General features: G+C 42.2%; 2 protein-coding genes and 1 long non-coding RNA gene across 4 annotated transcripts; 2 read left to right on the top strand and 1 right to left on the bottom strand.

Annotated features, from left to right (window-relative positions):
• Positions 1-30966: 30966 nt before the first annotated feature.
• Positions 30967-51417, top strand: BEND3 (BEN domain containing 3). Of its 2 annotated transcripts, XM_075202867.1 has the most exons (5): positions 30967-31259; positions 31938-32016; positions 41273-41327; positions 42744-42943; positions 48657-51417. In XM_075202867.1, exons 3-5 carry the CDS (start codon positions 41285-41287, stop codon positions 50901-50903), a joined length of 2490 nt encoding a protein of 829 aa, XP_075058968.1. In that variant the 5' UTR covers positions 30967-31259; positions 31938-32016; positions 41273-41284; the 3' UTR covers positions 50904-51417. The 2 variants fall into 2 exon arrangements, with proteins under 2 accessions (XP_075058968.1, XP_075058969.1); XM_075202868.1 differs by lacking the exon at positions 31938-32016.
• A 16128-nt stretch (positions 51418-67545) lies between these two features.
• Positions 67546-75078, bottom strand: MTRES1 (mitochondrial transcription rescue factor 1). The gene is made up of 4 exons (XM_075202865.1): positions 74941-75078; positions 71177-71645; positions 69242-69314; positions 67546-67959 (listed from the first exon to the last, which is right to left on the bottom strand). The coding sequence occupies exons 2-4, from the start codon at positions 71635-71637 to the stop codon at positions 67744-67746; spliced, it is 750 nt and encodes a 249-aa protein (XP_075058966.1). The 5' UTR covers positions 71638-71645; positions 74941-75078; the 3' UTR covers positions 67546-67743.
• A 9354-nt stretch (positions 75079-84432) lies between these two features.
• LOC142144250 (uncharacterized) lies at positions 84433-90401 on the top strand. Its single transcript, XR_012689678.1, has 2 exons — positions 84433-84779; positions 88261-90401. It is a non-coding gene; the product is annotated as an uncharacterized LOC142144250 (long non-coding RNA).
• The last annotated feature ends 53778 nt before the right edge of the window (positions 90402-144179 follow it).

Below are 144179 nucleotides of genomic sequence, written 5' to 3'. Positions count from 1 at the left end.
AAGGGAGGAGGGGAGAAAAGCAGGATGGCACAAAGTGATGAAAGGGGGGAGCAGGATGGTACAGAGTGATAAAAGGGGGGAGCATGATGGCATATAGTGATGAAAGGGGGGGCAGGATGGCACAGTGTGATGAAGGGAGGGGGAGCAGAATGGCAGAGAGTGATGAAGGGAGAGGGGGGGTCAGGATGGCACAGAGTGATGAAGGGGGGAAGCAGGATGGCACAGAGTGATAAAGGGAAGAGCAAAAGTAGCATGGTACAGTGTGATGAAGGGAGGTCAGGAGTCAGGAGAAGGGGGGAGCAAAAGCAGCATGGAGGGTGCAGTGTGATCATAAGGGGGCACAGCATGGTAAAGAAGGGGCAAAATAATGTGTGTGTAATGGCACAGGGGACTTGTGGCAATGTAGTATGTGTGTGTGATGGCACAGGGGACTTGTGGTAATGTAGTATGTGTGTGTGATGGCTCAGGGGGCTTGTGGTAATGTACAGAGTGATGAAAGGGGGGAGCAGGATGGTACAGAGTGATGAAAGGGGGGAGCAGGATGGCACATAGTGATGAAGGGGGGGCAGGGTGGCACAGTGTGATGAAGGGAGGGGGGAGCAGGATGGTACAGAGTGATGAAAGGGGGGAGCAGGATGGCACATAGTGATGAAGGGGGGGCAGGGTGGCACAGTGTGATGAAGGGAGGGGGGAGCAGAATGGCAAAGAGTGATGAAGGGAGAGGGGGGAGCAGGATGGCGCAGAGTGATGAAGGGGGAAGCAGGATGGCACAGAGTGATGAAGGGGAGAGCAAAAGCAGCATGGCACAGTGTAATGAAGGGAGGCCAGAAGAAGGGGGAGCAAAAGCAGCATGGCACAGTGTAAAGAAGAGGGGGCAGATGAAGAGGGGAGCAAAAGCAGCGTGGAGGGTGCAGTTTGATCTTAAGGGGGCACAGCATGGTGATGAAGGGGCAAAATAATGTGTGTGTGATGGCACAGGGGGCTTGTGACAATGTAATGTGTGTGATGGCAAAGAGGGTTTGTGGCAATGTAGTATGTGTATGTGATGACACATGGGCTCATGGCAATGTAGTATGTGTGTGCGATGGCACAGGGGACTTGTGGCAATGTAGTATGTGTGTGTGATGGCACAGGGGACTTGTGGCAATGTAGTATGTGTGTGTGATGGCACAGGGGACTTGTGGCAATGTAGTATGTGTGTGATGGCATAGGGGGCTTGTGGCAATGTAGTGTGTGTGATGGCACAGGGGACTTGTGTCAATGTAGTATGTGTGTGTGATGGCACAAGGGGCTTATGGCAATGTAATGTGTGTGATGGCACAGGGGGCTTGTGGCAATGTAGTATGTGTGTGCAATGGCACAGGGGACTTGTGGCAATGCAGTATGTGTGTGTGATGGCACAGGGGACTTGTGTCAATGTAGTATGTGTGTGTGATGGCACAGGGGGCTTGTGGAAATGTGTGATGGCACAGGGGACTTGTTGCAATGTAGTATTTGTGTGTGATGGCACAGGGGACTTGTGTCAATGTAGTGTGTGTGTGTGTATGTGTGTGTGTGTGATGACACACGGGACTTGTGTCTATGTAGTATGTGTGTGTGATGGCACAGGTGGCTTATGGCAATGTTATGTGTGTGATGGCACAGGGGGCTTGTGGCAATGTAGTATGTGTGTGTGATGGCACAGGGGGCTTGTGTCAATATAGTGCGTGTGATGACACAGGGGGCTTGCGGAAATGTAGTGTGTGTGATGACACAGGGGGCTTGTGGCAATGTAGTGTGTGTGTGATGGCACAGGGGGATTGTGGCAATGAAGGGAGGAGGGGAGAAAAGCAGGATGGCACAGAGTGATAAAGGGGGGAGCAGGATGGCACAGAGTTATGAAGGGAGGGGGAGGAAAGCAGGATCGCACAGAGTGATGAAAGGGGGGAGCAGGATAGTACAGAGTGATGAAAGGGGGGAAGCAGGATGGCACTTAGTGATGAAGGGAGAGGAGAGCATAATGGCAGACAGTGATGAAGGGAGAGGGGGGAGCAGGATGGCACAGAGTGATGAAGGGGGAAGCAGGATGGCACAGAGTGATGAAGGGGAGAGCAAAAGCAACATGGCACAGTGTAATGAAGGGAGGCCAGAAGAAGGGGGGAGCAAAAGCAGCATGGCACAGTGTAAAGAAGAGGGGGCAGGTGAAGAGGGGAGCAAAAGCAGCATGGAGGGTGCAGTGGGATCTTAAGGGGGCACAGCATGGTGATGAAGGGGCACAATAATGTGTGTGTGATGGCACAGGGGGCTTGTGACAATGTAGTATGTGGGTGTGATGGCACAAGGGGCTTATGGCAATGTAATGTGTGTGATGGCACAGGGGGCTTGTGGAAATGTAGTATGTGTGTGTGATGGCACAGGGGACTTGTGTCAATGTAGTATGTGTGTGTGATGGCACAGGTGGCTTATGGCAATGTAATGTGTGTGATGGCACTGGGGGCTTGTGGAAATGTAGTATGTGTGTGTGATGGCACAGGGGACTTGTGTCAATGTAGTATGTGTGTGTGATGGCACAGGTGGCTTATGGCAATGTAATGTGTGTGATGGCACAGGGAGCTTGTGGCAATGTAGTATGTGTGTGTGATGGCACAGGGGGCTTGTGGCAATGTAATGCGTGTGATGACACAGGGGGCTTGTGGAAATGTAGTGTGTGTGTGTGTGTGTGTGATAGCACAGGGAGCTTGTTAAGCTTTATTACTGTTTTTATTTATGCGTTATTACTGTTTTGTGCCGGCTGGTGAACATTGGCAAGTTCTTTTTAAGAGATGTAGGATGATGACTGGAAAAATGTAAACAAGTATTTCAGTTGGTGGGTTTCCAAACTATACTCAAGCCCACTACCTGTGGAAAAAATAGTCGCATCAGGAAAACTAATCTCAGAAATGCTACCCTTCATGATGAATCTAATCAGAGAGTTAACTGTATTAAGAAAATCTATCTACCATACAGAGCTGTAAAGATGGCGGTGCGACCGCCTGGGGACGCAAGGCCTATTGGGGGCACAACACCTGCCTGCCCATTACATATTCCATCCCCACCAATGAAGTGGCAACCTAGACCTACGGTGGTAGCACCGCAGGACTATTTTGCCCATTGAAGACAGCCAGTTCAAGGAGGAAGGTGCCGGCTTCCTGCACCTGCAGCATCTTGACGTACAAATAATGACGTCAGGACGCTGTCGGAACACAGGCGACGAAGAGCCGACACAGAAGGAAGAAGGACACAGGAAAAAGATGACAGAAAGAAGAAGAGAAATTCAGGTACGTAAAATACTGCAGGGGCTGGTAAGAAGAGGGGGCTGGAGAGAATGGGTGAGAAGTCTGGAGAGGACAGGAACGAGGGCTGGAGAAGAAGGTGTCTAGAGTGAATGGGGGTGGGTCTGGAGAGAAGGGGTGAGAGGTCTGGTGGGCAGGGTGTCTGGAGTGAATGGGGGGGTCTGGAGAGGAATGAAGGGTCTGGTGAGGAGGGTGTCTGGAGTGAATGGGGGGGGGGTCTGGAGAGAAGAAGTCAGAGGTCTGTTGAGGATGTTGTGTGGAGTGAATGGGGGGGTCTGGAGAGGAGGAGTGGGGGGTCTGGTGAGTGAATCCGGAGGTGGAGGGAGGGGTCTGGAGAGGAGGAGTCAGGGTTCTAGAGTGAATGGAAGGTGTCTTGAGAGAAGGAGTGAGGGGTCTGTTCAGGGGGGTTTCTGGAGTGAATGGGGGGGTTTGGAGAGGAGTAGTGTCTGGAGAGTAGGGGTGAGAGGTCTGGTGGGCAGGGTGTCTGGAGTGAATGGGAGGGGTCTGGAGAGGAGTGAGGGGTCTGGTGTGGAGGGTGTCTGAAGTGAATGGAAGGGGTCTGGAGAGAAGGAGTGAGGGGTCTGTTGAGGAGAGTGTCTGGAGTGAATGGGGGTCTGGAGAGGATGAGTAAGGGGTCTGGAGAGGCGGGTGTCTGGAGTGAATGGAAGGGGTCTGGAGAGAAGGAGTGAGGGGTCTGTTGAGGAGAGTGTCTGGAGTGAATGGGGGTCTGGAGAGGAGGAGTGAGGGATCTGGTGAGGAGTGTGTCTGGAGTGAATGGAAGGGGTCTGGAGAGAAGGAGTGAGGGGTCTGTTAAGTAGGGTGTCTGGTATGAATGGGGGTCTGGAGAGGAGGAGTGAGGGATCTGGTGAGGAGGGTGTATGAAGTGAATAGGGGGATTGGAGAGAAGGAGTGAGGGGGTCTGTTGAGGAGGGTGTCTGAAGTGATTGGGGAGGTCTGGAGAGGAGTGAGGGGTCTGGTGTGAAGGGTTTCTGAGTGAATGGGGGGGTCTGGAGAGGAGTCAGGGGTCTGTTGAGGAGGGTGCCTGGAGTGAATGGGGGTCTGGAGAGGAGGAGTGAGGGATCTGGTGAGGAGGGTGTATAGAGTGAATAGGGGGTCTGGAGAGAAGGAGTGAGGGGTCTGTTGAGGAGGGTGTCTGGATTGAATGGGGGGGGTCTGGAGAGGAGGAGTATCTGGAGAGAAGGGGTGAGAGGTCTGGTGGGCAGGGTGTCTGGAGTGAATGGGGGGTCTTGAGAGGAGTGATGGGTCTGGTGTGGAGGGTGTCGAGTGAATGGGAGGGACTGGAGAGGATGAGTCAGGGGTCTGGAGAGGCGGGTGTCTGGAGTGAATGGAAGGGGTCTGGAGAGAAGGAGTGAGGGGTCTGTCGAGGAGGGTGCCTGGAGTGAATGGGGGTCTGGAGAGGAGGAGTGAGGGATCTGGTGAGGAGGGTGTCTGGAGTGAATGGGGGGGTCTGGAGAGAAGGAGTGGGGGTCTGGTGAAGAGGGTGTCTGGAGTGAATGCGGGGTCTGGAGAGGAGGAGTGAGGGGTCTGTTGAGGATGGTGTCTGGTGTGAATGGGGGGGTCTGAAGAGGAGGAGTCAGGGGTCTGGTGATGAGGGTGTCTGGAGTGAATGGAAGGGGTCTGGAGAGAATGAGTGAGGGGTCTGTTGAGGAGGGTGTCTGGAGTGAATGGGGGTGTGGAGAGGAGGAGTGAGGGATCTGGTGAGGAGAGTGTCTGGAGTGAATGGGGGGGGTCTGGAGAGAAGCAGTGAGGGGTCTGTTGAGGAGGGTGTCTGGAGTGAATGGGGGGGTCTGGAGAGGAATGAAGGGTCTGGTGAGGAGGGTGTCTGGAGTGAATGGGGGGGGGGTCTGGAGAGAAGAAGTCAGAGGTCTGTTGAGGATGTTGTGTGGAGTGAATGGGGGGGGTCTGGAGAGGAGGAGTGGGGGGTCTGGTGAGTGAATCCGGAGGTGGAGGGAGGGGTCTGGAGAGAATAGAGGGAAATGCAGGGGTTTGGAGTACATAAATATATGATGCGTACTATGAAAACATAAGTAATGTACAAAAGTCAGTAAATTATTAATTATATAATAAATATATTAATGATATAATAATAATTACTATTAAATATGAAATTATATAAGCCATATTTTGATGGAGGCTTTTAATTTAATGTTGGATATGGTGAGGAATAATCTAGTTCATTAAATGGGGATGCTATTAATTTAATGGTGGAGGTTGGTGAGGTTTGAAGTATGTCTTTTAATTAGATGGGAACTAATTTAATGTATGGGCTGATGCATGAGGTATGTCTGTTTATTAAATGGGAATGTTATTAGTTTAATGTTGGCACGGGGGAAATTTATTTATTAAAACGTGGGTGCTGTTAATTTGATGCCGGCGTTATATGGAGGGAAATAGACATTGACTGTAAATGCTATTAATTAAATTCTGGAGCTGATTGGGTGGAAGGAGGCAAAGCTACTGATTAAATATCTGTCTGGTTGTGGGGAGGGAGACCTAGATTCTTCACTCAGTGCTCAACTTTCCAGGAGGTGAGTAATAACAATCTCTTTTCCAAACAGGACCCCAATATTCCAGGATCTGTCTAAGCCTCAACAGAGCATAAGACACCAGCAGGCAGAAGACACCGGTGATGCTTAACCGCTGAGAGGCAGCATCTACTCCCATATATATATAATGTGGGGAAGGGGGGCGGGCACCAGGGCACTAAAATGTCTAGTTACGGCTCTGCTACCATACAATCTAGCTTCACCAATGTTTCTCTTATAGTACACTATATGGCAACTAAACCTTGGCAATATGGTAATATATTTATGCTCATGTATGTCCATAAAAGTGTTAGCATATGCAGGGGCAATATTACTACCGATTGCTGTATCTGCACATTGTAAATAATAATCCTCCTGATATAAAAAATAATTACACATAAGAGCAAGTTCAAGTAATTTAATGGATTATCCCTATGCCATAGGAATCCTGATGGGGAATAAATGTATAATGTTATGAAACATCCAGTGACTAGCAGGTAGTTCAGCAGTCAAATTATAAATGCCTTTAATAAAGTCATCAGTATCCTTGAGTTAAAACTGTCAAGATGTCAAGCAATTGGTTGACATAAAGACTTACATGCTGATATCATTAGACGTCCTAGAGGGTGTCTTTATATTATGAATTTTAGGCAGAATATTGGAAAAATTGTGTATGGTGTGGTCAAATAATCATATGTGTGTGGTGTAATCCACCCCTGTTGAACGGGAGTCAAATCTAGATAAACTCCCTAGTAGGGTCACTCCTTAATTGTAAATATGTATCGGTATCAGATAATTGCCATTAGATCTCATTGTCATATTCTGAAAAATTCTAGACAAGTGCTCTACCCTTGTCAGCTTGTCTTATAACAATAAGTGGATGGAGAGTGGCCTTGTAATGTCCCTGATGTTGTTTTTTAATGGACTCAGTAATGGATTGCCCTAATAAGCTAGAAAGTTTTTATACTTGCATTATGAAACTGCTGATCAAATATACTTGGTCTCTTAATGGGAGCCTGTGATAGTACAGTATTGTTTTTACCTGAAAAAGATTTTCTGAAATGGAGCTTACATGTAGTCTTATATCTGGAGAAAGTGGAGTGTCAGAACTGTTAATCACTAAGTCAGAGGAGTCTTTGGTGGTTTTCCATGTTTATTGTAGTTGTCTCTCCTCATGTGGAGCCTACTGTGTGAGAAGGCACCTACCCTATTTGGGATCTGGTAGTGATCTTCGAAAGAGGGGGTGTCACTATTTAGAGTTATCATCGTCAGAAGAAGAGAGTGAACAACAACTATCAAGCTGAATATTAAATGTCAATTGTCTGGGTCTACAAAATCTCTGAGATTGAAGTCAGTCAACAATATACATTATGTTCCCTATACTCTTTAATAACACTTTTGTCACACACCGAATCCTCCGGTTACTTCTGTATTCAGCAATTGGATGAATGATTTACACTCCCCATCATTCCACAAACTAAGGCACCTCGTCACAAATTACCTCTGATGAAACCGTCATTTGTGGCGGAGAAACGCGTCAGTTGACCTCACTTCCAGAACTCCGACCACACAACGAGAGGATCACGGGCGGTACAACTCTCTACTACACCCACTCTCTGGAACAACAGGCTGTTAGAGCGGACGTCTACATATAGAAGACGCTTGCAAGCTAAGTCTTTGGTTATTTATTTGGAAGATCTAGACGCCCTCGGGACTAATATATTCATAGTTGGATGCGGTTTAGAGGATCAATCACTTGATATTGAATTGAGTTATATCACTACAGATACCATTGGGTCCCAAACATATATCAACAAAAAGGTGTATAAGTTCCAAACTGGAATTCGCGGACTAACTATATTGGTCTTAATATAAGCTGCTTCCTTGTGATCATATGGGACATATTGAATGAATTATCATCATCATCACCATTTATTTATATAGCGCCACTAATTCCGCAGCGCTGTACAGAGAACTCATTCACATCAGTCCCTGCCCCATTGGGGCTTACAGTCTAAATTTCCTAACATACACACACAGACAGAGAGAGAGAGAGAGAGACTAGGGTCAATTTTGAAAGCAGCCAATTAACCTACAGTATGTTTTTGGAATGTGGGAGGAAACCGGAGCACCCGGAGGAAACCCACGCAAACACAGGGAGAACATACAAACTCCACACAGATAAGGCCATAGTCGGGAATTGAACTCATGACCCTAGCTCTGTGAGGCAGAAGTGCTAACCACTAGGCCACCGTGCTGCCCATAGAATCTTATGATGTTATGCGCATAACCAAAATATGTGAATTTATATATATATCAACATCCTTAAATAGGCTACCAGTGTACGATCTGGATGTTCATCAGCCTAAGTAATATTTGTCATAACTGATCATCTTGAGCTGTAGGTCAATTGATTGTGAATGAATATATTCCTTTATGTTTTATTGTCTATATACCATTATAGGTTTATTTTAATATGAGGAAATTTTAATACATTATATAATTACTATTTTTCCAGCGCTTCCCTATTTGTTTTACTTTATAAGTGAGGGTAAGCAACTTGAATTGAATTCTGGAAAGAATGGGAAACCAATGGAGGGTTTTACAGAGCAGCATAGCGGAAGAAGATTAGTTGCAAGGTCTCATTCAGCACAGACTTCAGGGGGGACAGATATTTGTCAGGCAAGTTAGAGAAGAGAAGATTGCAAAATGCAAGGCAGGAGATGATAATAGCATGAATGATGGTCTTGGTGGCATCCAGGGAAAGAAAAGGACAAGTCTTGGCAATGTTGCAAAGGTGGAGGCAATGGGAATGGGCAAGAGAGTGGATATGGGGAGTGAAATTGAGGGAGGAGTTAATGATAATCCCAAGGCAGTGTGTGTGGGGAACAGGGGAGAGAACAACACCATCAATCTAAAGGGAGATCAGAGGAGGGGAAGTGACGCTAGGTGGTGGAAATATAAGCTCAGTTTTGGATATGATAATATGTTGACCTTGAGGTAGCATCCAGCCATCCAGGTGAAGATAGCAGAGAGGCAGTCGGACACACAGGAGAGTAGGAAGGGAGAGGGGTCAGGAGCAGAAAGGTAGATTAGAGTGTCATCAGCAAAGACTTCATATAATTAAGCAGCCACGCTAATTAAGTACTATCAGGTAGAGGGGTCAATCCTTAAACAGCCAAACGGAAGCAGCTATCTAGTGCAGCTGATCATCATCACCATTGCGGCTTTTTGCACCAGCCTTTCAGCACCAACAAAAGATACGTCTCCCGAAAGGTGTACATGCAACTGCATCCAGGTCTACTTCAGTACAAAATATGCAGATTTTGAAGGCTTTTGGAAATAGGTTAATATTGATAGTACAGGTATTACTATAAATATTTATTTTATTTAAGTGTGCAACCCCCATTTATACAACAACCCAAAATAAAGCTTTATGCATGCACAAATAAAACAGAGGTAGGTCCAGCTGTACATGAGCCTCATTGTGTGAAAAAATTGTAAGCCATATGTGCAGCAATGCATGTTGACATAAATTTATACACAGTTATATAGTTATGTTTCCCTCCGCATCCATCATATATGACTATACTAGCAATGCCCCCCTATTGGTTATGCCATTAGTGCTCCCACCTATTAAGAAAACCTGCATTGCCACATTGATACCAGCACTGAGCCCATTTATTATTACAGCACTATGATATCTTCCCTTTTTTTGTTTGCATGCAATATTGTGACGACCGGACTCAGTATCAGTCAACAGCAAGAGATGAGTTGAATTAACATATGAATTTTGGATTGAACATCTAAGTACTTGTTCGAACGGTTGATCACTTCACAATGGTTTTTGCAAGAGACTTCTGCTCTAGACTGTTTATAACCCAAGTGCCGTCTCATTTCTTTTATTTCCTTTGTTTTATTGCTATTAGACACATAGGAGTTTGTGTGTGAAGTATTTGAGGGCAGCAGTGGGTTTTATTGCGCAGGTGTATCCAGTTTATTTAATATTACAGCACTGTACCTAGCATGCTCCATTGATTGTAACAGCACATTGTCTCACACAGCATTGCCCCATGGAGTACATTGTTTTTACTGATGCCAGTAGTGTGCCCATTGATAATGCCAGCACTATGCCATCACCATAACCTCATTGATATCAGCACTGTGCCCTCCAGTATTATCCCTTGGTGCCATCCACTGTTTCCTTTCCTGACCCATAATCTGCACTGTAACCCACCCCAGCTAGCCTTGGGCCAAGCTCTCAGCTGTTTATGACAAACGCTATTAAATCCTAACATGAATTGCTTGCGGTCCAAGATATCTTGTTTAGCAATCTGTAAAATTAGTCAGTAGCTTGTGAGTGATACTAGTCCTGTGGTCATTTTTGGTGGATGGTAACACCGGAGGATCCCAGAGCCATAGTATGGTATCTCAGGGATGTCAGATCAAATTGTAGCTCAGATGCTGGTGTAAATGGGGGTTGCACACTTTAATAAATTGAAGTTATAATAAAAGCTTCTAGCTAGTGTAAGAGACAGTAAACCTGTACTATCAATTTTCACTATTTCCCTAAGCCTACAAAAAGAGATTTTTTAAAAAATAATATTAAAGTTGCGTTTTGATCACTTTCAGCAAATATACTTTCCCATGAGGACAATGCAACCAAACATTTTCTTCTATTTTTAAAAAATAGCTATACATATTACAGTAAGAATGTGATCCTGGTTTCTTTGGTTTACTGAACTTTTCTTCCTTTGCATTAATTTTCAATAATATCCCCATATTTTGCTGCTGCTGTTGTGCAATAAATATGTATGCTTTACAAATGAAGCCTAGATGTGCTTGAAATTATGTGTTGAAAATAAATTAAACATAAAATTGTTTACTTGTCTTTTTGGCATTTACAATTTTTCTGTTTGGCATTTGTAATAATTTGTTTCCTTAAGGTTTTTTTTCTCATTTCTGCAATAAATGTTTTTTGAAACAGAAGTTTTGGTACTAAAGTGACCCCTTGTGGCAATAAACTGAATAATACACAATAAGGTGGCTATTATTTGACAGAAACAAAAAAACCTTCAGAAATATTTTATATAGTATACTTGTATGTATGGAACAAAGCTGAGTGTGTTGTCATTACTGACACAGCAAACCAGTTTGGGTGCTGATACATTGATACATTTCCATTTGACTAAAATTTTGATTTGCTTTCATATGTCTGCAAGTTTAAAGGACTCTAAAGTACACTTAATGAGCAGAAGCATAATTGTTTAGCTGGCTAAATACCTTTGCTTGTTGCTTGGATTCTAGTATTCTGAATCACATGAAAAAATACCTCAATCCTACTTTAGTTCTGAGAAAAATCACTTTGAGAAGTCATTTACCACCTACCAGAAAAATCTCTACTGAATCCTAATTGTAAAGCGCTATGGAATCTGCTGGCGCTATATAAATAAATGTTGATGATGTTGATGATGATATGTGCAGTGAGTTTGGAATTCACTTCATTGTGACTATTATGGACTATAATGTAATAGTGGTCTCACCATGCTGCTAGGAGTACAAATATTGTGCAGTAGATCAACGATTGGATACTAGAACTTGATCAGTTAAACTATTAACATGCCGTTTGTCCTCTCTTTTCTGGTAAATGTTTTCGCACACTGTCACTAATAGAAATGTCCTGCTTTATTTAAATTTTAGCATTTATACTGTAAACAGGTTCTCTTATGATATATGATATTTGTTTATATGATTAGGCTATGTATATACAATATGCAACGTATGAGTCAGTGTTTATCATTAAATGGCCTATACACCATGCTCAATAAATCAATATTATTAAAAAAAAATCTTTAAGGTCAATGTCATTTTTAAATTTGTGAAATAACATTATTGAAAAAGCAAACCAATAAGTAACAGCTAAACAGTTAATGACTACAGATAGATTTAGGCAAATTAGCAAGTTGGGCAGAAAAATGTAAGGCAAGGTAACGGTGGATACAGGTAAATTACTGCACTAACGCATTTCAACAATTAAGAATATTAATTACATTGGATTTAATTAGGTAAATCAGAGATGGCAAATATTTAGGAATACTATATGGACCCTCTAGGAGTCTGTAAAACCTAGGCCCCTGCACCATAATTGCCGATCAATGCCTCTCTACATCATGTCCGCAGTATCTTGCAGACCTCTGGACCATAGTGAACCCCACAATGCCTATTGTTCCCATTTGCTCTGTTTGTCTCTCATTAACCCCTCCCTTTAGAATGTACACTCTCACGGGTAGGGTCCTCTACTCTATGTCTCATGTCTGCCCGCTCTTTGTCCTCTTCTCTGTCCGTTTTGTCTTATGTGGAATAGTTTCTGCATGCCATGCAATGTGTTTTGTTACTTGCATCCATGTATTTAGTATTCTGCTTATCTGTACATATTAATTTTATCTGTATGTACGCATGTATTTTGTAATTTTGTTTTATATTCTAACCTCATATGTATAGCGCTGCGGGAGCCTTGTGGCACCTTATTAATAAAATATAATAATTAATAATACTAGTAGACAGGAAGTAAAGTAGTACTGCTCAGTGCCAGGCAGCAGCCATAAAAGGTAATACAATCTTGGCATATATGAAAAAGGGAATGAATGGCAGACATAGAACTTTGTCACTTAATTATTGAGTAGTGATTGATTAGGTCACATCTAGAATATGGTGTTTATATTTAGGCCTGTTAAGAACAGAACAGAACTGGAAGGCCAAAGATGGCTACTATATTAAGGTGTTAAATTATAAATAAATGCTAGATACACTGTGGCTGTTTACTTAGGAAAAGAGGTGCCCTATATGTAATCTAATTTATATGTATAATGATCTGTAAAGATTTGAACATATTTTTATACCCAGGTCATATGTCAATGTCAAATTTACTAAACGATTTTAAAAATGAATTGGGTATTATTGTTTTTAACAAGAAATGGCATCTATTTTCCTATTAATCCATGTAATCAATCCAAGCTTAGCCACCAAGCTACTAGTCAAAATTGGTTATAAAAGATACAGAAATGCACTCTTGAGACTTTACTGCATTCTTTGATTTCAGTTCTTGGCCCTCTGCTTTTCTTTCTTTTGACCTCTTCACAAGGTGAACTAATATGCTCCTCTAGCCTCCATTGCCATCTCTATGCAGACAAACAAATCTACCCCTCCTCCCCTGACCTCTGTGCTTCGGAGTTATCTTGTGTCTCCAACTCCCCTTCTACCATGTCCAACTGCATAGACTAGAAATGGTATCCTCTTCCTTGACAAGCAATCAGCTCAATTCCTTCCCACTACCCTCTGACACCCTCTCTTCATTTGACCCCACAAATGAAGAAGAAATTTCTGCTCTCTTCTTATCTTCCTACTCTACCTTCTGTCCTCTTGATCCTATTCCCTCGCAAATTGGTAGATCCCTGTCTCCTGTGCTCATTTCACCTCTAACTAAGATCTGTAATCTCTCACTCTCTACTGGCATCTTTCCATCACTATACAAGCACGCAGTCTTTACTCCTATTGTAAAAATACAAGATTCCGACCCAAACTCTCTCTCAAATTACCGTCCCATCTCTCTGCTCCCATGCCCCTCCAGGCTTCTAGAAAGACTTGCCTACACTCGCCTCACACGCTTCCTTTCCGCAAACAACCTGTTGGATCCTCTTCAGTCTGGCTTTCGTTCTCAACACTCCACAGAGACTGCATTGACTAAGGTTGTCAATGATCTGATCACTGCTAAAACTAAACGCCATTACTCTTTCCTAATTCTCCTGGATCTCTCGGCTGCATTTGACACCGTTGACCACTCTCTTCTCATACAAACGCTGCAATCCTTAGGTCCTTAAGACACTGTTCTATCCTGGTTCTTATCCTACCTTTCTAATTGCTCTTTCACTGTTAATTTCTCTGGGGCCACCTCTGCTCCGCTTCCTTTATCAGTTGGAGTACCGCAAGACTCAGTGCTAGGTCCTCTGCTGTTCTCTATCTATACCGCTTTTCTTGGAAATCTAATAAGTTCTTTTGGATTTCAGTATCCTCTCTATGCGGATGATACCCAAATTTATCTATCCTCTCCTGATCTCTCTACATCTGTGTTGTCCCGTGTAACTGACTGTCTTTCTGCCATTTCATCTTGGATGTCCTCTCGCCAACTCAAACTTAATCTTTCTAAAACAGAGTTAATAATATTTCCACCCACCAACAAGAGCATACCTGACATTTCTATTTCTGTTGACAACATGACCCTAAATTCCACCCCACAAGCTCGCTGCCTAGGTGTAATCTTCGACTCACACCTATCCTATGTTCCCCACATTGACTCTATATCTAAATCATGTTATATACATCTAAAAAACATTTCCAGAATTCGCACATATCTCACACAAAACACTGCAAAAATCTTAATTCATACACTTTTCATCTCCCGCATTGACTATTTCAATTCCCTCCTTACTGGTCTTCCCCAAAACAGACTCAAACCCCTACAATCTATTTTGCACACAGCAGCAAAATTGATTTTCCTTGCAAATCGTTATTCCTCTGCTGAATCACTCTGTATGTCTCTACACTGGTTGCCTGTTTTCTACAGAATCCAATATAAATACTTTTACTAACCTACAAGACATCAACAAAGCTGCACCAACATACATCTCCTGTCTTGTCTCAAAATATCTCCTAACTCGGCAACTCCGTTCTGCACAAGATCTGCGTCTCTCATCCACCCTCATTACATCCTCCCATTCCCGGTTACAGGACTTTATTCGGGCTGCACCGACTTTATGGAATTCTCTCCCTCGCACAATAAGACTCCCCTCTGGTCTACAAACTTTCAAGCTTTCTCTGAAAACCTACCTCTTCAGACAAGCTTATAATATTCATCAACCACCCTCTTAACCTCACTACATTACCCTATTACCCGTTACACAATTTCACACAAGACAACTACCCCCTGATCAACATTGTTGTGTGACAGGATCATTTAGCTTATGAGTCACTTTTACCTTTGCAGTCTGGCTGGGCCGAAATGCAAAATGTAGACTTAACCTCATGTATCAAACTCCCATTGTCCCATAGATTGTAGGGCCTTCTCACCTCTTTGTCTGCTTTACCAAGTTTGTTTATTAGTTTACTGTGTTTGTCCCCAATTAAAGCACTATGAAATATGTTGGCTCTATATAAATAAATGATGATGATGTCCGACAACTGCCTAAGGCTCATCATATCCCCACCCCTAGTGTCAATACCCCTTCTCTAGTCTCCCTCACTGTTGACATCACACTCTCCCGTTCCCAAAGCCTGTTGACTTGTTGTCATCCGTGACTCAACCCTAAGCTTCACTCCCTAAATCCAGTCTCTTGCGCTATCTTGTCGCCTTCGAAACATTGCCAGCATATGCCCCTTTTTCACTCAGGATTTAAATACAAAAAGGGTTGAGTCCACACTAGATAAAGACTATCCTCTATTACTTTATAAAGCATTCAGTTGCTACATAAATTTAATTAGAGGGGGTGCTCTTCCAACTTGATATAAAACTGTTTATACTACACTGGCTCCCCATTTCCTCCAGAATTCAAATGCAGCTTCTCATCCTCACCAACACCTTCCCTTCATACATATCTGACCTAGTCACAAGATACACTTCCTCTCACCCTCTTCAATTTGACTTTACCCTTTGCCTCTTCTTCTCTCTGGTAATCACCTCCCACTCCCGCCTCCAAGATTTCTTCTGTGCTGGTCCTCACTTATGGAAGTCCATATCTTGCTTTACCAGAGTCTTTACAACCTTTATGTGCTCTCTCAAAACTCACTTCTTCACTATAGCCTATCCTACCTACACCTGACACTACTGCCACTGCATGCTCTACCAGCTCCAGTCTCATGCACAATCTTAGTGCCATTAACTCTTATTGTCTTAACATTGCCCTCACCCTCTAGACTGTTAGCTCACAAGCAGAGCCCACTCTAACCTTTGTCTGACGTCTGCACCTCTTCCGTTAACCCCTTTAATGTTGGGTGAGAATTAATGATTTAATCGTGGTGGTAACTATGAATGTATTGGTGAGATGATGGTTGTCTATTAATGTGATGGTGGGGGTTATTTATTTTTATAGTGGGGTCATGGTGGTGACTATATATTTAAGATGGAGTAATGGAACTATTAATTTAATGCTGGGGTGGTTGCGGGGCTAGTAATTCAGGAGAGCGAAGCAAAAGAAAAGGAGTAACTTTGCACCTTAGCAAAACCATGTTGCATTGGGGGGGGGGGAGGGGGGTACATTTAAAATGTGGGAACAGATTTATAGTTGGGGTAGGGCATGTCCTAGACAAACTTCAAATTTTAGTGTAAAAATAAAGCTATCATGTATTTGTGTGCTTTATGAAAACGCTGCCAGAATTTTACTTATGTGCAAAATAATAGACTAATTTACAACCCTTGAATTGTAACACAATTTAAAATTTAGTAAAATGTACTCCTTTTTTTGCCTTACTCTCCTTAATGGCTAAATGTGGAGCTGAGTATGAGGAGAAAGAGGACTATTTATTCAATGTGAATGCTAATTATTTAATGTCAGAGGTGTGTGGGAGGAAATAGGTGTATTTATTAAATGTGAATACTATTAATTTAATGTAGGAGCAGGTTCGGGGAATATGTATATTTATTAAATATGAATATCATTATTTTAATGTTGTGGTACGTTGGGGTGAAATTGGCCTATTTCTTAAATTGCATGCTATTAAATTAATGTCAAGCCTGCTTGCAAGTTGGGAGTCCTAATTGATTGAATATGTGTACTGCATGCTATTGATTTAGCATCTTGACTAAATTGTTCACTAATTGCAAGGCTTTCCATACTTCATGTACCTACTATTTTTCCAGACTAGGCTACAACATTCCAGGATCCACACAAGCAGAAACAGGTAGTGAAAGCAGCAAGAACAGGGCATTCTGCCAACTGTATGATTCTGATGGGACAGTCCTGATTTTGGGTTACTTTCCCTCTCTGTCAGGAGTGCGTCCTAGCTCTGGCTGACAGCCATGCCAATTGCATGATGGTCATGCCAACTCTTGCTTGGAAATCCCCATCTAGAAATCCTACATTTGCCCCTGTACTATAAGCCTCTATTGACGTGAATATGAGGGGAATATTGGTATGCAGAGCAAAATGGTCACATTTGCAGAGGAGCAGAAGTCTGCACAGACAAAGAGGAGGAGTTTGGAAAAGTGGTGCATCATTGAGCTCTGTTTTGCAGAAATAATATTTTTGCAGCGCAAAATTATTATAATGAGTTAACAGGGTGGACAAGAGATTGGGTCTCGTCCGATGCTTTTAATGAAGAAAAACTACTTCCCATTCACAGTGAAATAAAAATTAATGGTTTATAAAGTAGGCAGTAGTAAAACCTGATCAAAAAACATTTGCTCAATATATAGACAATACTGGGCGCTAAAAAATCCTATTTACAATAAATCAGCCACAAAGATAATCAATGAATTAGATGAAACACATATCATAAATATAGCCACATATCTATAAACATTGGAGAAGGTGATTGCCACTCTTACCTGGAATTGTTGTGTATCAATCCCCAAATAACTTAATAAAGAACAAATTAATATAAAAAGCACAGACACCCACAAATACAAATACCACCATAAACACATTCAAATATTGTTATAAGAAACATTTGATTAAACACAAAAAATCAAAATGAAGCATATATCATAAACATAATAAAACAAGTCCACTCGATATCCAGAGTAAAGACTTCACTTAACCATCTGTTAATTACCTAATTCCTCATCCCTGCCGTACACTTATAGGAGAATTTTTTATATATGTATCCAAACTGATACATATATAAAAAAAAATTGCCAGCTAAGGAAGGCGTTCGTCCCAGGCACCAATGGTGAGTGCGGGGACGGCGCCTGACACAAAGCCGCTTTCAAGGGGAGCAAATTAGAGGAGAGACCCGAACCAGTCTGTGTCAGCATTTTTTTTACACTGCTGACCGGAGCTGATCTTCTAATCTCTCGTACCACTGTGGTTCAAATTTCAGCTTCTCAGCGGTTCTCTTACACTCACCAGGCTTATTTTACATGGTTGTTCGTAGATAAGTTTGACCCGGGTCTCTCCAATATTATGCAGCCATTATAGTTATCCAATGAGCCAGACAGTCTTATCAGTTCTTAAGCTTGCAATCACAAATCCAGTCTTACGTGTCTCTCCACATAGAAGTGTTGTTTCATCAGAGATATCCATATTGGATTCCGGACTGTCTTTTAAACCAGCTACGCCCAATTAGATAATCATAACAAACTTAACTCTTCATATCTTTATTGTAAGTCACATTATAAAACCTAGCTATCATTCTCTCAGCAGTCGTGGCGGCCATGGGCCCCGCCGCGACTCTCTGTGCCCTGCCGGTGGCATCCCGGCCGTCTCTATGATGACCGGAGTGTCACTTCCGGTTCCTTCATCTCGGTTGCCTAGGCAACTGGGACGCATCAAGCTCCCTGCCGCTACGCCCGGCCAGCTGTCAAACAGCCGGGAGCAAGCGCGCGCAGGGCTGTTTAAGTTCAGCCAAATATGGCTGATTAGGTTAATGCAGCTGGGCACTGTTTTTCATTGGCAGCAGTGCCAGTAATTTATTATGCTAAACCTGGGAGCACTTGCAGGGCTCTGCCCTGATTGGTCCTTAGCAATATTTAGGGCAGTGAGGACTGAGCCTCACTGCCACTTATAGCATTCTGTTTTAGTATTGCTGCCTGCTTCTGTACTGTGTTGGTGTTTAACCTTAGATTGTTCTCCCGTCACCTCTGCCCGTTCCTGGTTTCTGAATATTTGCCTGTGACCCTGACCATCTGCCTGTACCCAGACTCTGAATCTTTGCTTGTGACCCTGACCTTCTGCCGGTAGCCAGACTCAGAACCTTTGCCTGTGGCCCTTATCGAGCTAGCACCTGTTATCTCCACCTGTGCTCTGCCCACTCCGCAGATCTGTGGCCGGTCCTTACTCCGTGAATTACCTCCTGTACCTGTGCGCTGCCATGTGAACATAAACTTGTACTACACTGAGTCCTGGGGGCATCCAAGTATCTGTGAGCATATCCAGTCTCTACGGGAAAGGCGGCTGCTATAGGTGAAGACCTCTACTGCTATAGTTCTACAAGTTTATGCCGTACTGGTTGTTATAACAGATTCCTTTGCTTTTTCTGGTGGTATTTGTGGATAAAAATACATAAATATTCAACATTCAAACAATCCAATTATTAATCATTGGCTAGATTCAAAAGTAGTAATAGTATTTTTTTTTTTAATTAAAAATTATAAATAATATACATATCTATTATACTTTATTTATTAAATCTATATTATAGTTCTTCCCTCTTGGGATATGACCTTTATTCTCCCAAGCAATTCACTAACCACTTCAGCCTTCAATTTTCATATTGACAGGTGGTTCAGTTTCAAGGACTGATAGACTCAACTCATTTATTAATCTTCTAATCCAAATTGTCACAGTGTATGGGTGAAAACTTTGGATCCCCCGGGTCTGTCTAGTTTGAAACTACTCAACCGAAAGGCGCGGAGTCTAACGAGGGAGGTTGTCTTTGCCAGAAACCCCCGCAAGGAGGTATGGTTTTTGCGGCCTCTGCCCAGCAGGTCACGGCCCTCTGTGTGAGCACTAGACAAGGAACGCTAGGAGACTAGAGAGTTGTTGACAGGCTGCTGAAGAACACACTGAACAGCAATCAGAGAGCCACTGGGATAGTGGTAGCACTCAGGAGGCAATTGTCTGCGGAGAGGTTATTACTGGACAACAGGCTGAGCACAAGGTGGCGACACTGAACAGCGAAGCGAAGAGTCACTGGAACAGCAAGTTGCTCAATAGAGAAGATAGTCTGTGGATGTGCTGAGGAGCATTAGGAGACACGACTTGCACCTACACAGAAATTAACACAAAGAACAGGTACCTGACTGCCATGTCAGGTGCCTTAAATATGCTGCATGCGCAGACCCAAATACAAGATGGCGGTCACTACCCGGGAATTGCGGAGCCTGTGCAGAGGGACCCGAACGGGCTCAGCATGTGACAGTATACCCCCTTTTAAAGGTGGCCACTGGACATCTAGGAGCGACCTAACAAGGAAATTTAGCATGGAATTTACGTAGAAAAGCAGGAGCATGTATATCCGAAGCATTGACCCAAGAATGTTCCTCAAGGCTAAAACCCTTCCAGCACACCAGATATTTGATCTTGCCCTGGAACTCTTGGAATCTGCATAATTTCAAATTCCTCCTGTTTTTGAACCTTGGGTGCAAGAGACGTAGTAGAAAACCTGTTAATGAGTAGAGGTTTGAGCAGGGACTTGTGGGTTTAGTAGAGCAGGGACATGTGAAATGTACTGGAGATGCTGAGACAGGAAGTTGTAGTTTAAAGCAAACAGGATTGATGACCCACACAATTTTGTAAGAATCGATGAATCTGGGAGAAAATTTAATTGAAGGAACTTTAAGACGAATATACCAGGTGGAAATCCACACCTTGTCTCCTACTCCAAGTGCAGGAACTGTCCGGCGCCTCTTCTCTGCAAAACGCTTGTATCGCACTGAAGAGCATCTGACACAGGAACCTGGATGGGAGGTCTGAAAACTTGGGAAGCAGAGGGTGCAACCTATAAACCACAAAAAAGGAGCTGCAGAAGTAGATTCATTGAAATAAATTGTTGTGGGCAAATTCAGCCCTAGCTAGTAGGTCGGCCCAGTTGTCCTGATTGGCAGAGGAGAAAATTTTTGAGGAAGGTCTCGAGATCCTGGTTGACTCTGTCAGATTGTGGATGATACGCTGAGAAGAAATTCAATTGAATGTTGAGGCCCTTAAACAGGGCACTCCAAAACTTGGAGATAAACTGAACCCAACGGTCAACCAAGGAAGCGGTTAACCTCCTTATCACACATCTCACCTGCTATTCTGTCTGGGATTACTGATACTGTGGTTTCCCTTGACCACCGCTACCGTTTGTTGTGCTCAGCGTTTCATTCTGAGGACATTGGCCGGCGCTTTCAAATTTCACCTGGATTCACATTGGCTGACCATAGGTCATTCACTATTTAAAGTACTTCCTTCTATCTTCCGTTGTCAGATCTTCAGGTCTCACCACCTGTGAGGTGTCAGTTCTCTCTGACTCCCATCATCTTCTATTGGTATTGTTTGTACTCAAGTTACCTATTCCACAATCACGACCTGTGGAAAACCTGCAGCACATTGCACATCATCATCGATCCTGCTTCCAGGCCATACTGTCCATCAGGATCTCAGCGCTCCAGTTATATGCAGCTGTCATTTCTCGGTTGTACTTGTGTTACCCGTTTCACGATCAAGATCTGTGCCTAATCTGCAGAGCATTGTGTGTCATCAACGATCCTGTTTCTAGACTATACTGTCCACCAGGATCTCAGTGCCCCTATACGCTGCAGCTCATTGCCTCTTCCTATAGTTTGGGTCATCCACCTCTCAACCCTGATTGCGGCCTGCTCCTCAGAACACTGCACACTAGCATCGATCCTGTGCTCTATTACCTACAAGGATCTCCGTGTTTCAGTGCTCTGTTGACATTCCATCTCATTCCCCAGATCTATCTATGTACTTACCTTCCAGTGCTCCAGCTCAGCCTCGTCTCAACTGTGTCTGGGTTGTCGTACCCTGTTCTGTGCCTCCTAGAGGATCACGACCTGTGGTTAGAGAGCAGCCAAGCCCATATCCCCTTGCAAGAATCCCCTGGTGAATACCTCTCTTCCCGTTAGACTCCGCACCTCTTGGAGGTTAGTCATCACCTGAGCAGGGTTCGAGGTCTAACATCTGATATTGTGACACTCCTTAATAAAGTGTTGTGCTAAAACCAGAGAGGAAGGAAGATCAACAAGAGGAACAAAATGGGCCATCTTTGAAAAACGGTCTACAATTACACAATTGGTGTCAAATCCCATGCTGGGAGGGAAGGTCAGTAACAAAGTCCACACCGATATGCGACCAGGGTCTTGATAGTACAGGGAGAGGCAACAGAGGACCAGTAGGAATCTGATGGAAAGGTTTGTGTTTGGTGCAGATGTTACAAGCAGCTACAAAATGTTTCACATCGGTTCCGAGACATGACTTTGAAGGTTCTGAGGAAACTCATATGCCCGTTGAATCGAGAGGCATGAAACTAACGGAGAAGCTTCTTCTGAAGGCGGGCTGGAACAAAAGTTTTGCATGGAGGTGGAAGATACTGAGGAGGAAAGAAGACACTAAGGGGGGTATTCAATTGTTAGCGAGATCCCCGGAAAAACGAGCGCTCGAAAAATATGACCGTTAATATGGTAATATGCGCGTAAATACCGTAAATACGGTAGTTTACTCGCTGAATTTCATCTCGCAGCTCCCAGCGAGTAATTACCGTATTAACACTAATATTTTTCGAGCGTTCGTTTTCCGGGGATCTCGCTAACAATTGAATACCCCCCTTTGGGTCCAAGATGGGATGCTCAAAGGATGAGTCAGCATCTTGGACAGAGTAAAAAGCCCGAGACAGAGTATTCACTTTCTTGTTCATGTGACCCAGCTGGTAGGTCACATGCAGATTAAAACGGGAAAAGAAAAGTGACCAACGGGCAGGACTGGGGTTCAGGCACTGAGCCGTCTGGAGATACAGGAGATTCTTGTGATCTGTAAAGATAGTAACCACATGTTGAGCACCTTCAAGTAGATAGCTCTTTCCAAGCGACGATAGCTGCACGGCCAGTAACTCTTTATCGCCAATGGTGTAATTCCGTTCTGCGGGCAAGAACTTGCGAGAGCAGAAGGCACAGCGTACAAGCTTGTTAGTCAGAGACTTCTGGGAAAGCACAGCTCCTACTCTCACCGCAGAGGCATCCACTTCAAGGAAAAAAGGTTGAATTATTTCCAGTTGCCTGACGATGGCAGTGGGTGAAAAGGCCTTCTAAAGAAAGGAAAAGGCTGCCAGAGCTTCCAAAGACCAGTTTTTAGTATCAGCTACCTTCCGGGTGAGTGCTGTAATAGGAATAGTTTTAGATGAATCGTCTGTAATAGTTTGAGAAACCTAGAAAGCGCTGGATAGACTTGAGGCCAGAGGGAAGCGGCCAGTCCAGGATAGCTCGAACCTTTTCAGGGTCCATCCGTAACCCAAAACCCAAGATTATATACCCCAAGAAAGGCACTGAGGGAGCTTCAAAAGAACACTATTCCAGCTTGCAGTAAAGCCGATTTCTGCGGAGCCTGGATAAAACGTCAGAGACATGCAGATGATGTGACTCAATAATTCGAGAGAATATGAGGATGTCATTGAGATAAATTACTACACTGTAATAGAGAAGATCCCTGAAAATATCATTAACAAAAGTTTGAAAGACGGCTGGGAAATTGCTGAGTCCAAATGCCATAACAAGGTACTCATAATGACCGTCGCGGGTATTAAATGCGGTCTTCCACTTGTCACCTGCCGCATTCTGATGAGGCTCGAAGTTCCAGCTTGAAGATTTTAGCCCCTTTGATGTGGTCAAAAGGTTCTGTAATGAGCGGAATGCTGTAGTGATTTTTAATAGTAATCGCGTTCAGACAGCGATAATCAATGCAGGGTCGCAGGTACCCGTCCTTCTTCCTTACAAACCTGGTCCTGATGGTGAGACTGAAGGTCTGAACGCCTCTTTAGAGATTTTCTTTAATGTAGTCAGCCATAACTTGTGTTTCAGGTAGAGAAAGACACACGTCCTCTTGGTGGACTCTACCCCGGCAGGAGGGACAGTCCCAGGGACTGTGAGGTGGTAGAAGTTTAGATGACCTTTATTGAACACATCTGAGAATGCAGAGTACTGAGGGGAAGAACCAAAGGAATCAGGTCTGAGGTGGTGGAAATAGATCGTAGGGGTTAAACCAAGGTCAGGCAACAGGAGTGGCAGGTAGTGCCCCAAGCTATAATTTCTGAGGTATTCTAATCCACCTGTGGAGAATGTAGCCTCAGCCAGGGTAGACCCAGGATAAGAGGAGCAGTAGTTTGGGGAAGAGCCAAAAAAGAGATTTGCTCAGAGTGGAGCACTCCAATTTGGAGCATGAGAGGCTAGGTCTGGAGGCGGATTACTCCATTAGGAAGACGAGTACCGTCAATGACAGAGATGACGACCGCATTCTTCAAAGGTACACTAGGCAGGGACTACTGGGAGACCAAATATTGGGAAAATTCCCAGCAACGCCGGAATCCAGAGCGTAGGATTGGAACATAGTGGTGGTAAGCTATAAAAAAAAAACAGAATACATACCTGACCTCCCCGAAGCAGGCTAGGGCTTGGTGTTTAACAATTTTTTTGGGCATGAGTTAAGAAAAATGCCCAGACTCTGCACAATAAATGCAGATATTATTCCTTGCCTCCTTTCATGTTCCTCAGGAGACAACTGTCGGTGAGGATGTTCCTTCTCAGCAGATCTTTCCTGAAACCGTAAGTCTACCCGATTACTCCGATAAATAAAGGTATGCAGGGTGGATGGTAACTCCTGTAAAGCCAGTATGTCCTTTACACGATTGGATAAACCCTGCCAAAAAGCGACAACTAGGGCATCATTATTCCATTGCAGCTCTAAAGAGAGGCTGCGGAATTTGATTACATATTGAGCCACCAAACATGTTCCTTTTCGGAGTCTCAGAATACTAGCTGAGGCAGAAGTGAGACGTTTGGGCTCATTTAAAATCTTGCGAAACGCTGATATAAAAGTGGTGCAATCACTAAGTACAGGATCATCTCTCTCTCAAAAAGGGGAAGCCCAAGCGAGAGCTTGTCTGGTCAACAGGGAAATTTTATAGTCAACCTTGGTTCTGACGGTGGGCAAATTGTGTGGCAGGAGTTCAAATTCAATTGAACACTGATACAGGAAACCACAACAGATCCTAGGATCCCCATCGATCTTAGAAGGGAATGGTAATCTAAGAGTAGAGGAGGCTGTAGAGAACGCCTGCCGAGAAGGGGATTCGGCGGCAGATGAGGATTGTGCAGCCTGAAGGGTGTTAAGAAGTGTGACCAGGGCTTGAAGGCACTGTAACAACTTGCGCTGGGTGGCATCTTGTTGTTCCACTCTTCCTACCAAATGTTGTAGCATACCCTTTGCTGATGGTTCTCCAGTGGGATCCGACATTCTGGCCTGGTCTTGTTGTCATGGTGTACGGGTGAAAACTTTGGATCCTCCGGGTCTGTCTAGTTTGACACTATTCAACCCGAATGGCGCAGAGTCTTACGAGGCAAGTTGTCTTTACCAAAGACCCCCGCAAGGAAGTATGTTCTTTGCGTCCTCTGCCCCGCAGGTCACGGTCCTCTGTGTGAGCACTAGACGAGGCCCATTAGGAGACTAGAGTTGGTGACAGGCTGCTGAAGGACACCCTGAACAGCAATCGGAGAGCCACTGGGATAGTGGTAGCACTCAGGAGGTGATAGTCTGTGGAGAGGTTATCACTGGACAAAATGCTGAGTGAGCATGAGGAGGTGATACTGAACAGCAAAGTGAAGAGTCACTGGAAGAGCGAGTTGCTCAATAGAGTAGTTTGCAGATGTGCTGAGGAGTACTAGGAGCCACGTCTTGCACCTACACAGAAGTGAACACAAAGAACAGGCACCTAACTGCTATGTCAGGTGCTTTAAATATGTTGGAGAGGTAAAGGGACCAATCATGGCAGGCAGAGAGGTTATAAAACAGAGATCCCGAATCCAAGATGGCAGGCGCTACCCGGGAATCGCGGCGCTCAGCTGGGGAAGACTGTGTGGAGCAGGTAAGTATGCCGGGACCCAATCGCGGTCCCAGCGTGACATTAATGTTTTACCTTCATATTACAATCTAACAGTAATAAAACATGTGTATTTTATCCAGCATCTAAACATTATCTATATTTTCTAAAATTAATAAAAAACAAATACATATATGAGAAGCTTGTAAAGACTTATAACTTTATCTGCAGGCACAGACCAGGGGGTAAATGTATTAATATGCGGGTTCTTCAACACCCGCGAGTTCAGCATCTTCGGCGATTAAATTTAAAGCGGCGCTGCCTTGTAAAGGGAAACTTCCCTTTACAATGCAGAGCCGCTTTAAATTTAATCGCCGAAGATGCTGAACTCGCGGGTGTTGAAGAACCTGCATGTTAATACATTTACCCCCAGATCTCTGATTAGCTGTGGTCATTTTGATTTTTTGTTTTTAATAAAACATTTCTTATAACAATATTTAAATGTGTTTATGATGGTATTTGTACTTGTGTGAAGATGTTTTTCTAATCTTTTTAAATTAGTTTGTTCAGATTATAACCTGCCCCCACATCCTAAACCAGACCCAGCTTTAGACACCCTAGGTTTGTTTCCACTATAAGAGGGAAACCACAATCATGAGCTTCCTGCTCTAATGAAAAGCAGCCATAGGCTGGTCAGCGCAGGAATGGTTCGGCTATGGGGACATTCAAAAATAGAGAGCACACCACTACCACCTTCATGCAGAAAAGCACCTGGTGATCTTATTGTGGGGCTGCCCCAGTGGTGCTAGTATAAAGTACAGTTGACATTAAGACCCCTGCCTATAATAACTAAAGTAAAAAATAAACACAGACAATTTTCAAATATACTTTGAGTAATCGACTCCTCAAAACCTTTGTTTGCCACTTTATTAAATAAAATATGTTGTTTATTGATCAGTCATAGTCCAGGAAGTGAATCCATGCTTGTAGTCTTCTTAATGTAATGGATACTAGCCCAGGATCGCTGAGACACACTCATGTAAAAGCCAAGTTTTTCTGCGGTGTGCATCAGTGCACTTTGTAAATTAGCTCTTATTACTCATAAGTTCTCTCATAACCATACTAGTGCTTAAAAACTAGCACTGTCCAACATTGTTTCCTGGAGTAAAGACTAGGTACAGAGTAGAACACAGACACAGTCCCAGGAACCACTTTTTTCAAAATTCCAATAAATAGATTTTCCACACCAGCAGGTTTAGGCTTCAACTGAACTTAGCTAGCTTTATTTTCCATTTGCGACATTAAATAAACACATCATAAAAACACATGCCTCACAAGAACTAATTCACTTAAGGTAACTTAAGCAGAGAGCCTGACCAAGCATGCAGGCCCCACAAAATTACTGTTTCAAATGCAACTTATAACTAACTTTTAAGTTCCTCTTGACACACTACCTTTTTTCAGGCTCATCTCTGTCCTAACCCTAGATTGAGAACACTGCTTACAAGCAGAGTGAACTCAATGTTAAGCTGTGATGTGTCCGGCTGGAGGCAGATTAGAAAAATGTTGAAGGCCCAGAGTTGGAACCACCAGGAAGGTGTTCTGTTCCTGAATAGATCTAACCTTGTCAAGTGACCACAGTGATTGTTCATGATGGAAATACAGCAATTTAAGGCCTGTGGATTTTAGTGTTATGACTAGAGACGGGCGGGCTCGGTTTCCTTAAAACTTTGGGGTTCTGAGTACCGAGCTGAGTCGGCCTATTTGGATTCCAAAACGAGGCAAAATGTCATTGTGACGTCGTCGGATCTCGGTAGTTTTTGAATCAATACCCGCCTCCACTGCGATCTAGCGCCATTTGAGAGAGGGACAGAGAAGGGTTAGGTCACGGTATAGAGCAGGCAAAGTGATAGAGTAGAAATAGGAGGGTGGTGATTTTTCTGAATTTGCACTACAAAGTGTTTGGGGTCTCATATACACCCTTATAAAAGTTCTGAATTTCTGAGTGCTGAAATCCTAATATAGCAGTCATTGCACTGTATTTTTCTGAATTTACACTACAAACTGTAGGGTCTCATATACACCCTTATAAAAGAGCGGAATTTCTGAGTGCTTAAATCCTAATATACCAGTCATTGCACTGTATTTTTGTGAATTTGCACTAATAAGTGTAGGGTGTAATATACACCCAAAGACGAGTGCTCCATTGCTAAGAGTCACTGATGAATAGGAAGACAAGCAGGCTTGTCTTCTGAATTTGCAGGCAAATTCAACAGTGTTATATTGAATAAACAGACACATAGGGGGAGAAGAAGAGGGAGACAAAAAATTAATCATCTTCCTCTTCCTCAGGGCTGTCAATGGTGTTATAGTCTCTTAGTAGTAGGGGTGTGCACCGGCCACTTTTAGTGTTTTGTGTTCTGATTAGCTTGAGGTTTTGGGTTCTGATTTGTTTTGCCAAAACACCCCACTCAAGGTTTTTGTTCTGATTTAGGGTTTTGGGTTCTGATTTTTTTTTAAAAAAAGCATAAAAAGTGCTAAAAACCAGTTTTTTGTTCCACTCCTACGCTATTATTAACCTCAATAACAATGGTGACAGCATCCAATGCAGCGACAGTAGACATGTCTGCAATGGTTGGCAGGTCCTTCAGTCTGGACCAGATGTTCTCAGCATCCCCGCCAGCGGGTCGTTTATGAAATCTCAGCTGTTCCCTCGCAGCCACAGGTGTGGAAAAAAATGAAGGAAGAGCTGTTGGCATATCACGGTCCTCTTCAGAGGACAATCTCCTGACCAGCAGGTCTTTACACCGCTGTAGACTTGTGTCCGCCGGAAAAAGAGACACAACATACGCTTTAAACCGAGGATCGAGCACGGTGGCCAGAATGTATTCCTCCGACTTTAAAAGAGTGACCACCCTCGGATCCTGGCAAAGCGTACGAAGGGCTTCATCCACAAGAGCTACATGCTTTGTGAAATCGCAATGCTTTAACAGCTCCTCCCTCACTTTCTCCAGCTGCTTCTGCAACAGCCTGATCAGGGGAATCACCTGACTCAAGCTGGCAGTGTCGAAACTGACTTCTCGTGTGGCAAGTTCAAATGGCTGCAGAACCTTGCACAACACGGAAATCAGTCTCCACTGCTCTTGACTCAGGCGCATTCTCACTCCTTTGCCTATGTCGTAGGTGGCTGTGTAGGCTTGAATGGCCTTTTGCTGCTCCTCCATCCTCTGCAGCATATATAGGGTGGAGTTCCAGCGCATCACAACCTCTTGTTTGAGGTGATTATTAATAATGAATAATATTTCTGGACTGCAGGAACAGTGAACGTAGTTTAATATTGCAGTAATAATATTTCTGGACTGCAGGAACAGTGAACGTAGTTTAATATTGCAGTACTAATATTCCTGGACTGCAGGAACAGTGAACGTAGTTTAATATTGCAGTACTAATATTCCTGGACTGCAGGAACAGTGAACGTAGTTAAATATTGCAGTACTAATATTTCTGGACTGCAGGAACAGTGAACGTAGTTTAATATTGCAGTAGAAATTCCTTTTTACTGCAGGAACAGTGAACGTAGTTAGATATTGCAGTAGAATTTTTTTTTGACTTTTTTTTATAATTATTTTATAATTTTTTTTTTATAATTATTTTATAACAATGGACTTAGCACGACAGAGAACAGGACACAGCACCACTGGACTCAGCAGGACAGAGCACTGGGCAAAGCACCACTGGACTCAGCAGGACAGAGCACTGGACAAAGCACCACTGGACTCAGCAGGACAGAGCACTGGACAAGGCACCACTGGATTCGGCAGGACAGAGCACTGGACAAAGCACCACTGGACTCAGCAGGACAGAGCACTGGACAAGGCACCACTGGAATCGGCAGGACAGAGTGACAGGACACAGCACCACTAAAAAACCCAACCTCCCGCTTCCCTGATCAATGCCCGACTGAAGATGGCGGCGGCAAGCGGGGAATTTATACAATCCGAGTCTCGCGAGATCCGACGGCAGGATTTGGAGTCAGAGCCTCGCTTTCAATGTTTCTCCCCCCGCCGGAAATACCCTAACAGTGCTCGGATCCGCACTGTTCGGGTGGGCTCGGATTGCGATAATCCGAGCCCGCTCATGTCTGCTTAGTAGGCTGTGGATCAGGCTGCGACAGTCCTCAATGGTCATCTTCTCCCTTTTCAAGATGAGGCGATTCCTGGCAAGCCAAATAGCGTCCTTAAAGCAGTTCATTAGGCCCCAGGCCTCCTTGCCCCAATGATGTGGGTCCCAGGAAATAATCCATAAAATACTGCATGGTATGAAAGGCAAGTTCTGGGCACCCTGCCTTTATGTTCATGTTCCAAGGCATCCAACAGTGCCTGTGCAGTGGGGCTGTGCTGTTTCCCTTCTGGTGATGCAAAAGGGGCAGTGGACATATCGGCACAGATTCCGGGAGTGCATGAATGTCCTGAGCGGCGGACATCCCTGGATAGCCATCCATGCAATGTCTTTGTGTCTATTAGTAAGCGAGTTAACTATCTATAGGGACTAGGTTTGTTGTTTTCTTTAAAGCAGTTTTAATTTGCTTTAACAATGCTGAATTGAAACTTATGTATGCCCCAAACTCTGTATTACCATGTCGAAGCCTATATTCAGTACCCAAAACTGTCTCCTTCTCATGGCATACTGAGAGCTGCAAATGTGCATGACTGGCAGTCATACTGGACACCCCTCAAGAGAGGTTTTGAAAAGGAGATGATTTGTAGGACAGTAAAGAAAAATCAGATGCATGCTTAAAAAGGTACTTAACATGCTGTTCTAAGAAGAAAAAACATACAAATACCATACTGACCATTTGTGGGATCAGGATTTATTTAGAATACCAGCTAAAGCCACACTGCTGGATAGCTTTGGTTGCAACATCAGAACACCAGATATTCTGTCCTCATAATAAGAAAGCTAAAGTAATGAAAACATGCCTTTAAACAGACATGCAATAAAAATATTAATGAAAAATATGCTACATAAATAATGAAATACTATGTACAGTCCTGCACCACAAAACAAGGAAATTAGATTTAATACCAGACTTACTTTCAGACATCATAGTGTGCAGCTGATTGTGGTATAAATGCACATTGGTTAAGAATGGATAGTGGTGGGGAACCTGGATGTGTGGGAGAAAAGTTTGCATGAAGTCAAGCGAGAGTTGCGTGTTACTATAGAGCTGCATTTCACCCTCCAGTGGACAACACATGAGTGACTGTGTCCTTGATCAGTGTTCCTCCCCCCTCTCGTGTCCTGGCAGCGTGTAAGTCTCAGTGGAGAGAGGGCAGGGGGCTGTTCCCACTGCAGCCTCTGTCTCCCTGTGTCCTTCTGCGGAAATGACACACACGGAGTCCCGTCACGTCACGCGAGAGCGCACGGACACGAAGCACACAAAGACACACCGGGGGGAGGTGGTGGGAATAAGACACGACAAGATCTGAGGCGAACCCCCCAAATATCGGGTTGCTAGAAGCGCGTCTCGCGTGTCCACTCAGGAACATTACAAGCACTGGAGTGTGGAGCACACACCAGATTCAGAGCAGTGTCTCGATGCAAGGTAAGTGGGAGCACGCAGTACAGATTAAAGCACTAGGATGACACGAGCTTGTATAGCAACCTCTGTGCAGACAGAGGTATAGATGTTTAACCCAGTGCTCCCAGCTTCGGCTTGGCAGAAGAATGAGTCATGCTTAACCAGAGTTGAATATTAATAATAACATCGCCTTTCCCCCACTCACAAAAAGGAACGTGGTAGTGGAGTACAATGTCGCGTGGAGCGGACTCTTCGTACCCCTGACGCGAACAGTTCCAAACTGCCACTGTGACATCACAGCTCCGCGAACCGCGGCTACAGAACACGAGGGGAGTGGTCATCAGACTGCTTCTCCCACCTGCTGCACTATCCTCCACACTCAGTCCATGGCTTGCAGCTTGCTTTGTAAACTTCAGAGACTATTAATGAAGTATTCTGGCATTACAAAGCTGGAGGTTTATTTTAATTTAAAGTAGTAGTCTGTTAGTTTAAAATTATAGTTTTTTGAAATTTTTGGAGGATTGGAAAAAGTAAATGATTTGACTGTCTTGTTTTCTGTTGAGGTATGTTGTATTTTAATAGATACAAATACATAGAGGTTGAAATATCTCCACCTTAAAAAATAAAAAAGTTGTCTGTGGAATTATCACGCAGTTCACTCTTTAAACTTTTATTTCCCCTCATCCCACTATTCTGATGAAGCATCTATTCCTGAACTGGATTATCTACCTCACTACACTATCCTGAACTGCATCTGCTGCTCTCTGCCCTGCTTCCTCAGGTGACTGTTTGTTTTTTTTTGTCCAAAACTACCGCTGCTATCTCCATCAAATGGAAGTTGTTTTAATCCTTCCCTTATCCTCAGGATGCTGCTGGGGGAGTGATTGCACGTGACAGAAGGCAAGAACTGAGAAGTACTTCATTTATGTGGTCTAGATGGGGGTTGTAAATGCCAACTGATGGTTTTAAAAGCTACTCATATGCTTGCCACTAGATAGAACAAAATAAATGTATCCAAAGAGATTGACTATAAAAAGGCACAGTATGCTTTAAATGCATCTTTATGTATTTAATGTAAAAGATATATAAAAAATGATACAAGCCTTATTTGTATTAATAATTATACTATTCAGAGTACATTTATTTTATAATTTAATCTTTTTTTTTTATACCTTCTAATGTGACCTTAAATTGTGCGTGTATTGCAGTCTGTTCTGTCTGTCTACTTAGGCAGAATGTACTTAGACCCAAATTCCAATGGAAACGTATCTTGAGATCCACTTGGAGTTGACTATAGTCGGAACTATGTTCAAGTTCCATGCTCTTTAAAAACATTAAATTTGAATCGACCCATAATGTCTACTTTGCCCTCTCACTCCTTCACACTGTTTGGCACAATGAGACAGACTAGGTTGAGAGAAAGATTAACCCAACCACACATGCAGTTGTTACAGTTTAAAAGGCAATGGTCTCAACATTTGTAGATCTTTACTAGGTAGTGAGTAAATACAGTAACGCGTGTATGTTGTTAGTACAGGTATAATGGATGTGTTAAACTATAATGCAAAATGTGTGTGTTTTGCACTATTTAATAGTGTGCTGTCCTCTAAACAATGTTACAAAATAAAATGTCAAGTTCATGTTTTTGTTTCTGTTACTGAATTGAAATAACTCTGAATCTCCAGAGGATCTCTATAAGATTCTTACACAGCAGACAGATCTTTACTGATAATATATCTTGCTTATTCAGTAACTTTGCTCAAGTAGGTCATATTTTGAGGTCTTCACCAATGTGTAAACATAATTACCTAGGCAATTAGCCTACTTTGCCAATGTCAGTCTGGACCTATTAAGATATAAAATGTAACTTAATATTTATTAACATTTATTTATATCACCCCAACATAATCCACAGTGACTAAAACACCTTTTAAAACCACGGGTTCGTGTTTGCTTGGTATGTTTGTTCCTTTACTTTATCTGGGTTTACTACATGAAATCTCTGGACTTGTCTAATTATCAGGGCAGGAAAAGTAACACAGATATACCTTGGTGCAGTCTCCTAGGGTTAGTGTCACCCAAGCCGTGAAATGCCAGCTAAAATAAATGTAACATTTTCCTGCCTGTTATAATCTATGTTATTTCCTAATTCCTGTCACACACTGCTTTTTTTTTTTTAGCTACAGAACTTTATCCTATTTATAGCTTGTGTGACAGTAGTGTGAGAGAAATGCAGGGAGAGAAGTAGAATGGATACATTGTGTTCCCCAGTTTCCTTTTAGTAACCAGGAATTGTAGAGTGACCTTTGACCCTGCAATAGCTAAAGGAAGGGCCTGGTTTGATGGTGTGGCAAGTGATGGGCCTGAGTTTTGAATACTAGGGAGCATGATGGAAAGCCAGCCAATGTGTGTGAAATGACGTTAAGGCTGTGTCTTGCACAGGGATTGCGTTACATTTTTTGGGAATAGTAGGTGATTAAAAATCTGTGGAATGCTTGTGACATTCAGTGTGATTGCGGCGTGGATGATAGACCTTCACTCACTTAGAGATGGATTCTGTGCTTTAGTTTAGGATTAGTTTTGCACCACTGCCACCTACAAATAAAACTGGTACATGCCATGTGGACCAAATCTGCTGGACAGTGACAGATCTTGTGTGACTGATGCTGTGAGCTCTGTCTACTACTGATGATGACAAATCCATTGTGTTCTATCCTTCATTTAGCTGAATTGTCATGGTATATAAGCTAATGTTTTATGATGTTATTTTGATCAAGCCCCCCAAGAAAAGTTTTGCTAAAAAGAAAGGCTGCTGATTTGGAAATGCTTTAGGAGAATAATGTCGGCATAATTACACTGCTTGATGCCTCAGTGCAGCAGGTATGCAGATAAACCGATCATGGCAACCTTCATCATAGGAAGTCATGGAAACGTATATTTTACTTCCACTCTTAACAAGGTAAATCATGCTACCAAAGCAGGAAAGTCTCATAAAATACAGTGACTGGGGCACTCGAGGAGAGGGTTGAGAAACTGATTCTAGGTGTAGACAATATTATCTGAGAAAGGTGATGGACAATGCTAATTGCATACGTCCATCTCCAGTTTTCAACCATCCATCTTTGTGTGTGTATGTGTGTATATATGTATATATATATATATATATATATATATATATATATATATATATATATATATATATATATATATATATATATATATATTTATTATAATATAGCCAGGGAAATGATTATCCCTAATGATCAAAATGTAGTCTGATCGGATTTGGTAGTTGAAAACAGAAAACTTGATCACCATTAGCATTTGTAAAAAATCTGTTTAATTCTGCATCTAAATTTGGTTCATTACTAGACAGTTGAATCCATGAAGTTGGACCTGAACAATGCATTGGGGGTAATGCAAAAGGGTATATTGCTTTTGATCAGGTGCACCTCAAGTTACAATCTTAAGGACCAAAATAGCACCTGTTAATTGCCTTTTGCACAATGATGATTTATGGACTCAGGCATTGCAAATTTGGTCTATAAACCTCTACAAATTGACCCCTTCTCTCTGTATTGTTGGCTACTTACATAGACATACGATTCGCCAAGAAACTGAAGGATGAAACCTATGACCACCAAAATATGTAGTACAAATTTCCTCCAAAAACAAGACATCATGTTGGAAAATATAATTTTTACTTGATTTACAGTAATAGTTAGAAAAGCCTATTTTGTTCTTATAGTCATTGTTCTGTGCTTCATAGTTGTTGTATAAGTCATTTTAATTTAATAATCAGTAGCATTGTCCTTAGTTCCCTGAAAAGGATAATCTTTAATTTTTTTTAGGCTCACCAATTGATCCATGTCCTTCTGAAAGCTAATTACAAGTTTTATGTTCTCAATACAAAATGATTGCATTGCTTTCTAAAGTTGAAATTTGTCTTTTGTAGCATTACTAAAATTCATAAACCACAGCTTGTCTAAAATAATGTAATTTACATATGTAATTTGATAGCTTTTATTTTTTCCTTAAAGGTAAACTAACTTCCTTGAGAAGATTGGTACTAACACTTATTTTATGTCAAGTAAGCACGGTGGCTTAGTGGTTAGCACTTCTGCCTCACAGTGTTGGGTTCACGAGTTCAATTCATGACCATGGCCTTATCTGTGTGGAGCTTGTATGTTCTCCCCGTGTTTGCGTGGGTTTCCTCCGGGTGCTCCGGTTTCCTCCCACACTCCAAAAACATAATGGTAGGTTAATTGGCTGCTATCAAAATTGACCCATCTCTCTCGCGCTCTCTCGCTCTAATGGGGCAGGGACTGATGTGAATGAGTTCTCTGTATAGCTCTGCAGAATTAGTGGCGCTATATAAATAGATGATGATTTAATACATGCATAGTTTTAAAAACAGTGCTGTTAATGTAGCTATGTCTAGATTAGTGCAATGAGGCCACCTAGGAGAAAACCATGTTTGATCTGGAAGAGTTGGAACTGTAGATCAATATATCCGCTGCTGCTGTACCTTCTCTGTTCTCTCTTAGCATAAAAGTGGTAAGTTGCTAAAGTTGTGGTCCCAGCAGAGGAGGATTTTTGTATGAGACACCATGAAGTTGTAGGTTCTGGACTCTGTGATGTCCCCTAAAAAGATCCCATTCAAAGGCAGAAGCTTGCTGTAAGGGGTTCTTTTTTTTAAGAGTTTTTCATGTAGGAATTTGGCATGAAGAAGTAAAGTAACTATTGTTTAAAGAGAGATTGGAGGCACATGTTACAATGAGTCAAGCTGGAGGGGTAGATGTTAATGTACATGTTGGTACTAGTGACTTGTATAGTTAAGAGAAGGAGCTTGGAAAGTCAACTTCCTCAGTGTTCTTGACATATTTGTCTGTTCATAAATTGAAGTAAGATGGGATGCTTCACATTAGACATTTTACATTTAATCTGGGTACACAATACAGGAAATTACAGCAGATGCGATTTCTGTAACGATCTTACCCACAACTGAAAGACCCGATGAGCATGCAGAGTTATGTGTACAAACCTACACAATTTACCTTTATATCTGTGATCTTCATCTAACCATCTGCTGAAAATATTGGCTCTGCACATTCTATAGAGACTTGTCTACACTGCCGGTCATGCATGCATACACATTCCCACATTTGCCCGACATCCTTCCATCGTTGATAGTGATTTTTAAGTAAAATCAAATCAAACAATACAATGTGCTTTGGTACGATTAAACATGATCATGGGAGCGTACACACTGATGTGATATCGGACCATAGTCACAATAAAAACTTGTAGTGTGTATCCTGCTTTAGTTAAACATTTATTTTTTTTCAGCCATGATAACAGAGTTTGGAAGTATAAGGCATTGTTCAAGAGAGACTGTTTTCATTGCGGTGCTAGGGGAACAAATGTGTAATGAAGAGATCATACATTTCATTAGTGGATATTTAAATTGGATAAGTGGGAGACTGAAATGCGCCCTGCCCACCTAAGTGTATTTGCAACAGCTTCAGTTTAAGCAGTACGGTTTTATATGTTATGTGCACAAATATTTACAATGTAGGATATAAAACCTTCAAGCGTTTCCTGAAAAGAGCAAGGGCAAGCTTATCCAATTCCCAAACTGCCTTAAGCTCTGTAGGCTATGCTACCCGATTACCAATCCTCTACACAGTTCACACAAATTACATTTCTTCTCTTTCTACACTCAACCTACTGACTACCAGACCAACATCTATGTGTGACTGGAACACATATTAGCCCCACCCCCCAGCAATAGGACTGGACAGTAAAAATCTGTGGTACTTAACCTTATGTATCAAGCCTATAGATTGTAAAGTTACAAGCAGGGATCTCTACAAAGTGGGAAAACAGGGAGGTGGAGTTGCTTTATAGGGTAATAAATAATTAGATAAATAGCATTTTTGATACAGGGCAACACAGATAGAAGTGAAGTATTTGTGTAACTATAGAAACAGGTCAAAGACAGATTTTTCAAATAGGAATAATGTGTAGACCATCAGGACATGATTAGGAATTGGATAGGTTAGTAAGAGGTAACCAGATATGTCCATGAAAGATGAGATGATCATTAAGGGAGATGCCTGATGTGGACTGAATATGCCAATTGCTAAGTCATCCAGGAGTAACAGTGACATTATGGATAACTTGTGTGGAGCATCTCTTAAGCAATTAGTTATAGAACCAACACACAAGGAAGAAATCATAGATTTAGCTTTAACAAATGGAGCTGCAGTATCAAATGTACTAGTAGGAGAGAAAGAGGTGTACTGACAACTGGACAGTGGTTTAATATACAGGCAGCAATAGTGTGCTAAAACTACATTTTATAAATGCTGACCCTACTCGTATGAGAAATAATTTATGTGAAATTCTGTCGTCAAGAAGAGTGAATAAACTAAAATGCATTAATATATGCAACACAAATTTGTGCCAGAAAAGTTAGCAGATGGAAGTAGCAGATGTAAGAAATGTTAAGGGAACTGCATATAATAAAATATAGACACAATCAGAGGAGGATACAACAAAATGCATATTAAGCTAGTCTAAAAGAAACACAATACAATTTGATAAAACACTCAGAAGAAAAGATCAGCTAGGTTGAAAACATTATTTATATTCATTAATCAAAGGGGAAAAACAAGGAGAAATGATGAGGCTGAAAACTGAAGTGTGGATATGTTGATGGAGGTAAATTGCAGATTTCCTAAATAGCTATTTTTGTTCTGTATTTAAGCTGGGTACACACCTATGTAATCATTGTGTAGATCACACGATTGGCGACCGTTTAGTCAGCTATCACATTAGTTTGTACGCTCCCACGATCATGTTTTATCTACCAAAACACAATGCATCTGTTGGTTTGGTTTTATAAACTTCCACATTTGCCCGTCATCATTCCATCGTGATTTTTAGAAAGTGTGTATGCACTCAGGATCAGCAGTGTAGGCAGATATCTGTAGGGTGTACAGAGTGATGTCTCAGCAGATGGTTATGAGAGATGAAGATCACAGATCTGAATGTAAATTGTGTAGGCATTCACCATCATCATCACCATTTATTTATATAGCGCCACTAATTCCGCAGCGCTGTACAGAGAACTCATTCACATCAGTCCCTGCCCCTTTGGAGCTTACAGTTTAAATACACACACACAGACACGCAGACACACACACACCAATTTTTGATAGTAGCCAATTAACCTACTAGTATGTTTTTGGAGTGTGGGAGGAAACCAGAGCACCCGGAGGAAACCCACGCAAACACGGGGAAAACATACAAACTCCACACAGTCGGGAATTGAACTCATGACCCAGTGCTGTGAGGCAGAGGTGCTAACCACTATGCCACTGTGCTGCCCCATGGATCTCTATGCTCATCGGGGCTTTCAATCATTGGTAAAATCGTTACACAAGTGTATCTAAAGAAAGATTGCATAAGTGTGTGCCCAGCTATACTGTTGAAAATTCAAATGCATTCAGGGCCACAGTACAACAACTTAATGGGGCCCCCATTATAGTTGAGCTTGGTAAAATCGGTGGCACAAAAGTAGTAGTGGGTGTAGTCATACAATTGGGGGCATGGCTATGCATAATTGGGCATGGCTAGCAGGTCAAAATCGCTAGGGCTTGAATTCGCCTGAGTGTGACATATGTCCAAGCACTCCTGACTTTCAAAACATCTAGCACCACAGTGTAGTATAGAAAGAGTTCACAGCCTTAGCCTGCATCTTACATTGGGCAGAACACTCATGAAAAATTGGCATTTTCCAAAAAACATACTGGTAGGTTAATTGGCTGCTATCAAAATTGACCCTAGTCTCTCCCTCTCTGTCTGACTGTGTGTGTGTGTATATATATTAGGGAATTTAGACTGTAAGCTCCAATGGGGCAGGGACTGATGTGAATGAGTTTTCTGTACAGCGCTGCGGAATTAGTGGCGCTATATAAATAAATGATGATGATTGTCCCACTAGAATCACAACATTTCACAGACTCTCCTGCTCTCGCCTACCTGCTCTTCTCACTTTCACCACCTGTGGCTGCAGGTTTATTTAGCTGTGGCTTGTTTGGATCCTGGAATGTTGGGGACCCTATTTTGAAAAAAAATGGGTACATTTAGAAAATTCCAAACAGCTCCGGCGTTAAATCAATACCATCCACGATTAATAATTAGGCCTTCCCCCAGCTCCAACATTAAAATAATAGTATTCCCATTTAATAAATAAACCCATTTCCCTCACTACAAACAGCCATAGCAATAAATTAATAGTATTTACATTTCATAAATATACCTATTTCCCGCAACCATCACTGACATTAAATAATTCATAGTCACATTTAATAGAGACCTCATTCTCTCCAAACTCACCCCCACATTGAATAGCCCCCAAATCACCCCATCTTAAATTAATAGTCCCCACTATTACATTGCTCTACCATCACTCCACAAACAAAATAGGACCCATTAATTAGCCACCACCTACCTCACACACACAACATTGCCAAAAGCTCCCTGTGACATCACACACACATTACTGTGTCCCTTCATCATCACCACGCTGTGCCTCCTTATGATCAAACGGTGCCCCTTCATCACAACCACACTATGCCCCCTTATGATCACACTGCGCCCTCCATGCTGCTTTTGCTCCCCCCTTCTCCTGGCACACCTTCATCACCCTGTGCCATGCTGCTTTTGACCCTTTTCATATTCTGCCATGCTGTCCCCCCTCTTCATCACCCTGTGCCTTTCTCTCTCTCCCCCCCTCTTCTTCATCACCACACTGTGGTTCTCTGTCTCTCTCTGTCTCTCTCATCACGCTGTGCCTTTCCTCGGTTTTTTTACTTACCCTTTGTATTGCCTTCCCTCCCCCCTGCACAAAAAAAAGTAAAAATAGATTAAAAAAAAATTCCGTTAACAAAAAAAACCATAGACAGTGAGGGCCCCCTGGCATGCCTGGGCCCAGGTAATTAGTACTCCTCCACCCCCCTCTCGGCGTCCCTGTCTACACTAGAGGGGAAAGATATACTGTATTGTAGACCCAAATATTTTTAATATATAATATATTTAAGAGGTATCACTTGAACTCTCAAAAGTAAGTAGATAAGTCACTGGGACAAGATGACATACAACTGAGAGTTTAATTTGAATAAAAAAGAACAAGTGTAGTGATTGCAGCAGCATTAACCAAATTTTTTAGTCAATTGCTGCAACCTGGTATAACTTCGGGGGGTAAATGTATGAATGTCCGATTTCTGCAAGTCGCCGGAAATCGGCAACTTTGCAGGTAAAATTTAAAGCGGTGATGGCTTGTAAAGGCAAGTTTGCCTTTACAAGCTATCGCCCCTTTAATTTTTCCCTGCAGAGTCGCCGATTTCTGGCGACTTGCAGAAATCGGACATTCATACATTTACCCCCAGGTGTTTTTGAGAATGGTAACTACTTCCACTACACACAAAATGCAGTAGGAAATAATATGGTAACTTTGAGTGAGTCTCGTATAATAGTAGGGAAATTAATGGAATCACTAAAAAAAAAATGGACATGCTCCTGGGAGATCATGTTAACAAATCTAGTAGATTGTTTTAAATCTGTAACTAAAGTGATAGATCACGGTGGATCAGTTTAATCAGAAATCATTAAAATTATAGCAAGTCATATTGATAAATTAATTCAGAAACTGAAAATACTTGGATTTGACTCTATGGTGAAATAGATAAATGTTTGCCTAAAAGACGAGACCCCCTCGCACCTCAAAATAAAAAGACTAAAATAAACATAGAAAAAAAAGGGCAGGCTGGGTGGGTCTGTGGATTCTTTCCATGCCAGCAAATTCTATGTTTCTGTTCCTCAGTGATGTCATTGGTTACTAATGAATGGCCTGCATTCTCATGAATTGTTGTTCAGAGCACAAATTGGCAACATCGACTGTGTATTAGGGGCACTTTAAACTTTTTTAGATATATATATATATATATAATTTTTTTTGTTACACACAGGTGGATAGGAAAATGAACTCTGTTGAATTCCGAGAGGAAGATGATGATACTGAAGGTATGTGCTTAAACTAATATCATACTTGTCTTCTCTCCCAGAATTCTGTTGGCCTCTCAAATTTTGGGTAGTTTACCCAGACTCCCAAGAGTGCAGGTCTCTCTCCCAGATCCTGCCCACTTCACACACAAATTTCAGTGACACCACAAATCTTGTAATTTTGGTTTATCCCGCCCCCACTTGCCACCTGATCATTAAAGTTGGCAAGTTGACTAAAATTCACAATTTGCTTTGTTTTTATTTCCTGGTGTGTGCCTGCCAGTATTGGAACACAAAGACAAACTATTGCCACAATGTCGAAAAACACTTCTGTAGCATTAACATTTCCCTCCACTGGGCTCAGGCCAAACTATAAAAAATGACCCTTGACTATTTTTCCTCCTCTAAAGTCTATAGTTGATAGTATGTATTAGGGTAGGAAGTGTTCTCCTGGCATCTGCCAAAACCAGATCCGTCCATCAAACTGCCAGGTGGTGAAGTGTGATTCATTACGCCAAAGAAAGTGTCTCTACTGCTCCAGAGTCCAGTCGTGGTGTGCGTTACACCACTCCAGTCGATATTTTGTATTACACATGGTAATCTGAGGCTGGTGTACAGCTGCTCGGCCCTGAAAATACAATCTATAAAGCTCCAGATGAACAGTTCTTGTGCTATCGTTCCTTCCAGAAGCAGTTGGAACACTGTTGTTTTACTCGTTAAGCACTTCAGTACTTGTAGATACCATTCTGTAAACCTGTGTGATTTGCTGGTAAGGCCGAACTATTGTTGCTCCCCAATGTTTCCACTTCACAATAACAGCACTTACAGTTGACCAGGGCAGCTCTAGCAGGGCATAATTTTGACAAACTGCAGTGTCACGTTTAAATGACTAAGCTCCTCAATATGTCCCATTCCACTGCCAATGTTTGACTATGGAGACTACGTAGCTGTGTGTCATTGCTAACAGGTGCACCTGTTAGCAATGAGTGCGTCTGAAATGGGCAAACACTAATTAGAAGAGGTGGGGTGGTCACATACTTTTGGCCATGTATGTTCATCCCTTACATATGTCCCATTATCACAGTATAGGCAAAATTTGGTTGAAGAAACTTTTCTTTTGGGGGGGGGGGGGGGGGCAATTAGAAATATGTAATGTAGCATTCTTTAAACTTTCTAGACATGACTCACAGGGTTATGCACATGAATAACTGACCTGTAAGATTAGGATTATCATTGATGAGATCTAGAGAACAGAAAATTACAGTGGTGATGTTTTGTTTAATTAAAACATTGAAAGACAATGTGGACTCTTTCTGCATGAGCCATGTTGCAAAAAAAGCTCCAGATTGTACATGACTTTTCTGTTTGTTTGCATTATTTGTATGATGTTTTCAGTAAAATGAAATATTACATATTGCATTTCTATGACTCCTGCAGTTAAAGTTGTGAAAGCTGAAACTTTGGGTGAAGAGGGTCGGCTTGGTTGTTCACGTTCCACATCTGTGCGGAAGCTTACTCCAGAATGTACACTTAACTGTCAATCCAGTAAACGGAAACAAATCTCTCTCATGTCTGACGGTTCAAGCAGTGAAGCTGAAATTATAACTACTTTTAAAAAGAGAAGACTCATCCCAGAGGTGATTTCAGCATCTTGTATTTCCTACAAAATTACATTCATTTTTCTAGTATTATTAAATTAGCTCATTGCTGAAGGAATAACAGTTGTGGGTGTCTGAAACTAAATTAAACTCCCTTTTCTCTATTTCTGTGGTTAGGGATTGTTTAAAAGTATAATATTACCCGTTCATGTATAATGCTAATTATACCAGAAATTGCAAAAATAGAGTTAAAAGATTAAAAAAAATAGTTTTTCTTCCATATGCCAGGATACACTGAGCAATTAGTATTCGCATAGTAACATAGTTGATGAGGTTGCAAAAAGACACCAGTCCATCAAGTTCAACCTAGTTTGAATCTCTGGCGATCCCTCTCTTTTATATTTGAAATTGATCCAGATGAAGCAACTGCCAACCGTCCCTCCTGACCCAATATTGTAGTCCTATTTCTCCCTGGATCCAGTACTATTATTCATTTTAATTAATGGTCATAACATTTTTCCGCTAAAAATTTGTCTAACCCTTTCTTAAACAAATCAATTAAATCTTCCATCACAACCATCCCTGGCAGTCATATCTTGACTGCTCTTACTGTAAAGAACCTAAAGAATACTTTGCTGGTTGTGAAACTTCCTCTCCTCTAAATTTGGGGGTGACCGCATGTCCTGTGTACAGTTCTTGGGGTAAAGAGTTCCCATGAAAGTCCTCTGTATTGACCCTTAACGTTTGTGCATAGTAATTATATTATAAAAGACGCCTCTTTTCTAAAGTAAACTTGCCTAAGCTAGCTAACTTTTACTCATAACTTAATGACTCCATACCCTTCTCTGAGCCCTTTCTAGTTCCAAAATGTTTTTTTTTTTTTTTTATATTGAGTGGTGCCCAGAACTGTACTCCATATTCAAGATGAGGTCTTACCAACTATTTATATAGTGGCAAAATTACATTGTTTTCACTTGCATCTATGCCCCTTTTTATGCATGTCAATACTTTATTGGCCCTTGCCACTGCTGCTTGACATTAAGCACTGGTGCTAAGTCTACTGTCTACGAGCACTACCAAATCCTTTTCCATTATAGATTTCCCTAAATTCATCCCATTACTTTATAGATTGTGTTCTTGGTTTTGATCTCTAAATGCATAACCTTACAATTGTCTTTGTTAAACTTCATCTTCCATTTGGCCACCATTCCTCCAGGTTATTCAAGTCCCTCTGTAGAGAATTACATCTTGCTCTGATTTTCTTAGCTTGCAAAAATGGACACTTTGCTCTCTAAACCATCACCAAGGTTATTAATAAATATATTAAAAATGAGTGGCCCCAGCAGGGAACTTTTTGAACTTAAACCTTTTAAACAATTAGGAAATATTCCATTTATCACAACTCTGTTTCCTATTCTCCCAACTAGTTTTGGACCTAAGTACAAATGTTGTTTCCTACACCCACTTCCTTTATTTTGTAAACCAACTTCTTGTGTGGCACTGTTTCAAAGGCCTTTGCAAAATCTAAGTAGACCACATATATTGCACTACCATAGTCCAAGTTCCCACCACCTTCCTCGTAGAAACTAATTCGATTAGTTTGGCATGACCTAACACTCACAAATCCATGCTGATTCCCACTAATAATCTTATTGCGCTCCAAGTAATCCTGAATACTATCCCTTGATATACCTTCCAGTAGTTTCCCCACTATTGATTTCAGGCTTACAGTTCTATAATTCTCTGGTTGTGATCTCATTCCCTTTTTAAACAGCAGCACCACATCTGCTATTCGCCAATCCCTTGGTACTGATCCTGATTAAATTGAATGCATGCAAGCCTTAATACACCCTTAAGGATGAACTATAGCCCAAAAAAGCCCTAAAAGTTTTGTTTCAGAAGGAGTACAAAAAGTTAAAATAGAAACCGAGTGCTTTCTTATCTGCTATACACGTGACACCTTGGTAGATCCATCAAACCATCAATCCAATAGTTCCAAGCCACATTGCCTTCCTGTTGCCACTCAACCTGTTTTAAACAAGCTGAGCAGTTTCAATTCTCCTTCCCAGTGAACTTTTTTCCAACACGCAGTTGGAACAGGAGACTGGAATGCAGCATGGGGATATAGAGCCTCATTTAGGACTTAATGTAAAGTCAATCTGTTTGTGTGTATCCCTTTTCTATATTCCCATTTTGCAGGGAACTCTGTTTTATTTAAGTGTCCACAGGACAGGGTGCTTTTTTTGTTGTGCTGCCTCTGTGACCAGTTCTGTAGTTGTGTGTCATTCATTTATACTTAATTACCACTTCATTGGGTACTGGACTCAAACAGGCTGTCTGAGTACTGGAGCTGGGCTGAGGAGGCGCTGGTCTTATTATCTCCTTCTGGCATTTCCCACTCCTGATGTGGGACTGTCCACCGGGGATATCCCTATACTGCCGGTGCAGGTAGTGACCGGGGGTCCTGCGTTGTCACAGCGCCATTGGGCGGGTACAGCAGCTCCAGGCCATGCATCAAGGGAGTGACCTGGTAATTGTTTCTCCTCTCCCCATTCCAGGGAGAGGAGAGGTGACTTGGTCATGGTCTCCTTCCAAGAAAAGGTTGAGAAAGTGGAGAAATCGGACATTGAGGATTCCTCCATTTTTGACCAGGATCTTCAAGACGGTATGGAGTGGATGCAGTGCTTCAGACACTACACATCCAGGACAGCGAGGTGTCAGCAGAGGCTGGCAATAAGCATTTTAAAACCTGAAAGGAAGTTTCAGATTACATGCAGATTCCAGACCCTTTATTTCTTGGGGATATGGAAATATTAGAAAATCCGCCTAAGGTATATGCTCCTATTGAGCTATTGTCTAAGGCCACAGTTATTAAGGATAGTACAGATCTAAAAATAGAGTCCATGCTTAAGTCTATTTATGTAGGGGCTGGTGTTTCCCTGAAGCTCTTTTCAGCGCCAGCTGGGATCAACAAGGAGGTGGAAAAGAGATTGTAGTAATTGGAAGGTATGCAGTCAGGGAGGCCTAGGTCTGAGTTGGTGACATTAGTCAAACACATACGAAAGGCATTTGAATATCTAAGGGGCACTGCTATGAGTATTGGTTTTCACTGAGGCTAGAATTTCAGCTTCGCTGGTCTCTGTCTAAAGCTTCGGAGATGAATTCTGAGTCCAAGAAGCCTCTGGGGTCATTGTTTTATTTTGGATTAGACTCTGACAGCCAAGCTCTCAGACAGTCTGCATGACGGACAGTCAGCCTACACGGCAGTGGCCATAATGGGAGCCCGGCAGCTTCCACACCAGCATCAGTGGTTCAGTTCCACTTCAAATTCTTGGGTAAGGAGTATTATGTGTCGTATTTATTGGGTAAAATGCCAAGCAATGCAAGAAGCTATTCATACGTTACTCACCGTGGGTGTAATCACCTCAGTGCCAGTAGATCAGAGGGTGAAGGGGTTTTGTTCAAACCTATTTTTGATACCAAAACAAAATGGTTCCTTTTGACCAATTTTGAACATCGAGACCCACAACACTTCTGTCTAGATCGACAGTTACAAGATGGAATTTTTGAAATCTGTCATCAACCGCATGGAACGGGGCAACTTAATGGTTTCTGTGGATGTCTGAGGAGCTTACTTGCATATTCCAATCTTGGAATATTACCATCGTCTTCTCGGGTTAGTGGTTAGGTCCTAACATTTCCAGGACCCACATGCGCACCTTGTCAATGATGTGTCTGTCCCATGAGCTTTCCACTTGTGTTCTCATTTTCCTCTAGACTTGATGCTTCATTGAATTCTCAAAAAGATAAAAGGAGAGTGTCAAGAATGCTGTTGATGGCACCAGACTGGCCAAGGCGCTCATAGTACACAGACATTCTAGGGATGTAGGTTGGTCCATTGTAGAGTCTTCCTCAAAGGAGGGATCTATTATCTCGGGGACCATTTTACCATTAAGACTTTGTGCAAATGGCTTTAAGGGTGTGGTAGTCCTTAAGAAGAAAGGGTTCTCAAAAAGGTTGGTTGAGACCATTATCCGAGCTAGAAAGCCTGTTTCAGCAAAGAATTATGATAGGTTCTGGAAGACATGCTTCGTGGTAGCCTCCCGTTTCTGCAGGTAGGCTTGGATATTGAATTAAAGTTGAGTTCTTTAAAGATTCAGATTACTGCACTTTCTGTTTTCTTCCAGAAGAGGTCGGCACTCTTGCCAGAAGTGCAAACTTTTTTGCAGAGAGTGCCACATATCAGACTTCCATTAGTCCCATGGAACTTGAATTTAGTGTTGATGGCATTACAGCAACCTCTTTTTGAACCATTTGATACAGTACATGTGGAATTTCTCATATGGAAAAACAAAGCCTCCAACTCCTAAACCCTCCGAGCTGTGGAAATAGCCAGCAAAATACTGTCTTTCAAACCTCTCTCGGAATTTTCATGAGGGTAGAGCTGTTCACTGTACGAAACCTTCAGCCTAAGGTGGTTTCTAGACCAGGACGTGACAATTGCATTTGGTCACAATCAGTCTTCAGACGAGGGATCTCTTCACTCATTGGATGTTGTTAGTGTTCTTTAAAACTGATGCTTACAATAGAGGTAAGGCTGCGTCAAAACAGATGATGGCGAGACTGACCACCTCTATAATTAGACACGTGTACATTGGGGCGGGGGAAACCTGTTCCTTTACATGTGAAGGCACATTCTATCAGGTCAGTGAGCGCTTTGTGGGTGACATGGAGCTGTGCATCTGTATCAGGCAGCCACATGGTCCTTGATGCACGTTTTACAAGTTCATTGTTTTTTCATCTAAAGACACCAGTTTTGGTTAGAAGATGCTGTGCACCACAACTCTGAGTGTACCCTCCCAAAGAGACAGCTTTGGGACATCTGCATTGTCTCCCAAGAGGATGAAAGAGAAAATGGGATTGTTATACTTGCCTTAAATCCTTTCTATAATATTTATTATATTATATATTTTTTTCTCTCTTTGTTTTGTTTTCCCTCTGGTTCTGTCCTGGTGCTTGGTTAGTAAAATAACGGAGTGCCCTGGGGATAGAGAAGAGGGAGGAGCACAAACATATTGAATTTATTTAAAGTGCCAAAGTTCTAAAGTAGGCTCTATATCCAATGGATTCGGACAAAAAGATTTAGTATAAATATCTAATTTTATAACATGGAGAAAAGCACAGTTCAGTTATGTGTCAAAAATATTTATATTTACTTTTAACAACCATACAAGTAGTTGTTTAGTAAAATGATGAAAATAGAATATATGATATCTGATATAGCTTTTATTGGCCTGACTGCAAAAACCTGATATCTGATTATTATTAATTAGCCTCTCTTTGTGTTGTGAGGGTCACTTAGAGCATACATGATCTTTGTCCCTCACTTGCAGTATTCGGTTTCTAGAAAGATGTATATTTGAGTGTTCAGTCGTGGAGAAACAACTTGTAACTATCCAGTTCACTATTGAACTATTCCCGGTGACAAATTTTTTATTTTTATTTTCACATATGTAGAATCATCTGTGGGCATAGTTTATATTGCATTTTTTTATGCCAAAGAATAAGTAAATATGTAATAAATATTATATTTAGATTATTTTGATAAGTTTTAAATGTGTCCTAATTTTCATTGTTTATCATTATTACTTATTTAACACAAAACACTTCAAGTCTGTTCTAATATGTTCAAATTGTGATGCTCTCAGCTTCGGTGTAATGTAATATTATTTATGTATATTTTATATTTTAGACCCTGCTTTCATGCACGAGAAACAGGGATTCTGAATCCTCTACTCAGACAAACTTTGAGTCATTAACTACCAGTTCTGAGTACAATACCGCATCTCCAGGTGAAGAAGAGGAAACGATTAATGAATTTGCCACATCTTACAAGAAACCTTTGTATGGAATTTCACATAAGATTACAGAGAAAAGAAATCCTGTTTCATCTGATCTATTGATATCTTATGACCTTTATGACAAGGCGAATCAGAGCAGCCCTTCTACCATGCGCATGTTTAATGACTTGCGTAAACGAGACAGTGGCGGTACTTCAATTGCTTCACCAGTCAGTGAAGACTCAAATATATACTCTTTAATACAGAAAATGTTTTTCACACTCAATACTCTTAATTCCAATATGTCACAGCTCCACAGTAAAGTGGACCTCTTGTCACTTGAGGTAAGCAGAATAAAAAAAAAAGTCAACCCTCAGGACATGGTGGCAGAATTTCATCCACCACCTGAATATCAACTAACTAGCACTGAACTTCAGCAGGTGATGGACCAGAGTACCTCTGCAGGTGACCTGGCATGTCGACTAGTGGTCCAACTTTTTCCTGAACTTTTTGGTAGCAATGCATTCTCCAAAAACTGTAGTACTTGTGGCTTCCTCAATAAGAATAAACTGGAGTCCCTTCATCTGCAACTTATAAGAAACTATGTGGAGGCATGCCATCCCTCTGTCAAGAGCAATACTGTCTGGCAGGTTGATGTCTTGCCTCAAATAAATGACTTCTTCAATCGCTTTTGGGCTGAGAGGGAAATGGAGAGCAGCCATCATGGTATACAGGCCCCCAGTATTTTTGAGAGTCGACCAGGTCAGAATTCTCATTTTGTTGAAAGTAAAGAACAGGAGGAAATTTTCACTTTGGAAAGAGCCAATGCCATTGCCTCAGAATACTCTCTCAATTCACAGGACCTCAATGAATTTTTAGAGGAGGCATCTTCACCAGGTGAATTTTCTGTGTTTTTGCTTCACCGATTATTTCCTGAAATATTTAACCAAAGAAGGCTTGGTGACAGGTGTTTTGGAGAGCCTGAGAATTTTGTTGTAGATCCACACAGATTGCAACTGATTCGCCAGTATACAGAGATTTATTTTCCAGATGTTCAAGAGGAAGAAGTTTGGCTGCAGCAGTGTGTCCAAAGAATAAACGATGAGTTGGAAAGCGTGTTTATGGACGGTAGTGAATGTGACGATATGAGGGATGACAGTTACGATTCTAACCTGCCTGATGATCTGTCAATTGTAAAGGTAGAAGATGGTGCTGATATCGATAAACCAGGAAGAAGGTCCAAAAAAATATGGCTTGTTCCATTTAACTTTGATAAAATTGACATTCCAATACCAGACTTTGAGGTCCCTTTTCCACAATTCCTGCTCAGCAAAGAAGAAATAAAAAATATATATGAGACTAGCTTGTCTATTGGCAATTTCGCTTCGCGTCTTCTGGTCCATTTGTTTCCCGAGCTTTTCACACATGAGAACTTGAGAAAACAATATAACTGTAGTGGCTCACTAGGGAAGAAACAACTTGATCCTGTACGGATAAAACTTATCCGACATTATGTGCAAATACTGTACCCCAGAGCAAAAAATGACAGAGTTTGGACTCTGGAATTTGTAGGGAAGCTAGATGAGAGATGTCGTCGGAGGGATACTGAGCAAAGGAGATCTTACCAGCAGCAGAGGAAGGTATATGTGCCTCTGCCGGAGAGGAGAGACTTTGTGCCTTTTGAGTTGAACTCTGAAAGATACAGAGATCTGATTGAAGGACCACCTCTGCCTCCTGAACGCAGCACAAAAGACTTTTGCAAAATACCACTGGATAAGATTGTTGTTCCACCTCCTGATTTTCCTGTGCCTTCAGTGTACCTTCTGAGTGACAAAGAAATAAGGGACATTGTTCAACAGAGCCTTTCTGTTGGAAATTTTGCTGCCAGACTATTAGTAAGACTTTTCCCAGAGCTGTTTACTCCAGAAAATCTTAGACTGCAGTACAACCATTCAGGGGCATGCAACAAGAAGCAGCTAGATCCTGTAAGGCTAAGACTGATCCGCCATTACGTGGAGGCAGTGTATCCTGTGGACAAGATGGAGGAAGTATGGCATTATGAATGTATCCCTAGTATTGATGAAAGGTGCAGGCGCCCAAACAGAAAAAAATGTGATATACTTAAAAAAGCTACAAAAAATCAAATTAATACCTGCTGAAAACTGTTAGTAAATTATTTTAATGGTGTATGTAGAGATTTATAGTGCTGCTTTTACCTATGTCTTTTTCTGAAAGTAGTTTTCCGGAATGTGAGACTGACTGCATATTTGCACTCCCTTTTAAAACCTGTTTTTTGTTTTTCGTTTCTGTATTATCATACTGAGTTTTGTCCCATTTTGTATTTATATGATAAGTTTTGTATTTTACTCAAATGTGCTCAGAACGTTTTTTTTCTTCAAGGTGTAGTATTTTTGTTTGCTGCTTGAAATGTGTTGCAGGCCCCTAGACTAGTGATGGGGTTACCTGGTATTTTTGTAAAGATATGCTCTAACATTTACTATAGAAATCCGAACTGCTTTAGCTGTGGATCGTCTTTCATGCCATAGGTTGTCCATTAAGTGGCATTTAACACCAGTTAATGTAATATATTCACCACTTTGGTGATTTTTATGCTAGAAATGATATATATATTATTATTTTTTTTAAATAAAGCACACCTATTAAAATGTTGAACCTCAAGAGTGGAGTAGAACTCCCCCAAAAAATCTAGTCTATATTTTTAACTAATTTCATAAAGTCCATTCCTTAGGCCCTACATTTTTGTTTGTTTCTGACTTTTGGATTTTCCATGCAAAATCTAGCTCAGGGCAGTAGATTTTCCTATTACACACAATGTTATGTAAAAAATGCCTTATTCTTGTGTAGGAATGGGTACTTAACAGTTAAGGTCACAGCTGGGCCCCCATGCCATACTGTAGTAGTCCTGTGCTAACTGCAGTGAACGAACTGTGCCATTGGCAGCCTGATTGTAAGTTCCTGTTGCTGCTGGCAATGATGCTATGTTGGCAGCAGCAAGGAGCTGGTGACGTGGTCCTTCTGAGGTAAGTACACCACTGATGATGATATTTGTTTGGTTGGCTTGACATGATGTTGTTCATTTGCTTTTCACCAATATAGGAATAGCCTATTGTTGGGTAGTCTCATACACAAAACAGGAGTTAGCTGATATGATGGATTTATAGCATTGCTGTTTGTTAATATGGGACTGTTGTACTTATCTGTTTCTTTCCTTCACCAATCGGACACTAGCAAAGGATACCTCTTAATTGATACAGTTTGGTTCCTACACAAACAGTGCCAATGTCACCTATGCTTCCAGTCCTCAGATGCTTGGTCATTATTTCTTTAAACATGTGGTTACCATTAACATAGATATTACCCAGCCATTTTTCAAGATAAAGTATATTCTTCCAGCATGTTATAGTTCAGGTTTATATTTTATTAGATGGAATATATATAATGATATAAGCAATCATATAGTGCAACGGACATTTTTTGTTATTTTTCTTCTGTGTGTAATATAAGATTAAATCCCCATTACGTTTTGTCTTCTGGGCAATGTGTGTGTCTAATAAGACTGGTATAATAGCGAAACATTGCAAAGGTGTTTTTTGTTGTTTTTTTGTGATCTTATGTGCCAGTTAATTTCAACAAATATGTCTGATTTTGTCAAGATGATAGAGACATTTTACCTCTCACACATGCACACGTATTTTAAATGGCAAATGTTATTCACAAGTACTGAACAATATTTTAAAATGTCAGGTAACAAAAAGACCTTTAGAGCAAATTGTTGGTTAGACATGCACATTTTTTCACATCAAGCCTCGATTAACACATTTTCAGATGTATAAGGTGGACATAATTGATTACTATGCCACTGTACCTCCCCCATTCACGTCTCAATGCACACAGGGCCTGGAATGCTGCACACAATGGTCATGGCATATTGGACTTTAATGTGCATTGGTTTGTTAACAGGTTAGGTGCGGTGGAATAGGAGTAGATGAACCCAAACCCATATTCATTTTCAAATCATTGTGTATGCTGTTTTTACTATGGTCTTTCTTATGTCAAGCATCAAAATGAGCATTCCACTAATGCCCATCAAATTATATAGATCTCCATTGCAGATTTGTTTTGCTCTATAAACTCCAATTGCATCATACAGCAATGTGCTATTGTTGGATTTTAAAAAAATGCAATATGTCCAAAGCTAGGATGTACACTTAGATGTAGTTAAAACATGATTATTAAAATGATTTCATGAAACCCAGGGTGATATGTTTCTGCCCTTTATCCTTCACTGAGAACATCATCAGTTTTCATGCCACATCGCCTTCAGACTTCATACTGGTGCTCAGGAAGTTCAGCTGGTTTGGCCCCTACACTTTTTTGTGGAATTAAAATATACTTAATGGCCCTTATGTACCCTACATTTCTGTCCTCTACATAGGTTTATTTTCAGTATTGTAGTTTTGTAACTTTTCTTCATTTTATTGTTAAATGAAGACAGGTTATTGTATTATATTTTTTACTGTGCACCACTTTCTAACATAAGCGCCTACATAGCAAGGGTAACCCAGTACTTTTTTTTAGTTCGACAAGTGGTTCTAATAGGAACCAGATATATATTATGATAAAGATAAAAACACTTGTGCGTTACTCGTGAAAGTAATGTGACCCGTGCACTATTACCGTTAGTATGGTAATTTTAATACGGATTTCTGCCCGCAGATCTCAGAGCTGCGAGCAAAAATCAGCATTGCAATTGCCATACTAACGGTAATAGTGCAAACTATTACTGTAGTAACGGTAATAGTGCGCGGGCCGCATTACTTTCACGAGTAACGCAGTCAGTTAAATTCCCCTCATAATGTACTAACTAGTGAATACACGTTGACACAGGTAAAAATATTTTATCTAAATTATTAGCAAGTTCCAAACACTTACTAAATGAACAACCCAAAGAGAATCATTGCATGATGATCTGAAGCTGTCTGTGCTATCAAGACACTAGCCAGCAGCTCTAGAAAGCAAAAAGATGGCTTGCTCCTCCACTAGTCATTATCCTATCATTCCTTGCTTTCCCCTTTGTTTAGTTCATTTACTTAAAAGCCAAATTGCACAGATTGTTACTATAAAAGGTAATTTGGAAACATGGTTTCGCCCCGAACTGGGCTACGACATAGAAACTAGAGTTTCCGCTAACAAAATAATATGTTGTGACTAAAGATGTTCAAAAAATTTGAACAAGTTTCAAATTTGATTGACTGTCACCAGTTCTATGGCTACAAACTTGTTTGTGGTGCAGTAGTCTGATTCAAAGTTGCCATTCACCACTTAGGTTTATTCGCATTAAAATTATTGTTTTGAAATATTTATATTTTTATTAAAAAAAAAAAAAAAGTATTTTAACTTGGACTACGAAAATTATTATGTTCGAAGTTTGCATTCGAGATTCTCCATTCAAAATTAAAAACTTAAAATGTATCAATTTAAGGTCGACCAACATGCCCGAATATGGTTGACATGGCTCAAACATTGTCAAAACCAGTTTCTTTCTTAAATTTAGTTAGATTTTTTTTTTTGTTTGTTTTGTTGAAAATTCTTGAGATTCCAGCAATTTTCTATTGGTTTAGATGAATTGACTTTATAAAAGATGTGTTCAGTAAGAAGATCTTTAATCCTGACACAATGTTTAATGCGATTTTACATAGTATTAAATAAAGCATTACATTTATTGTCCCTGTCGCTCATATGTTCTATAACATTAAACTGGTGCTTCTCAAAATAGTCCTTAAGGGCCTATCTAACACAAGTCTAGATTAGTCCACTAGAACATTGTCCAAATGATTCAACCTTTACAAGGGTTGCAATAACATTTTGAGAGGTGATTCAATTAGGAGCAAGGTATTGTGTCTTGTGCATTATTTCTGTGGTACTGATCAGCGATAAAATATGCCTAATTTGCTCAGTTTTGCTTGCACCTCCTAGGGGCGATTAGTACAGTAATTGCCTATAATTTGCGTGGCAGAAGCGTGCAAGGCAACTGCAGAACTATTGCTCCTAACTGAATCTCCCCCTTTGACTATGTCTAGTGGAATTCATATAGCTCATATCTTTAGGGCCTTCCATAAGATGTTCCTTCTTGGTGGTTGAAAAAACATTATCGTTTGGACCATAATGTTATTGTATATGCGTAATTGGGTATCATAAACGTTTGCTGTAAAACATTCGGGCCTTGATTTTTTTTTTTGATTTATATATATATATATATATATATATATATATATATATATATATATATATATATATATATATATTGCACATCCTTAATATTGTCCAATTCTCTTAAAGCAGCACAAGAACCCAAATCGTGTGTTGTCAATATATAAAATGTTAAGTATTCCCGGGGTTGCACTCTTAAAGGCTAGCAGACAGAGCTTTCCATACTTTACACACTTTCAATGCTTTAATTTGATATTCTAGTATTGACAGTGTTTAAATGTAGAATTAAACATGTATTATATTTATAGTATATAAATAAATATATACACCTCTTTGATCTGTATTATCTAGATTCATGTTGCACATTTTGTTTTTATTTTAGCTCATTCATATTTAAAGGGACCAGCGCATTCCTTGCCTGGTAGCGTGTTGGCATTCCCCAATGTCTGTCTGGGGTAATAGAATTCCTACTGAATTACCATTGTTTTGTATTTTGTTGTAAGAAGTTACTTAGAGATGTCATTTTTGCATCTCATTAGCAACACCTTTTATTTCTGTTAGGTAATGCCATAAGGCACATAGCGGGTGTGATATCGTACAAAATGCTATGCTACATCTCAGGTTAGATATTTGATATCCAGACATGTTTTTATCTCTTGGTTTTTAGATGTATAGTTTCACCAGTGTCATCTTTGTGTTATCGAACATTCAATGTAAAGTTTTATGTTAACCTTTTTCTATTACAGCTAAAGGGTAATGCTCCAATGTTATTAGCCTAAATTAGGGTTAAGTAAACATTATTTTACCAAAGAAAATGGCTTCCCTGTGATTTTATTTCATCTTTGTATGAGTACATAAACTCTGAATTGGAAAAGGACTTATTCACCATCAGATTGTAAATTATTAGCATGTACCTGTCCTGCAACCTTTCCTAAATCCATTGGTTTTATTCTAGTCTTCTGTGCCTTTTGCAGTCATGTTTCTATATAAATGTAGTTGTCCGTTCTTGTTGTTCTGGGATTTAATTTGGATATAAACTTTTCCACCGGGCAGTTTTGTCCTATCCCAGGGCAATGAAAATAAACGTGTGTGTAATAAAATAGTAGAAATTGTGCACGTTGCCTCTGAAATAAATTCCAGTGCTAATATCAAATAGAACAAACAGAAGAAGGAAAAAACTTGGTGCTCCGAGATATGAGGACAAAAACAGGCCATTTAATACAGTCATGTTTTTAGATTGTTATTGCCTCTTTCTCGTGAATAATGTGCAATCTTTACGGTGTTATTTGCAACTAAAATACAAACTGGGCATATTCAATTGTTGGCGGAAACGCCAAAAATCTTGCGCTCCGCGCACTATTACCGCTATTACGGTGATAGTGCGCGTAAATACCGCTATTACGGTAATAGTGCGCGTAAATACCGTTATTACGGTAATAGTGCGCGTAAATACCGTTATTACGGTAGTTTTCTCGCTGGATTTCAGCTCGCAGCTCCCTGAGCCGCGAGCTGAAATCCAGCTTACTACTACCGTACTAACGGTAATAGTTTTAACACTGCGGGGATTCGGAACAATTGAATATGCCCCCCTATGTTATATGAAAAATATATTTCAGCTTTTAACTGAATTAATATTTGACCACGTTTCTGTGATAGCAACATTTAAAAGAAAAATAGATGCTTGGTCTCTGCCTTAATCCATTTCTGAATAAGGCTTAAAATGTAGGTAAATTAGTAATCAGATTATTGCATCCAATGCACAGAGATCAAAATCATTCTAATTTAACTTTAAGGGGCATATTCAATTAGCTTTTGGATTCGTGGTAACGCGCCGGAACAGCCGCGAAACGTAATACACGGTACCGCAATAACGTGGATTTTCGTTCGCAGCCCATAGGGTTGCGAACGAAAATCTGCGTTAATGCGGTACCGTAATACCCGCAAGAACGCGCACTTTTTGCGGTAACGCGCGTTACCGCGAATCCGAAAGCTAATTGAATATGCCCCTAAATGGTGTAAAAATAGAAGCAGTAATATACTGGGGAAAGTTTGGTGAAGAAAATTGTATGAACGTGTCACATGACTGTTTCATTTAACAGTTTCACTAGTCACAGACATGTTCAGATATTTTTGGGAAACTATAGAGTTGGAAGAGACCCGCAGGGAAAATAACACAGGTGTGAGAGCCAGGAAACAGATTAACGCTTATGGGAGTGCTGGGAAGATAGGCGGGAGAGAGGATATTGTGCTGAGCTGATGGGTGTTAGGAACCCCTCCAGCCGGCACAACACAACCCGGAATCTACTCTGCCAGTCAGGTGTTCACTGGAGCCCCTGATGGTGGGGACAGACTGGGCCGCAGACTGACAGAGGGTCGTGAAGTGCGTACCAGCTGGGGAGAACCCAGGCAAGAGGAGTCAGGTCCACGCAGAGGTCAAGGGCCGGCAGCAGACAACAGTATCGATGAACAAGCTGAGGTCAGGGGTCACAGGCAAATAGCAGAACGGGTAAACAGGCCAAAGATCAGGGTCACAGGAAACACGAGCAAGGTCCAAATCAAAGCCAAGGGTCATACACGGGGAGTCAAATAGAGATATTAGGATACAGGACAGGAACTAGCAGGTTAGCAGACTGGAACACAGGAGCTATAACCGGCAATGAGGCAGCAGACCTCATTGCCTTAAATACCAGTGGCCACCAATCAGAGCCTAGCTCTGAATTAGACACAGCCCCCAGCATAATTAATAGGCTGCATTAATTAGCCCACAGGCTAGAACATGGTGAGCGCTGCGCCCGGCTTCCTCATTGCCGGGACGCATCGCTGAAGCGTCTTCTCGTTGCCCCGGCAATGGCCGGGTCAGGGCCGGAAGTGACGTCCCGGTCGCCATAGCGATGGCCGGGACGCAGGTGAGTGAGTCGCGGCGGCTGGGCACCGCCGCGGCTCGTAACAGTACCCCCCCCCCCCCCTTGAGGAGGGGTCGAGGGACCCCGACATCCAGGTTTTCTTGGGAACCTCCTGAAGAATTCCTTCAATTGTTTAGGGGCATGGAGTTGTCTTCGCGGAACCCAAGATCGCTCTTCTAACCCGCGGTTCCTCCACTGCACCAGGAAGTGCACCTGTCCTTGCACTTTTTTGGAATCTAAAATCCTTTGAACCACATATCTTAGTGGCTTACTCGAACTTCCCCCAGGCACAGTTGAGGATGGCTAGGATACAATACCGGCTTCAACAATGAACAATGAAATGTGTTCGGAATTTTTAGTGAACTAGAAATCTTCAATCTAAAAGCTACCGGATTGATCTGTTTGGTAATCCTGAACGGCCCAATAAATTTAGGCCCTAGTTTTTTACAAGGCTGTCTGAGCCTAAGATTTCTAGTTGATAGCCATACTTTCTGGCCCACTTTGAATGGGCAGGTGGTACGGTGGCGATCCAAAAATTTTTTGGCCGACAATGAGGATTTTTTCAAGGAGGACTGAACTTTCCCCCAAATTACTTTCAGATCAGCAGCTGTGGAATGAATCTCCGGAATACCAGCAGATTTGAGAGAGTACACAGAATTAGACCTGGAATGGAAACCGAAGTTACAGTAGAACGGGGAAGTTTGAGTAGATGAGTGAGATGAGTTATTGTAGGCAAACTCTGCCCAAGGCAGCAAAGATGACCAGTTGTCATGGAATTCTGAGGAATAACATCGGAGGAACTGTTCAAGTGCTTGGTTAACCCTTTCAGTTTGCCCGTTAGACTGAGGGTGGTATGCAGATGACAGACTGATCCGGATTCCGAGGAGGGTGCAGAAGGATTTCCAGAATTGTGCTATGAATTGTGAACCACGATCAGAAACAATATCGGAAGGAAGTCCATGGAGCCGGAAAACATGTTGTATGAAGAGAATGGCCAGATCTCGAGCTGTAGGAAGCCTGGTTAATGGGATGAAATGTGCCATTTTACTGAAACGGTCCACCACAACCCAAATAGTATTATGTCCTGCAGAAGGTGGCAAATCAACAATAAAATCCATGGACAAATGTGTCCAAGGTTTTGCAGGAATGGGCAATGGAAGCAATTGACCCACCGGGCGAGTCCTGGGGACTTTGTTCCTGGCACAAATTTCACACGAGAGGACATGACTCTTGACGTCAGCGGACAAGGATGGCCACCAGACCGTACGGGAAAGGATCTCCAGCGTCTTATAAACTCCAGGGTGTCCAGCAGACCTACTATTATGCGCCTCTGCAAGAACCGCCTTCCTTAGATGGACTGGAACAAAAAGACGTTCCGGAGTAGTATCAGGGGCTAATTTCTGGAATCTCTGAAGTGTGATACTCAGATCTTGGGTTAATCCAACATGGATTATGGAAGGAGGAATAATAGGCTCTGGGTTCGAAACTGGAACGTGGTGTGCCAAGAAACTTCTGGACAGAGCATCTGCCCGGACATTTTTGGAACCCGGTCGATAGGTGATCAGGAAATTGAACCGGGTAAAGAATAACGACCAACGGGCCTGTCTGGGATTTAGACGTTTGGCTGATTGTATATATTGCAAGTTCTTGTGGTCGGTAATGACAGAGATCTGATGTGGAGCACCCTCCAGCCAATGTCGCCACTCCTCGAAGGCCCATTTGATTGCCAACAGTTCCCTATTCCCGACATCATAGTTGGCTTCTGCTGAAGAGAACTGGCGGGAGAAATAGGCACACGGGTGTAGACGATTAGTATGAGGGTCCTTCTGTGATAGTATAGCCCCAGCACCGACGTCAGAGGCGTCGACCTCAAGAACAAATGATTTAGCTGGATCCGGGTGTCTAAGGACCTGAGCGGAGACAAACGCTTTTTTCAGGCTTTCGAATGAGGCTACTGCTTGAGGCGACCAATTAGTTGGATCCATTCCTTTACGGGTTAGGGCGACAATGGGAGCCACGATGTCCGCAAAACCTGGAATGAACCTTCTATAATAATTGGAGAAGCCCAGAAATCTCTGCACCGCCTTAAGGTTGTTTGGTTGCACCCAATCTAGAATAGCCTGAACCTTAGTTGGATCCATGGAGAATCCCTCAGAAGAGATTATGTAACCTAAAAATTATACTTTCTGCACCTCGAACTCACACTTTTCTAGTTTGGCGTAAAGGTGGTTCTCTCGCAGTCTTCGTAGAACTTGTTTAACGTGATTCTGATGTACAGACAGAGATCTGGAATAGATGAGGATATCATCTAAATAGACGACCACGAAACTACCAAGAAAGTCCCGAAGAACCTCATTGATTAAGTCCTGGAATACTGCAGGTGCATTGCTAAGACCGAACGGCATAACCAAGTATTCATAATGGCCAGAGTGCGTATTGAATGCCGTCTTCCACTCGTCTCCCTCCTTGATACGGATGAGGTTATACGCTCCACGAAGATCGATTTTTGAGAAGACAGTAGCACCTCTCAGCTGATCAAATAATACGGAGATGAGCGGAAGGGGATAGGTATTCTTGATTGTAATAAGATTCAATCCCCGGTAATCAATACAGGGTCTTAGTCCTCCGTCCTTTTTAGATACAAAGAAGCATCCTGCTCCTACGGGAGATTTAGATGGCCTGATGAAGCCCTTCTCCAGATTTTCTTCAATGTATTCCTGCATGGACCAGAGAGAGAGTACAGGCGACCCTTAGGCAACTTGGAACCAGGAATAAGCTCGATGGCACAGTCAAAGTCACGGTGAGGTGGTAAGGTGTCAGCAGCTTTCTTGGAGAACACATCCCAGAACTCATGATATTGTGAGGGAAGCTGCTCCGGAATAGACTGAATCACCCGCAGGGGCAGTGACAAGCAGGACTGTGTACAGTAAGAGCTCCACTGGACAATTTCTCCTTTTACCCAGTCCATGACAGGGTTATGACGGGAAAGCCATGGGTGGCCCAAGATCAAGGGAACTGATGAACAATCGATAAGAAGGAAGGTTATTGACTCTGAATGGAGAGCTCCGATTTTTAATTGTAGTGGCGAGGTCTCCCAGGAAATCTTGCCACCAGGCAACGGACCTCCATCTAATCCACAGACAGTAATAGCGGACTTGAGTTTTACCATCGGAATTGTAGCAGCGCGGGCGAACCCGATGTCCAGGAAGTTGCCTGCAGCTCCACTATCAAAGAAGGCGGACAGGTCCATTGAACGAGCACTAAACATGAGCTGTGCAGGGATCAATACGGCGTTTTTCGGTGAGATAATCTGCAGACCTAGGTGAACTTTCCCCTCGTTCCCTAGGCATGCTCTTTTCCCGGCTTATTCGGGCAGGAACGGGAGAAGTGGCCTTTTATGCCGCAATAGAGACATAGGCCCTGTGATCTTCTCTTGTCTCTTTCCTCAGGGGAGAGACGATACGCCCCCAATTGCATGGGTTCCTCACCATCCGTGGGAACAGGAATGAAGCCGGATAGAGGTGATGATGTCTCCTTTTCGATTTTCCGCTCTTTAAATCTCCTGTCGATTTTAATGGAGAGGTGCATCAGATCCTCCAGAGAGGTAGGAGATGGGTACTGCACCAAAGAGTCTTTGACCTGTTCCGACAGGCCAAGACGGAACTGACTCCGCAAGGCAGGATCATTCCATCCACTATCAGGTGACCATCTACGGAATTCAGCGCAGTATTCCTCTGCCGAGCGCCGGCCTTGTTTCAAGGCCCATAGATGAGTTTCAGCGGAGGCAGTACGGTCCGGGTCGTCATATAGTAGACCTAACGCCTCGAAGAAAGCGTCTACTGACTGCATGGCAGGACTGGTCTGCGGCAAGGAAAACGCCCAGGACTGGGGGTCACCCTGTAGAAGGGAAATGATAATCCCGACTCTTTGATGCTCTGACCCGGAGGAGCGGGGTCTCAATCGGAAATAGAGCTTGCAGCTCTCCCTGAAATTCCGAAACAGGGACCTATTTCCAGAGAAGCGATCCGGCAAGTTCATCTTAGGTTCACAGACGGAACTTGGAGTGGGTTGTGACACTTTTGCGGCTTCTTGAACAGACAGACGCTCAGCCAATCCCTGGATCATCTGATATAAGGACTCAACATGGGCTGCTAGGGCTTGTGCCGGAGACGGTGAGGATCCACTTGCATCCATTCCAACCTCGTCTCCGTGAGTGGGCCGGTTATAATGTTAGGAACCCCTCCAGCCGGCACAACACAACCCGGAATCTACTCTGCCAGTCAGGTGTTCACTGGAGCCCCTGATGGTGGGGACAGACTGGGCCGCAGACTGACAGAGGGTCGTGAAGTGCGTACCAGCTGGGGAGAACCCAGGCAAGAGGAGTCAGGTCCACGCAGAGGTCAAGGGCCGGCAGCAGACAACAGTATCGATGAACAAGCTGAGGTCAGGGGTCACAGGCAAATAGCAGAACGGGTAAACAGGCCAAAGATCAGGGTCACAGGAAACACGAGCAAGGTCCAAATCAAAGCCAAGGGTCATACACGGGGAGTCAAATAGAGATATCAGGATACAGGACAGGAACTAGCAGGTTAGCAGACTGGAACACAGGAGCTATAACCGGCAATGAGGCAGCAGACCTCATTGCCTTAAATACCAGTGGCCACCAATCAGAGCCTAGCTCTGAATTACACAGCCCCCAGCATAATTAATAGGCTGCATTAATTAGCCCACAGGCTAGAACATGGTGAGCGCTGCGCCCGGCTTCCTCTCATTGCCGGGACGCAGCGCTGAAGCGTCTTCTCGTTGCCCCGGCAACGGCCGGGTCAGGGCCGGAAGTGACGTCCCGGTCGCCATAGCGACGGCCGGGACGCAGGTGAGTGAGTCGCGGCGGCTGGGCACCGCCGCGGCTCGTAACAATGGGGAGGAAGATATGAAGAGGAGGTAGAAGAGCGTGTGAGGGTGTTTATCAACTGACTGTGTGTGTGTGTTTTTAGTGCAGGAACATTAAACATTGTGTCCAGTCAGTCACGAGCACATTTTTACTCGCCTCTCACCATATAACCGTCAGCCCTGTGGGGAATCCAGCGCAGCACCAGTGGGGATGCATCGCCACAGATCTGCTACCTGGGGAAAGGGAGGCTGATAAATAAAAATTAGTTTGTTACTGGATATATCCTTTCAAAGCTCATTTGATATGTACTAATAATACATTAAGGTGCAAACTTGCACTAATCATTGTTAAATAGATTTTATCTGTATACTGTAAGTTAACCAATCAGGATCATGTATGAACTATAAAAATATTTATTTGCAATACTTCCTTATACCCCCCTAGTGCATTTCAAGGTGCATGCCCCATATGGCTCAACCCTAATAAAGTGGGGGATAGGCATAGGTCATGTGACATAATAAAAACCTTGAAACACAAAAAAATACATATGTGGTAACAGGTCTGATGTTCTCTCATACTCATAATTCATATAAGACATAAAGCTAAGTTAAACATTATTTTAGGATATAAATTTGAAATCAACAAAGGTGGAAGTAGGTTGGACTCTTTAGAAAATGTGTATGGTGGAAACAGGTAACACACCTTTACAGAGTATCCACAAACATGAAAGCTCGCTCCTTTTTGTTGTTGCTTACTACATAGTGCACAAGGTACATTTCATTTATTTAACTATCATAAGGTGGGTTAGTTGGAATTGTGGGGTAAAGAGTGGATCAAAAAAATAATTATATTTATGGCAATCATACAGGACTAGTGTCTCCCACAGCTTAGACAGAACTAAACTGTGTTATTCTTCAGGCTCTGCAGATCAACATTTAGGGGTATATTTACTAAACTGTGGGTTTGAAAAAGTGGAGATGTTGCCAAAAGCAACCAATCAGATTCAAGCTGTCATTTTGTAGAATGTACTAAATAAATGCTAACTAAAATCTGGTTGCTATAGGCAACATCTCCACTTTTTCAAACCTGCAGTTTAGTAAATATACTCCTTAGTGACAGGTTAAACATGTCTTATTTCCAAATGAAAAATAAATGATGTACCTGCCAGCGCTAAGTGGATCAACATAGAGATCATCAGTACCACAGGGATAGGAATACTGTAACAAACAATAAAAAAAACAAAACACAGAATAATATAGTCCCAACAATTGGAATCAAAGTGTGGTATCCCTTACGGATGTGCCCTTCTCCAGATGTGTCTAATTCATATAACCAGATGTGAGTATGAACCACGTGAAGGGGTCCCCTTAGGGAATCTGCTTACAAGATAACTTCTTGGATTCAGCACATCAACAATATCTGCTGTTAGAGATAATCCTCATCCTCCACAGAAAGCTCCAACATGAAATATGTAATACCGGAAACAGAAATGATCATAGCATAATTCCATTTACTAAAACATAAAGATAAAACAATAAAAAGCAGGGACTGGTGTCCTCCTTTATGTGTGCCATCGAAAGGTGGGTTTCAGGCAAAATCAAAGAGACAAATGGATATCTTGGGTCCCGTTATCTCCCAATAACCAGATACCCCACTGTTCCAAATGGTTACCAGGGCTGCCATGAATCCCCCGACGCGTTTCGAATCCTGTACGGACTCTTTAATCAAGGTTGTTTTTCATTTGTATGTTTATATGAAAGTTGGTGGTCTTTCTTATGTACTTTAGGCGGCTTTGAGAAATACATTAGCGCCCATTCCTGGTATAATCTTTGTCTCATTTCCAGTTTGATGTCTTGATATGGTAGAAAAATGCAGGAATATAACCCTGTTGCATGTTACCATGAGATGATTTCCTTACAAAGCAACACCTGATTCCAGCTTTCATTCAACAATTTGGTATTCCATAAAGTGAAAAAATACTGACTTGTAAAGAATTTTCTTTGTGTGTAAATACACTTATTTATCCACCACACACACACCTGCATGTTTACATTCCAGTTTTAGGAACTGTCCCAGTAAAATAATGCTTTGCAGGTCTGGCTGGAAATGTGCATGGAAGAAAACCTACCTACTAACCTTTTAGCCTTTATTTATCTCCTAATTAATCATGAGGGAATATTGGAACTGCCTTTATTACATGTGATGTTTGGTTGAGCACCACAAACACTTCTAGATGTACATGATGGCTCACAAAACACCTACAGCACTGTCCTGCGCAACAATCACTTCACTCCACATTGCAGATATTTACACCTTTCACAGGTAGAAAGTAACAATCCCACCTAGCAGAATTAACTTACCATTTTCATTCAAACATCACTCGGAGTAATTGTAAAGCGCTACGGAATATGTTGGCGCTATATAAATAAATGATGATGATGATGAGTATAGATTGAATTTACAAATACAGTTTGGAATGGCACCACTGCAAATCTACTGTTCTGTTACAATAATGTATTGATGTGAACTTCTCTCCGCTCAAGTTATGAGCCCCTGTAAAAAGTCGTCATCATCATTTATTTATATAGCACTACCACTTCCGCAGCGCTGTACAGAGAACTCATTCACATCAGTCCCTGCCCCATTGGAGCTTACAGTCTAAATTTCCTAACGTACACAATCAGACAGACAGAGAGACTAGGGCAATTTGATAGTAGCCAATTAACCTACTAGTATGTTTTTGGAGTGTGGGAGGAAACCCACGTAAACATGGGGAGAACATACAAACTCCACACAGATAAGGTCATGGTCGGGAATTGAGCTCATTACCCCAGTGCTGTGAGGCAGAAGTGCTAACCACTTAGCCACCGTGCTGCCCAAAAAAATCAAGTCCATCTGTGGGAAGCAAGAGGCTCTACAGCCACCTATTAAGCAGGGAATACCCCTGTAAATGCATGCTCTCCACCCCTTAATTCTCATATAAATTGCACTGCAAGATGATAAATACTAGGTTTCTTGTAAAACTGGTAAAATTTACACAAATAATGATAAAAAGATGCACAAACTCTCAAAATCACATTTGCGCTATACGTGCATTTATTTGATGATAGAAAATTACTCTTGTTTTAAGTATGTTTTTCAGATTAAGGCGCTATAATTTCACAATTAGTTCACAGTAGCTTATTTTTGAGGTGTGGTGAGATATTTATGTTTAGTGAAATGGAGGAAGAAAATTATCACCAGGTTTGGCTTCTACATTTCAATTATATTTGCATTCTCTACAGCAAAAAAATAATCCAGTGTTAAACAACTAGGTAAAGGATAATGGATTTCTTGAACACAATGTTAACTAACTGTATTTGTCCGTTAAGGACATGTACCAATCAGCGTCCTTAAGGGACCAGGGTGGAGACCCTCTAGCTATTCATCAGAACAAATCACCTGCTACTAAGCTCAGGAAGGCTTTGCTGTTCTTTAAGGCGTCATTAAGGGGAGCAAAGCATAAAAAAAGAAGTAACTTTGCATCTGGGCAAAACCATGTTACATTGGAGGGGAAGGGAAATTTAAAATGTGTGGACAGATTTATATCTGGGGTAGGGCATGTCCTAGATCAACTTTACATTTCAGTGTAAAAATAAAGCTAACAAGTATGTGTGCTACATGAAAAAACAGCCAGTATTTAACTTATGTGCAAAATAATAAACTCATTTATACCACTTGCATTGTAACACGGTTTGTCCAGGAACAAACTTACTCCTTTTTTTTTTAATGACTCAGGCCCACAGAGATTAAGCAGCAGCCTTATTTGTAAGTCTTTTATTTATAAAAACCAATGCATAACAGCTGCTGGGGTTTGAGTGAAGTGTGAGTATAGATCTGCTCATGCTGCTGTTGTCAAACACATAGCTGAAGGGGTCAGTAGCTCACTTGAAACTATCTTTACTTTCTCCCAAAATGCTTTTGACTTTACTATGCATAAACTACACTATGTTTGGCACCCCTTTTTATTTTTAACATTAGGATGGTTTACATAACATAAAATTTAACTTTTTTTTTTAGACTGAAAGTCTTTAAGTGCAAAGACATTAAAATAATTTGAAAAATGTATTAAAATAATAAATATTTCGTTTTTTTTGTAAAAAAGAAAAAGGAAAACCAATAACAAAAAAAACACACACAGATTTTGATCCCTACCAATTCTATGCTAAAGCAATTTCATAGAATTGAAGATCCATTTTGCCTAATTAGCATACATTTAAACTTACAGGAAATAATTTTTTCTAAAAAAAAAATTGTGTGCATTTTCACAGGATCTGACTTACAGGTAAAGTAATTTTTAATCCATTTTAACTTCATTTTTAGTTGTTTTTATTGAATAGCCCCCTATAGTCCCACACAGTTTCACAGAAGTCTACAAATAATGTTCTGGAAGACCCTGTGACAACAATTTCTCCTGCAACCAGATCTAAAATAAGTGAACTGAACTCCTCTTTCTGGTCATGTGTTATTTCCTTAAGTACATTACCATTTGATGCAATTATTTTTATACTGACATCATTCACAGGAACAGACTAAGCAAAGTGTTTCTTTAAAATGTATGTGAAATAGAAACATAGTCTAAACCAGTAATGTGCAACAGTTCTCCCAGTGACAGCCACCCTCTGAGCCTTCACCAGAGCGCCCCAGATCTTTCCTGCTTTATTTCCCAGAAGCCTTGTAACTGATATGAAGGGTAATGTAATGTAATGTAATGTATGTAAGGTAAGGTAATGTGTGTCTCTTAAACATGTAGCCTTTGGAAGTGCATCAAGTTGCCTTCACTGGCCTAAATAATAGCTGTAAGCATGAAAAAAAAATACACACACATACTAAATCAGCAGAATGTGAACAAACAATTATTAACAGTCAAAATCCCATGCAAATGAACAGTAAAAATAAGTCTGGTTTTAGAATGAGCTCTTTCCAATGAAAATGTCAGTTTTCTGCATCACTGCTGTGTTTGTCAGCCATTCTTGAAGCCTCAGAAGCCCTTGGTACTTTCAAAAGTTTCCATCGCCTCAGCAGAACTTTGAATTTATCTGTTGTTGTCTTTTCTTTTAGCACATCTTTCAATACAATTCTCATCACTGTTGTAGTCTCATTCTCCTTGGATTCTTCTACAATTAAATCCAAAACATCTCCAGCTTTCACCTAAGAAAGGGAAAAATACACACACATTACACATAATACACATCAATAGAACATATTACACAAGTGTCAGTGGTCTCTATACGTATAATAACTAAGGAAACTGTATCATATGTGGATCAATCATATAAGACTGTGTGCACACATATGGGTCTACTAAAGCCAACCAAGTACAATAGCAGAACATTTGGAATTTACCATTAGAACTAAAACAAGTGTAATGGCAACTTCGGCTATACAACATACCGCAAACTAACGGCCGCAGTACACTCGAAAAGCGATATTCACAACAACTGTACAGTAATATGTTTGTGATGGGTCTGTATCAATATGCATCTTTTAAACATCTTTAACCTGTGCACATACCAATGCCATACTAATAATGATACATACTATGGGCCATCAACGGACATTATTTGCATAAGATGATAGATAGTTATATATTTTTACAATAGCATCATTTTTCGTGGGTGGCACCAGAGCATCTATTTGATTGTTACACACGATAGAGGTTACTTTATATTTTAGTAGCCAAACCTACTGATACTCCTACTAATAATAAGTGACTAAAGAAAGGTGTTACCACATATAGGTGACAATAAGTTCTTTAAATATCTAGAGTTCAGTAATGCCTTAATAAACACTCTCTCTGTATATACGTCAATTACTGTGGGCACAGAGTGTCCTTCAGATATGGGGGAACATTATTGGGTGTTCAGAATGCACTCGAAAGCATCTCCACTGCAATGCACTACTGATACCCTAGAGCAGGCCTGTCCAACCTGCGGCCCTCCAGATGTTGTAAAACTACAAGTCCCAGCATGCTTTGCCAGTAGACAACCAGTTGATAGCTGGAACGGCATGCTGGGACTTGTAGTTTCACAAACATCTGGAGGGCCGCAGGTTGGACAGGCCTGCCCTAGAGGTATCCGGATGTACAAGGCCAAAGTCATGTGGCCGCTGACCAAGTGCCTTTATACAGGTCATCACGTGACTATTAATTTACAGTATACTGTGCATTATTTTTTATAGTACACATTTAGTTTCTAACCACTGAAGTGATGACATCAGAGCTCACCATTAATACAGATATCATATACAGACATTTATACATGAATTAACATCACTTATGATATGATGAATAATGCACTAGCCTACTGAAATAAACTTCCGAGTGGGAGGGTTTGTCAATTTTGTAATTTTTTTTTCTATTAAAACTGTATAAGAAAAAAAAAGATAAAATATATATCAATTTTGTTTATTTCCATATACAAACAGTACATACCGATCTGCTTTTCTTCCATAGCTTCTCCCCATTAAGGCGCAGCTTGCCTTTGTAAAATTCTTCCTCAACTTTGCTATAAAAACAATACATTGTATTACTTCATAGGATTACACAATACATTTACATTATTGTTAGGGTATATTTCTAAAAAAATAAATAAACACTATTTTCAATGGAAGACTGTCTGCTGAAAAGAAGCCCCTTCTTATATAACCATACAAGATTTATAACAAAAATTAGATTGTGTAGCCGGTGTTAATTAAGATATTCTAGCAACTTCTTTTTCCCTATGGCGGTAAAGAATAAGGAGTGTAAAACTAAATATATGACAGCATACGGCTGCTAAAACAGCAATGCTCAGTAAAGGACTGATTCCATCTGAGAGATTGCTCCTGCACTCTAATATGGGATAATTAGTACTTCATGTAATATAAAAACAGACAAACCTACTAGGCTGACGGATACAACTGATATTCTTCTACCAACACATATCACAAGATATGAGTGCAGGAACTTTAAATGCAACTTTCATATTTATTAGGAAGAATATCAAATTGTAATGAGCACAACACTTCAAAAGAATGTGCTTTCTGTTAAGGTGGTCAATAAACAAAGTTTTGGATTTGGCACTACACTGTATTCATTATTTTTACTCTAGAGAGAATATAATACTGGACAGCAAATGTTAGTTTTTATCCATTTTAGTTATTTATACATTTTAAAACCCATGTCCAACTTTTTCCTCTATGATAGTTATACATTAAACAGGAATTTCTACAAATGTAACCCATGTACCTGGGTCCTTTTAGTCTTGTTACAGATAGCTCTCAGTAGCTGTAACAGCTCTGTGACGGAACAAGTTACTTTAGCAGAACGAAGCGCACTGGGATTCACCTTTTAGGGTAAATGAAACCCCAGGTCCTCAATGTGGAATTTCATTGATCTTGTTTTTATAACATATGGTAACATATTGCATTTATACATCCAAGTGTTATCATCTCCACTATGCAATATGTAAAGTTACATGAAATTGCATTGGATGGTTATATACAGACTTCGATATCGTTCTATGTAGTAAACCATTATGGCTTGCTGTATTCAAAATATTAGGCTTTTCCATGTATATCTTTGTAGATCATGGTCATAAATATAGCTACATATCCCTTATGTTCCTATCATGTTGTTTTGCCACTTACAGACGCCATTACATTTGTTTTTGTTTGCATACAGCCTCTCTGGCACAATATGGTTGCCGGGTATCCCTGGTCAAGTGATGTCATGTGACCAAGAATTACTGTTCTGGCCCTTGTGTGTTTTGTTGTTCTGTGCATTCTGCTTCCTCCGCCAGAGCTCCAATGACGCTTGTGCACTATGACTATTTGTAAAAATAAAACATCAAATTATATTTCTGTATTTGATGTTTAAAGTGAACTTAAGAGTTTAACATTGTCTGTTTTAATGGTAGTGTGTTAATTTGATTGCAAAATGCTTATGATGAGTTTGAAGGCATCTTTAGATGGAATTCTTAAGCCAATTCTGAGTGGTGACAAAGGCCTATTAGCACTGTGGGTTCAATTTCCCTATTTTTATAGCCAAAGTAAAGTAGAGTATGTTGGACTGGTGATTAACTCTTCCAATTTCCACAAGTAATATTCACAGTAGTGAGGTTTGTGAAAGGACTTATTAACTTAATTTAAATTTTCTTAAAATGCTTCTGGATGATGTGTCTAAAGTGAATAATGGATGAACATTTACACTAAAAACAATTCTCAATACCATCTTGTACAATTTGCAAAACATTTATATTCTACATAATTATTTGAGCTTTAGTATACATTTGCCTAGTTAGGAACTTGTTTCAGCTCTGTATGTATTCCTTACATGGTTAGTTTACATGGATATTAGATATATGAAAGTACAGATTACATCACTTACTTTCTGGACATGTCTAAACCAGCCGTTAGGATGACATCAAAACGAAATGACTGCACAGCTTTTTCTAGGTCTTTATAGTCCTTTGGTATACTGGGGTCTTCCACCGGCTCCTCCTCATAATCACTATCTTCTGGATCTACGCCTTCATCATCATCATCCTCCTCCTCTTCTTGAGATGAACCTGTCCTGTTCCTTTTTTGACTTTTCTTACTTTTATGCCTGATGCTATATATAAAGATATTTCCTGTTGATGTAGTCAGAAGACCATTGGATTTTGTGTGGAACAAACCAGTAGTCGGTGGTAGACTGTGGCCTTCTATACTATTTGATATACGTCTACAATGTGTCCAGTATGTGCTGCGTTCAGCATCCCTGTATGCATATGAACTTGAATTCTGGCAGATCTTTGTATACAGATGCAGGTTTTTAAGGGCCCTCAGGTATAGTCTGACTCCAGTCATTTCATAGCCTGTTTATTAGCGTAAAACAAAACAAAAGTTGCCACTATAGTTAAGAACTGCACACAAGTAATATTTCAGGATACACTGCTCACTAAAGGGAATTTCTTGTTAGAATACGACAGTTGTGCAATTTTGTGTTATGCAATTTAAGTTGCTAAACCTGATATTCTTAAAAGAAACAAAAGATTAGATTCACAACAGCCAAAAGAAGTTGTGTATGTATGTATGTATGTATATATATATATATATATATATATATATATATATATATATATATATATACATACATACATACATACATACATACATATATATATATATATATATATAAATAAAACATACACCTACATACATATATCTGCTTGAGGTGCATTGTCGTGTGTTGCGGAAGGTGAACGCAGTTTAAGTGGCCCTCAAAATATGAATTTATTAATCACTATGAGGAAGGTGAAGCTTTGTCTATGATCAGTGGATGGACCATGAACGAAATTTGCTCCATTTTTGCCTTGTCCATTCAGTATAAAGTGTTCCTCGTAGTGGAACTATCCAGTAGTAGGTGGCAGACAATTTGATATATGTCTACAATGTGTCAAACTGAGCATGTCTGTATACGAATGAACTTACATTCTGATTTCTTTAAATGTCTGCGATATAGTCTGACTCCAGTAATTTCAAAGCCTGTTTATTAGAATAAAAAATATTTGGCATGCGGATGGCAGTTGGTGGCTGTACTTTAGATCACCTCTGTGCCAAGACACATGTGGTCCCCCATCTATTACTGGGGTTATTCTGTTACTGTCTAATGAGCACTTCTAAGAGTACTATTTCAGAATTATTTTCTGAAAAAAATCAAACTTTTATAGATCAAAAGCTATAGGAGATAAAATTTTAAATTTCAAGATTTGTGGTTAGTGTCAGATTTTAATTACATGGAGTGAAACTGAAATTTTGAAAAAATAATAATCAGCTGATGTGGAATGACCCTTGTAAATTCTTTGAAGCTGTCACTACTGTGGCAGAATGTGTTACAGCACTGGTGGAAGACAGTCCCTCTTAGCTGATAGGACCCTAGCATGGGATTCCTCCAGTTCTTCTAATTGGTGGAGAGGCCATATCTCCAGAAGGATATAAATATATTAGAGACTGTACAAAGAAAGGCAACTAAAATGGTGCATGGTCTACAGCACAAAACTTAACCAGAAAGACAAAGATTTTAGTATGTACAGTTTGGAGCAAAGAAGGGAAAGGGGAAACATAACAGAAACTTTCAAATATATCAAAGGTTTTAACAAGGTCCAGGAGGGAAACATTCTTCAAAGGAAGAGAAGTATTAGAACACGAGGACATGGACTGACACTGGAAGGAAGTAGGTTCAGAGGAAATACTACTTCACAGAAAGGGTAGTTGATAAGTGGAATAGCCTCCCATCAGAGGTGGTAGAGGCTAATACAGTAAAGCAACTTAAACATGCTTGAGATAGATATAAGGATATCCTTACAAAGAACTAAGGGGCATATTTAACAAGGACCGCAAAATATGAAAAATAGTTTTCAATCCTTATCTCCAGGGCCGGATTAAGGGAATGGAGGCCCCTGGGCTAAGGGCGCCTCCATTCCCCCGTGAGGCCCCCAATGTGAGCCGTTCACTCACCAGATCTCCTCAGTAAGCAGATTACTGAGCGCCGGGGACGGAGAACTACAGTGACAGTGCTCAGCAGCACTGATCGGGCTGGGGGCGCCCCCGCCCCTGGACCGATCAATAATGCTGCTGAGGACTTTGAAGGGCCCCCTGGATGCCCAAGGCCCCTGGGCTGTAGCCCAGTTAGACCTCAGGTTAATCCGGCCCTGCTTATCGCATTGATAAGGATTGAACGATTTCTCATATTTATGAAAAAACCTACACAGGAACAGCAGTTCCGATAAACTGCTGTTCCTGTGAAAAAAAACCGTACTTACTACTCCATATTCGTAATGCGATCATGGGTGGCTTCTTCATTCCTCTTTTCAAATCCTGTGCGCATGCGCCAATTGATATCTCGGGCATGCACACAGGCATCCAAACAGCACTGACCCGAAAGCCCTGGTCATGTGACAGGGCTGCACGTGCGCTGTATAGCTCTACTCTTCAGAGCAGAGCTTGACAGTGCTGAAAACGATCAGAAACAGTAATGTACCAATCTGAGCTGGCATACATTACCACGTGTAAAAGTTTTTTTTCGAAAGTTGCTAAATTGCGGTAAATAGCAGTCCCCATCTATGGGGACAGCTATGTATTTAAAAAAAAAAAAAAAAAAAGCAAAGCGATACACCATTAATAAATTTGCAGGGTACTTAGATTTGTGGCTATTCCCCAAAAACGGCAGTTTTTGGGGGATTTACAGGAAAAAATTATTGATATATAGGCCCCTAAGAATCAAATAGGGTTTGAGGTTACCATAGGTTAAAAAATGGGCAGACTAGATGGGCCAAGTGGTTCTTATCTGCCGTAAAATTCCCTGTCTGTGTTTATTTAAAAAATAATAATTTTGGCTGAAGCTAGTATTAAAAGTTAATTCCACCCAAAAGTAAAAACTTTTTGGAGGGTGAAATTAGGCAAGATATGTAAATCAACAAATAGTAATTTACCTGCACCCCCTCAGGCAAGAGAGAGGATGTTTTTTTTTTCAGATCATTAGGCATTGTAGTACCAACCACACATAAGGATCAAGGGAGCACAGGTCATGTACATTTCCTCACTGTACATATTTAATCTAAATCCACCCAAAAATAAGATTTTGCTTCTAGGTGAAATTATCATCTGTCTTCTCTGAATATCTGAAATGCTGATATTAAAGTGCAACGATCACTTCCTCTTCCAAATACCGTGACAATCGTTCAAAAGAAAACTGAATTATGTTCTACAAAGCTTAGACCTTTTCACTATAGAAAAACTTTGTTGCAAAAAAAATTCTGAGCAGCTACAACCCACTGTGGGTACACAGTATCTAAACAGGCCTAAGGCAAGTGATGTGACAACCTAGGTCTGAACTTAAATTTCTTATTACACCTGCTTTGCAAAGTTAACAGGCGTCTTAAGAGCATTATATGCACCCCCTCATTTAACTGTAACATACAGAAATATGCACTGTATATATACACATGGCGTTTGGCTTTATGCAGTTATCAGTAATATGTAATGCACATATCACAGACTGTCATACAAGGAAACAAATGTCAGCTTGATCAAGTCGCTATAGCTGTGCTGCCGTCCTGTAGAACATAGAATATTCTTCAATGCTCTTTACTCATCCAGCGTCTGCCTCACCTCACTTGTCAGAGTAGACCCAAGAACTGCTCACACACTGTCTTCAGCGTTGACCTCTCAGCAGCAATGTAATCCAAGCCTCCATCTGAAAACCTTTCCTCTTCCGTCCGTGTAACCTCTCGTTCTACAGCAATCGAAAGTACAATGCGCCCCCTACTGGATTGATAAATAAGTACAGCGTTATCTCCTAGGGTTCGATTCGTGGTAAGTCAAAAAGAATATCTCATCTCATGGCATTCTAAATCATTTGACAGAATATTTGTAGCCTTAAATCGCTATTGCAATAATATATAGTTTGTCATTATTGTTCTGGGAGTTCATTTACAATTTCTAAAAGAGTGTTCACATGCTGAAATGAGCTACATAAAATTAGCAAATGATGCTTTTAAACAGAAACAGTGAATAGAGGTGTACTATTACTCTAGTTGTAGTGCCGCATTAAATACATTTCATGAAGGGACTGTTGTTTCAGAATTATAAATAATGTTTGTTTTTCAGCCTTGTTAGAATGAAATGTATTTTGAGCACATATGACATTTATAACAACCAGAACCTAAAGTTGGTCATTTGGCCTAATGAATTGATTGCAGGAAGGGATAGGTACAAAAAAAATAAGGGGAACTGAAAAGCCAAAATGCATATGTCTCTTTCACCCCTTTTTGTTATTTATCAAAACAAAGCCTTTCGCGGCAAAGTAACGCCATTTCAGGATGGAGTTACTGGCCTTTTGCAATGGGAGCCAGCTGAAGCCTCTCCGGCTTTGCGGTATCCCTCATGGGGAAAGTGCTATGTACATTGTACCTTCTCCATATGTCGGCAGCATTAAGCTGCCAGTGAAGAGAGAAAATTCTCCCAGTGCAGCCCCAGCTTCGTAAATTGCAGCAAACTTTCTTTATGTGCCGCTGGGATTTTCAGCGATACATTGATAGGCTACAGCGCTGGGGTCATAAATAGACCCCTAAATATTAAGGACATTCAAATATATGTTCTTTTGCTTAGTGCATTGCAGGACTAACCTGTCCAGAATGATACATACCACCATGCCTCACAAATTTAAATCTCCCATTTTGTCCAGCACATTACATACCGTATTATAAAATATATTTTATATCCCCTAATTGTCCAGCATATTAAAGCCCATCAATTTCTGACACTTAAAACTGCAGTTGAATTCACCCTAACCCTCTTTTCACTTCCTGGTGCTGGTGATCTGCACTCTAATTGATAATAATAACTGCACTATGACTGCTTCTACCGATAATTGGTGCTCACTCGAATAGAAGCTACCATATTGCTGTTATCGTCCAGAGCACTAGTACCAGAGTACACTAGCAGTTCTACTGTCCTCGTGGTACCTTCGTTGACCTATTCCAATAGACAATTATTGCCATCGATCCTTATTAAGGACATGTGTCTTTGTATACACATCGGGCTAGATTTACTAAGCTGCGGGTTTGAAAAAGTGGGGATGTTGCCTAAAGCAACCAATCAGATTCTAGCTGTCATTTTGTAGAATGCACTAAATAAATGAAAGCTAGAATCGGATTGGTTGCTATAGGCAACATCCCCACTTTTTCAAACCCGCAGCTTAGTAAAACTAGCCCATCATGTGAATCCCTGATGAGAGGAGTGAATGCAGTCTAGCTGATCTATGATTTTATACACATTATGCTGTCATCTGCCAACAAGATTTTTGTACAAACAAATATGATCACAGTTGTTGGGCCCAGACAGTTTTGGTTCCACACCCACAATGATTTGGAGCCAATATTATTTACACAACCATTTTTAGAAAATTCACCATATCAGGTGAAAGGATAATTCAATTTGTTCTGTGTTTTTTTTTATATTGTGATACAGGAAATACTTTTTGTAGCAGCCATTTTTTTGCTTTTTGTCTTTTCAAATTGCAGTTCTAGTGGGCGAAGGGCAGCCTGCCATAAAGGTCATTCCTCCTGTCACAGCTCTCTTCTTGGCCCTCCCCATCCTTCTCTCCACCTCCTGCAATGCTCTGACCACTGACTAATCCGCAATATTTGATGTAGCGAGGGAGAGGAAACATTCTCTCTTTCTTGCCCCTACTTAACTCACTGAATCAGTCATGTCACTATAGTTGTGATTGTCCGTTAATTGGAGGGTTAGTTGCTGATGGGGGGGTCTCTAAAGGGACAGAAGAAGAGAGTGGAATGCTTCTGTCTGCAACTCAAACAATCCATTATCTGTCTCTCCCCTGTGACATCATCACCAACCAGCCTGGTTGCATTAGCTAGTGGTGTAAATTTGCAGCACAGAGTTCAGAGCTGTAGACAAGGTAACACAAAATATAGTTTGAAGTGGAGGAGAGTGGATATATGTGTATATTTGAACCTAATACAGCTAACGGAAGCCTTTTTTGAAGTGGAAGTATCCAAGCTTGCCCACTCAACCAGAATATTACATTTCGCCTGGTGGGTGGGGCTAAAGACGTAATTCATGGCACCACGCCTTCCTGCACTTTCCCCCTTCCAAAAATAACCAATATTATGTACTCATATTCACCTTATTTAATGTTGTAAAGTTTTCAGTGTAGTTTTATGTGGGGATTACCAATCGGCTTTAAATATGTGCATCCTACTTATTTTGTGGACATTGTTCAATATGTTCTCTTCAATTTAAGGTAACTACCTATATAAAATGGTTTGCTCTATACACTTTTTTGTAGAATAAATCTTCCTTGCTTGTTCACAGGGAGGCTATATAGGAACAAACATACAATGCCCTTCCCCACTGCTGCACAGGGGAGGACTGACATAATTTAGCCCGGGGGGCAAGAATCGACTCAACAGCCTATTAGGAACATTTTAAATGCAGGTGGCCCAGTGACCCAGCTCAAAGAAGCCCACTATGGGACAGCCAAGGGGACAGATGGCCCCCCTGCTCCCCAGCCCAGCCTGACCCTGCTGCTTTACCATCAGTATAGAAATAAAACAAACAAAAAAGCTTTACCTGATACATAAGAAAAACAAAAAAGGAGCTAGAGAGATAAAGCAATGTATTTCAGGGAGGAAAATACCCCTCCCCTCCCCTCCCCTCCCCTCCCCTCCCTTCCTTCCCTTCCCTCCCTTCCCTCCCTTCCCTTCCTTCCCTTCCTTTCCTTCCTTCCTTTCCTTCCCTTCCTTCCTTTCCTTCCTTCCCTTCCCTTCCCGAATAGCAATGCAGACCTCCAACATGACCTCTTACACCCAGTACAAAATGCTCTTGCTTCATTTAACATTGAAGTTTCCTAGGCTGAATTAGCTAACTAATTGATGACAAGGGTGTTTCTAAATTGTGCAAGAGTAAATTAAGTGGGATGTTTGAGAGCAGATCATGCTGAGCAATGTGAAACGAGTCATGTTGTCAGATATGTGAGTTTTAGGTATGTTTTGGCCCATCAACACATCAATGGGGAGTCTATGGGGGAAATTATATAGAAGTTGAGGAAGCAGAATGTGGAGGTAAATTACCTCTATAGTCTATACACAGACCAGCGGTTTTATCTTTAGTTTATAACCAAAAGTGATGGTATTTTGTATAACATTCTCTGCATTCTCTTCTATTCATGTAATGCCTTCAAGACCAGATAGTAGCCAGCAGATGGCAGCATAACTCTGTTTGTTTGTGTGTTGTTTTAAGAACAGCATAAGGTGTGTTTTAAAGTGTATTTGACTAGAGTCTGAGCACCTTATTCATTCTTTAACCTCTGCACATCCTCAATGCCTTCAGTTTCGAAGTGGGTGGGTATAAAAAAATGTACAATCAGATCATTGAAATGTTCACAACAGCAGGTGATGATGACCTGTTCACCTGTGATTATGTTGGTGAGGATAGGGCTGTCACAGGAACCAGCATCATGATGTGAGGAGGGGAATGGAAAGAAGCAGGAAGCATCATATAGTGTACAGAATACTATACCCAACCACTACTCCCAATCAGAATAGTGATATGAGGTTTCTGTCAAATGTTCCTCTATTTGAAATGAAGGTTATACATTCGATCTGACACTTATCTGAAAATCACAGCTATTTTGACAGTTTTTGGTAAGTACCATATAGGCAATCTAGTATAACCCTGCACGATGCATTTTATATAATCACCCCTTATAAAACGTTTGATCTGCAAACCTCAGTTTATGAGCATGTACTTTAAGACATACAATCCTATCTGCATTGTGCTTCCACGTGGCTCTATGCTTAGACATGATAGTTCTGTGTAAATATTAGCAACTTTGTCCCTAACAGCAACATACTTGTAACTAATGATATGGTAATTAGAAAGCAACTTGTTACAAGCTTCAGTGTAAAATTAATTTACTCAATAGTTTAATAATGACAGTAAAATAACTGCCTGACACACAATATTAGCGAATGGCGAAAAAGCACAGACTATGTGTCTGTGCTTTTTCGCCATTTGCTAATATTGCAAATGCAATTTCTTCCTCTTTTGTGACATTATATTTTGTGCTATTGTACCCATTTTTGCTTGCAATGTTTTGCTCATGATTGGAGGAGCTGAGTGGATGAGTGTTCCATAATAATGCACCTAATTCTGCAGCTAAATCAGATTTTGGTATTTGAGACGTGATATTCTATTGAACTGCAATAGAAAATTATATGGGTCCAGACCCACGATGGACACGCAGAATGATTTCCTTATGTATGTCCTCTGAGGGGAGAGAGGTTGATGTCTTTTGCACTGTCCAGGAGCATTTTATGCAGGCAAGTGTATTTCTGTGCACATAAACCAATGTTGTACAAATATTAAAATCTACAAATATTAGCTATGAAATGAAAATGGTCAATGGGGATTGGACATTTGACAAAGTATGGGTAGAATGGCACCCATGAAAAGAGTTCCCTTTCTTCTGTACATTTTGCATTTGGAATAATTCATCCCCCTCTCCAAAATCATGTGCGTGCACCTTAAACAAGCAGTATTTAAGAGAAAAAGGAAAAATGTCATATTAAATATGAGTTTAGAGTATTCTAGAAGTAGTAATATCCAGTACTGTGACATATTAAAGTTTTCCAGTATTCGCATTGCTACATTGCAAATGATCAAACAAAGAGAATCTTAATGGATGTAGTTCAAAAAGTGCAAAGTCTGCTACAGTGTATGCACCTGGCAGACACACAGGTACATTTGTACAAAACGTATGCCCTGCCTATCAGCATTTTCTCTGGTTATTAAATGACCCCAGTATAGTTTGTGCCAGAATAGTTTAGCTGATCAGTGCTTGTAAAAAGGCTGAAAAGTTCAGGTCTATGGCTTTCTTCTGTTCCATGACTCATTGCCAGTGACAATAATACACATATCCCATTACTGTGATTCATTAACACTGTGATTAACTGCTGAAAAAAATGTGAATAAAAAATGCTGACATTCTCACTACTAGCTTTGAAATCAGTGTGCAAAGATTCAAATATATACCATGAAATGTTTTATGCATTAATATCATCGAATGCCAAAAGTGCTCACACACAACCATTGCAGTGTATGTACAGCTGTACAGGTGACAGTGTACTTATAGAGGCCTACGGGGTGATGTTTGGGTAATTTACAGTTGTGAAAAAAGGGGAGGTGCAGTAAGTTTATTTGCACAGGAGCACCTTTTTATTTATCATACCTGACAACATTCCTGATTGCAAAACTGAGGCAAATTAAGTCCATTTCATGTGAGGCCGTGCCCATTTTCATTCACGCCGCACCCCCTTCTTCATACAATCATAACTGTTGGAAGACCTGCATCATAGACAGGTACACTTAATCATTCAACCTGGTCGTGCAGACACTTTATACAGTATATTGCGGGCTTCCCATCTGGGATACGAATGCATGTGTCAGCAAATTTAAAAGTGAAACTTCAACGTGCTGCCCACCTACCATCTCCTTTGGACCACCTCCATCATCATCATTTATTTATATAGCGCCACTAATTCTGCAGTGCTGTACAGAGAACTCACTCACATCAGTCCCTGCCCCATTGGAGCTTACAGTCTAAATTCCCTAATATAGACACACACACACACACACACAGACAGACAGGGACTAGGGTCAATTTTAATAGCAGCCAATTAACCTACCAGTATGTTTTTAGAGTGTGGGAGGAAACCGGAGCACCCGGAGGAAACCCACGCAAACACAGGGAGAACATACACACTCCACACAGATAGGGCCATGGTCGGGAATTGAACTCATGACCCCAGCGCTGTGAGGCAGAAGTGCTAACCACAAGGCCACTGTGCTGCCCAATTAGATAATTGCTTAAATAATAGCAACTGTTCCCTTTACAATACTGTTTGTTGGAGCATCTATAACGTTCTAATTTAGTCATGAAAATAACAGGAGATCAGGGAAGTACTCAGTGAAAAATTTGGGCATGGGCCACCTGTCTTCTCCACATCAACGTTCTCATGTTCATGTCACCGCCTGTGTCCACAACTGTATTACTTTGTTCAACTTTTTTAATATTGACAAGTTTACAAATTTCCTTAGCAAACTAAGGAGAATTTGCAGTCACAAAATACTTTTATAGGACTACCCTAAAGTCTGCACTAATATTCCAATGTAAGCTGGATCTAGTCGTAACTGACAAGCCAGTTACTATTGGATCCCTTCTTCATGAATCCATTAGTGCCACCTAGCAAGAGAAAACTGAAATTGCCCCTTGCTTTTTATTTCACTTCTGTCCTTTTAGGAATTAACCTTCCTAGTAATAACAAGGAAGTGGTAAGCAGTGTAAGACAGAGACAATTTATTGGTTCCTGACAGTAAACTATCAGGCTGTCAATGATTCGGGGGGACCTGTGATGACAATGTGCATCGTGATCATATTTGCATAGGACTCTCTGAACCCTGGACCCGCAAACTCTGCGACTGCAATCATCACGTGTCGCATTTGTACAATTTAATAACAGTGATTTATGAACACCTCTAATTGTACGTCCTCATATACAAAATGCACCCAGATGGTGACAGCACACTGAAAGTAATGGCCGACGCTCGATTACTAACCACCTAAGGGGATATGCAAAAAGCAAGTTGGTTTTGCATGTTCGAGAAAATCTTTGCAGCCACCAGCTAAACCGAGTCTCCACTCTTTGGCATTCATTAGTGTGTCTACTAAATGAAATGTAGTTTGTACATTGGGCTGCAGAATCAGGCACATTACTGCAGGTAGGTTAAATTCAGTATGGAATGCCTCAGCGCTAGGTGCCATCTTGATACAATAAGCTTTATGTGTACTTGTAAAAATGGGTGCAAGTGGACAAAAATAGAAGCATAATGTCACAGATGACATTTGCTCCACATAAATTTACAGCATTTATGTACTTGCTCTTCAGTGTCTTAAATACATAAGTATGAGAGCGCAGACAGAGTATGTTGCACAATTATTAGACTGTTCTTCAGGATTACTGCTAGGTGGCACCATAAGAGCATGAACGCTTAGGGGACACTTTTTAATTTAAAAGATTACATATGGGAGATAATATGTCAATCTTAAAATATTTACATAAGGTTTTTATGTTCAGCAGATTAGTAGCTGTTCAATGTTTATATGCTAACTAATAATATAAACCTGCAGACAACATTTTGCTTTATAGAGTTTACACGTTATATACAGTTAATACCTTTAGGACTCCTATGGCTGTGCTCTTTCCAGTTTTTGTTTGAAATTAGCACAGACTCTTTAATGAAGAATGTTCAAGTATCTGGTCCAAAGGGCCAAGTTATACAAGGAGAGCAAATTAAAATCTTTGGAGAGAATGTAACAGAACTGAGAAAGCTATTGCTAAACTGCAAGATAGTTTTAAGCATTTGTTCTCTTATATGCCTAGTGGGTGAGTTTGAGTAGTTCTAAATTGGGCATACGTACCAACTTTCTGAAGTTGGCTTCCAGGAGAGGTGGGCGTGAGGGGGGCAGAGCTCTAAAATTTGCGTAATTTTGGACCCGCCCCCGTGAGTAATTTTACAGCCGGGGGCGCGGCCAAACGCTGCGATTCCTGGTGAATCGCGGCGTTTTGGACCTAATTCTGCCCACTTCACTAGGAAAATGCGGGAGTCTCCCGGACATTCCGGGAGAGTTGGCAAGTATGAAATTGGGATGGAAGGTCTGTCCAGGGCCTGATTAACCAAAAGGCCGACTAGGCTGCAGTCTAGGGTTCGAGGATTTTAGGGGGGGGGGCAATATTGTGACAGGGAAGTGTATAAACTAAATTTAATTTTATAATATAAGAGAAAAGTCGTTCTCCAAAATAAAAAGAAAACATGAAAGAAAATCATCCTTGGGTGGACGCTTGAGGATAAGCAAGTAGGAGAGACAAGTACGGAGACAGCGCAAGCGTGACAGCCCCCTTCCCAACACATCTTCGCTCTCAGTAGCACTCATTCATACTCCATTCTTCTATCCAGTTCTGGTTTTATCAGAACTGATAAAATCTATTGTCTAACTCCTGCATATTTCTTTGTTATTTGCGGATTTAATGGGACACAAAACACACCTTCCACTGCATGTCATTAGTACACACATGTAAAAAAATTGTTGACAGCACTTATTCAGGGAAATTTAAATGTGGTTTAAAAACCAACCTTTTTGTAAGATTTTATCATAGATGTTTGTGTAGGGAGTGACGTTGGGTTGCAAGTTTAAATGTTTTGGCCAAAATATGAACCAATTCCATTGTGGTGGATATATATTGATTTGTACTGCCAAGGGTAAAAGTTAACATTTGTTCTATTTTTTATTCAAATGCGTTTATATTGCCATGTAGCTGGTCCCCTATGCAGTTGAGGTTGAGTGGGGTATATTTAGTTTCGTTATTAGGTCACATATACAGTGCAGTGGTATACTTGCATACAAAGTACCTACCAAAGATTTTTGCTAAAGTCTTGAGAAAATAGTGATGACACACAAGTAGCATGGACCGTTTTAAAACATATTTAAAGTGGAAGCAAAGAATCTATTTTGGTAAATGTGTCTCATTTTGTGGTTTTCTTTAGAAAAAAATAGTTTTTTTGTGAATATGGCTATTTTGTTTTGTCGGTCTCTTGTATTGGGCAGTACCTGCGGACAGTCTGTAGGTGTCACTGTCACCATTGCTGATTTCCTACTATACTTCACCAAATGAAAAAATGTAAAGATTTGTGCGTAAAGTTGTGAGTATTGCATTCCAGTACAAGTGTGAGTGCGTATTCACTTAGCAAGTTCAGAGAAATGCAAGCACCTATACTGTGTGCTTGAAAATGTAAACGGACAAATGGGCACATACTTAGAGAATATAATACAAGGTGTAATGTTTGAAATACTGCTTTACATAAAACCATGGGAGACTGAGACTTGCTATTTTTAATTCTATTCTATATTAATTCAGCTTGTGTTAAAAAATGTTCACTTCCTCATCCTGAAAATGAGGCAGTGAACACAGAATTCAATACAAACAGAGCAAAAAAAACAATAAGGTAGAAAAACGACAATGAACACAATATAAAATGTAGAAACAAAAAGATAGGTAAACAGAAAAGAGTCTGGATGAACATGAAGAGAAAAAAAGGAGGAGGAGGGGGAATATCATGAGATGGGGAGGGAGGAAAACTACACGTCATGGGTATTGATGTCTGTGGCATAGCACATAAAAACCCCAACCCTCATCAGTCATCCTTCTCAACTAAACGGAACACAGCTGCCATCTGCAACAGGAGGGAGCCCAAGACTAGTGACACATTAACATCTGAGGGACTCAGCAATAACAGTGAACAAGATGAGTCAAATGATTACACTTTGTCTAGGAATGGTGATATTGGCGCTTCTCACTCCCAGCCAGGTGAGATTTAAACGTTCATAGAAATGATTGGATTATAAATTATAAGATTGAGCCCAGATGTTTGTACAGAATAAGAAGACACATTTTCACTCAGTGTAATTGTATGTTCACTATTCTAATATAATTAATGAATTATGTGAATTATAATAATAAGAATATTATATTTTTGCATTAGTGTCCTTTCATGCACTATGCTTGGTAGCATTTTATCATTTTTCAGTCTGCAAAATATCATAGCTTAACTCCCAGAGAGTTCTACTTAATGTACCTGTATCAACGCACTTGTACATAATATGTGTCAACTTAACAGTGATTTATTGTTTATACATTTTTCACTAGGATTTCCATATGGATATGTACAATTTTAAGATACATAAAATGATCTTTCCTGAAATAAAAAATATTGTGCACTAGTGTGAATATTTAGTCTACTACCTCATCGTTGTCGTAGTCATTTATGTGTGTTTCATGAAACCGCAGCATTTTATTCATATTTGTACTGTGGGGGTTTTGTGATCAGTATAGAAATATTTGCTGTTTCTTTTAATTTATATAGTGACTGAATGTGGATATAATTACCTGTGAAATTAGTGATTAGTGAGCTGACATTTATCAGTTTAATAAGTATATAATTATTTTAGAAATGGGTGGTATGAAACTTTAAGAAACTTCATTTTAATTTTCATAATATTTTCCTTTCAAAAACAACACTTTGCCCGTCACCTGATGAAAAGCAGTAAGCATTGCTATTTTTACCCTGCTCACCACATAAAAGCAGGGGAAACATATTCACTAGCTTTAAAGTAATGTAATTTCCTAGATACCTCCTACCAATGAATTCAGGTTCAATATTTGAGGACTAAGAGAACTGTTCTAACTGGTCCTGAGGTCTGTATCTTCCAAATTTTAGTTCTATCTATATTTTTCCACTCAGTCCAAGGTTTAACTTCCTACTGTTGAGGATTCTATATTATGAACTGCTAAAGTGTGTGCAGATGTATATGTCGAAAATATAGATCTCCAAACTCTAAACTCAGTAGTTACAACAATCTTATAGAGATGACTTCAACTGTAACTCACCCAGGAACCTGATCTACTGATATAAGACATGTTACAAAACTAAAAGCATCTACTAGTTACACAATTCTCAAGTCTGCCATATCCTGAGAAATAAATAGCAAGAATTTGAATCTGAATTCTCATTAGAACATATTTTTTTGAGATAGGATAAGATTGTAATGAGGTGGTTTCTATTGTGCGCTCAAGTACCCTGCCGATGGCGTACATGGATGAATGTCCCCACAGGAAAAACATGTTCAATTGTTGGCAACAATAATATATATTAAGATACAAAGGTTACAAAGTGTTCATTCTCCATAGTATGGTATGTGTTTCTATTACCTCTTTTCCACCAGTGTGGACTAAAACAAGAAAGGAGAATGCCATACATATAAAATAGATTATTATTGATCAACGATGAATGTGAAATTTGTGGAAACATGCACCAACTAAGAAATACTGTGAGCACATTCTTAGCTGCAAAGCACAAAAATAGTGTTTGTGTAGAGATACCATAGTCTAAAGCAGAAGCATGAAAATAGAAATGATATCCATCAATATGGATATAGGTTTTGCTGCCTTCTTGTGGAAATAAAACCTATTATTTTTTAAAGTTATTTCTAACCTCTCTACTTGTGACCTGGAGATTTCCGCTACATTTATCAAGTGAATTTTTCCAGCAACTACGTACATTGCAAGCCATCCGCAGATCTGTTTCATACAGCTCTGTTGAAGTGTCAAAAGTTCTATTTGCTCACATGCTACATACATGGCTAGAATAATTAAAATAAATGTATATACATAAAACATTTTACAAGTACACGCTTAGTTTTTCACATAATGTATGTATGAATGTTTATGTATTAACCACTCCCTGCCCATATAATGATGAACTTACAACCTGCTGAGCAGACTCTGCTTGTGATAGGATAGCTCCTATACACTGTGTATTTTGAGGGTCGGCAATCCTCTGCACTGAATTGTGTGCAGTATTATTTTCATTTATATAATTTATTTATAAAGCACCGACATATTAAGCATACTTCTGCATGTGGGTATAACTCCTGGTGATTTCATCACCGCAGTAGGTAGAGCGTCTAACAAGACCCAGAAAGCCGATTTAAACATATGCAATGTTGCATCATATGTCAGTGAAATCTAAACTTAATGTTTAGATATCTAAATTTAGACATCAAAACTTAATGCTTATGTTATCCCATATTCTTAAAAAATAAAGTAAATACAGAAATAAGTGTTTCCCTATTAGGAAAAATTTAAAAAGGTATAAATAAAGTGAATAAACTAAGCAAACTATGAACATATTGGTCTATAGTGCATATTTGGCGAAATTGAGAGTTCTGTTGCAGGACTGAGAAAGAGTTATTAGACTGTAATATCAAACTGGACCCATTAATGCCTATTTTATACCAACCAATGAAACAAATTTGGATTATCTAATGCAAATACATTCTACAGTTTTTCCTCACTGAAAAGTTGACCAAAGTGTTCTGATGGTTGAAAAAAGGCTGCCAATCAATACAGTGTATATTAAATATGATGATATATTGATTAAACTAAACCATATTCTATCTGACCAGACAATATGAGTTCCATGGTTGGAATATTGAGGGAGAAGCCCTGGCTTACATGGTGACTTAAGATTGTGAGGGGTGTTACCTGTTAGATGAGACTGGAGTGTGATTGACCCTTCCTTGCATTTACATATTGTTTATGTCTTGTTTGGGTGGGATTGTCTCCTATATTGTTACTCTTTTTCTATAATTGCCCTCTATTTTCTTACTTTCTTTTTATTTCATTTGTACCTTAAAAAAATTGTTAAAGAAAGACATAAAAAAAAGTAATTCCAACTGTAGAGATATGTTTATGCTGGCCGCCTGTTTATGTACCACATAGTGCACACTCAGCAGGAAATGGACACTACAGCCCTACATTAACACAATCAATGGATTTGATCGTAATACAATATATTGTAACTCACACAGCAAACTGACTCTACTACAAACGATATTTGGGATAAAAGCCTTATTATGTACAGACTATAAATTACCGCCAACTGCAGATCTGAAATCTTTGACTCCCACTGTTCAGTTTTATAAATCTTAACTAGAGTGCAAATGCAAATATATAGTTGGCTAAACATTTTGGATTAGATACATTATGTTGGACTTTAACAAAATTACTAGAATCCCTGCTTAATCTTCCTAATCTGTATGTAATGCCAGAGGCAGTGGAGATAAAATATAAATGATGAGAACAAATTGCTAGCACCATGAAGGTCAACAGGGAATCTTAATTACTATTCATTGGGTAGAAAGTGCAATGACAAAAATGCATGATAATAACATTCCTGCTGCATGGTTTACGTTTTGTTATTTATCCTACTTATGTCTGTTTATTTTAGGTTCACAGTCAAAGTACTCCAAAATCCAATGTTACGAGTATAACAACATTGGGTCAAAATGCCTCAACTGCATCTAATTCAAGTGGTGTATCACCTGTTTCTACATCCACGAACACTACAACACCTCATGGGCGTGCAGATTCCTTGTACTCATCCTCTGCCCTCCTCCTAGGCGTTGCCTCCATCTCTCTTTTTAACTTCTGCTGTTGATAGACTATGACCTAAATGCAACTATAGCACTCCCTTGCCACCTCTGCTCGCTTCTGTTCTGATTACTAAGCACACCATGGAATGGCATATGTGATCCTATACAAGATCAATATACTCCCCCATTCTGACTGAGAAGCTTATCTCCACTGAGGCTTCCCCCATCTGAATGATGTGTCAGACACAGGGAACTAAAAACCTTCAGTGTCTAGTCCACCAAGAATCTCATTTACTAAATGGAACAAGTGAGATACTATCCCACAGTGAAACCCAACAAGATGTATAGAATGAGCTGCGAGACAACATAGTTGTAATAGAGCCGGTGATGGGGTCAACGAGATCATTGCAGAAACTGGAAGGACTTACAGACTGTTTTGATCATATTTACAAAATGTAGACAGCACTATATATATATATATATATATATATATATATATATATATATATTCAGTATGGTAATTTATGCTTTCATTTCACCTGCATCTGTGTGTCAATGACTTCATTTTAAACAAGAAAGCATTCTATATCAAGCAGGCTGGAAGATTGATTAGATGGAAAGGAGAGCTAGCTCCCTCACATGAAAGGTAGTCATTGTAATTGCATGATGGACAAAACCTGAATTGTTCCAAGGAATCACCTTTCAAACTGCTTGATATGGTAGCATTTCCTTGTCAGCTACTTTCTAAACAAATATGTGTTGTTCGTTCTTATTTGAATTGGTCATTTTACTTTACGGTTTTTCGGATTCTTCTTTGCCAGAATACCACCAAATGAGGATACAGTTGGTAACTTTCTACGCTCTCCATTTTGTTCATGTTAATTTCATAGTGTGTTTTTCAAGGGGAAAGATCACTTATACATTGTCTACTGAAAAGAGGGTGCAATAATTGCAATGCAATATTAAAATCTCCTTGCGTTCTCTTTAAGAAAACAACAACAGCACCACAGTAAATAAAAAAAAAGCTGCTTTTTGTGTGTTACTTTGCAATGTAATTTGACTGAGACATCTTCCAAAATGTATACCCTCAATCTCATTACACATGCATATGTATTTATTTTAATAAGTGATAAATCTCATTGAAATAGATAAAATGATGCATTATAATATCAACAGGATGCATCACAGTAAACACAACTAAGACACTTAATTTAATAGCATGGTGCAAGTTGTATAAATGAGCTGTAACCCATGGCAACCAATGTCATTGGTTATACAGGCAAATTACAAAGAGTAATCTACTTCAAATTATATGACACATCAGAAGCTCTTCCTGTAGCTATTAAGAAAGAACTTCCTAAGTAAGCAAATTGAAAGATAAAATTAGCATAAAACAGCACACAGTTTTCAATACCTTTACCTTGCATGTGCATTATTCAAAACTCTATTAATATATGTTTTGTAATGTTATTACATTATCTTTTAAGTAAGATCAAATATTATTTAATCTATAGTTCCCACTCACCTCCAGACACTGTGCTGTGACACAACTTACAGTTGTTGAATATGACCGGTACAGTGTCAGACTATGGGGTATATTTATTAAAATGTGTGTTTGAGAAACTGGAGGGTTTGCATATAGCAACCAATCAGATTATAGTTATCATTTATTTAGTACATTCTACAAAATGACAGCTAGAATCTGATTGGTTGCTATAGGCAAAATCTCCACTTTTTCAAACCCACAGTTTAGTAAATATACCCCTATGTCTGCTGCCCATAGTACAAGCAACATATAGTACTTAATGTTTTTGATCATGGTGTAAGGGTATAGGAACATAATTTTTAGGAGTTAATGAATTTACAGGAAATTATTGAGTGTGATGTTCTGTTTAATTAAATACGTTACTATATGTGCCAGGATATATTGACTTCTGCAATAATTGATTATCATTTTGTAAGTTTAATTTAATCAAATAAAATAAACATAAAGGAATCTAATTATTCAGTTTTTGACTATAAAAGAATTACAAAATACAATGTATTTTTTTAATCTAGTTTTGGATCTATCTGTCTCTCTTTTTTACTCTTTATACATATATAACTCATACACTCACAACAGTGTTGTGAGGGCTACAAACACTAAAATGTTGTGGCTGCAAGAAATAAGAAAGTTGGGATGGCAACATTCAGTTCTGTTAAGTAACCACTTTAAATAAGGTCAACCATATAATTTCTTTGAAATCAGGAAAAACATTGTAAAATTTTTTAATTTATTTCTGAAAACTGGCCCAATAAGCCCTCTTCAAGTTTTTCTTCTAAATGCTTTCTTGAGAATGTACCGTGCAAAAACTGCATTAAAACTGTAAGTGGAAATTTATCTTACTATTAAAAAATGTGCCAGAGATATTTATGAATATAAATATCTCTAGCGCATAAATATATATGCTTATTAATTATTAAGAATATTTATGAAGGTTTTCAGTTCCTTGTGCTTAAATTCTGGATGCACTTATATTTATTGCTTGCAAACTAAAGAAGGCTATTTGCACTGTACATCTTGCTAAAGAGGGACTGAGGTTGGTCGAATAACAAATTAGTCTTCGGTTATTCTAACCTGATTCTGCCGACTAAGAGACTGCAAGATACAGTACTGTGCTACTTATTTAGAATTCATGAGCCAATCTCCAACAGGAGAATTCAACTTTGAATAGTAAATGCACAATTTTCTCTGCCTAATTTACTGTTCAGGTGTATATTCAATACTGATGGCTGTAATTATATACATTTTAATTAAAAAAATACAAAAATGTCCTATATAATGTATACTCATCCTAGACTCAGACAGTGTCGATTCGAAAGAACAAAGCACCAATGTATTATATATTCCTGGCCACAATTTCCTAACATAACAGAGCTGATAATGAAAGAAACTGTTAACTGACATATCCATACCAGAGTCCTTGCCCCTCTTGTCCTTTTGACTCCATTTTATATGGGCCATCCCTTGAGTGCATAAAATGTGTATTTTTCAGTTATTTGTTTAGCTAATCGTGAATTAAGTGATTTAAACATTACATATGCAAAATTGCATCAGCATTGTTGTATGTAGGTGCCTGATGATTTGCATTAAGCTTCCAATGATTGCTTTCAAGTGTCAGTCAGATCAGGTAACCAAAGTTCAAACATGTTTTCTGACATTGTATAGATTACAGTAAATCAACCTGTCTTCTTCCAATGCCAAAATGACACAATTTGATCTAACAGGGCTTGGTGACCTTTAAGAACAAGATACATATATAAGAAAGTCCATCTAATTGGAGCAACTGACTTTGGCTAATTGTATACACTGACCTATTAGCAGCTTCAACATCCATATTTTTACTGTCAGAGGATATGGTCATAATTGCAAACTACAAGATAGCAAACAACAATACAGATACACTTAGTTCCTAGAGCCTGAAAAACTGGTAGAAACCAATGAATGGGAATAACACATCTAAAATAATATTAACTCAAAAGCGTGTGGCGATAGACTCCATGCTTACAGAAAATGTTTAGAGGGTTCTTAGATATATTCTTCTATTTTGTTTCATACATGTATCCTGCAAATGTCATATGTACAAAGATGTAGTTTTCTAATATGTGTTCTAAAGGTAATGTAAAAAAACTGGCAAGGATCAGTCATATTGCTTGACCTCACTCATTAACTTTTACTTATATCATTTATTTCATTTACTGAAACAAATTCAGCTTAATAGGGCACATGCTGCTGTGCGATATCATGCACCTATTTCTGCACCTATGACTGTACCTGTTTTTACAGGAAAGCACATGCAGTATTGTGTCAAGATAGAAATGACTGTGGGAGAGCAAAATTGTGCACTTTAGGGCGGAGCAGATGGACAGATTGGGGTCTTCTTTGCAGAATGCAGTCTAGACACAGGAATACACCCAGGGGACAGCTGTCAAAATTTAGATTCAACTCAGCAGCCTATTTTAAAGGGAAAAAAAAACAAATGGCCCAGTGACCCAAGCCAAAGTAGCTCACTACGGGACCAGCCCAGAGGGCAGATGCCCCTCTGCCCCCCAGCCCAGCCTGTCCCTAAATACATCACATATTGCACCAACATGCAAAACTTAGTTTTTCCATTGTAGACCAAAATGTTTACATTTGCTACAAAAAGTAAAATTGCTTTTTTTTTTTTTTGGGGGGGGGGGATAATTTAACAACCGGAGAGAATTTTTACCCCATCAAGATGACTTTTCCGCAAAGATGGTTACCAGATGTTAGACAATACTTTCAGTAGGATGCCTAATTCACCATCCAGGTGCACAAATACCAAATGTCACACATGAAATAGAGACCCAATGTCCACTTAATCCCATGTTTTATCTGTGGCATAACAAAGGCCACATTGAACAGTAAGAGGAAAAATGAAAAGTCATTAATTAAGGCAGTTGACCAGTAATGGTGGGTAGAAGTTTGATGTGACAGTTTTACTTTTTGCACCAGGCACATTTTCATCTCAGACAGCAAATCTGCAAAAATGTTGCACTAAGCATTTGCATAGGGGCACGTGCCCAAAGTGGAATGTGTCCACTGTGCTTCCTCACACTTAGTAGCTAATAAATAATCTTTTTTTATTATTGTCACTGTGGTCTGTTATTTTGCCTGAATCACTCAGGTTTGCAAGGTGCTGCTGGAGCAGAAAACAGATTCTGTGCACAGTGACAAATCCAGGAGATCAATTGCAGGCAGCTGCAGTAAAAGCTTGTTTGCTCTGATCTGAGTGAGCACTCAACCATTATTGGAATTATAGTGCTAATCATAAACTTTATGATGACATGTGGCAGTGAAGTTGTGTTCACACATTTAGTAGCTTTGGTTGTGACTATTATTGCACCCAATTGGTATTACTGCTAGTAGCTAACACTTAGTACCCACCTAGTTGTTACACTGATAACTAATTCTGCAGCACATTATTTCACTTGAGACACTCAATCCTAAAATGTTGCATTATACCATAATTGACTGCTACTCAGAGTAAAACAATGTTTGGGGCAGATTAAATTACCCCACAAGGTGGGTGGGCATTGCCTCGCACATGTCATCCAATATGGTAACAAATCTCTGCTCCTTTTCTCCCCATATTTCTATGAGACGCAATGTATTTGAGTAAAAATATCGGAGATCTGGCGCCATTTCTCAGACAAACACAAGAAGGGTAGCAGCATTCTTGGCAATCTCCAGTGACATGGCTCTGTGCCATTGCTCATACAGAAACAGGAAGGGTGGCAGTGTTCTTGTCACTTTACAGTCTCCAGTGACATTGCTGAGTGCCATTGCTCACACAAAAGCAGGGGTAGCAGACAGTGTTCTTTTCACTCTCCAGTCTCTAGTCACATTGCTGAGTGTCATTGCTCACACAGAAACAGGGGTGGCAGTGTTCTGTCACTTTCCAGTCTCCAGTGACATTGCTGAGTGTCATTGCTCACACAGAAGCAGGGGTAGCAGACAGTGTTCTTGTCACTCTACAGTCTCCAGTCACATTGCTGTGTGCTATTGCTCACACAGAAACAGGGGTGGCAGTGTTCTTGTCATTTTCCAGTCATATTGCTCTGTTCCATCGATATGGACTCCAATCTGTCCACAGAAGAGCAGGAGCACCAAGCAGCTGCTGTTACTAGTCACGATGTTACTAGTCCCTCTGCGTCATCTGCTAAAGCCTATGCTCAAGTGCATAGTGGTTTTAAGTCAGAAAAACAGACATAATAAAAAAAAAGCTTTTACCTTGGTGAATAAAAAAACACCTCTAATCAAGGGAAAGTTAACTGTAGAAAAACATAAAATTGCCAACATGCCATACTACATAAGCAGTGGCAAGGAAAGAATCAGGCCTTCGTCTTTCTGTACGAGTACTAGTTCTGCAACTGTCAGTGAGGCATCTTCTTCTAAGGTCTGTCATGATGATGCAAGACCTTATCATTCTGAGTCCAAAAGAGGTGTCCAAAACCTTTTATGTGTAAAAGCCAAGCTGGAAAAAAACAGTAAGACAGTAGGAGAAACTGTATGTTCAGAAATGACACAAATCCCTGAGGAGAGTCTATCCATGAGTGCTATGTCTAAGCCTGACCTTTCTGATACTGTACTCATAAAGAAGCCTCCTTTCACCATTACTGCAAATGTGTGGAAAAGCAGCCCAAGTGTAGCTGGTGATACACAAATTAAGAATGCCACTGGATTTGCAACAGGATGAGGGGGATATTTGTGTAGCTGACGACAGCACTAATGAGGATGTTGATGATGATGATGATGATGATGTTGTTTGTGTAAGTCCTGCAACAGTGGAAGCAGTTCTTGCAGTGATAAGAAGAAGGCCATTGTCATGTAAGGCCAAAAAATCCACCTCTTATGTGTAGAATTATTTTTGCCCAAATCCTGACAACAGTTGTGTAGCCAGTTGTAGCATTTCTAAAGCCACAGTCAGTAGAGGTAGGGACCATAACCATCTAGGATCCTCATCCATGTTACGCCATTTAAAGCGAGTTCATGGCAAGCTCTTGGAAAAATGAGAAACTTATGCTAAAAAAATAACAAAAAGCAGTCCAGCATCAGCTAGCTCCCTTCTCTCAGCAAGATCCCGGCACCTGCAATCAACACCGACAACACCTTCCTCATCAATATCCTCAATAGTGATCGGAGTTAGTTCTGCATCCAAGAAGCTAAGGCTAGATAACTTCTCCACTATCCGGGATTCCTCTGAAGAATTTTTGAGGGTTAGGCCCGCTGCTGCTGCTGCTGCTGCTGGGGGTGGATCTTTATCCCAGAAGTAGACCAAGAAGAAGACTACTAGTAGTTTGCAACAATTGACTGTTAAACAACCCTTTGCAAGAGAGAGCAAGTATGAAAGCTGTCACACAGTTGCAAAGCGGATCACAGGCGGCATGGCGACTATGGTGGTATTAGATCTGCATCCAATATCCACAATTAATGCAGCTGGCTTTAGACAGTTAATTGAGGTCCGGTGTCTCCGTTACCAAATTCCACCACAAAACCATTTTACTAGAAAAGCAATTCCTCACCTCTACCTGAAGGTTCAAAAAAATTGAATTATTGGGCTACAAAATGCCATTCTACCAACTGTACACTTAACCACAGATATGTGAACAAGTGGAACTGGGCAAACTAAAGATTATATGACTGTGACAGCCAACTGGGTTGGTAAATTGCCTTCAGCAGCAGGAACAGCAGCAGAATCTATCCAACAACACCAGATTTTTCAGAGGTAGGTGTTATAAATCCCAGTGCATTCACGAAGAGCAACGGAAGTGTAAAGCAAAGTGTCTTTATTCAGGTAAATACACAAACAAAGATAACTCAGATCCACTGATAAGAACAGGTTCCTAAGGAGACTGTATAGTATAAATGGCAGGAACAGGTATTACGTTTTACCCCCAGTCCAGAAGACACAAGGCTGTCCAGGATAGCAGACAGAGTCCAGGGATCAAACAGAGATCAGACAAACAAATCCAAATAGCCAGGCAGAGATCAAGCGAATAAGCGAGGTCCAGAAGTCAGGCCAAAAGATTAGGGCAACAGGCAAAACAGCGTGGTCCAAGGTACAGGCAAATTAATCAGGGTCTCAGGCAAGTAGGCAAGGTCCAAGGTACAGGCAGGGGTCATACACAGAAGTTCAATCCAGAAGGTAAATACCAAACAGGACAGGAGCAGGACAGGAGCAGGTTAGCAGTAGCCAGTAACAAACGGGATGAACTGCACAGAGCACAGCTTGAGGCAGGTATTTGAAGCAGTGTGACAGGTGCAGTTCTAATTAGCATCAAACAAGGAGATTAACTTCTTCAGGCATGTTGCAGAGTTCAGGAGCAGGACAGCAGCACCTCTGATGGATTATAGGTACTGCTGCCAGATACAAAACAAAGGCAGTCATAACAGTAGGTTACTCTGTGTATCAACGGCTTCACTAAGAGGCATACCGCTTACAATCTGTTAGAAAAAATAATGGATGTCATTGCAACATGGATTATACCGCTTGGACTTTCCTTAGTATATATCATTTCTGATAACGCCACCAATATTTATCAATGAAAAAAACACACCGCACTGAGTTTTGACTAAACCCCTCTATAAGAGTATATTTGTGTATGATAATGCACTAAAGATGTATGAGGGGAGGTGCTACCACACAAAATAAGCATAAAATTACAACAAAAAAGAGAAGAAAGCAGAAAGTGTGTATTTGGGGCACTCTTTTAACACATAGCCAGTAAGATAATTAAAATGGTAAATCTTTATTAGTAAATATTAAAAACATTATAGCAAAATATTAAAAAAGGTATATTGAAATGTTGGAAAGATAAACATAATTCTGCTAAAGTGGTAGAAAAACTACCCTGCTGGCTAGCTGTCCTTATTATAACATGTATAGGTAGTATTTGGAAACACAATCAATGCCTACAATATCACTCTGTAAATTGTATTAAAGGTTTAAATCACTAATTGTGTTGACATAGCTAATATTATGGATTGTAAAACCCTTAATTAGTGTGATAAGGGATCAGTCTGCAGAGAAAACCAACTGATATGAACTTAATTCAGGTTCTCAGAACAAATATGTTGCAATGCCGATGTTACAATACACCTTAGATAGGGAGTGAGATCAAACTAATAAAGAACCACTTTATTTGGCATGTCTAATCTCCTAAAGTTTTCCTGGATTCCTCCTAACAGAGGTGCAAACAGAAGTCCTACTGCTATCTGATTATCAGCTTGGTTCAACTAACCCTGATTAGTATAGATAACAGGGCAACTAAGTCTGTGTGATTTGACTGCTAGATAGTGACTCCGATCCCTTGTTAATCACTAGTGAGACACATGAACAGAGGCTTAGTATTGAGATTTGTTAGTCTCGAGCTGCTTGTATTCTAGCTCAATTAACGCACGTTTTGCTATGTGCTCTAATGAGGCAACCCGATGACATGCCTCCATTGAGTTTAAGTAGTGTAAAACACCCCCCCCCACTAATGACATATAATTCTTGGCAACCTATCATGATAACCAGGTCACGTGATGGTTGATTGACAAGGAGATTCCCCTATCGTATCTACTGTACCACCCTTATTCTAAATCAGTTGTTGTAATGACAACAGAGGACACTGGATAAATAAACAAAAATGTAATTAATGTACACAATCCCATTTAGAAAAAAGGTAAGTGTCAGTGTGTTAAGTAGCTCCCATTACACAGAGAAAGCCACAAATATTGTGAGAGCATTACAGCTGGGTGAATTCCATCACATTCCCTGTTTTGCTCACACACTCAACTTGGTGGTAGAGAGCTTTCTGAAAAATGACAGGGACGTGCAGAAGATGCTTTTTGTGGCCCCAAAAATTTCGGGACATTTTCGGCATTCTGCAACAACATGTAGGAGATTGCAGCAGCTACAGGAACAATTTAATTTGCCCTGCCACCAACTGAGGCAAGAGGTGGAATTCCACCCTTTATATGCTTCTGAGGATGAAGGAACAGCGAAAAGCCATCCACGCTTACTCCACAAGCCATGACATTAGGAAAGGAGGGGGAATGTATCTTAGTCCAGCACAGTGGAGAATACTTTCCGTGTTGTGCAAGGTGCTGAAACCTTTTGAAGTAGTCACCTGTGAAGTGAGTTCAGACACTACTAGCTTGAGCCAAGTGATTCCCTTAATTAGACTTTTGGAAAAGCAGCTTGAGAAATTGGAGGACATGAAACAAAGCAATTACTCAAAGTATGTCGGTCTTGTAGATCAAGTACTTTATTCGCTTTGTCAGTATCCGAAAGTCATCAAGATCTTGAAATCGGATCACTACATTTTGGCGACTGTGCTTAATACTAGGCTTAAGAGCTATGTCTTCTCTTTATTTCATTGTGACCAGCTCTCTGCTCAGCAGAGTCCACCTTCCTCTCTCAAACTGCCCACACCTGCTAAATCTGATGGGGATTCTAAAGTCTGTTGTGGTTTCCTTAACCAATGCTCCATTCAATTTGAATTACAGCCCCAAAATTTTCCTTCTGATAGTTCCAAAATAGTCTATATCGTCTCATTGTTGTCTGGTCAGGCCCTGGCCTGGGTCTCGCCCCTGTGGGAGCAAGAAGATTCTATCCTCAGTAACTACATAGTTTTCCTAGCCACCTTCTGATGGATCTTTGATGAGCCCGGACGAGTTTCCTCAGCCTCTGTCAGCATTCTCAGGCTTCGTCAAGGTTTTCATATATACGTCATAGAGTTCCATACACTTTCCTCAGAACTAACTTGGATAATGAATGCCCTGGTAGCAGCATTCTGGCAAGGTCTCTCGGACCGGATTAAGGATGTACTGGCATCCCAGGAACTTCCTACCACCCTGGATGCCATAATCTCTCTTTGCAATAAAGTGGATCTTCGCTTCTTCGAAAGGTCGGCGGAGAAAGAACATCCCAACCGTTCAGCCTTCAAGTCCACTCCTCGTTCCCATTCAACCTCTCCTACCCCCCGAAGAGCCTATGCAGATCGGGAGGAGTCGGATAACATGCAAGGAGAGGGACAGGAGACGCCTTAACAAGTTATGTATTTATTGTGGCGAGCCGGGCCACTTCTTGAATTCTTGTCCCAGGAGGCCGGGAAATGCCAGGCCCTAGTCTGCTCCGGGAGGTCAGATTGGGGGCACATAAAACCTTCCTGCCTTCTGCTTGTTTCCTCACAGTCTCTTTGTTATGGGATTCTTCTGAAAAAAATTTCAAGCACTGGTGGATTCGAGTGCTGCAGAGAATTTTATTTTTTGGTCTCTAGTTTCTCAATGTACCCTTCCTATCCTACCCTTGGAGGCACCTGTTACCATCACTGCCATCGATGGTTCCTAACTCCCTGGAAATGTGGTTCGCTACCAAACTAAGCCACTTACTCTCTGTATTGGGGTTCTCCACTCCTAAGTAATATAATTTCTTGTCTTACCACACTCCACCACTCCTGTGATCTTTGGTCTTCCATGGCTGCGTGTACATTCTCCTGAATTGGATTGGAATACCTCTGAAGTTCTGGCCTGGGGGTCTTATTGTCAATCCAACTCAAGTCAAACCTGTATGGTTTCTATCCTTCTATACAGAATCTCCCCTCCCGGGCTTGCCTTCTCAATATCAGGCTTTTTCAGATGTATTCGATAAGGTCCAGGCTAAACTTTTGCCCTCCACCGCCCCTGGGATTGTCCTATAGAATTACTCCTGGGCAAGAACCCTCCCAGAGGACAAGTCTTTCCACTCTCCCAGCCAGAGATGTCGGCCATGTCAGTATACGTCAAGGAAAATCTCCAGCGAGGCTTTATTAGGCTGTCTGATTCCCCAGCCGGAGCGGGGTTCTTTTTTGTTAAGAAGAAAGACGGATCTCTCTGTCCCTGTATTGATTACCGGGGTCTTAATGCGGTCACAGTAAAAAATCGCTACCCCATCCCTCTCATTACCGAGCTGTTTGACTGCATCAAGGGGGCGAAAGTCTTCTCTAAGCTGGATCTACGAGGAGCCTACAATCTTATCCGCATATGCTCCGGAGATGAATGGAAGACAGCATTCAATACCCGTGACGGTCATTACGAGTACCTAGTCATGCCCTTCGGACTTTGTAATGCCCCAGCTGTCTTCCAAAGCTTCATTAACGAAGTGTTCCTTTGAAGCCTCTTCTATGCCATTTCTGGGATATATCATCTCCGGTTCTGGGCTCCAGATGGACCCTGAGAAAGTTCGGGCAATCCTGGACTGGCCACGTCCGGCTACGCTTAAAGCGGTGCAACGCTTCTTAGGGTACTCTCATTACTACACACAGTTTATCCAGGGTTATTCCACTATTGTTGCTCCCATCACAGCTTACTAAAAAAGGAGCCAATACCAAGGATTGGATGGAGGAGGCCGTTGAGGCATTTACGTTCTTGAAACTAGCCTTCTCTTCTGCACCCATCCTCAGACAACCCAACCTCTCGCAGCCCTTCTTCCTAGAAGTAGATGCCTCCGCCATTGGAGTAGGAGCGGTGTTCGCCCAGAAGAACCCACCTAACAGACTTCTTTCTTGTGCCTTCTTTTCCCGCAAGTTTCTACTCGCGGAACAGAACTACACGATTGGAGACAGGAAACTGTTGGCTCTTTCAGAATGGCGCTACCTTTTGGAGGGGGCTCAGCATGTGGTCACCATAGTCACCGATCACAAAAACCTCTTGTATTTATAATCTGCTCGGTGCCTCAGCCCTTGCCAGGCCCGTTTGTCACTGTTTTTCTCTTTAAAACAAAAAAGCAGATGCACTTTCCCGGGCCTTCAACTCTGACTTAAACTCTGATCTACCCCTCAGTCATCCCATCTTGGATCAGAAATGTCTGCTAGGACTAACCACCACCAATTCCCCTCCTCCTGGGAGAATTTTTGTCCCCACCTCTCTTCGGAAGAAGCTGCTCTGCTTGTTTCATGCCTCCAGGTTCTCCGGACACGCTGGCTTTCTTAAAACCTATGAGCTGGTATCCCGCTCATGTTGGTGTCACACTCTTCGACCAGACGTCAATGATTTTGTAGCCGCTTGTAACGTATGTGCCCAACATAAAAGTCCCCGTGCGGGTCCTATGTGTTCATTACAACCTTTGTCCATACCAACTAAACCCTGGACCCATATCAGTATGGACTTCGTGACCGACCTTCCACTCACTAAAGGATGCAATATCATCTGGGTCATTGTGGACTGCTTCTCTAAAATGACCCACTTTGTTCCTCTCACAGGTCTACCTTCCTACTCGGTCCTTGCCCAACATTTCATCACAGAAATATTTTGACTGCACGGTTGTCCCATAGAAATTGTATCTGACAGAGGGGTTCAATTCACTTCCAAATTTTGGCATGCCCTATGTAAATCCCTTGGCATTCAACTTTTCCTCTGCCTATCACCCACAGTCAAATGGCCAAACAGAAAGGGTGAATCAAGACCTGGAGACTTTCATCAGACTATTCTCTTCTGCTTCCCAGAACAATTGGGTTGACCGCCTGCCATGGGCCGAGTTTGCACATAATAATTTCTTTCATGAGTACACGGCTGCTACTCCATACTTTATCGTCAGTGGGCTTCATCCTCTGGTTCTCATAGCAAAAACCCACTGATGTTCCTGCTGTTGAGGAGACCATTTGTGACTTTTCGACCATATGGACCAAGGTGGTTGCCCATCTCATAAAGACTTCCTCTCCTTACATGACTTTTGCGGATAGAAGACGTTGAGCAGTTCCAGAACTCAAAGTGGGAGAAAAGGTCTGGCTATCAACCCGAAATATCCGTCTCAAGGTCCCTTCTATGAAGTTCGCTCCTCACTTCATTGGACCCTATAAGATATTACGGGTCATTAACTCAGTCTCCTACAAACTTCAACTTCTTGCTTCCCTGCATATTTCCAATTCCTTCCACATTTCTCTTCTCAAACCGCTCATTATCAACAGGTTCTCAGATCCTGTACCTGCCTCCACAGTACCAATTTTCTCACCAGGAGGAGTTTAAGATCACACAGATCTTGAATTCGAAGATCTTCAGGCGAACCGTTAAGTATCTAGTAGATTGGAAGGGCTTTGGTCCCAAAGAACTCTCTTGGGTCAACGCATCTGACATCCATGCTCCAGCTTTACTCCAAAGATTCCATGCTCAGTTTTCACGCAAGACTCCGTCTAAGTGTCCAGTGGCCACCTTTAAAAGGGGGGTACTGTCAAATACGGGCAACTGTCTTGTTACCTGCCTCTCACTGATATTGAAACTGGCATGTCCTGGCGTCAGGCTCACACCATACATTGCTCTACAATCAGATCCGAGTTCCGAGTTACCACCGCTACTTCAGTCTGCTCTCAGCTCATGGCCTGTGTTGAACTATCGCTGCTCCAGTATCTCTATTACCATCTCCAGAGTATTTCATCGTGACAGCCTCGGTGCTCTCATTGCTACATCTCAGAGCCGCTACTACTTCTGTGACTCATCAGCTGTTGTTCCGAGTTACCACTGCTACTTCATTCTGCTCTCAGCTCGTGGCCTGTGTTGAACTATCGATGCTCCAGTATCTCTATTACCATCTCCAGAGTATTTCATCGTGACAGCCTCGGTTCTCTAATTGCTACCTCTCAGAGCCGCTACTACACCTGTGACTCATCAGCTGTTGTCCACAAATTACCATAATTACCTCTGACTCCTCTCAGCTTCTGCTCGGCATAGAATCACCGTTGTTCCAGTATGTCAGTCACCATCTCCTGAATACTACACTGTGTCAGCATCGGTTCTCTCTCTACTGCCGTTCAAGCCCCTATTGTTCCTAGGATTCCTCTGCTGTAGTCCTAAGGCACCTAGTTAGCCATTCCACAGGTTGCGACCATGTTGGCCCTAACAATTGTTTGTTTGGGATAAATTCAACCCCTGCCCCCCAAACAAATGTGTGTTTTCTTTCTCTTATGTTTTTTTTGGTGTATAAATGTTCCAGTTATTTAATTTTGTATATATAAAAAAAAATCGAAAAAAACATTGGTGTGTGTGTGTGTGTCTTTTTTAATGTAATTATAAAACATGTCTTCATTTGACTTTTGCAAATAATAATTGCACATTAACCACATACATTAAGCTTTATTTTACATGGGTCCCAACATGATTTGGCCAAGGTACAAAGTTCCTCATTTGTTAAACTTATTTCCCTTATTCAGGCCCAGAAAGTCCACACAGATAAGGGCATGGTTGAGAATTGAACTCAATACTGTAAGAGAGATGTGCTAACCACTAGGAGGAAGAAAAAAAGGAGAAATGTGTCAAGTTATGGCACTCCAAGACCAATCATTCAATGGAATAAAACGGCATAATGCTTTATTAGTATACATTAAAAATATATAAGGATTATAATAGAAAGGTCTAGCGAAATATTAAAAAATGAAAAGTGATATGACTTTCAAAGATCGATACAAACTGTTAAAATAGCAGTGAAGGGCTGCTAGCCACCTCACTACTCCCTATTTCCGTATATTCAAATGTTGATCCTTCGATGATTTTCATATAACCTATATTGTGATTTAGTACTGGACATTCCATAAAATATTACCATGCTTATGTGTTCTATATTTATTGTTTAATATACAGAAATTATATTGGATATGGTGTCTTAAAGGGTTAAATCCACATATATGATTATCCACTGTTATTCTTTCAATGTATGTATATCTTCAAAATATATCTCTTTTAAAGGGAATGCAAGCAGACCACAATTATAATTGTCTCCTAAAAGGAGATATAAATGTTTATAAATATATTTCTGCGAAAGCTACGACCTGATACACAATAGCTAACGCAATATTCCCAAAAATGAAAATGATATGACGTTGAATCTCTTTATACTAATATCTGCCATGAACAAGGTATCAATGCGGTTGCAGGCTTTGTGTCTGATGGTTATATTTCAGTTTGGCATCTTTGGCTCCCGGGACCTCCCCCAGAACTTGTTAAGTATTTGCACAAGCAATTGGTAACAAGCAAGGCTTATTGAGCGCTGAGTTGACGGGCTGGCGTTATAGAGGTTTCCGTTTCACGGGGGTGGAAATGGTGCGCTAGCATTGCCTTGATTTCACTAGGTTTATACTGTTTATACTGGCATGTGGTGCACGAAACGTGTACTTCATACCACTCCGGGGTGGCTGGATTTAGCTTGAGGCATTTAGAAAGAAATACGTTGGGCATGGAAGGTGCTAGGTTGGGGTGACGTGGAGACATGGTGGAAGGTGTCCCAGGATGGTTGGGGGTTGGTTCCCCAGCCACAATGTGGTGTTGGTGGCCAGGATGAGGTAGGGTTAGCCCCCCACCCTTTTCCTCTGCGAGGGTCACTGTTATCCCTTCAACAGAGCTAGTGGCATTTAGGTTCTCCTGCACTTGCCAAATGTGAGAGAGAAATACCCCGATATAAGCTGGTGACAAGCCAGTCAGTGGGGGAGGGACAAGGAATTAGCCCTCCTCTGGCCCTACAGACTGTAGGATTACCAATTAAGGTGGTTCGCCTGAGCCGATGGCTTGATCGGTACTCACTCCAGTTAGAAGCGGAATTCTAAGGGATGGGTTTGGGCACGGTTTCCGGTTACCTATTGTTGGGGTCTGTCAAGACGGCTGCTGTAGTACTCCTGTAACCCTCCAGTTTATTTCACAAGGTTTTAGTGGACAAAGTTCACAGGGAGATTGAGTTGGGGCAGATGTGCACCCCCTTTTCAAATCCCTTGCTTGCGGGGCCTCGTTGGTTTTCCCGGTAGGGTGGTTCCTAAGCTGGCAGCGGGACAGTTTGGGCTGATGCAGCACTCGTTATGCCCGCATGGTGCAGCAGTGAATGATGCTCTCCCTGAGAAGTGCGGCAGTGTGGTGTAACAATCCGTGAAATTGCGCTAGACGTAGGGTGGGGTTCTGCAATGGGTAGTAGGAGTTAGTACTTACCTAGGGTATACGCAGTCTCCTGCGTGTTTCTTGAGGTGTCAGATCTATCCTACACCAGTGAATCTGTGCGGGCACAGACTATTAGGGCATCCCCCTTAACTTGGAAGATTTTCTGGGCATGGAGCCTGGTATGGGCTCGATATGCAAAGAAATTTTGTGTTTGGTAGGGGCTTGTTTCCCTTTCAAGGGGTGTCTGAGTCACGGGCCGGAAGACGGAAGGTTTGACAAGATGGTGGACTTGGTAGGCTCACCTTAGGCATGTTTTTGAAGCTATGCACTTAGATAGCTGAGGTTCTTGAGTTCTAGTGAGTAACTCTGAAGCAGATTCAATCCATCCTGGGGATTTCCAAGGGTCGGAAGTTCGAGAGGACGGAAGCCGGGTGTAAGCTTCCTCGATGTAGTATTAATCTTTATACTGAGAGCAGAGAGTATTTCTCAGTTTTGAATCTGTTCCTGCCAGTTTTTACGGGAGTGCATTTAGGATCTGAGTTTGGGAGTCTACGTTGTGGGGGACGGGTGCCCTGCATTTTGGCCTGGCGTAGGGGTGCAGTCTGGCTGGGCTGGTAGCTTGGTCCTCTTGGAGATCTTCCCAATAGTTGGAGCTGGGTGCGTTGGAGGACAGTTTAGTTGGGAAGCAGATTTTCTGGTGTGATAGCAACGGAGTAGTGCAGATCAATTAAGCTGCAACAGGATACTTCACCTCCGATGATTACCCGTTTGCACAAGTTGATATGGCACCATTTGTACTACGGCATCTGCTCCCTGCCTTGTCAGGGGGATAATGGGATAGGTGTAGAACGTGGGCTTCTGAGGCAGCCCTAATGGGGTTCCCCTTGTCCCACTTAGGTCTGGCAGGTTGTCCAGCGACACTGAGGGTTTGGCCGATTTAGCTCGTGATCCTGCAACTCGGACGAAGTATTGTGTGACTTGGCAGGAGTGGTGCGTTTTTCCAGAGCTGAGGGCCATGACACTGCTGAAGGTGGGCATGGGAGTATGCTAGGGATTACTTGGGGATGGGTGTCAATATAGTGAGTTCTGAGCAACTACGGCAGGGCCTCCGGCAGGAATATCATTGTTCGCGAAGCTGCGAGGGGAAGTTGATTACACCAGAAGTTCTGTTGTGACCAGGGCTTTGAAGGTGGCACGGTTACAAACAGAAGTACAGCTAGGAGTCACGAATATGGTGAAAACACTGTGTTTATTTGCAGACAAGTATAAATAACAGGTAGTCAGGAGTAGTGGTAATTACCAGGTGCAGGCTGATGCAGAAAATAATATAAATGTCCAGAAACAAGCAGGTACACAGCTAATGAAGGGAAGCAGGGGTATGAACAGATTCCAGGCAGCATGAACTAGAGGAGCAAGGCAGGAGGAAGAATCCACAGGTAACACAGGATATGACATCAGAATAGGACAACAATAACCAGCCATGTGTGCTGGGAGTGACAGGGTATATAAAGGGAAAACCACACCCAGGTGCATGGGATAATTGGAACATGAAGGTTAACCCCTAATGCACACAATAAGGCACAATAGCAGCACCTCTGGTGAATGGAGGTACTGCCAATACAAATACAATGATAAAGACAAAAAGGCAGGAGCTGCCATGCAAAACATCATGTAATGCATAAGCTGTAGGCAGATCGTGACAGTACCCCCTACCTTAAGGGCGGATTCCAGACGCCCAATTACCAAAAATGTCTGAATTCATCGGAATCATAGTCCAGAATTGGGGGCCCGGCAGAAAAGTCCTCGTCCATGGATGGACGGGCAAAGGAGACTATGCCAGCTGCCAGTTCAAGCACTGCAGAACCACCTCTTTTCTTACGTCCTCCTCTCTTACGGGACTTCCTTAGAGTTGGAACCTGCGCCAACTGGGTGGAGCACAAGGGTAGTTCTCGGACTGTATTGCCGGGTAGTGTTGCTGAAAGCACAGGTGACCCACAGGATGGCACTGCAGGGGTTGGAGAAAACTTTTTGATTACTTCCTCAACAAACCGTTTTAAGTCAAACAGGATGGGATCTTGGGTTTCAATAAATGTATTTGCCCATTCCAAAGCCTCTCCTTTAAAATACGTAATAAGGAACAGTACCCGTCCCTTAGGGTTGTTAACAGCTCTGGTATGGAGGGCATATAAGAGGCAGCAAATTTCAGAAGGGCACAAAGTTGGGAAATGTGCCCCTCAAAGAAAGGCAACGGCTCAGACTTAGCACCCTCAGCAACAGATGGCTCGGACTTGGCAGCAGACTTGACTGGAGACCCGGACTAAGCGGCAGGCTTGGCAGCAGGCCCGGACTGGGCGGAAGGCTTGGCAGCAGGCACGGACTGGGCGGAAGGCTTGGCAGCAGGCCCGGACTGGGCGGAAGGCTTGGCAGCAGGCACGGACTGGGCGGAAGGCTTGGCAGCAGGCACGGACTGGGCGGAAGGCTTGGCAGCAGGCACGGACTGGGCGGAAGGCTTGGCAGCAGGCACGGACTGGGCGGAAGGCTTGGCAGCAGGCACGGACTTGGCGGAAGGCTTGGCAGCAGGCACGGACTTGGCGGCAGACTTGGGAGCAGGCCCGGACTGGGCGGCAGACTTGGGAGCAGGCCCGGACTGGGCGGCAGACTTGGTAGCAGGCCCGGACTGGGCGGCAGACTTGGTAGCAGGCCCGGACTGGGCGGCAGACTTGGTAGCAGGCCCGGACTGGGCAGAAGGCTGGGCAGCAGGCCCGGACTGGGCAGAAGGCTAGCCAGCAGGCCCGGACTTGGCGGCAGGCTTGGCAGGGACAGCACTTTGAGAAGCCTGAGGGCAGACAGCACTTTGAGAAGCCTGAGGGCAGACAGCACTTTGAGAAGCCTGAGGGCAGACAGCACTTTGAGAAGCCTGAGGGCATACAACACTTTGAGAAGCCTGAGGGCATACAACACTTTGAGAAGCCTGAGGGCAGACAGCACTTTGAGAAGCCTGAGGGCAGACAGCACTTTGAGAAGCCTGAGGGCAGACAGCACTTTGAGAAGCCTGAGGGCAGACAGCACTTTGAGAAGCCTGAGGGCAGACAGCACTTTGAGAAGCCTGAGGGCAGACAGCACTTTGAGAAGCCTGAGGGCAGACAGCACTTTGAGAAGCCTGAGGGCAGACAGCACTTTGAGAAGCCTGAGGGCAGACAGCACTTTGAGAAGCCTGAGGGCAGACAGCACTTTGAGAAGCCTGAGAGCAGACAGCACCAAGTGGTAACTCGGGCTGAACCGCATGGACTGGCAACTCGGGCTGGACCGCATGGACTGGCAACTCGGGCTGGACCGCATGGACTGGCAACTCGGGCTGGACCGCATGGACTGGCAACTCGGGCTCGACCGCATGGACTGGCAACTCGGGCTGGACCGCATGGACTGGCAACTCGGGCTGGACCGCATGGACTGGCAACTCGGGCTGGACCGCATGGACTGGCAACTCGGGCTGGACCGCATGGACTGGCAACTCTTCTGGAGCAGACTGGAGGGACAGGACTCCTCTGGAGAAGTCTTTAAGGGCAGCGCCCCCTCTGGAGAAGTCTTTAAAGGCAGAGCCCCCTCTGGAGCAGACTGGAAGGGCAGCGCCCCCTCTGGAGAAGTCTTTAAGGGCAGCGCCCCCTCTGGAGAAGTCTTTAAGGGCAGAGCCCCCTCTGGAGAAGTCTTTAAGGGCAGAGCCCACTCTGGAGAAGTCTTTAAAGGCAGAGCCCCCTCTGGAGTAAACTGTAGCTCAGGAACAGAGACAGCGGCTGAAGACTCTGAACCGGAGACAGAGGCTGAAGACTCGGAACCGGACACAGTGGCATGAGACTCGGAACCGGACACAGTGGCAGGAGACTCGGAACCGGACACAGGGGCAGGAGACTCGGAACCGGACACAGGGGCAGAAGACTCGGAACCGGACACAGTGGCAGGAGACTCGGAACCGGACACAGGGGCAGGAGACTCGGAACCGGACACAGGGGCAGGAGACTCGGAACCGGACACAGGGGCAGGAGACTCGGAACCGGACACAGCGGCAGGAGACTCGGAACCGGACACAGGGGCAGGAGACTCGGAACCGGACACAGGGGCAGGAGACTCGGAACCGGACACAGGGGCAGGAGACTCGGAACCGGACACAGGGGCAGGAGACTCGGAACCGGACACAGGGGCAGGAGACTCGGAACCGGACACAGGGGCAGGAGACTCGGAACCGGAAACAGGGGCAGGAGACTCGGAACCGGACACAGTGGCAGCAGGCTCAGGACCGGACACAGTGGCAGCAGGCTCAGGACCGGACACAGTGGCAGCAGGCTCAGGACCGGACACAGTGGCAGCAGGCTCCAAGCTGGAGGCAGATGATGTGACCTTAGAGCTGTAGGCAGATCGTGACAGTACCCCCTACCTTAAGGGCGGATTCCAGACGCCCAATTACCAAAAATGTCTGAATTCATCGGAATCATAGTCCAGAATTGGGGGCCCGGCAGAAAAGTCCTCGTCCATGGATGGACGGACAAAGGAGACTATGCCAGCTGCCAGTTCAAGCACTGCAGAACCACCTCTTTTCTTACGTTCTCCTCTCTCACGGGACTTCCTTAGAGTTGGAACCTGCGCCAACTGGGTGGAGCACAAGGGTAGTTCTCGGACTGTAGTGCCGGGTAGTGTTGCTGAAAGCACAGGTGACCCACAGGATGGCACTGCAGGGGTTGGAGAAAACTTTTTGATTACTTCCTCAACAAACCGTTTTAAGTCAAACAGGATGGGATCTTGGGTTTCAATAAATGGATTTGCCCATTCCAAAGCCTCTCCTTTAAAATACGTAATAAGGAACAGTACCCGTCCCTTAGGGTTGTTAACAAGCTCTGGTATGGAGGGCATATAAGAGGCAGCAAATTTCAGAAGGGCACAAAGTTGGGAAATGTGCCCCTCAAAGAAAGGCAACGGCTCAGACTTAGCACCCTCAGCAACAGATGGCTCGGACTTGGCAGCAGGCTTGACTGGAGACCCGGACTAAGCGGCAGGCTTGGCAGCAGGCCCGGACTGGGCGGAAGGCTTGGCAGCAGGCCCGGACTGGGCGGAAGGCTTGGCAGCAGGCCCGGACTGGGCGGAAGGCTTGGCAGCAGGCACGGACTGGGCGGAAGGCTTGGCAGCAGGCACGGACTGGGCGGAAGGCTTGGCAGCAGGCAAGGACTGGGCGGCAGACTTGGGAGCAGGCACGGACTGGGCGGCAGACTTGGGAGCAGGCCCGGACTGGGCGGCAGACTTGGGAGCAGGCCCGGACTGGGCGGCAGACTTGGGAGCAGGCCCGGACTGGGCAGAAGGCTGGGCAGCAGGCCCGGACTGGGCAGAAGGCTAGCCAGCAGGCCCGGACTGGGCAGAAGGCTAGCCAGCAGGCCCGGACTGGGCAGAAGGCTAGCCAGCAGGCCCGGACTGGGCAGAAGGCTTGCCAGCAGGCCCGGACTTGGCGGCAGGCTTGGCAGGGACAGCACTTTGAGAAGCCTGAGGGCAGACAGCACTTTGAGAAGCCTGAGGGCAGACAGCACTTTGAGAAGCCTGAGGGCAGACAGCACTTTGAGAAGCCTGAGGGCAGACAGCACTTTGAGAAGCCTGAGGGCAGACAGCACTTTGAGAAGCCTGAGGGCAGACAGCACTTTGAGAAGCCTGAGAGCAGACAGCACCAAGTGGTAACTCGGGCTGAACCGCCTGGACTGGCAACTCGGGCTGGACCGCATGGACTGGCAACTCGGGCTGGACCGCATGGACTGGCAACTCGGGCTGGACCGCATGGACTGGCAACTCGGGCTGGACCGCATGGACTGGCAACTCGGGCTGGACCGCATGGACTGGCAACTCGGGCTGGACCGCATGGACTGGCAACTCTTCTGGAGCAGACTGGAGGGACAGGACCCCTCTGGAGAAGTCTTTAAGGGCAGCGCCCCCTCTGGAGAAGTCTTTAAAGGCAGAGCCCCCTCTGGAGCAGACTGGAAGGGCAGCGCCCCCTCTGGAGAAGTCTTTAAGGGCAGCGCCCCCTCTGGAGAAGTCTTTAAGGGCAGAGCCCCCTCTGGAGAAGTCTTTAAGGGCAGAGCCCCCTCTGGAGAAGTCTTTAAAGGCAGAGCCCCCTCTGGAGTAAACTGTAGCTCAGGAACAGAGACAGCGGCTGAAGACTCTGAACTGGAGACAGAGGCTGAAGACTCGGAACCGGACACAGTGGCAGGAGACTCGGAACCGGACACAGTGGCAGGAGACTCGGAACCGGACACAGGGGCAGGAGACTCGGAACCGGACACAGGGGCAGGAGACTCGGAACCGGACACAGGGGCAGGAGACTCGGAACCGGACACAGGGGCAGGAGACTCGGAACCGGACACAGGGGCAGGAGACTCGGAACCGGACACAGGGGCAGGAGACTTGGAACCGGACACAGTGGCAGCAGGCTCAGGACCGGACACAGTGGCAGCAGGCTCAGGACCGGACACAGTGGCAGCAGGCTCAGGACCGGACACAGTGGCAGCAGGCTCAGGACCGGACACAGTGGCAGCAGGCTCAGGACCGGACACAGTGGCAGCAGGCTCCAAGCTGGAGGCAGATGATGTGACCTTAGAGCTGGAGGCAGATGATGATACCTCGGCACAGGAGACAGAGGCTGGCACCTCGGCACAGGAGACAGAGGCTGGCACCTTGGCACAGGAGACAGAGGCTGGCACCTCGGCACAGGAGACAGAGGCTGGCACCTCGACACAGGACCTCGACACAGGAGACAGAGGCTGGGACCTCGACACAGAAGACAAAGGCTGGAGCTGGCATATTGGGTCTCTTCCCCAGAGACCAGAAATGGTGGAGCATAAATAATTTTGGAATGCGGAGAGGAAATAACAGGAGATGGTTCAATAAGCTGACGTGGTCTACGGACAGGACAGTCCTGCAAGAAATGTGCATTGCTGGCACAGTAGAGACACAACTTGTATGTTATCCTGCGCCGCCGTTCCTCTTCGGTCAGATGGGGGCGTGGACCACCTGTGTACTGGGAATTTGTTACCCCATAGTTCATAGAAAACAGCAAATTTGTAGAAGTATTTTTCAGAGGTGCTGTTTGCACAGGTTCATCAGCAGAGAAGGTGGATTTAGACAGATCAGCAGCTTCTGAATTAGGAGAGACAGAATCTGACAGTCTCCTGAGCGGGTCCAAAAGCAAAGTGGAAAATTTAGCCAGCTGGAAACGTAGCAATATAATGTCCATCTGTAAAGTTTGTAGCAGTGGCAATTCCAAGACTGGTGAAACAGACATGTTGCAAACACAAATGAAAACTTGATTGCAGAAAAGGGTACCAGAAATAAAACAAAACTTTCACCTGAAGCTGTTTTGTGGGCTGGTTATACTGTCACGGTTACAAACAGAAGTACAGCTAGGAGTCACGAATATGGTGAAAACACTGTGTTTATTTGCAGACAAGTATAAATAACAGATAGTCAGGAGTAGTGGTAATTACCAGGTGCAGGCTGATGCAGAAAATAATATAAATGTCCAGAAACAAGCAGGTACACAGCTAATGCAGGGAAGCAGGGGTATGAACAGATTCCAGGCAGCATGAACCAGAGGAGCAAGGCAGGAGGAAGAATCCACAGGTAACACAGGATATGACATCAGAATAGTACAACAATAACCAGCCATGTGTGCTGGGAGTGACAGGGTATATAAAGGGAAAACCACACCCAGGTGCATGGGATAATTGGAACATGAAGGTTAACCCCTAATGCACACAATAAGGCACAATAGCAGCACCTCTGGTGAATGGAGGTACTGTCAATACAAATACAATAATAAAGACAAAAAGGCAGGAGCTGCCATGCAAAGCAGCATGTAATGCATAAGCTGTAGGCAGATCGTGACAGTAGGTTTGAGCGAGGGAACGCCCGGTAACCCCGATTTGAGGAGTCCTATTAGTGATTTCTCTCTTGTTAGAATTAAGTTGTTTCAAGGTGACATGGGATGTGTATGAGGTTGCATTATGCTGCACTGTAGGTGTCATGTTATTTTGTGCCTTCCGGGTGGGGAACCTAATTGCATCTTCCAGGTTTGCTTCTTTGGCAGGTTTGCTAGCACAGCACCACACCACAGTGTATCCTCCTCTTCGGTATGCCTGTCGAGTGAGGTGATCCAAATATGAACAGTTTGGCAGAGGGTTCTGGTTTCCTATGTTCCCAAGGGAGGGTTTCGCAGTTGTACAAAGGTACGGGACAAGCATGAGGTCGCATGGTGTTGCGCTGTTGGTGTCATGTTATATTGGTGCCTTCCGGGTGAGGAAACTAATTGCCTCTGATAGGTTTACTCCTTTGTCAGGTATGCTAGCACAGCAGATGGTGATATTCTTCACCTAGGTATGCAGTAAAGTGAGGAGCTCCAAATCACACCAGCTTAGTAGAGGGTGCTGGGTTATAATGTCTCCAAAGGATGGTTCACTGTTTTGCCAATGGCAGCAATGAGGGAATTTTGCTTGCTTAAAGCTTGAATCCGCGATCTCCCGGGCTGGGGCATGGAACGGTTCTCCCCTCACCAGGTATCAGTGGAGGTGGTATGCAAGCACATTTTGGTTGCGCAGGCTTGGACAGTTTTCACTTCGGCAACCATTCCTTCCGGATCGGAGCTGCCACATCTGCAGCGGTTGCTGGTGCGTAGGCCTGCTATGTCAGGAGCTTGGAGGTGGAAATCAAATGTGGATTTAGCAACCGCTCATTGGATTTTAGAATCCCCTTCAATAGGCAGGATGGTGTTCAGATGAGGGATGAGAGCATGGTTCGTTATAAGGAAGGTTTACAAGAGTTTAGCATAGATAGTGAAGGTTGGTGGTGGGCCTCGGGTCCTAAAACGCAGTGCAGTCGACGGCCAGTGGTTAGGGCGCACATTACGGTAGCGGGCACCCTTAACCTGCCTCTTTATTCAATGGAGTCGACTATAGTCTCAGTCCAAGTACCACCCGTGCGGGTCAGTTTGTGGTTGCATTCCGTTAGCCCAGAAGGGTTGCGGTATCTGTAGTGCCTGTGTCAAATGCCCCATTAAGATAGATATGTGCGCCCGGAGTGTGTTGGTTGTCCATCTGCGGGTGTCCCATGGTTAATGCTGGGACTCCCTGGTTTGCCTGGCGGATGTTGATCTGACTCCTCTTTTTCTCAACCACCATACCTTCAAAATAAACACTGTTAATTCTGCCACACTAAGGTGTTGCGTCATTTATTCAGGAATAGTTAAAATAAGGTTAAGAGGTTAAAGGAAGTAACAATATCAGCCGTTAAGCATTTTACAATTGAAAGTGATAGCGATAATCCATTGAACAATATTACAATAATCATTACTTAAATAGAAGTTACTTGTAAATGTTTATCATGCATTGCTATTTATAAACCACAAGTCACAGTAGTTTAGTATCTATGGTTCAATAACAGTGTACTTATTTTGATTGCTGTTTTCCTTTGGCTGGGTGACAGTGTTTATTTTATTTATTCAGTATTAAAGTAAGCAATCGTAATAGCAATCATAGTTTAGAACAGTTATGTACGAGACCTATTGTGCTGAATATATGGGGTTGAGAGTTTTGCAGATTTGCCTTTCTGTGATTTGGAGCAGCATGCTTAAAATATACAAAACAACACATAACTGTACCCTACCCTTTCATCAATGTCTCTGGCATTCTGCACATCATAAAATTGTTTAGCAGTGATTATTGTGGTAAGGGAGGATGTCTTTTTTTTTTTTTTTTTTTTAAACCAAGTTTTTATTGACGGTCATAAAGAATTCACAAAGTAAAACGAATACATGTAAATTCAAACAGAGTACAATCTGAGCTTAGAATAATAATGCAAAGCTCTCCGTGTGGAGAAGAGAGAATAGAACAGATTCTATGAAATAAAGACCGGTATGTTTTTATATTTAGAAGAGAAGGAAAGAAAAGAAGGAGAAAGAAGTAGAAGAGTGAGAAAAAGACAGATGAAGGAGGAGAGGGGGAGGTGTGGGAAAGATCAGACTTGAATCAGCAGCAGTGAGGTGGGGGGGGGAGGGGTAACAAATGGATAGGGGGTATGATTAAGTAAAGGGGGAGCGGTATTGGAAGAAAGACATCCAGGGGTCCCAGACCTTATTAAAAGATTTGTCCGTATTTCATATAATGCTAGTCATGTACTCCATTCTATATGTTTGCCAAATCCTATTAGTTACAGCGGAATATGAGGGGGGGGGCAACCTGTTTCCAGTCCATGGCAATTTGACAAGTAGAAGCTGATATAATGTGACGAGCAAGTTTATTTTGGTGCCTAGTGGCCATGAGGAACCCGAGGGGTAGAAGGAAAAATTTAGGCTCAAAGGGTATAGGAGTTTGTATCAACATTTCTATTAAAGCTTTAATTTCACAACAGAAGGGAGTCAATTTCGGGCAATCCCACCATATATGTAAGAAAGAACCTGCGCCATGGCATAGACGCCAACATCTATCTGAGGAATCAGGCAGTATCTTTTGAAGACGTGTAGATACATAGTACCACCGAAAGAGGAGTTTGTAAACATTTTCCTTTATTCGGACACATATTGAGCTGGATGCAGCATTCTCCCGAATTTCCAACCACTCCTCAGTGTCAAGAGGAGAGCCCAGGTCATGTTCCCATGCCAACTCATGAGGGTCTCGAAGAGGAGTAGAGGGAGCGATTAATTCAGAGTAGATATTAGATTTAAGACCTGACGTCGATGCCTGGCGCAAGCACAATGTTTCGATTGTTGTGAGAGGTCGAGAAATAAGGCGCAATTTGGTGATGGAGTGAAAGTTGCGTAATTGCAGGAATTGATAAAATATCCGTGAGGGGAGGTCAATTGTAGTTTTGGGTGAAATGATATACTGCGGGTTATGTCGTTTAGGAAACGTATCCCTCGAGAGTGCCACAGAAGGAATGCGGAATGGCGTAGGCCTGGAGGGAAGTCAGGGTTATTAAAAAGGGGGATAATTGGTGAAGGATGCGGAGAGAGACCATAGAGCCTAATGGACGAGTCCCATATAGCTAGAGAGTGGGAGATTATGGGATGAGAGTGAGCTTTTTTGGGACGACGAGCCCTTGGAATCCACAGAAGGGAGGCAGGAGAAGGGAGGATGTCTTTTATTATGACATTGCCACCAAATAGAGGCAATTATTTATGTTTTTCTGGGTTTTGGACCTTTTATCCAGAAATAAAGGATTTCTGGATAAAAGGTCCCTTACCTGTATTTTTATATAAGCTGTTTTCTCTTCAGCTTTAGCACTCTGCAAACCAGGAGATTATTTCCTTAACACTGCTCTGACTATCCCTCAAATTTTAACCTGAAAAGAACTATTGTCTGTTTCCAAACAGAAAGCAGAGTCTTTAGAATATTAGCATTTTCTTTTCATGGGAAAAACTGTCCTATCTGAGGCCCCTGTAGGACTGGGTTTCACTGGGGTATATATATCGGACGTATGGATATTTTAGCCACTGTTTTTTTTTTTTATCTGTGCTGCAGCACAAAGATATTTTTCTTTGGATTTCTGCATTTTCTTTACAAAAGCAGTATTTTCAGCCTATGTTCTCAAGTATATACTTAGACAATGTCTGTCAGTGGCTTAAAAAATAAAAATAACATTAGTAAATGGAAAATAAATAAAAAATAAATAATAATCAGGCATGTAATGCTTTGCCCCATACAATTTAATTATCGTGTTTGTAGAGGAAAGTGGCACAGAGAACAATTTGTTCCTAATTAACTGTCAGGCAGAGAAACAAAATGTACTTAACTGTTTAGCATAAGTATTCTTTTAAATGGAAAGATAAACATTGTCAAGATGAAAATAACAGAGGGTAGTGAACAGTAAAAATAAATACACATTTTCAAGGTTTATTTTTTACATGCAGTATGTCTAGGAAGCACACAGCCTTAGACAGTGGTAGCAAATCAAAATCATAAATTATATATTGTATAGAGTAGAGAGGCACAATGGGGCTGCACAGTGGCTTAGTGTTTAGCGCCTCTGCCTCACAGCACTGGAGTCATGAGTTCGAATCCCAACCGTGGCCTTATATGTGTGGAGTTTGTATGTTCTCCCCGTGTTTGCATGTGCTCCGGTTTCTTCCCACACTCCAAAAAACATACTAGTAGGTTAATCGGCTGCTATTAAATTGACCTTAGTCTCTCTTGGTCTGTGTGTATGTTAGTGAATTTAGACTGTAAGCCCCAATGGGGCAGGGACTCAATTGAGTGAGTTCACTGTACAGTGCTGCGGAATTAGTGGCGTTATATAAATAGCTGATGATGGAGGGGATATTCCATAGAGCTAAACAGTGTGGATTTTGCTCATGTTTTTATTTGTTTCTCTGAACCAAAAAAAGCAATCTTTTCATTTGTACAGGCTTTGAGCAGAGTTCAGATTTATTTTATTTTCAGGTGGTATACATTTTTTTGTTTAAACATTCTTTATTGAATTATAACAGTTAACATATTTATTGTTGAGCATTGTCCTATACATTACTTAACAATCAATGTCTTAATGGTATAATTAAGCAAGAAAGGCATTACAAACCTCTTACAGTTAGCATTCTGATAATGTACATTCATCGAGCCACCTGTCTTGAGGGGTGTACATAAATGGGCAAAACTGGAGTTAAAGAGACAAAGGTGTATAGTAGACTGGAAAGAACTAAGGAATTAGGACGGGTTCTAGGAAGATGGGGGTGGGTGAGTTTGGCCTGGATATTCCCATAATAGAAACATACAGGAGTTTGTACAATGGCGCTCAGTATTCTGTTGGACAAGGTACAGGCAAAAAATCAGAACATATATGCAAATTTCTTGACAAAACACCTAAACCATATATAATGGAATAAATTCGAAATAGTTTAAAAAAATCTTTATAACTATCCCATGTCATATATCCTAAACGAGAGAGTATCCTGTGATCTCCCATTGGTGTTATGCTTACATCAACAGGCAGACGAGAATCAACTTCAATAAATGGTGTTTTAGTTCTTTCTTCTCTTATATATCCTCTTTCTTTCTCCCAAATATTCATATATAGACTATGGAACATAGAGAACGAAAGCTGATTCTAGGCGGATTACCCTTTTAAAAGCTTTATTACCAAAACAAATTTTAAAATCATATTACATCCCATAAAAGGTAATATTGATAACAGCCAATCTTCCTACCAGATTTTCTCCTCTCAGCCGCACATAACAAATATACGGAATCCAATTCTCTTTAGATTCAATCTTGCTTGTATAGTGGCTCCATGGTTACTGAACACATTTAAATCCTGCTTCTTAAAAGTTTGAACAACATGGGTTTATTTTTTTTATATTCTTTCTTTTTACAAAAAGTAAACTGACTAAATTGTCCCAAAGTAATATACATCAGCTTCATTATCAAACAATAATATACCCTTTCTCACCTTTAGTAATAAGAACGAAAAATTTATATTATTGTGGTTATACCCCGCTGTAAGTTTATTATATCCCACTTACTAAATGTAGCATCATCATTAACTACTTAGATGTCACACGATATCATAACATAATAACCTGTATTGCTTATATCTGCCATTGAAATGCTTTCATACTCATGGGCAGTTATACATTTGAGTTCACAAAGGTCTCTAACCCTTGTCTCAGGACTCCCGTTTAGGTTGGTTTCAGTTTTGCAAAACTATTTTTGGCTACCATGTAATAAATAAATTATAATATATAAATATTATTTTGTAGAAGTAACATGTATATTTCCGCACACATAATTTACTTAATGTGTAGCCCAGACGCAATAAGAAATTACACAAAGTAAACACATTTTTACAAAACTGAACCACAGGCCCTGAAACTGACGTAAGGTGGTGTCACATTGCAGTAACTGAAAGCTGTTTTTCCAGCTAGTGATCTGAAGTGCTGGGTTACTGCCATTATATATCACTGGTGCCCAACTGGGGGCCCTTCTGTACTTCCACTACAGCTTGAAGTATGAAATCTCACAGGTGGGAATATCAGCAGAAAAGTTTTTTTTAGTTTTATTGTTTTCTTCACTCTGCCATGACCCGCTTATTTAAGCATGGCACCTGCATGTTTTACCTGTGTTAGGGAAGAAACCCATCAGCAACTGTTGTATAAAAATCACTGCTTGTTTGTTTAATTTCTCTAGCATAATCATAACTTAGAATATACCATGTTGGACTGTTGTTAACAGTGGTGTGGTATCAGTAAGCCCTGTGGACCTCTTCCTTATATGGCTAATGGTAAACACACATGTATTCTACAGCATCAGAATGCCATATTATGCCGAACAGTGTTTTTTTGATAGTTATGTCAGTCTGTAGAGATATTATCAGAGAACACCTTGTTTGGTCTACAGGACTAAGGCTGTGTTAGTAATTTATACTGCACAGTGCATTGTCATAATCATTCTGCATCTTTTTGTTTTATGTTTGATAGTTTCTTTAAACATAATTTTATTAACAGCATCAAATAAATAGAAATGCGAAAAAGATAAACATCCTACACAGAGGGTAAGTACAAACAAAATGCAATTTGTAATGGTACAACGATTACAAGTAAATGCAACTGTAAAATAAGCATAAAAGTTAAAAGAAAACATTTTGATGCTTGTTTTTTTTTAGTTAGTGCAAAAGAAAAGGGGGGAGGAGGTGAGGGGGCAAAGGAAAAAAGGGATGGGGAGGCGAAATAAGAGATTAACTCTTTGTCTATGAAACTGCAATAGGTAATAATAAGCATGGGATGAGCTGTCTTACAGCGTGGTCTAGAACTGGAAGGGTGGAGGTGGAGCATTATTAAATTGAGTCCAGATAGCTCAGGTTTTATAAAAGAGGCAAATGAATGCTACAAGGTACTAGTCATAAAATCCATCTGCTACATATACCAAACTTTTTTCTGAGGGCAGTTATAGTCGGTGGGTGATACTGACTTGACAGATGACTACCCTTAAGATGTGTCTAATGAAGATATTTAGCGAGGTTGGGGAAGGGCAGGGCGAGTAATGTATGTTTCGGATGGAACAGAATATCCCTAGCTGTTATATTTACAATAAGATTTCGAACCTCAGAACAGAACACCGGTACGACCGGGCAAGTTCACCATGTATGAGGAAAAAAGCCTGACTCTTGACAACCTCTCCAATAAAGAGGAGAATCACTTGGATGAATCTTTTGGAACCTGGTTGGAACCAGGTATCAGCAGTATAAAAACTTATAGATATTTTCTTATTAATCTCAATAACACTAATTTCCAGTCATTTCCAGTCAATTTTCCACCTCACAGGCCACAATATTATTTTCATACACTTTCGAACAAAGACTGCAGCGAGCTGGCTGGATGCTAAGTGTTAAGTGCGTATTATCGCTAACCAATAACGATTGTCGAACCTCGAGTTGTGTTTCCAAAGCACAAAGATTTATTCGCAGATAAAAGAATAAATATGCTCAAGCGAAGTAATAGTAAATACAGCCGTTACTTATCGCAGGCGCTCTGGATCCAGTGCAGTCATTCAATCCTGAAGTCTGGGGACAAGATGTCTGCCCTCTGGATCACAAGCAGCTGCTTATATACACAATCAAATACAGTAATACAATGAAGATGGTATAGCTTGCATCTATTGGTCCGGGTCTCAGGAATGTCCAAGGGGTCGTCAATCACTGGCTGGTTCATCCTAAGGAATCCAAAGGAGGGGGTCATCTCTGCAGGGGGTATGCTCTGCTCTTCCCGCCAGGATTCCTTAGTCTTAAGTAGTTCATAATTCCCTATCATTCATAACTTGCGTATGCACTCTGCGATTCCCCCGCAGAGTGAACCAAACAGTAGGATATGTAACAAGGTTCATTATGATACCACTCATGAGGTTATTCCTTTAACCCGTTCCGTGTATTTCACTAATATGCATGTAACTCTGATATAACATATAAATACTACTATATCTCGACATAACTGACTATGTGTTGCAACTACCATTAATGTGTACTATTTTATAAGTATGCGTGTTTGTGCGGATGTATGGTAAAAGACCAATTACTGTTGCTGCCACGTGCAGTGGATGCGTACGCCCTTTCACGCCGTAGCGTGCCCTTGTACGTCATAGCGTACCTTACGCATCTTTTCACACAAAGACAACCAAGTTTGCTAGACTTTAATTGAAATGACTTTATCCAATTTGCTGACTTCGACAGTTCCACCCTTTGATAGTGTAATAAACTATCACCCAATCACCGTTTCAAGTTCAGGATTATACAATACTTCTTCACAGACCATGATCTCAGTATCTGGTACCACCCTTTCAGTCTCTTTCTCAGTGTTACTCCCATGAGACCGTTTTCCACACTTCAACACAGTAGGAACACATTTGACAACTAAACCAATTGCTAAGATGACACCCAGTATAAGGAGAAGGAGCTTACCTACACTCGCAATCATTTCCTGTACCCACTCCCCCAGACCGGAGAACCATTTTGCTGGGTTCAACCATGAGAACCAACCCGCCACCTTTTCCCCGACCTCATATAACGAAGAATTATGGCTCTTTCGAAATTCCCATTTCAGCTGCAAAATGTCATCCATCTTCCGGTCTATAACCTCTTTAGGGTCATCAGTATTATTAGTAATGTACGTGCAACATTTGACACCGAACTGGGTGGCCAGTGTCACACAGTACCCACCAGTAATAGAGGTGAGATAATTTAGTACCAGTCTATGTTGCACCAACTCCTTTTTGTACGCTTGTAGCTCCCTTCCAGTATACCTGAAAGTGTCATCATACATATCGGTGATATTATCTATTAATTTAGCTAGGTCTTGGATATATTTAAAGTTTAACGTTCCCTGAGCGGTCCTGGTGAGATCTAGAGCAACCATAACTTGGAAACCAGCAGTTTCACTAATCAATTTTGTAGCTATGGGTTCCTCACCAGGAATCATATTTCTCTTGCCACGGTGTTCATACTGTGTGTGTATGTATGGTGGTGATGTAGTCTTGTGAATATCAACCATTTCTTCATGAGTAATAGTCATGATTTCAGGAACCAGTTTAGCTAAGAAACACAAGCCTTTGGAACTCGGAGTGACCCAGGAATAAGCTTTTCTTCCACAAACAAAGTACACATCCTCAGGGAGAACATAAGGGACGGTATGCCCATGAATTATGTCACACAGAGTTTTGATAAAACTACCCATGCCTAGTGTCTCCATCTACTCTAGACATGTGTCGGCATTAATGACATTTTCACATTTATCTGTAGAGACTTTTCCAATGGATACCTTCTTATGTTTGGTTATACGCCCTAACTTGTGACTTCCATCAATATTCCTGCCTAGTAGTGACCTTGTGAGTCTCTCTCTAAAATGAGTGTGGCGAGCCATTGTCTGATCTGATAGGTCAGCCTCCCAATTCTCCAGGCGCTTTGCGTGAGATATGTTTAGGCACAGCAAAGATCTGCCTATGGAGTATTGTCGATGCGTCAGACTAGGGGACCTAGTGTTATTGTACCTCCCTTCTATGGGCCTCCCACCCCTTAATTCGAGTACTTCGGATATGTTTAGAGGGAATGGCACTAGTCCTATGTTATGCTGCCCTTGAGGCACGTGAGAGCACACCCAACACTCGGTTTGGTTTAGCACTTTACCCACCAGGGAGTGATAATCCTCCAAAGGATGCCCGCCTATATTCAGAGTACTGGGGGACTGGCATCGTTGGATGCATCTCTCTTCAACTAGGGAGTTGCAGAACTTGCAGATACAATACTCATCAGACAATAGCCCCTCACACTGCCTCCGAGTTCCTGAGCTAGCAGACCTTTTCATAACCCCTGGACCAAGTTTGATAATGGGCTGCTTAGGATATCCTATTAACTTTTCTTCGGCCTCCATTTCATCCGTATCACTCCCAGAACTCTCCTCCATCCTCCATCCTCCTTCACAAAAATAGAATGTCCTAGAAAAAGTAAAAACAAGGAAAATCCTGGAACAAAAGAAAAACAAAAACCGCCACTCCATCGCTGGAAAGGTAGTTCTGAGGCAACGTCTCTGGTTCAGGTGTCTTAACTGACTGCAGGCTTTAGGTCTCCCGGAACAGGCTCACGAGTGACAGCTCTATGTCGTCGGTCTGAGTCTTGTCTTGCACTTTCTCCGGATTATGGACTCTCCTGCAGTGGGTGCAATGGACCCAAGTGTCTCTCTCTGCAACCTTCAGTGATGTAGTACTGGTCAGCAGCACTTGGTACGGGCCTTCCCAACGGTCTGTTAAACAACCTGAACGTAAGAAATTGCGGATCATAACATAGTCTCCAGGTTCAACATCATGACAGTTCGTCTCTGGCATACCAGGTGACAGCATTTTTAGTTTTTGTTGTTGTTGTTTCAGCTGTCTACTCATTCTTATAAGATATTGTACAGTCACTTCATTATTACACTTTAAGTCGTCTTGTGGACTCACGATCAAATGAGGTTGTCGTCCGAACAGTATCTCAAAGGGGGACAGATTAAGAGGAGGTCTAGGAGTGGTTCGAATGCTGTGGAGGACCAACGGCAAAGCCTCAGGCCATGCCAACCCAGTTTCAGCCATTATCTTACCTAGTTTGTTCTTGATAGTACCGTTTACTCTCTCCACCTTACCACTGGCTTGTGGTCGGTAAGGGGTGTGAAGTCTGCTACTGATTCCCATGAGTTTACACATATTTTGGAAGATATCACCAGTAAAATGGGTACCCCTATCACTTTCAATGATTCTAGGGATACCGAACCTACACACAAAGTCTTGTACAATTTTCTTTGCAGTGAACACAGCAGTATTAGTGGCTGCCGGATATGCTTCTACCCAACCGGAAAACACATCAATACACACTAACACATACTTTAGATTCCTGCACGATGGTAATTGGATATAGTCAATTTGTATTACCGGGAAAGGTCCGTCTGCAGGAGGGATGGGGGATGGCTCAGTTGGAATAGTTTTCCCAACATTTTTCCTCAAACAAGTAAGACATGACATTGCTTTCTTACCAGCTTGAGAGGAAAATCCGGGAGCACACCAGTATGCTCTCACCAGTTTGCACATACCTTCTTTACCCAGGTGAGTCAGGCCGTGTGCTGCTTCAGCCAGGCTTGGATAGTATGTTCGGGGAGCTACAGGCTTACCTTGTCCATCCCTCCAGAGTCCTGAGGACTCTTGACCACATCCCTTCGCCTTCCAGACCGCCTTCTCCTGCAGGGAACACAAATCTTGCATTTCAATTAGTTTCTGCGTGTCTAATGTCTGAAAAACCATCATAGTCTCGGTCGATACAGTCATAGGTTGCCCTGCTGCCCATTTAGCAGCTTCGTCTGCCCTGTTGTTGCCCAATGACACTGGGTCTTCTTCAAAGGTATGGGCTTTGCACTTTATGACGGCTACTGTTCTGGGTAACTGTATCGCTGTCAGAAGTCCTTTTATGTGTTGTGAATGTGCTACTGGTGTACCTGCTGCTGTCGTAAAGTTTCTAAGACGCCAAAGGGCCCCAAAATCGTGCACTACCCCGAAGGCGTACCTAGAGTCAGTATATATATTGGCTGATTTACCCTCTGCCAATTCACACGCTCTTCTTAGTGCTACTAGTTCCGCCACCTGGGCTGAGTGAGGTGGACCAAGGGGTTCAGCTTCTACCACATCCTGATCGTCTACAACAGCGTAACCAGTACATAGCTCTCCTGTCTCTGTCTGTCTATGGCAACTTCCGTCTGTATAAAACGTAAAATCTACTTTTTCTAAGGGGGTGTCACGTATGTCGGGCCTTGCAGTAAAGGTCTGATTCAGGTGTTCCATACAGTCATGCCTGTCAGTATTCTTGCCTAACTCATCATCAACCAGGGTCTCCTCACCTCCCACCCTTTGTGTCTCTTGAGACACATACGGAAGGTATGTAGCTGGATTTAAGGTGTTACATCGTTTGATGGTGATGTTTGAGGGTGCCATCAGGGCTAGTTCCCATTTTGTGAATTTAGCTGAAGAAACATGTCTGGTTTGGGCTGAATTTAACAGAGCTGATACAGCATGGGGTGTATAGATGGTTGAATTATGACCTAATACTACATCTTCGCTCTTACTTACTAAAAGGGCCGTTGCTGCTACACTTCTGAGACATGTTGGGAGTGACCTTGCCACATTGTCTAATTGTGCACTGTAGTATGCTACCGGTCTGCTAGCGTCACCATGTTTCTGTGCGAGGACACCTGCTGCACAGCCATCAGCTTCTGTACAAAATAGCTCAAAAGGCTTTTCATAATCAGGTATTCCCAATGCAGGTGCTCTTGTCAGACTATCTTTAAGATTAAAGAATGCTTGCTCTGACTCTTCTGTGTGTACAACACGTTCTGGTTTTGAAGAAGAGACTAGCTCCTGCAATGGTAATGCCAGAATAGAAAAACCTGGGATCCAGGACCTACAGTATCCACACATCCCCAAGAAAGTACGAATCTGCTTCTGGCTCTGCGGCAGGGTCATGTGTTGTATGGCCTCAATTCTGTCGGTTGTCAGGTGTCTTAGCCCCTTAGTGAGGCAGTGTCCTAAGTATTTGACCTTAGTCTGACATGGCTGTAATTTATCCTTTGCCACCTTGTGCCCTGTTTGTGAAAGATGAAGCAACAACAATTTAGTATCATGTAAACATGACATAAAAGAATCAGAGCACAACAACAAATCGTCCACATATTGAATTAGAACAGACCCATTGTGGGGTTGAAAGGATTGCAAACAGTCATGTAAGGCTTGGGAGAAAATACTGGGGCTGTCAATGAACCCCTGGAGTAGTCTGGTCCATGTGTATTGCACTCCCCTGTAGGAGAATGCAAAAAGGTATTGGCAGTCAGGGTGAAGAGGGACTGAGAAGAAAGCAGAACATAGATCAATGACAGTAAAATGACTGGCAGACGGTGGAATCTGCATGAGGATGACAGCTGGATTCGGCACTACGGGGAATTGGCTCTCAACAACTTTATTAATTCCCCTTAAGTCCTGGACTAACCTATAGCCCCTCCCCCCATTCTTCTTCACAGGGAAAATGGGACTATTTGCTGTACTGGCTGTACGAATTAAAATCCCCTGTTGTAACAGCCTCTCAATAACAGGATATACCCCTAGTTCCACCTCCGGTTTTAATGGATACTGTGGGATTTTTGGAGCTATCCTACCACTTTTTAGGTTGACCATGACAGGGGCTACGTTTGCCATCAGTCCAGTGTCCTGTCCATCTCTGGTCCATAGGGAACCTGGTATTTCCAGCAACATCCCCTTTACTTGAGGTGGACTTTGTTCTATAACAGGAGAGTGTAACATTAACCTTTGAGGGGTGTCCAATATGTCCTGTACCTCATGTGCAACCTTCTCGGGTATATCTAGGAACACACCATCTGAAGTACAGTATATGACACATCCCATTTTACATAACAAGTCTCTCCCTAGTAAGTTAGTAGGAGCCGCTGCAGCTAAGAGAAACGAATGCTTAGTATGCAGAGGGCCGATAGTAACTTCAGCGGGTTTAGTTAGAGGATAATGTAACACTTTTCCCGTCACCCCCATAGCTGGAATGGTTTTACTGGTCACTGGTTTACTGGTAGATTGAAAGGAGAGGTTATCACAGATCGGGCTGCCCCTGTATCTACAAGAAAAGTTTGTTTCCTACCAGCTATGTCAACTATCATTGTTGGTTCTTCACTCTGACTCTCAGTTAACCTTACTGGCTGTAGACTACAGGTATGACCTGACCCCTAGCGCTGACTATTATTTTCTCGCGCAGCATTTGCTGCTATAATATGCGCGGGTAGCTGTGTGTTCACTTGCCTATGTGTGTTTCTCCGTGGAGGATACCTATATGATTCCCCCCTTGATGTTTCTTTCCTTGCTTCTGGACAGAATCTCCTTATGTGTCCCTCTTTCTTACAGCAAAAACATACCATGACCTTTTTACTTGAGTTGTATGCTTGGTATGATTGTGGTTGTGTGTGTATTCCTTCTAAAGCCTGAATACTCACCGTCATCAACCTATCACCTTTCTCTTCTTTTTTTCTAAAGATATTTTTGTCATGTTCCACAGCAGACTCCCTAAGAGAGTCTACTGTGATACCTCTCCAGTTAGGTAATGAGGTTTGTACCCTGGTTTTTAAATTTTCCCTAAGACCATCCATTAACACTCCTACAGCTACTTCCCTGTGATGTGGATCCTCTCTTATGTCAGTTACTCCGGTAAAGTGTGTTATTGATGCTAGCGCCCTAGAAAAATAGTCTGCTGCTGTTTCACTATCCTTTTGCTTAATGGTGAAAATCTTACTCCAATTTACTACTACTGGAAAATAGATGGCTAAGTGTTTGACAATTTGTTCTATATTCTTTTGGTTAATCTCATCAGTCAAGGTGTCATCTTCCTTCAAAAAACAATCTTCAATGAATTTTTGTATGTTAGTATTGGGAGGAAGACACGCCCTCAACACTACACGCCAATCCTTATTGGTTGGTTCGTGGGCATTTCCTAAGTCTTTAACAAATTTCTGACACTTAGCCAACTCTTTTCTAGGATCTGGGAATTCTGTCATAATGGAACGTAATTCTGATCTAGTCCAGGGACAATGCATTGTAACATTTCTTAAAGGAACTACACCATCCTTGTCCGGTTTCCCATTGGGAACTGATATTGTGTGGACTGGGAACGCACCCTCTGGTACACTGTCTTCAGGGGACACTATAGGATTTGCTGGTTCTAGATTTAGAACGCTTTCACTCCTAGTGATCACGCTACTCTCACCTATCTCAGCCATTTTCTCATACTTGCGCTGAGCCTCTAGTACACTAACAGCATGGGCAATGGCTGAAATCACAGTGGGTTCATCTTCATTTTCAGATACACTTGGTTGAAACTGGCTTAAAACAGGGTACAACTTAGCAATTTTTCTATTTTCAGTTTTAACAACGGCTGTACTTACCCCTCCCGCCACATAAGGTGGCGGGGGCGCGCTTGCGCTGAGTTCGCCACGCTTCGCAACGGTTACATCCGCCTTGCGCGCGCTTTTCGTCACGCCTACTTCCGGTTTGCATTCGCTGCTCTGCCACGTGTTACCTTCCATTTGCCACAATTTTAAACAATCATTATGTCTATTTCTCTTTTTCGTTGACTTAATCAACCAAACTTTATCTCTTACGTTATTTAGTACTTCTGAATAAAAACTTCCTATTGTTGGGAAAGGCCTATCACAATCTTTGGTCATCTTGACCCACGTGTCGCAATACGCAGTTGCGTATGCACCATATTTCTTAAACATAAGATACCTAGCTGACCCCAGCGGTCCTTCCTTAAGCAGCACAACATCAACCATCTCTAGCGTTTGCTTCGCACCCATTGTGAAAACAACCTATTTCTCAACGCTACGCAAAAAGACTTTTTACCTGTTCTCCTTTCAAACAGAACTTACTAGAGATTTTTTTATCCGTGGACGGTTTCACAGGCTACGCCCACGCACCTCCTAACCCAGAAATATCACTATGGACAACAGAAATATCAGCTCCTCGATATCCTGGCTCTCCACAAAATTCTGTTGAGTATTACTGAACTGGTAGTACCGGGGTTTTATACCCGTTTGTACCAGCGTAATTCCTCTCAGCCGTTCAACCCAAGTCACAAGCACGGTTGTACAACCATGCGGTCCGATCACACCGCTTAGCAATACTAACTATCACTAAACTTTGTGATTACTCTTGGGGAGAAAGTTTCCAAAAGCTTTTTAACTGTTCTCTTTTCAAACAGGGCTTTTGCTGCCAGTATACCTGCCTTGTATACTACCTCGGTTGCAAGCCCGCCTCGTCAAGCGGCAACCGATATCCCTGTCTTTTTGACAGTAAATCAACTTTCACTTCAAAATCATACAATCACCAAACACATACACCTTAGTTTTCTGCGCAGAAAATCAACAATATTCCCAACAATAGTGATAATGTTTCAGAGACTTTCACAAGTGATTTATACTATGCATGTATAACTATCAAATTGATTGTTTAACCACGTGGCAAATCTAGCGGAAGTTCGCGTACGCACAGCAGGAAATACACATACGCTAAGCAATGCAATACAGTTAAAACGCACAATGACAGTAAAAAGAAACAGTTTTCTCTTTTGTCCCTAGGTTCTAGTTAGCGTGCCCTAGATAATGCAAAACGGACATTCGGTTTCGCAACACAGAGTAAAATTCAGGTTTTGAACACCATGCGTTCTTACCCGTTTATGACGCGTCTCCACCCTTTGTTGAGGAACCGAAATCCGTTGGTCTTGCGTATCATCAGCAATGAAACCTCCAAAGCTCACGAGCCCCCAAATTGTTAAGTGCGTATTATCACTAACCAATAACGATTGTCGAACCTCGAGTTGTGTATCCAAAGCACAAAGATTTATTCGCAGATAAAAGAATAAATATGCTCAAGCGAAGTAATAGTAAATACAGCCGTTACTTATCGCAGGCGCTCTGGATCCAGTGCAGTCATTCAATCCTGAAGTCTGGGGACAAGATGTCTGCCCTCTGGATCACAAGCTGCTGCTTATATACACAATCAAATACAGTAATACAATGAAGATGGTATAGCTTGCATCTATTGGTCCGGGTCTCAGGAATGTCCAAGGGGTCGTCAATCACTGGCTGGTTCATCCTAAGGAATCCAAAGGAGGGGGTCATCTCTGCAGGGGGTATGCTCTGCTCTTCCCGCCAGGATTCCTTAGTCTTAAGTAGTTCATAATTCCCTATCATTCATAACTTGCGTATGCACTCTGCGATTCCCCCGCAGAGTGAACCAAACAGTAGGATATGTAACAAGGTTCATTATGATACCACTCATGAGGTTATTCCTTTAACCCTTTCCGTGTATTTCACTAATATGCATGTAACTCTGATATAACATATAAATACTACTATATCTCGACATAACTGACTATGTGTTGCAACTACCATTAATGTGTACTATTTTATAAGTATGCGTGTTTGTGCGGATGTATGGTAAAAGACCAATTACTGTTGCTGCCACGTGCAGTGGATGCGTACGCCCTTTCACGCCGTAGCGTGCCCTTGTACGTCATAGCGTACCGTACGCATCTTTTCACACAAAGACAACCAAGTTTGCTAGACTTTAATTGAAATGGCTTTATCCAATTTGCTGACTTCGACATAAGCGACAGAGCAACGACACAAACACGGCAGTTCATAACACATCTAGGAAACATTGCCACCCAGCAGTAGCAGAAAAGAAAAGTGATGCAAGATACCACCCCTCTTGTTTATGTATGAGCAATGGCACAGAAGCAATGTCACTGGAGACTTATAAGAACACCACCACCCCTCCTGTTTCTGTATGAGCAATAGCACAGAGCAATGTCACTGGAGAGAAGACTGATAAGAAGAACACTGCCTTCCCTCCTGTTTCAGTGTGAACTATGTCACAGTACAATGTCACTTGAGACTGCAAAGAACACTGCCACCCCTCCTCTCTCTGTTTTAGCTATGACACTGGCCAACTGCACTGGTGACTGCCAAGAACCCTGCTACCCCTTCTGTGTCTGTCTGTGAAAACGCGGTACTTATAGAATCCAAAACTCACGAGATCCGATGACACAATGATGATGTTTTGCCTCGTTTTTAGTTCCAAGGGTGCGTGAAAGTACCGAGCCGGTTCAGCATGTTACTCAGATCTGCAGTGTTCAGGTGGGCTCGGTTTTCAAAAAAAACGAGCCCCAGCATTTCTAGTATAAATGCTGAAGGGGTGGTCCTAAACTGAATCTACAGAATTATCTCCCCCGACACTTGATTTGTTTAGGGAGAAGATGTACTTTCTCTTAAGGATGAATTGGCTGGAAGCGTCTCTTCAGAAGGGTATGCTAACTCGCAAATTTTTTGAGACATGGGAAAGCTATGTAAACATCCTTCCTAACTCGTTGAGAGTACAACTCTACAATTGTTTCCATCAGACGCTTTGGTTTGAAACTAGAATATTTCTTCGAGATCCTCCAATCCTTATGTAGGAGATGGGAATGGGCCTGATTTCTTCCTCTGGTCTCTCCGCACCTTGAGCTTTTTCTGGAAATATCTGATTGAGAGCTGGTGAGGATGGGACATACTGTTAGTTATCCTTTGGGAGATGTTGTTGCTGACATTGCTGATATTACTGCCATTATAACTGCTATCACATTGACTACATCAATACTGATTGAACAAAGAAGCTTTCTCTGGCTGCGTCCACTGAATAAGCAATATTATTAATGTATATGTAAAGTCGAATATACTTATGAGTGAATCTTGACATGTAATGCTCATTGCTCATTGCTCATTACTCATCTTATGTATCTGAACTTCTTCAATAAAATACGTTTTAAAAAAAATAAAAATAAACTGAAACTAGAGAGCACCATGTAGCATCCGCAAACTAAAAAATTTAGATCCTGCTCTAAAATCTCTAAATTCTGGGAAGGGGGGGGGGGGTGTTTTGCCTAGGGCGCCGAAAACCCTAGCACCGGCCCTGAATTTGCTATATTGAAAATTATTACTGTTCCATGACAAGTTGCGACTGTGTTCTCTCTATGTGCATTTCTAATGCATGTTATTATGTGCACTGTTGTATTTGTAATATAAACATTACAATAAAGTCTTTAAAAAAAAAGTGCACACCTTAAAATAAGCTAGATAGACAAGTTGGGGCACTTGTGTTCATAAAGAAGTATTGCAGGTCCTCCATTTTTGCTGGTCTGTAATTTTGACATATAGGGGCAGACTCCATGGGGTGTTAGGGTACTAAATCTTTGCTCATTTCTGTCCGAACCTTAGAGAGGTGCAAGCAAAAATAAAATAAACAGTGTTTTTGGTACAGTAATTCCCAGATATTCGCTCAGGAGCACATCACACAAGGCTAAAAGTGGACTTTGCTCTGAACCTGAAACCTCACATGATGTGTGCCTGTGGGCATTTCCTGGTATTATGGTATCTAAGATATTGATGTTTCATAGAGGTGTGAGCAAAGCTCAGCAATGTGTTAGTACCATAACATCCCACAGAGTCTCATCATGCAAGGCTCCAACAAGACATCTCTCAGAATTGAATCCCCCCTTAGAGTCTTATCTGCATTTTGGAAACTGTTGTCATTAGTTGGTCTATTTGGTGGCCTAATCAGACTAGCACTTGTCTCCCACTCAGTGTCAGCAGTCTATTAAGGCTAAGTTCTATTTTTGTGAACAAATCCGAATATCCTACCACAGAAGGGGTATACTGTGAAAGCAGATATATAAAATTAATCACTAATTTTTTATTGAAAAATTTGTAGTTTTTATATGTTTAAAAATATACAAACAAACAGACATAAGGACATTACATTCAAGTGTACTGCGTTGCATTGCAGCCAAAACATGCTACACTATGAAACATAAATCGCTCATACTTTATAGCACAGTACAAGACAAATGGAATATGGTATGACATTCTGTAATATACATCATGTACTGCACTATTCATCACTTACACAAGACATCTGTTTCAACAAAAAGCAATGGGTGTGTGAGGGGAAGTAGGGGGAAAGGGTAACCATTGGTAATCACAGGCCTGAAGCTTTATTGATAGACAGATATGTATAAGTTAAAAGGTATATAAATGGGACAAAACATTCAAAAAAGTTTAAGCATTGTGATGGGGGAAGATAAGGAGGGTAAGGGAGATGGAGTCACAGGCCCAAAGCTTTATTGAAAAACCAACACATAAAGGGAGAAGAGGGAGAATTAGATGTGATTTAATACTCTTCCTTTTGATTAGGACTGTCCATGATGGAACAGTCTTTTAGCAGGCTTGGGATCAGCCTGCGACAGTCCTGGAGAGACATCTTTTTCCTATTCAATACGAGGTGATTGATGGCCTCACCTCAGGCTGTAAAATACCCTCAGTTTAACCACATCAATTGAATCATCTATTTTTCTCAATCTTGATAGACACAAAAAAGAGCTATCTAAAATCCTACTACGGTTTACAACAGAGGGATGATCATCGGCCCAAAGGAGATTAAAAGGCTGAGGTTTGCGATTAAGTCTGGTATAGGCTCCTATCCATTAAAGGGTTAAGAAAAGGGCCATGACAGATGGCTTGGATTCTCACATGTTGTATCACAGTGGGTATTGCTTGGATGGCTTGGATACAAATATCCTACTGAACTTATGGCCTTCCTCGTTGTTCCTGTGCACCCACCCTCCCATCCATGTTTTGTTGAGGGGGGTCTGTTGCATCCCGGTGTAGAGGTTTATGATTGCCCCAGTAATTTCAATTGACCGTTAGCTGCTGACTGCTTTGGGTGCCAATGCTCGTTTTGTGGTGAGGGTGAGTGCTGTTGGTCTGGTCGGTAAAACTTTGGGTTACAGGGGCTCTGGTGCAGCCCCACGCAATGGTGTGGTGACGTTGGCTGGTCCAAGCATTCATATTGATGTGGGGCGGTATGCCCTGATTTTGTGGGTGTGGTGAGTTGTTTTGTCGGCAGAGAAGCATTGGCAGCCAGAGGCCAGTACCTGATAGTTGCACAGTTATTTAGCTTCCCTTTAGCATCTGCATCTCTTCGAAGTGTCAGGCTTTAGGTTAGGTTGCAGGCCTACCCATAGTCTACCATCATGGGCGGGTTTGTTGTTTTATCATGACAGCCTAGGAGGGGATGCGTGTCCTTTAAGTCTTGGGTTGTATGAATACCTAGTTGTTTTAAGGGTGCGCTCCTGGGAGGAAAACATTCCCCAGTTGATTTATACCAAGAGGGTGGGTGACCCTCTTTGTGGTATTTTGGTGTTGGTTATAGCTGCCTGATTGTGCATAAGTTTTCTATTAATAAAACTGAATTCTCATTTGCCAGAACTTGGTTTCTGTGTATTTATTTTATGTTATGGGGAATTATGAGTGCGAATGTCATGGCTTGGTTGAGCCTTTTAAGACATTGGTAGGGCTACATAGTAAGAACTAGTTGTGTTACTGCATTTAGCACCCTCCTGAAGCAAAACTAAGAGACAGATTTCATAGAGTGCCATGCTTTTTATATGTGAGTTGTTGTTTTTTTAATAACACTATTAAGGTTTAATTTGTGGCCTTTCTTTATTATGCTTTAAGTATAATAGTTTATTATTTCATGATAGTGGTTAACTTGAAGTATGCCAAATTTAAGACTAATCATACTGGAGAGAACTAAAATCAAAATAGATTGTTCCCATAATTCCAACTTTACACCCTAAATCACATATTCCTGATGTACTCATCAATCATTTACATTTTTTAGTGTAGAAACAATTTTTGTGTGATCTGTTTGCTATCTATCAATCTGCAAAGCTTCAATTTTCATTCCTTTCTGTTCAATAATTTCCCTCTCTGGCCACATCTTTCAGTGACTCCATTGTAACTAAAACAATTGTAAATCTGTCTCTTTTCTTCTTCCACAGACCTCTGAAATTGTATATGGGCCTACTTTTATTACACACCCTTAAGTTGCCACAGTCTTGACATCCCAGAAAAAAATTAACATGTGTTTGTATATTAGACATATCGCATATCACAGTTGTGTATGAAAGTAAATATGGTATCTACAGAAAATGACCTAAGACTGTTGTTTATTTAACTGAAAACCTAGTAAAAGTAACTTGATGCTTCAGTCTGTTTGCCAACCTTTGATTAGCCAAGTAAATCAAGAAACTTCCTGCTTAAGTAAATGCGTACTCACCTTGCAATTTGTTTCCTCTTTCCTCATAGTTTCATTGCTTTCTACAGCAGTACAAAATGAGATGTTATCATGCCATGTACACAGAAAAGGGAACAGGCGTAGTGTGCCCTTACTTTATAAGCAAATGGATAACATATTTCTCATCCATCTTATCTCCTCATCTGAATTTTTTTAATGCAACTGCATAGCAGCAGGTCTACGGCCCCAGGGAACCATGTGATTAAATTCAATAGATCCAGTGAGTTTTCATTTGTAACTTTCAATGGGTTACAGTATTTAACTGTTCAAGCTGTTGGTTGATTTTTTTTCATTGCATTAGAACTGTCTGTGTAAACTATTGTGTTACAAAGAAGCGATAATTGTCTACATGCTATGTTTATTTAATTAGTGAACATCTAAAAATCCATTCCAAAATCCAGACATGTTTTGACACATCAACTGCACACTTTGCTCTGAGCATTCGGAGGCACGTGTCACCTCTTTCCTTTGAAATACGCCTCCACGTTACATACACCCTTATAGTAAAGTCTGCCTGCCTCCCTCATCACACCTCTGTTCCCCATCATCACACCTCTGTTCCCCTCACCATCACACCTCTATCCCCTGTCATCACAACTCTACCCCCATCATCACACCTCTGTTCCTCGTCATCATATCTCTGTTCCCCTCACCACACCTCTGTCCCCCTCATCAAACCTCTGTACCCCTTATTACACATCTGTCCCCCCTCATAACACATCTGAACACCCTCATCACACCTGTCCCCCGTATTACATATCTGTCCCCTAACATCACAGCTCTGAGCCCCCTCATCACACCTCCATTCCCCCTTTTCACACCTCTGTTCTCCCTCATCATACCTCTGTCCCCTTTATCACATCTCTGTTACCCCATCATCACACCTCTATCCCCCGTCATCACATCTGTACCCCCATCATCACACCTCTGTTCCTCATCATACTTCTGTTCCATCTCATCATACTTCTGTTCTCCTCATCAGACCTCTGTTCCCCCCTCATCACACCTCTGTCCCCCCTCATCACACCTCTGTTCACCTTATTACACCACTGTCCCCCCTTATCACACTTCTGATTCCCCTCATCACACCTCTGTCCCTCCTCATCATACTTCCGTTCCCCTCATCACACTTCTGTTACCCCCTCGTCACACCTCTGTCCCTTTCATAACACCTCTGTTCCCCCTCATTACACCTGTCCCCCCTCATCACACCTCTGATCCCGCCTCATCACACCTCTGTTTCCCTCATCACACCACTGTCCCTCTCATTACACCTCTCTCCCCTCATTACAACTCTGTTCCTCCTCATCACACCTCTGTTCCCTTTTATTATACCTCTGTCTCCCTCATCACATCTCTGTTCCTCCTCATAACAACTCTGTTCCCCTCATCACACTTCTGTCCCCCTTATTACACATCTGTCCCCCCTCATCACACCTCTGTCCCCCTTATCACATCTCCGTATCCCCTCATCGCAACTCCGTCCCACCACATCACAAATCTGTCCGTCTTCATTACACATCTGTCTCCCCTCATCACACCTCTGTCCCCCCTCATCACACCGCTGTTACCCTCTTATTACACCTCTATCCCCCGTCATCACACCTGTACCCCCTGATCACACCTCTGTTCCCATCATCACACCTCTGTCCCACCTCACCACAACTCTGTTCACCTTATTACACCACAGTCCCTCCTTATCACACCTCTGATCCCCCTCATCACACCTCTGTCCCTCCTCATTACACCTCTGTTCCCCTCATCACACCTCTGTCCCCTTCATTACACCTTTCATTCCCCTCATCACAGCTCTGATCCCCCCTCATCACACCTCTGTTCCCCCTCATCATACCTCTTTTCCCCTCATCACACCTCTGTTCCTCCTCATCATACTTCTGTTCCCCATCATTACACCTCTGTCCCACCTCACCACACCTCTGTACAACTTATTACTCCACTGTCCCCTCTTATCACACCTCTGATCCCCCTCATCACACCTCTGTCCCCCCTCATTACACCTCTGTCCCTCCTCATCATACTTCCGTTCCCCTCATCACACTTCTGTTACCCCCTCGTCACACCTCTGTCCCTTTCATCACACCTCTGTTCCCCCTCATTACACCTGTCCCCCCTCATCACACCTCTGATCCCGCCTCATCACTCCTCTGTTTCCCTCATCACACCACTGTCCCTCTCATTACACCTCTCTCCCCCCTCATTACAACTCTGTTCCTCCTCAACACACCTCTGTTCCCTTTTATCATACCTTTGTCTCCCTCATCACATCTCTGTTCCTCCTCATAACAACTCTGTTCCCCTCATCACACCTCTGTCCCCCCTCATCACACCTCTGTTCCCCTTATCACATCTAGGTTCCCCCTCATCTCAACTCGGTCCCACCACATCACAAATCTGTCCGTCTTCATTACACCTCTGTCTCCCCTCATCACACCTCTGTCGCCCCTCATCACACCTCCGTTCCCCCTCATCACAACTCCGTCCCACCACATCACAAATCTGTCCATCTTCATTACACCTCTGTCTCCCCTCATCACACCTCTGTCCCCTCATCACACCGCTGTTACCCTCTTATTACACCTCTATCCCCCGTCATCACACCTGTACCCCCTCATCACACCTCTGTTACCCCCTCAGCACACCTCTGTTCCCATCATCACACCTCTGTCCTCCCACATTACACCTCTGTCCCACCTCACCACAACTCTGTTCACCTTATTACACCACAGTCGCCCCTTATCACACCTCTGATCCCCCTCATCACACCTCTGTCCCTCCTCATTACACCTCTGTTCCCCTCATCACACCTCTGTCCCCTTCATTACACCTTTCATTCCCCTCATCACAGCTCTGATCCCCCCTCATCACACCTCTGTTCCCCCTCATCACACCTCTTTTCCCCTCATCACACCTCTGTTCCTCCTCATCATACTTCTGTTCCCCATCATCACACCTCTGTCCCACCTCACCACACCTCTGTACAACTTATTAACCCACTGTCCCTTCTTATCACACCTCTGATCCCCCTCATCACACCTCTGTCCCCCCTCATTACACCTCTGTCCCTCCTCATCATACTTCCGTTCCCCTCATCACACTTCTGTTACCCCCTCGTCACACCTCTGTCCCTTTCATTACACCTGTCCCCCCTCATCACACCTCTGATCCCGCCTCATCACTCCTCTGTTTCCCTCATCACACCACTGTCCCTCTCATTACACCTCTCTCCCCCCTCATTACAACTCTGTTCCTCCTCATCACACCTCTGTTCCCTTTTATCATACCTCTGTCTCCCTCATCACATCTCTGTTCCTCCTCATAACAACTCTGTTCCCCTCATCACACCTCTGTCCCCCCTCATCACACCTCTGTTCCCAGCATCACACTTCTGTCCCCCTTATTACACATCTGTCCCCCCTCATCACACCTCTGTCCCCCTTATCACATCTCCGTTCCCCCTCATCACAACTCTGTCCCACCACATCACAAATCTGTCCTTCTTCATTACACCTCTGTCTCCCCCTCATCACACCTCTGTCGCCCCTCATCACACCTCCGTCTCCCTCATCACACCTCTGTTCTCCGCATCACACTTCTGTCCCCCTTATTACACATCCGTTCCCCCTCATCACAACTCCGTCCCACCACATCACAAATCTGTCCTTCTTCATTACACCTCTGTCTCCCCCTCATCACACCTCTGTCCCCCCTCATCACACCGCTGTTACCCTCTTATTACACCTCTATGCCCCGTCATCACACCTATACCCCCCTCATCACACCTCTGTTACCCCCTCATCACACCTCTGTTCCCCTCATCACACCTCTGTCCCCTTCATTACACCTTTCATTCCCCTCATCACAGCTCTGATCCCCCCTCATCACACCTCTGTTCCCCCTCATCACACCTCTTTTCCCCTTCATCACACCTTTCCCCCTTGTCACTTCTCTGTTCCCCTTCATCACACCTCTGTTCCTCCTCATCATACTTCTGTTCCCCATCATCACACCTCTGTCCCACCTCACCACACCTCTGTACAACTTATTACACCACTGTCCCCCCTTATCACACCTCTGATCCCCCTCATCACACCTCTGTCCCACCTCATCACACCTCTGTTCCCCCTGATCAAACCTTTCCCCCCTTGTCAGTAGTCTGTTCCCCTCATCACACATGTTACCCCCTCATTACACCTCTGTTCCCCCCTCATCACACCTCTGTTCCCCATCATCACATCTTTGTCCACCCTCATCACACCTCTGTCCCCCTTATTACATATCTGTCCCCCTCATCATACATCTGATCCCCCTCATCACATCTCTGTTCCCCTCATCACACCTCTGTTCCACCTCATCATACTTCTGTTCCCCTTATCACACCTTTGTTCACCATCATCACACCTCTGTCCCCCCTCATTACACCTCTGTCTCCCCTCATCTCACCTCGGTTCTCCTTATTACACCTCTACTCCCCCTCATCACACCTCTGTTCCCCTCATCTCACCTCTGTCCCCTTCATTACACCTTTCATCCCCCTCATCACACCTCTGATCCCCCCTCATCACAAATCTGTTCCCCTCATCACACCTCTGTTCCCCATCATCACACCTCTGTCCCCCTTATTACATCTCTGTCCCCCTAATCACACGTCTGGTCCCACTCATCTCACCTGCCCCCCCTCATCACACCTGTCCACCCTCATTACACATCTGTTCCCCTCATCACACCCTTGTCCCCTTTATTACACCTCTCACTTCCCCATCACACCTCTGATCCTCCCTCATCATACCCCTGTCCCCCCTCATTACACATCTGTTCCCCTCATCACACCTCTGTCCCCTTTATTACACCTCTCACTTCCCCACCACACCTCTGATCCTCCCACATTACACCTCTGTCCCACCTCACCACAACTCTGTTCACCTTATTACACCACAGTCCCCCCTTATCACACCTCTGATCGCCCTCATCACACCTCTGTCCCTCCTCATTACACCTCTGTTCCCCTCATCACACCTCTGTCCCCTTCATTACACCTTTCATTCCCCTCATCACAGCTCTGATCCCCCCTCATCACACCTCTGTTCCCCCTCATCACACCTATTTTCCCCTTCATCACACCTTTCCCCCTTGTCACTTCTCTGTTCCCCTTCATCACACCTCTTTTCCCCTCATCACAGCTCTGTTCCCCACTCATCACACCTCTGTTCCTCCTCATCATACTTCTGTTCCCCATCATCACACCTCTGTCCCACCTCACCACACCTCTGTACAACTTATTACACCAATGTCCCCCCTTATCACACCTCTGATCCCCCTCATCACACCTCTGTCCCACCTCATCACACCTCTGTTCCCCCTGATCAAACCTTTCCCCCTTGTCATTAGTCTGTTCCCCTCATCACACATGTTACCCCCTCATCACACCTCTGTTCCCCATCATCACACCTTTGTCCACCCTCATCACACCTCTGTCCCCCTTATTACATATCTGTTCCACCTCATCATACTTCTGTTCCCCTCATCACATCACACCTCTGTTACCCTCTTATCACACCTCTGTTCACCATCATCACACCTCTCTCCCCCCTCATTACACCTCTGTCTCCCCTCATCACACCTCGGTTCTCCTTATTACACCTCTACTCCCCCTCATCACACCTCTGTTCCCCTCATCTCATCTCTGTCCCCTTCATTACACCTTTCATCCCCCTCATCACACCTCTGATCCCCCCTCATCACAAATCTGTTCCCCTCATCACACCTCTGTCCCCCCCTCATAACACCTCTGTTCCCCATCATCACACCTCTGTCCCCCTTATTACATCTCTGTCCCCCTAATCACACATATGTCCCCCTCATCACACCTCTGGTCCCATTCATCTCACCTGCCCCCCCTCATTACACATCTGTTCCCCTCATCACACCTCTGTCCCCTTTATTACACCTCTCACTTCCCCCATCACACCTCTGATCCTCCCTCATCATACCTCTGTCCCCCCTGTTTGCACCTCTGTCCCCCTCATCACACCTCTGATCCCCCTCATCACACCTATCCCCCATCACACTTGTCCCCCTCATCACATCTGGCCCCCTTCATTACACATCTGGTCCCCTCATCACACCTCTGTCCCCTTCATCAGTGGCGCACGAAGGGGGGGTTTCTGGTTCCCCAGAAACCACTCCCCTCCGGGAACCAACGCTACTCCACAGCAGCAGCTCTCTCTCGCTCTATTTTTTTTTTCCGGGGGGGTAGGGGCGGAAACCCCCCCTTCTAAATCCTGCGTTCGCCTCTGTTCATTACACCTCTGATCCCCCGCATCACACCTCTGTCCCCCTTTTTACTTCACTTAGCTTCCTATGATTTGGTTTCCTTCTGTCTGCTGTTCCTCCCATCGCAGCTCTTCACTGACAGTGTTGAGTCGTGATGATGATGTCATGCCCGACAGTCAGTGAAGAGGAGGGAGCCAGCTGCTCTGCTTCTCTAAGAGTCAGCGCTGAGCCTGGCAGAGCACTGGCTCTTAGATGAGAAAATAAAGCTTTAGGTCACAGAGGGGGTGTTTCCAGGCAACTGGACACACCCTCTGCATGTGAGCCTGCCCTTTCTATGTTCTCACAAGCAGGGCCCTCTCCATCCTATGTCTCAAATCTGCACCTTCCTTGTGTACCCTGTATGTAGTTATTATGTTTGTTTGATTAATCTATATCTATAAATATGACTTGTAAAGCATTTGCTTTCTCTACCTCATATGCAGGGGCGGGCTGGGCCGGGAGGCCGCTCAGTCTAACGCGGCTACATCGCGTGTCGTGTGATTCTGCTGCCTGTGTGCCCCCCGGGCTGAAATTTGCCAGCCCTCCCCTGCTCATATGCACTTGTTATGTTTCACCTGTACCCGTATTTTGTATTAGTGTCCAGCACTCTAAAGTTCGTGGTGCCTTATAAATAAACAATGAAGATGAAGCACAACCAACAGAGAAATCCAACAGATATGTGTGGGAGTCTGCATACAAATCTACTGAGAAGATACAGACCTCTTAAATATAGCCAGGAAACAAACTAGGATAAACTAAGATATACAAGATCAATGTACTATAGCAATATCAGACAATACTGGACTGAGATCTGGAATTGGGCAAGACAGGTCAAGACTTCATACAATTAGAATCAAATAATGCAAGTGTGTTGTTTTAGGCCATTACCATTTTTATTATGGCTCTGACTAAATCCAGTTAGTTAACTGAAAACATCAGCAGACAGTGCCTAAAAGACAAACTGCGATGTGAAGGTTGCTTAACACTACACTGTGAGCCCTGTTGGGAGGTGAGGTGCATCTACTGTAGATGTCATAAGAGTTTCATCACAGGGCACAAATGAGCTGCCCGTATCCTTCCCCAAAACTCTAGTGGGGCATATATAATTTCAAAAATAGACATTTAATCTTACAGGCACTTGTTTATTTTTTTGGTGAAAAAGGCTTTCATTTGAAAAGTGCAATAAATTATTTGAAGTTGTTACACTAGCTCGCCATTAATGTTAGTATGAGGCAGCTTCTATGCCAGGTAGAAGTGTTCATGAGTAAACAGTGAATTTTCCATTGTAGTATAATGTAAAAATTGTACCACACCACTTATACAGTTGCTTTTCTTTGCACATTGAAATAGGTAATCATGGTCTATGCTACCTACAAAAGATGTCTGTGTTAGGTTTGTGGTCCATGCTGTTTTATTGACTTTACTGTAGAAATGCAAATGGTTATGGTACATAATCAAAATAATCTATTTTAGTGAGGAGGCCATGCTGGTAATAATTTTAGGCAGTGCTGTCACTGCATTGTTTTACATGTAACATTTGTAACTACCATATGTATGAATTCATAGGCTTATGTAAAATATTCATACTTGACAATGAGCAGATGAGATGAGATGTTTTCTCAGTAAGTGTGCAATGTCCAGACCAAAAGATGATAAGAGATAACAGAAAAGTACATTTTTATTTATGTAGATCTGTTACTGATTTTTGTTTAATTTCCGTTTCCGTGCCCTTGCCCTTCCATGCAAAGAGAGTGTGATAAGGGGTTCTGTTGAACTTCGTTGTACAGAGAAAAAACTTTAGAAGACTCTGGTAAGGTCCTGGTGTAACTGCAGGTTCCTCCCTTGTTTCATAGACGAGATGGATGGGGCATTAGATTGCTTAATGAGTTATTTTTCTTTATAGAGTCACAGCTTCCTTTGATTACCTATTTGTTTACAGTTTAATTATCATATAATAGTTGAGAATATTTTTAAATTGGATTGTATTTCACTATTCACAGGAATGTTGCAATTGACTGAAAGAGTGCCGCAATATTACACGCACGTATTAAATGTCTCCCTCTTGCAGCATTGATACAGAATTGTATGTTTTCCTGTTTTCCAAAGTAACAATAGGACACCTTTACTTTTTTTCTGTATTTAGCTTGAACAACTCTTGACTTCCCTGACCTTTTACTCTACTTTCACACGCTACCATGTATACAAATGAATGCACATCATGTAACCTGAGAAGAAACTGAATTGGCACAGTTAATTTAATGGTAGAAAGAACTAAGAGAGGATATGAAATAATAGCTGTTTCACTGTTGTGTGTGGACATAAAAATAAAATTAATATTGAACCCCTTCTGGGTTCCTTTCACACAGGGTTTACGCCTAATTGGGCTCCTTCTTCCTCTTCTCTTTTCTTTCTCTTCTCTCGATTCTCCTTTTTTATCTTTTCTTTCGCCTTCTCTCTGTTCTCAAGGACGGCTTAATAACCTATTCCATTCTTCCCCATTACTAATCAAGCTGCCGGGATCTATCACTTTTTCATTGCCATGGCCTTAAAAGTTTTCTCGATCAACGTCAACGGCCTCAACACCCCTTGTAAATGAACTATGCTACTGGGAGCCTGTAGGAGAGAAAAGGCGGATATTGTTTTTCTACAGGAGACACACTTCACTGGAGTCCACTCTCAGCTTCAGGGTAAGTAGTTTTCTCAGACTTTCTTTGCCTTGGCAGGTTGCAAGAAGCGAGGAGTGGCTATTTTGATCCACAGTAAGACTCCCTTCTTGCACTCCAACACTTACGCAGACCCGGAGGGTCGTTTCATATTAGTGGGTGGTACCCTCAGATCTATTCCTGTTACCCTGGTTTCGGTCTATGCCCCTAACCAGAAACAGAAGCCTTTTTTTACCAGACTCTTTAAATGCATTGAGCGGCTGGCGCGGGGTCATGTGATAGTGAGCGGCGATTTTAATGTGCTCTTGATCCTGTCCTGGACAGGTCTTCCCCTTCTTCTTCCCGGCGGGGCTCTCCCATTTCAGTAGAATCTACATCCCTAGCCACAATGCTCTCTCATCATCGCATGTATGACTCCTGGCGACTCTGTAATTCAGACGCTAGGGATTACACCCATTATTCTGCCCCTCACCATTTGTACTCCCATATAGACATGATACATGTATCCCATGCACTCACTCCCAATGTGACTCAGGCGGGCATCACCC

Source organism: Mixophyes fleayi, chromosome 3, assembly GCF_038048845.1.
Source record: "Mixophyes fleayi isolate aMixFle1 chromosome 3, aMixFle1.hap1, whole genome shotgun sequence".
In the NCBI taxonomy this organism is placed as follows: Eukaryota; Metazoa; Chordata; class Amphibia; order Anura; family Limnodynastidae; genus Mixophyes; species Mixophyes fleayi.
The sequence above is the reverse complement of the archived record's forward strand: the minus strand, read 5'-3'. Positions and strand labels throughout refer to the sequence as shown.

Bases quoted from the DNA above. Each gene is read 5' to 3' on its own strand.
- BEND3 (XM_075202868.1), top strand. From the start codon at position 41,285: ATGAACTCTGTTGAATTCCGAGAGGAAGATGATGATACTGAAG. The intron at 41,328-42,743 runs GTATGTGCTTAA...TGACTCCTGCAG, and splicing joins GGAAGATGATGATACTGAAG to TTAAAGTTGTGAAAGCTGAA. The intron at 42,944-48,656 runs GTGATTTCAGCA...TTTATATTTTAG, and splicing joins AGAGAAGACTCATCCCAGAG to ACCCTGCTTTCATGCACGAG.
- MTRES1 (XM_075202865.1), bottom strand. From the start codon at position 71,637: ATGACTGGAGTCAGACTATACCTGAGGGCCCTTAAAAACCTGCATCTG. The intron at 69,315-71,176 runs GTAAGTGATGTA...TTGTTTTTATAG, and splicing joins GGTTTAGACATGTCCAGAAA to CAAAGTTGAGGAAGAATTTT. The intron at 67,960-69,241 runs GTATGTACTGTT...TCCCTTTCTTAG, and splicing joins TATGGAAGAAAAGCAGATCG to GTGAAAGCTGGAGATGTTTT.